Below are 144,179 nucleotides of genomic sequence, written 5' to 3'. Positions count from 1 at the left end.
CCCCCAGGGTTTGTTGACTCGAAGTATCCTAATCATGTCTACAAGCTGGACAAGGCGTTATATGGGCTGCATCAAGCTCCTAGAGCATGGTATGCGACCCTAACAAAGCATTTGCTCGAACATGGTTACTCTCTCGGCACTATCGATCAAACCTTGTTCATAAAGCACGTCGACAAGGACCAGATACTCGTACAAATATACGTCGACGACATCATCTTTGGGTCAACCAGTCAACAACTTTGCAAGGAGTTCGAAGGTGTATTGAAGAAATGATTCGAAATGAGTTCTTTGGGATAAATGACCATGCTTTTGGGACTTTAGGTTAAACAGAATTCAACCGGAATCCTACTACATCAAGCCAAGTATGTGGAGGATATTCTTGAGAAGTTCACGTTTCATGATGCTAAACCTGCGTCAACACCGATGGCTGAACGACCTCTTCTGACTCCAGATCCTGAAGGCGAGTCCGTAGATCAAACTCTTTATCGATCGATGATCGGATCGCTGATGTATCTTACTGCAAGTCGACCTGACATTATGTTTGCAGTTTGTCAATGCGCACGCTATCAGGCTAATCCTAAACTTTCTCATCTTATTGCTGTCAAAAGAATTTTTCGGTATATCAAAGGAAGCCCTAAATTGGGTCTTTGGTATCCGAAGAATTTTGAATTTGATCTTTATGCTTTTACTGACAGTAATTATGGAGGTTGTGAGCTTGAAGGGAAATCTACCTCAGGAGGATGTCAGTATCTAGGTGACAGGCTAGTTTCATGGCAATGCAAGAAGCAACACACTGTCTCGACTTCCACAGCAGAGGCGGAATACGTTGCTGCATCAGCGTGCTGCTCTCAAGTTATATGGATCCAACATCAGCTGTTGGACTATGGTTTGAATTACTTTGAAACCCCTATCTATTGTGATAATGAAGCGGCAATTCAAATTGCTAAAAACCCAGTCCAACACTCTAAAACCAAGCACATCGACATTAAAATTCACTTTATCAGAGACTGTTATGAACGATCTTTAATCCGGCTAGAACAGGTCCACACTGATAATAATGTGGCAGATTTGTTCACAAATCCATTTAACAAAGCTCGCTTCGTTGTGCTTGTGGGATTTATGAAAATGATACGTTTTGAGGATCAAGTTTTTTATTTTTCTTTTCTTAATTTATTTTATTTTTTTAATTTCTATTTATTTTCATTTTGATTTCTTGTTTTAGGATAGTTTAAATTTGCACATTTTTTAATTTCTTTTATTATTTATTTTATTTCGTGTTCTCACCCATGCACAAATTTAGGGGGAGAAATATAATAATCCAAAAACAACAAAAAAAATCAGAAAATAAAAATAAAAAAATAGGGTCATTTCTGTTCAGAAAATTGAAAAATTATTGTTGACAGTTTCGGTTGTAGGTATTGTGATGGGAAATGAAATTAACAAGAGATAACAGGCAACCTGAATCGGCGTAACGTACCTAAGTTGAATCATCTACGCTCTGTACTCGATGTGCTGGTAGGCACGAAAGATTTTAAATGGACTTGACTAGGAAAGTTGAGCCTAATGAATTTAAGGACTTGACAAACTTTGACCTAGTTAGACCCGTTTAACCTGATGTCACGACGCTCAGATAGGTTGAGCAGGGAGATATACATGAGAATCTACTCGTCACATTAATTGAACCTGTACTTGGAACCGTGGCTTAACTTTTCCTCGATGTGCGGATTTTGTCCTTAATTCCGGTTGGATGGGGCGACTGGTAAATTCCGATAAATTAGGTCTGTAGAATATCATTTTCTTTCTTTCCGTCTGTTAGTCATATGTTGTCTCCTTTGCGCGACTTCTAATCCGACCTGTTACACAACATACGCAACTCTATTTCTCTGCAGGCTATATATATGTGAAATACTTCTTATCTGTTAGCCATATGCTGTCTCCTTTGCGTGACTTCTAATCCGACCTGGTACACAACATATGCAACCTTCTTCTTCTCAACCCCTCTGAAGTAATAAGTTATAGAATTTTGAATCTATCCTCTCTCTAAATGGTTGTCTGCTCACCCGGTGTAACGAGTACTCTGGAAGTTCTTGATGGCTGGGGCATATCAGGAAGCGGGAAACACGTTCTAGTACACTTAACATTGAACACATACATATTTTCTGTAGATCTCGCTGCTCAATTTAGGTGGACAACAATATCCCTGGTCGTCGTCAGATGAATGGACCTTAAGATATAGTATCTAAGGAATTAGGATCAGATATAAATTTTAGGATTTTAAGTTCACCCTGTCTTGTAACAAATAGTATGTCCTAAATCTGTCATAATTTTTCGTGTTTAAGTGGACCACAATACCGACGATCGACCAGACAAAGATGTGAATATGAAAGGTACCGACAAGTGGATAAAAGCTGTCTAAAAACTTTGATCCCAAATCACTCTTAATGTTAGATATCATTTTTATTTTTGTTAAATTTGTCATAGTTTCGTCTAATTTAAATATTAGGGGAGAATTAAAAATTAAAAATAATGAAAATAAAACAATAAAAAAAAAATAATTAAAAAATCAAAGAAAAATCAGAAAAATTAAAAAAAATCCAAAAATAGTGTTATTTCTGTTTTATTTCTTGTTCAGAAAAATCAAAAATCCAAAAATATTTTTGTTTCTATTTTAATTTGTGTGCTAAGTTTTCTTTTAGTTTTGTTTATGTCTTGAATAGTGATTTCAGGTATAGATAAGACTTATGGAGTTTGTGTTGAAGATTTCTGAGCCAAAGCCTCGTCTGTGAGCATCGAAGAATTCGCATTCGAAGGAGCAAGAAATGAAGATTATTCTTTCAACATTCAATCCTTCAACCCCAAAAGCAAGGTGAAGCTGCAATTGAAGATTATGTGACAGATTGCATTGAAGCCTCCTCAATCAGTCTGCTGCTATCTTTGTACCTGCTGAAGTGATCCAGAAGATTTGTTCTCTCTGATGTTCTCTCTGAAGCTTCTCAAGCTGAAAGCGTTATCTTTCAAGAATCAGTACATCAAGCCTCCTCACCCAACGTGCGTTCAATGCCAAATTCTGAAGAAAAGCCCGACTGCTCAAGATGAAGTCATTCATTGAAGATTCATCAAGTTCATCTTGAAGTCGTGAAGAATTTGAAGATTAATGCTGAAGCCAAGTTCCCAATGAAGATTATCAAGAAAGGCAGCTACTTTCTAGGGGGAGCTTGTTGGGTCATTAAGAAAAGAAAGCTATAAACCAAGGGGGAGATTGTTGGGTCAAAATATGGTTTATACTTTACTTTTCTAGGTAGTTGTATTTTTCTGTAATATTTATGAATTTATGGTCTAGTTTACGACTGAGTTTACGGCCGTAAACACCTTACGGCCGTAAACTCATTTACGGCCCATGTGTTATCCGGCCCATATTCCAAGTATAAATAGAGGTGTTAGGGTGAGGAGTAGAGATTGATGAAAAGAAGAGAGTTTACAGCCAGAGAGAAACTAGAGAGCATTTTGTGTGTGTGAATCTTTTGTATCTGGAACTTTAATTCTAATCAATTCATACACGGATTCATATTATTCTTCTTCTCCTTCTCTTCTATTTGATCTGACATCATCCGTTTGATTGGAATTCTGCACCATCAAACGGATCTGATTGATACACAGGCAAATTAGGGACTTTACAATTGGTATCAGAGCAAGACCAGCGTCAAAGGCATTTTACAGTTGCGTATTTGTGCTAATCGTACTTCACAGCGAAAAAGGGTTTTTTGTTTCAGTCGAAATCTAAAATTTAAGAGTTTTCGGTCCAAGCTTACGGCCGTAAAACACCGAGTTCACGGCCGCAGGCTCTTCAAATTCTTCCACCGCAATCGGAATTCCTTAATAGTGAATCGAGTTTTGGTATAAGGGTGCTAATCTTAATTACTAAAGACAAAACCAATTAAGTTTAATTACCTAAAATTATTAATTAAAATAAACAAAGTTTTTTTTTTCGACAGTGAATATTGAAGACCATATTTTAATTACCGAATTTTTTTTGAAACTTTACTGAGTTAACGACCGTAAACAAGGAGTTTACGGCCACAATTATTTTTCGACAGTAAATCAATTTTGGCTCGACAGTAAACTAATTTTCGGAAGTTAATTATTTTTAAGCAGCAAACGTTTTCTGAAAATAAACTTAAATAAAATGGAATCACAAAATGACAACCAATATCAAGAACTCGATGTTGTAATGGGCACCATCACGCGCATTCCAAGGCTTATGTCCGCTGATGGTTTCCCTGAGTGGAAATATAGAATTGAGAAATACATAAAGATGAAAGACTTCAAGATTTGGAAATGTGTCATAAAAGATCCAGTGAGAATCACCACTACAGTTGGGGGTCAGGTGGTTGACAAGAAAATTGAAAACTACACTGAGGAAGATTTTGAGAGTGTAGAAGAACACAAAAAGGCATTGGCCATTTAACTACGGTCCATGTGTTATCAGGCCCATATTCCAAGTATAAATAGAGGTGTTAGGGTGAGGAGTAGAGATTGATGAACAGAAGAGAGTTTACGGCCAAAGAGAAACTAGAGAGCATTTTGTGTGTGTGAATCTTTTGTATCTGGAACTTTAATTCTAATCAATTCATACACAGATTCATATTATTCTTCTTCTCCTTCTCTTTTATTTGATCTGACATCATCCGTTTGATTGGGATTCCGCACCATCAAATGGATCTGATTGATACACATGCAAATTAGGGACTTTACAGTATCAGAGCCATAAATGGCTCCATTTGGTGTTCGAAGACGATCTGTGAATTTCTCTTACAAGATTTGTGTTCGTCGTTCTCTTTTTCGTCTTTTATTTCATCTCTGTAACCTTGTAGGTTTGACACAAATCGAGTCAAACCTAGGGTTTTTTTTCTTCAGATTCTTTATATTAGCCTGATCTTCTTTAATATTCCATTTACTATGAGTTGTGTGTTTTTTCTTGCAGTATTGTTGGAGAATCGTGTAGATCCTGAAGGATCTGTATCTGGTTGGCGTCTTCCTCGTGAAGCTATCGTAACTTCCATGGTTCTCATCTACTCACTTAATCTCAATCTAGGGCTTCTTTAACTCTGTTGGGGAACATAATTTGAATTTGAAATAACTCCTCGTGTGAAAGAATCTCGAGCCTAAAATAACTTTGATAGGGAATGAACCATAAGGGAGGTGAGCATTCACGTCACTTCAAAAGTAACTATTCGACCTCTATGAGGATTTCTTTTTCCATTCTTTCCTCATTATAGATTAGTTGTGGGAGATCCTGGTTGTATTTAGTACACCAATTATTTTATTCATCTTATTTGATTGATTTGTGTGTATTCTTGTTATTGTTTTGCTTCGACTCTGTGACAACTTGTACTAGACCCCAACATACGGTGGTGCTCGTCTGGACTTGAGGTTGTCATAGTTGTCTATTTTTATTGTGTGCTTACTTGCTTCCATTGGCTATTTGGCATTCATGTGTGGTTAATTTGTTGTTATCGTTGGGCCTACTGATCTAATCCTAAAGGAAGTGGAAAGAATGTTTCGATTAATTTTAATTATCCTCTTTACATTCATCCTTCAGATAATGCTTCCACAACTATTGTTACAATAAAACTAACTAAAAACTTTTGATTGTAGAGAAGTTCTATGTCTTAGGCTCTTAAGGCTAGGAGCAAACTTGTAACACCCAACAATTCAAACCAATTTAAACTTTTAAAAACATTTCAAACCATTAAAAATCATTACAACTTTGTTTTCAAAATGTACAATATCAGAGTTTTCCCAGAAACATAGACAAAACAGGAGGAGCTGTACGATCACGCCTTCGCCTTGCCACGATCCCTTGATGTACCTGAAACAATAAACTGAAATTGTAAGCACGAGAGCTTTGTGAGTTTCCCCAAAATACCGATATACATACAGTCCACATAAACATATCATAACAAACTGAAACTGCATGCACTGGGTCCACAACATTACAAGTTGGATTACCCTTGTACCCTCCAGTACGAGTCTGGAATGCCTACAGGGCTCTCAACTCATATCTGGAATACCATCGAGCTCTCAGTACGAGTCTGGTATACCATCGGGCCCTCATCTCATACCTAGAATGCTCCCGAGTCCTCAGTGTGAGTCTGGAATGCCTACCGGGCCCTCAGCTCATATCTGGAATACTCGAGGGTTTCTTGGCTACTACACGGAGCAGTACAACCTCAACCCATCCTACCCATCATATCAACATATATCATAACTACCGAGCATGCAATAATCATATAACATCATAGGTAGTCCTACAGATCTACCTAACTAGCATAACCACTAGCATGCAAAACTAACTCGTACTCAACATAACCACTGCTAGGATAACACATCCAATGGGCCGGCCTTGGTACCTTAGACCCCTTATTATAGTGAGGATAGATCACCTCGCAATTGTCGTCTGAAACTAGAAAGCTCAACTCCCGGATCACCAACACAAACTCCACCACCTATAGTTACCATAAAACCCTTTTTCATAAATCTCCAAATTACCAGAATACCCTCAGAAGTCAACTGGTCAACTCTTGGTCAAAGTCAAAGTCCACAGTCAAATTCAACAGTCCATGTTGACTCGACTCGTCGAGTGTAGTTCACCGACTCGTCAAGTCCTTCCTGAACTTGAGAAGTCGTGAAATTCATGATTGGCTTGTCGAGTTCCCTTTTAACTCGACGAGTTCATACGTATCCAAGAGTTATGAGAAACCCTAGCCAACTCGCCGAGACTTCAAACGACTCGTCGAGTTCAAGGCAATCTTCAACGGACTTTTCGAGTTTGTTCATCAACTCGACTAGTTCATGAGCATCTTCATATGACTCGCCAAGTTGGCTATGCAACTCGTCGAGTCCTTGCAGACCTTTATCCATGCAGACACTTTTTAAGCCATGCAAGGGTTCCAGATTACAAATCCAAGCTTCTAAGGCATGTTTCTCACATAAAGTTGCAAACTTTACACGCATGTAAGGCCCTAAAGGCTCTAAATGACCAATCTAAGCTTCTAATGGACCCAAAAGAGGTTCAGATCTGAAGTTTTAACTTCAGATCTAGCTCCCATACCAAAATCCCTTTATGAATAACTAAATGAATCCCTAGTATTCACATATGAATGATTCTATAAGAAAAGAGTTTAAGGTAACAACTTATTCCCTTCAAGACGTGCCCCAATCTGAAGTAGACTCTGGATCTACACAAAATCCTTGATGCTAGCCTCTTGATCTACAAGTTTCCTTCACAAAAGTCACTTCTCAAAGCTCCAAAACACTCTCCAAGCTCTCACTCACGGAAATTAGGGTTTCTGGCTCTCAAGGGGTGATAGGGGACAGTGGGAGGTGCTAATGGTCCAATATATAGGGTGAAAAAACACTGAAACTTAGGGTTTCCACTACCAAAATCCTACTCATCGAGTCCCCCATGCCGACTTGACGAGTCATTCATTTATTGACATGTCTTGGCCCGCTGCTACTCGACGATTCATTGCGTCAATTCATCGAGTAGACCTTAAACATGAAATCTAAATGGAAAATTAATGATACCTGATGGTTGGGATGTTACAATTCTCCCCCAGTTGACTTAGACTTTGTCCTTGAAATCTGCTGTAGCGAACAACTCCGGGTAATGCTCCCGCATCTCAGCCTCCGACTTCCATCTCCACTCGGATCCCCTCCAATGTTCCCATTGTATCTTCACCAACGGGACCTCCTTTTTGCGCAGGATTTTCACTTTCTTTTCCAAGACGGCAATCGGCCTCTCAACATAATTCAGGCGCTCATCAACCTAAATGTCATCCAGTGGCACCACTGCCTCCGGGTCCATAATGCACTTTCACAATTGCGAAACGTTAAAGGTGTTGTGAATTTGGCTGAGCTCATCGGGTAGTTCCAGCCGGTGCGCCACTTTACCAATCCTGGCGATGACCCTGAACGGCCCAATATAGCGAGGACCCAATTTTCCCTTCTTCCTGAAGCGGATACGAGTACCATGTCACCGACCTGAAACTCTAACTTGGATCGGCGCCGGTCGGCGTAACTCTTCAGCCGACTCTGAGTGGTCTGCAGCCATTGCCTAGTCTACTGAATCTTCTCGGTAGTCTGCAAGACCACCTCCACCCGACCCATCACCCTGTGACCCACCTCACCCAAACAAACCGGGGTGCGACATCTCCCCCTGTACAATAGCTCGAATGGTGGGGCGCCAATGCTGGAATGATAGCTGTTGTTGTAGGCGAACTCTGCAAGCGGTAGGTGGGAATCCCCGCTCCCACCGAAATCAATGACACACGCCCTCAACATATCCTTGAGGGTGTGAATGGTCCGCTCGCTCTGACCATCAGTCTGCGGATGGAATGCTGTGCTGAAGTGCAACCGCGTGCCCAACTCCTCGTTAAACTTCTGCCAGAAGCGGGAGATAAACCTGACATCCCGATCAGAGACAATGGAAACGGGAACCCCATGGCGAGACACAATCTTGCGAACGTATAGATTGGCCAATTTCTCGGCCGATGAGCTCTCCCTAATGGCCAAGAAATGGGCACTCTTGGTCAATCGATCCATGATGACCCATATAGCATCAAACCCCTTCACCGTCCTCAGCAACTTGGTAATAAAATCCATCGTGACCTGTTCCCATTTCCACATTGGGACCTCCAGGGGCTGCAGCTTGCCATGCGGCCTCAGATGCTCAACCTTGACCATCCTACAGGCCAAGCACCTCTTGACATACCAAGAGATTTCTCGCTTCATGCACGACCACCAATAGCCCAAACTCAAATCCCGGTACATCTTGGTGGCCCCTGGGTGAATAGAGAAATGAGACTTACGACCCTCCTCCATAATCATCTGCCTAGCCCCGCCAGACATCGGAACCCAAACCCGACCGCATCGGGTCAATAATCCCCGACTATCCTGCTCAACCCGGGTATTCTCACCCTAGATCCTCCCCAGTTTCCAATTCTCCGGTCGCATGCCCTCAATCTGGGCATCTCTGATCAAACTCACAAGTGGAGAGTCTACTACTATCCTCATACATACCACTGGGGTGGAAGACCCAGCTAACTTACGGCTCAGAGCATCCGTAATCACATTCGCTTTACCAGGGTGGTAAAGGATCTTGCAGTCGTAGCCCTTGACTACATCCAGCCACCTGCGCTGCCTCATGTTTAGGTTTGGTTGATCAATGATATGCCTCAAGCTCTTATGGTCCATGTATATGGTTCAACGGACCCCGTAAAGGTAATGTATCCATATCTTGAGGGCGAACACCACCGCCCCTAGCTCCAAGTCATGCGTAGGGTATCTTGTCTCATGCAGCTTCAATTGCCGCGACGCATAAGCTATCACTCGTCCACTCTACATGAGGACCGCCCCTAACCCTGTGATGGATGCATCACTGAACACCACAAAATTCTCAACTCCCTCCGGGACTGTCAAGACTGGGGCCTCGCGCAACCGCTGCCAGAGGCTCTCAAACACCCTCTGCTGCTCAGGGCCCCACCGGAAATCCACCCCCTTCCTCGTTAGACGAGTGAGGGGTACCGCAGTCTTGGAGAAGTCTTGTATGAACCTCCGGTAGTACCCTACCAATCCCAAAAAGCTCCTGATGTCTGAAGGAGATTTTTGAACCTCCCACTGCATAACCACCTCAATTTTGGCCGGATCGACCAAAATCCCATCTTGGTTAACGAGATGTCCGAAGAACTGGACCTCTCGTAGCCAAAACTCACACTTTGAGAACTTGGCGTACAACCGTTCTCGTCTTAGAACTCCCAACAACTCTCGCAGATGTTCCTCATGCTGCTCCTGGGTCTTGGAATACACCAAGATATCATCTATAAACACTATGACCGAGCGATCAAGCATCGGTCTACAGACCTGATTCATCAGGTCCATGAACACCGCTGGAGCGTTGGTGAGCCCAAAAGGCATCACCACGAACTCGTAATGTCCATAATGAGTTTGGAACATGGTCTTTTCCACGTCCTCCTCTCTGACCCTGACCTGATGATACCCAAACCTCAAATCTATCTTGGAAAACCAAGATGCGCCCAGCAATTGATCGAAGAGATCATCTATCCTCGGGAGTGGGTAATGGTTCTTCACCGTTAATTTGTTCAACTCCCGATAGTCAATGCACATCCGGTGTGAACCGTCCTTCTTCCGGACAAAAAGAATCGATGCTACCCATGGAGAACTGCTAGGTTGAATGAACTGCTTGCCCATCAGTTCCTGTAGCTGCGACGACATCTCCTGCATCTCTGGTGGTGCCAATTCGTACGACGCCTTAGCGATAGGGGCCACACCTAGTACCAGGTCGATCCTGAACTCGACCTGCCTCTCCGGAGGTACTCCGGGTAATCCTCTGGGAATACATCAGCACACTCTCTAACTGCCGGGACCTGTGAAACTGATGTCTGATCTCTCACCCACGTATCTACCACATACGCTAGATAATCCGCACACCCGTGCTGAATGTACTGCCGATCCCTGGCAGCTGAACAAACCCTGATCCCACTCTGGTGCCCTCACCATATAAAATCTGTTATCCCCCACTTGGGGTTCGAACTACCACTCGCTGGCCCTCGCAATCAATCAAAGCACCGAACCGACTAAGCTAATCCATGCCTACAATCACGCACACCTCCCCCATGGGGATCAAAATCAAATCTATCGGAAAGGATACCCCGAAGATCTCCAAATCACACCCTCGATAAACCGAAGAAGCATAAACCCTGTGTTCGTTGGCGATAGACACTCGTAACGGACACTCTAACTCGCCTACTGGCACATTGAACTCCCTACTAAATGATTGAGATTCGAAGGACCGACTCGCCCCCGAGTCAAATAAGACCAAAGCAGGCAAAGAGTTCACTAAAAACGTACCTAATCACAGGTACAACAGATAAGCATACAACAGATATAGTAAACGAGATAAAGGATAGAAACATACAAGCAACCACATCTGGTGCTGCCTTGGCCTCGTCGTCCGTAAGCTAAAATGCGTGTCCCTGAGCCTTCAGAGGCTCTGCTCTACCCTGCCTCCCATCGGTAATCCTCAACGTAGTCGGCGCAGGAGCCTGTGCCGTCTTGGCTGCAAGTAGTGGGTAGTTGGCCCTCATGTGGCCAACCTGATCGCAGTGGTAATATAACCTCATACCCTGAACTGGGACGGCCTGGAGACAATCCTTCGTGAAATGTCCCTCCCTGACACATCTGTGGCACCCACTACCCGTTCAACACATACCAGAATGACCCTTGCCACACTTCCCACAAGTGCGGCTCTGCTGACTCCCAGTCCTAGTATCAGCGGTCTTAGACCGCTTCGGCGCCGGCTGAGACTGTGCCGGGGTCCGCCGCTGCTCTCTTAACTGCAGCTCAATCTCCAACTCACGCCGTCTGGCGGCCTCCTGCAACTATAGAAGAGTATCACATCGCTGGGTAGACACAAACTGACGGATATCCATCTTGAGCATGCTCAGATATTGGGTTATCTGAGCATGCTCTAAAGCAAACTCCGGGAAAAACATCGCCCTCTCAGTGAACATATGGGTAATCTCCGTCACCGACTCCCCATCCTGTCTCAAACTCAGAAACTCCTGTGCCAAATGTTCCCGCTCAACCTGCAAAATGTAATGGGCGCAGAACATGTCCCTGAACTGCTCCCAAGTAACAGCAGCTCTCTGATCATCAGTGTACAATCCAGTCACAATTCTCCACCAGTCCTTGGCCCCAGACCTAAGCAGGTTTAGAGAACACCTGACTTTCTGGTCAGCAGGACACGAGCAGGTGAAGAAACACCTCTCCACTTCTGAAATCCATCTCATAGCCTTGATGGGATCCTGCGTCCCATAAAAAGTAGGGGGCTTCGTATTATCGAAGTCCCTGTATTGGAAACCCCTACCAACTCCTCCCCATGCCGCTGATACAGCTGATGCAGCTGCTGTGGCGGTTGTCTATGCAAGGGCTGCATAACGCTAATCAAAGTACTCCACCATGGCAATCTTAATCGACCCAAACATCTCCGATAATTGTGCCCGTAACGCAGCAGCAACCTCATCATGTAGGATCTCTCGGATCCTGGCATCCAACTCCTCTGTACCCATCTGCACCACTGGCTCAGGTGCTGTTGGCCCTTCCTGGCCTCTGTCCCCTGATCCTGATCCCGAACTGGATCTAACCACGAAGCGTCTCGTCATCACCACTCTAAAACATACCTCAAGATATCAGATAATCCATATGAATAACTGGGAGCTAGCTCCCAACTAATCCTAGGGATTGTGACTTACTTGACACGCGTATGGGTCCTGTGCTTTCAGTAGTACGGGCCCATACTACCTTCCACACCTACCCATATTTGTCTCAAGCATCACCACAAGGCCCTAACTGCATACACAACATGGCGAACGCTTATTCCTCACTCCTAGAGGAATGCTAAATACCTCCTAACTGGCCTCGCGGCCTCACACAACCCACCTATTCATGAAACTTCCACCAACCCTGTAGCACTAGTGTATGCTAGCCATACATAACACTGGACCCTGTAGACTTTCGAATATCCAATCCTACCCTAAGCTCCTAATCAAACAAGAACAAAACATAAGGCCAAATCAAACATTCTCAGGCTATAAGATCTTGGTTATGTATAACCGTGATGTATACACTAAGAAACTACAGTAATAATGTCAATTTCATATAATGGAAACCCTAGGCTAGCAGGAATAGTGTAATCAGACAATTCTATCATGCAATTCCTGAAGATCCCTAGCCTAGTACTAACATGCTGTTCCAACATATCTCATAATCAAATAACTCGTATGGTATTTTGGGGTCTACTTACTGGCTCCGGCTGATCAGACACCCTGAATCCTCCTTTACTTATTTTGAAAACCTTTTGAAAAATCATTTTGAAAATCCTTTCCTTGATTTGAGATTGGAGTTACACGCATGTTCCTCTAATTCACTCAAACCAAGGCTCTAATACCAACTTGTAACACCAAAAAATTCAAACAATTTAAACTTTTAAAAACATTTCAAACGATTAAAAATCATTACAACTTTGTTTTCAAAATGTATAATATCAGAGTTTTCCCAGAAACATAGACAAAACATGAGGAGTTGTGCGATCATGCCTTCGCCTTGCCATGATCCCCTGATGTACCTAAAACAATAAACTGAAATTGTAAGCCCGAGAGCTTAGTGAGTTCCCCCAAAATACCGATACACATACAGTCCACATAAACATATCATAACAAACTGAAACTACATGCAATGGGTCCACAACTTTATAAGCTGGATTACCCCTAGGCCCTTAGTACGAGTCTGGAATGCCTACCGGGCCCTCCACTCATCTCTGGAATACCATCGAGCCCTAAGTACGAGTATGGAATGCCATCGGGCCCTCAGCTCGTATCTAGAATGCTCCCGAGTCCTCAGTGTGAGTCTGGAATGCTTACCAGACCCTCAGCTTATATCTGGAATACTCCAGGGATTGTTGGCTACTGCACAGAGCTGTACAACGTCAACCCATCCTACCCATCATATCAACATATATCATAACTACCGAGCATGCAATAATCATATAACATCACAGGTAGTCCTACACATCTACCTAACTAGCATAACCACTAGCATGCAAAACTAACTCGTACTCAACATAACCACTGCTAGGATAACACATCCAATGGGCCGGCCTCGGTGCCTTAGACCCCTTAGTATAATGAGGATAGCTCACCTCGCAACCGTCGTCTGAAACTAGAAATCTCAACTCCCGGATCACCAACACAAATTCTAGCACCTATAGTTACCATAAAACCCTTTTTCATAAATCTCCAAATTACCAGAATACCCTAAGAAGTCAACTGGTCAACTCGTCGAGTGTAGTTCACCGACTCGTCGAGTCCTTCCTAAACTCGAGAAGTCGTGAAAGCCGTGATTGGCTCGTCGAGTTCCCTTTTAACTCGGCGAGTTCATACGTGTCCAAGAATTATGAGAAACCCTAGCCGACTCGCCGAGTCTTCGAACGACTCGTCGAGTTCAAGGCAATCTTCAACGGACTCGCCGAGTTTGTTCATCAACTCAACGAGTTCATGACCTTCTTCATATGAATCGCCGAGTTGGCTATGCAACTCGTCGAGTCCTTACAGACCTTCATCCATGCAGACACTTTTTAAGCCATGCCAAGGTTCCAGATTATAGATCCAAGCTTCTAAGGCATGTATCTCACGTAAAGTTGCAAACTTTACACGCATGTAAGGCCCTAAAGGCTCTAAATGACCAATCTAAGCTTCTAATAGAACTTTACACTTTAGGAGAGTCTCTCCCTTGCAATAGCTGGAAACTTTAAGGACTTAGGACTCAAAATAGGTTCAGATTTGAAGTTTCAACTTCAGATCTAGCTCCCATACCAAAATCCCTTTATGAATAACTAAAGGAAGCCCTAGTTTTCACTTATGAATGATTCTAGAAGAAAACAGGTTAAGGTAACAACTTTTTACCTTCAAGACGTGCCCCAATTTGAAGTAGACTATGGATCCACACAAAATCCTTGATGCTAGCCTCTTGATCTACAAGTTTCTTTCACAAAAGGAAGTTCTCAAAGCTCCAAAACACTCTCCAAGCTCTCACTCACAGAAATTAGGGCTTCTGGCTCTCAAGGGGTGATAGGGGACAGTGAGAGGCACTAATGGTCCAATATATAGGGTGAAAAAACCCTGGAACTTAGGGTTTCCACTACCAGCTCCTACTCGTCGAGTCCCCCATGCCGACTCGACGAGTCATTCATTTATTGACGTGTCTTGGCCCGCTGCTACTCGACGAGTCATTATGTCAACTTGTCGAGTAGACCTTAAACATGAAATCTAAATGGAAAATTAATGATTCCTGATAGTTGGGATGTTACAAAACTAGGGTTTTTCGATTGAACTTAAAAAGGATTTTTTTGAACAAAATAAAACTTTAATATGGAAGAGGGATAATGCTGTTGTATGTTCCTGGATTCTATCCTCAATCTCTGTCTAACACTCGGTTTCGAACTGCTTTATTATTTGGGGCTGTGAATCAGTATCTGTAATGTTGGTTATGTGATGATAGGGTTCGGTTTGTGCTTTAGAGCCCAAGGGTATCGATAAAGGCTTTTTTCGATCCTTTTATGAATTTTGGAATTTATTTTGGTTGGTTTTCAGACTAAATAAAGTTTATAGATATGTAGGGATTCTCTTTACCATTTCGTGAATATAAAGAACGTCGAAAACGGATAAGGAATGCAAAAGTTATGACCATTTGAAGTTAGAGGGGTGTTAGGCCAAAACGGGTACGCGTGGCGTACATGGGAGGTATGCATGGTGTACATGGGAATTTGGATGCGGGTGCATTTGGGAACGCCCTGTGTTCCCCAAGGGAACGTGTTGCGTTCGTTAGGCCAGATTAAAACCCTAATGTAGGTCTTGGACCCTATTTAAATACCTTAAGTCTCCTCCAATCCTCATTTCCTTCAGCCTCCATCCTCTCTAACCCTAAGAACGAAACCCTAGCCTCCATTTGAGTGATTGTTGAGCTTTGAAGTGATTTATGTGTGTTTTGGTGGTTGAGGAAGAAGAAGGAACTTCTTGAAGAGTCATTGCTTGACTTGGAGCTTTTGGATCTAGGCTTTGTGCACCTAGATCTATCTTATGGAACTATAAAGTCTCAACCTTGACAACTCTTTCATGTAGATCTAGCTAAGTGGTATTTTGTTATGGTTTTGGTCCCGTTGAAGTGGTTCTTCTGAGTAGAAGTTACTCCAGAACCTTTAAACTTCATATTTGGTCCTCGTTGAGGTTATGAAGTCATAAAGTTTGGATCTTGATGGGTATAAACCTTCCATGCATGATTTGGTAGTCATTTGACGAAGTTTCGGACTTAGGGTTTTGATTTGGGTCCTATTGAGTTATGTTAAGTTATAAAGTTGGAAACTTAAAGACTTAAGAAGTCATTTGAAATTAGATCTTGAGGTTTGGATTGATGTCTTAAGGTATTAAGAAAAATTTAAGACATTTTTGGGGTGATTTTCACCTTTTGGATTTCATATTTGGTATTGGGCTTCATTAAGCCATGCAAAGGCTTAAAGCCTTCGACTTTATGGATCAAGCCACTTATATTTAGCTATTATGAGGTTTTGGCATTTGACTTTAAGGATTAAGTCATTGGAATGACTTTTGGGTGGCCGCTGGGAACGTCGTGCGTACCATTGGGGAACGCCGTGCGTTCTGTCACACCCTCAAACCGGAACGGCAGAAACGTTCGGGGGCGGATGACTACATGTACAATATCACAACAATCGAATAATAGTAATCAAATAAAAAACCATTGTATTGATAATATAAAGTTTACATCGTGTTCGTAACATTGTTTGTATGACACCAAAAGTATATAGCAAAAACTATAAGACGTGTCGCTATGATGCTCCGTCTTCTCAAAACCTGTATGTGTACCTGTCTACTGGTTCCCTGAGAATACAAATGATTCTGAAATTTTATCAACATTTAAGTTGGTGAGTTCATAACCATTTTTTTTAGAAATCTGTCTTTGTTCCTTGAAAATATTAGTGTGTTCCTCCAGAAAATCCAATATTTTCTTTTGTAAGTGAAATGTAGTCTTAGGCCTTAAGACCAACATGTATGTTTGTTATTGTACTCTGAAATAGTATACTATATTGGGAAAATGGTGTACTATATTGTATTTGTATGAAAACCCTTTGTATGTAAGTACCTAGAATCCACCAACTGTACTGTAAAGTAGTGTATTGTAATGTAGTTCTATTATTAAAATAAAACCATTGAAATTATGTTTGTCCCGTAAACCAAAATGTTTAGTTAATGCCTATTGTGATTGATATTATAACCATGCTAAAATGACTAGTGACCTACAGGACGTTCTTCAGGCGTTGGAATGTTATGACATTTGTTATCCCAGGCCTGCCGTCCTAACTATAGCTAACAGTTTAGGTGCGGCATTGTCAGTCCCGTATAGACCGATACACAAATTCATGATCTCCCTCCAGGAGGCTCTTGTTATAATTCAGGACTTTAGCGTGTACTCTAAAAGGTACGATGAAGTAGTGGCTCACAATCCTATATTAACTTGTTTACGTATATTGTGTAAATGTTCTCTTGTTCTTGTAAATGTATGTAATCCGTTTTTGTAGTGTACTCGTAGTATAAAATAATTATACTTAAATAATTATTTTAGTATTGGATCTTTGAGCTTAGTAAAATAGTATAAGTGTTCCATAAATTATACCTATTACAATTTATCATGTATGTTCTTGTATTGTTCCTTGAACTAGTAAAGTAGTATGTATGTTCCATAAACTATACCTATTATAGTTTATATTCATGTTCTGTGTGTACCGAACATATTTATGGAAATACCTCTTTGCTTGGCAAGTTACAAAGAGGTTGTAGTTTACTTAAATAAGTTTTATACTCATATATATATATATATATATAGACAAAGTAGTCTCTTGTACTGACCGAACCCTCAGTTCGGAGGTCTTCGTCAACATGTTACGAAGCTCCAGTCTGGCGGTCAACTTGATGCGGGAGAGGCATGAGTGCAGTTCGATCTTGTGGTGTATTCCTTTGTAGTGAGTAGGGCCTCTTTCTCGTTGATCAGTTCGCCTCCGCTCTATTGAAAGGTCTCCATTCCTACGGCGGTTTTGTCAATGAACCCGTGGATAAGTAGGCCTTTCTTGCAGACCGATCTTCTGCCGAGTTCCTTCCTTCGTAGTCAAATCTGATGATACGCTTTGGCGATGTTACCTACCAAAGAAAAGGCCTGCTAGGTGATCGAAATCGCTCAGGTCAGCGAGGACTCACTCACCTACTCCTTATCTAATACTTTCTTCTATCTACTGAATTAAAAAGGCGACCCGCCGCGCCGGGCTATAAGATAAGAGACAGCTGTTGTACTACTTGACTGGTAAGAAAGAGCTTCCGTAAGAACTGGAAGACTCTTGTATGTACGGTAACCCTATCTTCCGCTACTGGTGGACTGTTGCACATAAAGGCCGACAGAACACACACACACATACACATACAACATATATAAATGAGATTAAAAAGGCAGTCGGACAAGTAATTTTACCCTAAGCCCACAACCAAACAAGGAACATGAGTTAAGGAAAAAAATACTAGTCCTAAGCCCGTTGAATCTAATTTATATATAAACATATACATAAATATATTTTGGTAAAAATGACAGCTGAAATAGTTGAAATAATTTGGAAATTTGCTTGAAACAACTTAAAATAGTTTGAAACGGTTTGAAATCATTTGTATGTTAACACAAGATCCCTTGTGTTTTACTTGTATCCCCCCCTAAAACATTGAAAAATAGTGAAAACGTAGGGGTATGGACTCACCTTGAATGCGTGTTCTCGCTTGGATCCGAAGCAATAGCGATGATTCTCGGGTTAGGACTCATGTGAATAGTAAGAAATACTTACAAAAATTCTTGGGAATTATTTGAAGGTTTTCTTGGTGTTCTTGGGTGAAATATGAATATTTGAAGATATTCCTGGTGTTCTTGAGGAAAATAAGGAGATTTGAAGATGAGATGAATGTTCTTGATGACTTTATGAAGATTTGAAGGAATCTGGGCAAAATCCCTTGAAGATATGATGATTTCGTATGATAGTTGAGAGGATTTTGGATAAGTTTTGAGAGCAAATTGAGGATGATTTCATTGTAAAAAGTGAATTATAAGGATTGTTTTCGGCTAAACACACACACACACACAGATATATATATATATATATATATATATATATATATATATATATATATATATATATATATATATATATATATGGAGTGATTTCGGTCCTAATGGGCCCAAAACTTAGTGATTTTGGTCATATGTTGGCCCTTACAAGGTGATTTCGGTCTAAAAGTAATCCAAAAAGGGAGATTTCGGTGCCAAATGGCGGGACCTCGCAAAGAGATTTCGGTCCGAAGTGGGTGGGGCCATGCGAGGGTTCTCGGTGGTGTTTTCGGTCCTTACTTGATTCCTAAAGGGGTTTTCGGTCTAGTTAAAGAGGTTTGATTCTAAAAATTGAAAACATAGTTTATTGTATAATACATCATATTTACGCATTATAATTTAATAATTGACAATTGTTTAACAAATTTGTCTTTTGTTGACTTTCATTAACTTTTATTGACTCGAAATAACGGGTTGACTTACATTATCCCCCCGTTTGAGGGATTTTCGTCCCGAAATTATTCCTAAAGTGAGTACTCATGGACTAGGGAAAAGATGCGGGTACTTTTGTTGCATCTGATCTTCCCGTTCCCAAGTGAATTCAAGTCCTCACTTGGCATTCCAACGAACCTTCACTATTGGTATATGACTTTGTTTCGTTCTCTTGACTTCCCTATCCATGATCTCTACTGGTTCTTCCACGAAATGAAGGCTCTCGTGTATCTCGATTTCATCGAGTGGAATCACTAGAGTCTCGTCAGATAGACACTTCTTTAGGTTAGACACGTGGAAGGTAAGGTCTACGTTAATAAGTTCTTGAGGTAGTCGGAGTTTATAAGCTACTGGGCCGATTCTAGCAAGAATCTCGAATGGCCCAATGTACATTGGATTTAGTTTTCCACACTTTCCGAAGCGTATCATGCCCTTCCAAGGTGAAACCTTCAACAGTACGCGGTCACCAATATGGAATTCCAAGGGTTTTCGTCTCTTATCAACTTAGCTCTTTTGTCTATCTCTAGAAGCTTTCAGTCGTTCTCGGATTTTAATGATCTTCTCTGCCGTTTCCCTATGATCTCCGGGCCGGTGAGAGTGCTGTTAGGAACTTGCCCTCTAGCTAGTTGTGTGTCACCCACCTCAACCTAACATAGAGGGGATCTGCATTTGCAGCCATAGAGGGTTTCGAACGGGGCAACCTTGATGCTAGTGTGATAACTATTGTTGTATGAGAACTCAACAAGTGGAAAATGGGTATCCCATGCTTTACCAAAGTTGATCACCCAAGCTCTCAACATGTCTTCTAAGGTTTGAATAGTTCTATCATTCTGCCCGTCGGTTTGTGGGTGGTAGGCTATACTCATGTCCAACCTAGTTCCCAGAGATTTTTGTATTGATTGCTACAACCGTTAGGTGAATCTAATGTCTATATGAGAGATAATAGATGTTGGAACCCCATGCAGTTGTACTATCTCTCTAATGTAAGTTCTGGTCAATTTCTCCATCTTGTCTGTTTCCTTTATTGGTAGGAAGTGTGTAGACTTGGTTAATCTGTCGACGATTACCCAAATGGTGTCATAACCACCCGTGGTCTTGGGCAACTGAGTTATGAAATCCATTGTAATTCGCTCCCACTTCCACTCATGTATCTTCGGTTGTTGTAGCAAACCTGAGGGCTTCTAGTATTCTACCTTGACTTTGGCGCAAGTTAGGCACTTGCCTACATAGGTAGAAATTTTTGCTTTCATGTTCGGCTACCAATAGAGTTTCTTGCGATCCAGATACATCTTATCAAAATCTGGATGAACGGAGTATTGAGTTTTGTGGGCTTCATTCATGACAACATCTCTGTAGCCACCGAACTTCGATGTCTAGATCCGATTCATGAGATAACGAACTCCATCTCCCTTGATTTCTAAGTTCTTCTCCATTCTTCTTAAGGCTTCATCTGCCACATTATCAGGCTTCAAGGCTTCCAGCAGAGCCTCTTTGATCTGTGTGGACAGATGTGAATGGATGGTCATGGTTAGTTCTTTTACTCTGCGACCCGAGTACTCCTTTCGACTGAGGGCATCTGCTACTACATTGGCTTTTCCGAGATCATAATGAATCTCGCGTTCGTAGTCATTAGGTAGTTCTACCCATCGTTGCTGTCTCGTGTTAAGCTCCTTTTGGTCGAGTATGTGCTGAAGACTTTTGTGGTCGGTGAAGACGGTGCACTTTGTACCGTAAAGGTAGTGCCTCCAGATCTTCAGAGCAAACACTACTGCTCCCAACTTAAGGTCATGAGTGGTGTAGTTGACCTCATGTGTCTTTAGCTGTCTCGAGGCATAGGCAATAACCTTTCCTCGTTGCATAAGTAGATAGCCTAGTCCCTAATTGGATGCATCGCAATATACTATGAAGTCTTCTGTCCCTTCAGGAAGAGACAAGATAGGTGCATTGTACAGGGCTTGCTTCATCATTTGGAATGCAGTGTCTTGTTTCTCTCCTTATCTGAAGGTTACTCCCTTCTGTGCCAGGGTAGTAAGTGGCTTAGCAATTCTGGAGAAATTTTGTATGAATCTATGGTAGTAGCCAGCAAGGCCTAAGAATTGACGGATTTCTATAGGCGTTCTTGGTGCTGAACAGTTCTTGATTGCCTTAATTTTGGAGGGGTCCACGTGTATTCCTTCTTCACTGACCACGTGGCCAAGGAAATTTACCTTCCTAATCGAAAACTTGCACTTTGAGAACTTAACATAAAGCTTCTCCGCCCTTAAAGTTTCTAGAAGCTGTCTCAGGTGCTGGCTATGTTCTTCCTTACTTTGTGAGTAGATAAGTATATCATCTATGAACACTATCACAATTTTTTCTAGGAAAGGACGACATACCCGATTCATTAATTCCATGAGTACCGCGGTTGCATTCGTTAGTCCGAAGAGCATTAGTACAAACTCGTAGTGACCATAACGAGTTTCGAAATGCTATTTTGGGAACATCATCATCCTGGACTCGTAGTTGGTGATACCCTAGTTGGATTAGGTGTCTAAGCCATAACTATATTTGGTATGTACTTGACCCGGTTGTAGCATGGTCCTTTTGGGATGCCTTCACCCGAGCAACTTGAATGGATGAATAATGGAGAAAGAGGTTATTATGGTTTATTAATATATTATATGAATAATATATTAAAAGATAAATCATATTATTTAATTAACATTGGTCAAGAATTAATTTAGAATTAATTTTGTGGTAAAAAGAGGTTAATTGAATTAAAGGGACTGATATTTTAATTATGTGATAATTGCGATATGGGCAGATGAATCCTTTGGAAAGGGTTGGACGAAATCTTATGGGAGCCCATATGTAACAACTTGAATTTCAAAAACAATTTTTCATTTTTCAAGCACAATAATACTCATACAATATTCTAATAATCTCATGTTTATCAGATGTCATCACAATAAAACATATCCCAGAATCTCAAAAACGTAATCTTTTGCCAGTGTGTACAAATCCTGCCGACGCCTTCCCATGATCCTCGATAGTACCTGACATAACACGGTAAGCATAAATGCTTGGTGATTTCCCCAAAATACCACACACAACATATAAGCCACTCGAGGCTATAACTTGGTAAGACCCTCTAGTCAATGTGTCTCAACGGGACCCTCCAGTCCTGTAACTCGTTTGGACCCTCCGGTCTGGTCTAGCTCGTTGGACCCTCCGATCTGGTCTGGTTGAGAACCCTCTGGCCTCGTAAGTCGTTGGATCCTCCGGTCCGGTCTAATATCATATAGCATACGTAAATTACAAAGCACATAATCTCAAGCAAGCACATAACACGTAAGACCCTCCGGTCTGCACATAGATACCACTCTAGGTAATGTATAGTGAGAAGACTCACCTCAGTTAGCAGGTAACCGACAAGCACTCAGAATCTTGGACTTGCCTCCGCCTAACACATACGACAAGCATCTCAATCATTATCCGTCTTATTACTCTTTATAACTTAAGTCCATTTTTCCTTTTTTGACATTCAGGATGGGTAAAAGACCATTTTACCCCTCCTTGGCCCCACCTGCCCCCTTACTGGCCCACTCATGAAGTCAACAAAAGTTAACCTGGGTCAACATTCCATGTTGACCTGACTCGCTGAGTGCACACCTGTGACTCATCGAGTCCCCTTGAATTCTCCATGATCTTCCTAGGGTTCGCTCAGCTCACTCAGTTGACTCCCAACTCGATGAGTCAACACTGGCCAAGGTTACTGGGTCACACCCGCTATAACTCGTCGAGTCATCCTAGGGACTCGACGAGTTGGCTCCATTGGATTACTCATTCAGCCACCTGAGGTCAGATCTACAGGCCAAACTCATAGATCTAACCTCTTATTACCCCAAAGTAGCGTAAAGGTTCGATCTTGATGTCCATTCATGGTCTATTTTGCATTATAAACCATAAAAACTCCATTAATGGTTCCTAGCTTCAAAGACTAATGGTTGTTCCACCATGGCTTCTCACTTTCGGACTTTCTAGACCCTCCAATGTCCAGATCTATGCTACCAGCTCATAAGAGGGGTTTCATGCATTCAAAACCCCACCAAGTAGGTAATACAAGCCTTAATCCACAAAAGGAAGATGTACTCAAATAGGGAAGAAAGGGGTCCGAATTGATACCTCCAACTGATGCTCCTTGGTTGTAAATCGCGGATCTACAACCTTCTCTGGCCCCTTTGGTTTGAAAACTTCCTCTTCCTTGCAAGACATCCACCAAGAAGCTCTACATGGTGCTCACTCTTGCCCAAAGCACTCATGACTCGTTTAGGGTTCTCTCCTCTGAAGGGTAGCCGCAATAGGAGACCTTAAGCACCTTTAAATAGGTCCAAAACCCCGGAAGTTAGGGTTTCTCTGCCCAGCACCTACTCGGAGTGTCCCTCCCCTGACTCGTTGAGTCCACTCGTTAAACCACGAGAGAACCATGACTCGGCTCGGCGAGTTGGACCCTCAACTCATTGAGTCTCTCCTTCAATCTGAAGTTTAACATACACAATCATATCCCTGAAAATCTAGATGTTACAATTCTCCTCTACTTAAATTAGATTTCGCCCTTGAAATCGCTCCTCAACATACAGATCTTGCGCCATCTATAGCCTTAGCTCCATCCATCATACCCCTTTTTAACACTGAGTACCATGTCTGACCTCAACCCAACAGTTGGACCTCCAAGGTCATCCATTGCATTATGCCAAGCATCTCAATGGTTTCCTTCTCACTTTCACTACATCGGCCCATTGTGACACACAAGTCATGAAGTTCGCCTTACCCCAAGCGAATGCTACACTCCCAACTGAAGATTAACTCAACACCGACCTCTGTCGTCTACTACTCATAGTCCCATGCATCTCGCGGTACCTACCGTACCTGATTACTGACCTACACCGGTATAAGATATCAGATGATAAACAATTTCCCCTATCATGGAGTCCACCTCGGAATCCAGAATCTCATCTCGCTTACCCAACGCACCACCAGAGCCAAACTCGAACTCGAGAGTTTGGTCCGACCCAGAGTTGGAACCACTCGTCCCAATGAAGCACTCAACTCATGACCCATGATCCACAACCCGCACATATACCACTTCTCCAATTCCCTTGGGTTGCAACAACCACAACTCCAATCCAAGTATAACAATTCCCGACAAACATGGACACCCCAGTTTCGCCTCTGGTTCGACCACCAGGCCCCCCAAAAACTCAATTATTAGTGCTACCCAAGCCTAAAACTCATCTACGTCTTACTCTGACCAGAGAGTACTCATCACAACACCCTCTCGCTGGCTATTGCATACTACGGGTCCCCGCAACATCACAACAACCTCTCACTCACTAGTGTGTACTACGGGTCCCCGCAACATCACAACAACCTCTCACTGACTAGTGAGTACTACGGCTCCCCGCAGCATCACAACAACCTCTCACTGACTAGTGAGTACTACGGCTCCCTGCAACATCACCACAACCTCCCACTGACTAGCTGGTGAATACTACGGCTCCCCGCAGTATCACCACAACCTCCCGCTGACTAGATGGTGAATACTACGGCTCCCCGTTGTATCACCACACCCCTTTGCTAACTCATGGATGCTGCAGCTCCCTGCAGCCTTGCAGCACTTTCTCTTACCACCCATGATCTCAATCTCAAGTTGACGCCACACATTGCACCAGTTAACCTACGCTCCATGGCCCAACATAGCTTGGTGCTCGCATACCCATCCAAAAGTAAGCGTCACTACTCCTGACGACAACTGTCATGACAAACTCCTTTTCTCATTGCAATCTTATTTCTTAAATAATCTCGTTTAATCACCAATTATCCGAAGTGATCCCACCAGAACCATAGCTACTTGCTACACCACTTGCCAACTCTCAACTCAGAACTCAAAATAATCTAGAAATAAGAACATCATACCCGGATACCTTGGTACACCAATCCAGAATATCCCGATGTTTTGTCTAATTCACTGATCTAATACTCGAGAACCCATGCTTGGATACGACATTGTTCTTTCAGAATCTCTCAACCGATCTTTCTCTCGCACCACTTGAAACCTCCGATTATTCCATCTCCCAATTTGAAACATCGAGGCAACGCCAATGGCTCAGAACATGTTGTCAACAACCCGAAACTCCCCCTCTACTGGTCAATACTCATATCGACCCATAGATTGGTTGATGAATCAACTGCTGCCCTCCCAGGGGTATAGATTACAATCTATACCTTCACTTGCAAATCTCAGCTATTGCATCCGCAATCCAGCCTCCCGATCACACTCGAACTCGACATATGTTAACCCCGAAAAGAACAGGCCACAAGGAATCTTCCAATTCACTCATCCTTTCTCAGACACATACCACATGCGTTATCTCGCTCTGCACCTAGCCTCGATCATGAATAACCCTGGACTCATGAATCCGCACCGTAGGTCTCTATGTCTAGATGATCTCCTTAATAAAATACCCGGTTCTCCCCCACTTAGGGTTCAAACCATCACCAATTGGCGCACCAATAGCCTATCCCACAGACTGTTTCCACTAGTAACATCGCACCTAGTTTTGGAAGGTGCTACGCAGCGCTCGATGATCTCCCTGACAGAGATCAAGCAATTCCCAATATCCCGAATCTCAGATGAAATCCTTAGAACTTCCTATCATGACTGCCTCTAGTCATTCAGAATCTCACATCATTCCATCACCAGACCTCCCAACTGTCCAGTATCAACCCTGACTCTTAGTCTGGAAATAATGAACTATCATTCTCCTCATCCTCGACTCCTCAACCAATGCTCCAACACGAAACTTATGATAAGAGCAGAACCCATATTACCACTCTCGATACTCATCAAGGATAATAAGAGCCACTGCCCAGATATTCTACTCTTGATCGACCGACGCTGCAGCTAACACATGCCCTACTATACTCAAGTAGGTTGTATCCTGGTCCTTGACTATCTCAGTCCCCACTGACAACCTATTCAAGTTATATCTTTACCTCGCGGCAGACCTACTGCCATATACTCTGATTGAAGATCACTATCAGTGCAATCCCACAGGGCTCACTCCCAAACTCAGAAACCGAAATCTCAACACCTCTTACAACTCCCACAGGAAATGGAATTTGCACCACTCAGGTCACAAAAGTGAGATCTCCCTATCGGCCGGTCGCCCAACCCAGACCGTATTGTTCTATAACGGACCATCCCTACTCATCGCTGAGTCTTGCGACTCCAACTGGCATCTCACCAACAATCCCTCGGAGCTAACTCGATTTCCCTCTCAAGGGATACTTCACTAAAACTCGTTCATCATGTCCTTCTGGCCCCATACTCTTTCAAATCTGTTCTCGGTCTAGACAATCACCACAGAATAACCGGTAAAACCAGAAGCACTAATCGCCACATATCATGGTACTCAAACCAAGTGGCCACCTCTCTATCTGCTATGAATCATGGTACTCGTACAATGTTATCTCCTCTTAATCTCATGGTACTCGAACCATGTTCTCTCTTCTCAATCTGCCTCAAATCATGGTACTCAAACCATGACATCACCTCTCGACCTGCTACAAATCATGGTACTCTTACCATGACGCCTCCTCTCGATCCGCTACTTATCATGATACTCGAATCATGACACCACCTCTCGATCTGCTACTTATCACGGTACTCGAACCATGACACCATCTCTCGATCTACTACTTATCACGATATTCGAACCATGACACCACCTCTCGATCTGCTACTTATCACGGTACTCGAACCACGACACCAACATTGGATCTGCTACTTAGATCCTCCGGAATACTCCCTGCATCAGGTATGGGTCCTCTGCTTTCAGTAGTAAGGGCCCATACTACTTGCCACATCTACCCATAATCTCCATACGGACCATCCCAGATTCCCTAAGTAGCTGCTCAACCTTCTCAATCGCCAATCCCAACACGCTTGCTTGCTTCCCAGCGAAATGCTCTACTCTGTCATCATAATCGCCAGACTAAGGCCACTTCCTAGGCTCTTCCTAGGTTCTCACACTTATCTGCCACCAGCTGCTGAGAAACCCCTTATGATGCCAATCACCTACCTCCTGAATGTCGTCACATTCACTTGGTAGCTGACTCCCATCATCGGGAATTCCACAAAGCACGAAGCAAGCAACATTCGGGCATCACATAGACATGTAAAACCCACTCTAGGTGATAACTTCACTTGCTCTACTCATACTCAAAAGATATCACCAAACTCTGCAACTCTACCCCTTACGGGTATGTAACTACTCTCTCGATAGACTCCACAAATGCTCATCTAGGTATCTCTCCCAGATTACTCCTCTATTCAAATCCCACTTTAAAGGATTCCTGCTCGGTTCTCTCACTCGACACATACTCGAAAGCACATCATAGATAGCAGCAACTCCTAGGCTAAGGCATCACAAATCAGGCCACTCTAGTCCTAAATATGTATACCTAGCCTACTCTAGCATGCATAATATCTCATAATATCTCATACACATAACATAAGGGTATTTTGGGAAATCACCGTTTGAATGTTGGTTGATTGTACAGACTGCTCTTTTCCGCTTTCTCTTGAAATCTTTTACTCGTTTTGGGAAAATCGTTTCTTTTGAAAACTTTTCTCAAATCCTCAGTTTGAGTCCAGATATCCCCGAAGGTGTATCCGAATCCCTCAAACCAAGGCTCTGATACCAACTTGTAACAACGTGAATTTCAAAAACAAATTTTCATTTTTCAAGCACAAGAATACTCATACAATATTCTCATAATCTCATGTTTATCAGATATCATCATAATAAAACATATCCCAGAATCTCAAAAACGTAATCTTCTGCCAGTGTGTACAAATCATGCCGATGCCTTCGTACGAACCTCGGTAGTACCTGATACACATATAACATAAAATGTTAAGCATAAATGCATAGTGAGTTCCCCAAAATACCACATACAACACATAAGCCACTCGAGGTTATAACAAGGTAAGACCCTCTAGTCAATGTGTCTCAGCGGGACCCTCCAGTCCTGTAGCTCGTTGGACCCTCTAGTCCGGTCTAGCTCGTTGGACCCTCCGGTCCAGTCTGGTTGATGACCTTTTGTCCTCGTAAGTCGTTGGACCCTACGGTCCGGTCTAATATCACATAGCATACATAAATCACAAAGCACATAATCTCAAGCAAGCACATAACACGTAAGACCCTCCGGTCTGCACATATATACCACTCTAGGTAACGTATAGTGAGAAGACTCACCTCGGTTAGCAGGTAACCGACAAGCACTCAGAATGTTGTACTAGTGTAACATCCCGAGTTCAGAAGTGCAAGTTCAGGGTTCAAAGTGTAAATGTGAAAGGGCAACTCGGCGAGTCCATGGGTGGACTCGACGAGTAGGGTCACGATTCTGGTCGCGTGTTAAGTGGCCAACTCGGCGAGTCGGCGGCTGGACTCGGCGAGTTGGTGCTGTGTGGAGAAAACCCTAATTTCGGAGGATAAGCCCTATATAAAGGACATTATACCCTCTCCCCAGCCTCTTTACCCTCCCTTGAAGTCCAGAAAACCCTAAGGAGCGTTTGTGAGTGGTTTGAAAGCATTTGGACATTGTAGAAGATATTTTGGAAGAGATCATGGAGATTTAAGAGGCTTGGAGTAAGGGGCTTTGCAAGGATTTGGACTTCTCTTCTGTTGGAGCTTTCCTTTGAGGTATTATTTCGTTGTTTGGGCTGTTTGTCATCATTTTGGATTTTTTTGGAAAAGTATAGCTTGTGGTATTTTGAGTTGGAGGGTAGATCTGAGGTTGCTACCTTAGATCTGGAATGGAGAAGGTCTAGAGAGCATTAAAGTCCCTGTTCAAAAATGGTTGATGAAGCCCTTTTGTCCCAAACCCAAACCCTAGAGTGTAAAATGCTTAGATCTACTTGGATTCACGTAAAGTTTGCCACTTTACGTGATGGATGGCTTGTATAAGAGTAGATCTATGGATTTGAGACCCTGCATGGCTTGGAAAGCCTCTGTATAGGTTAAGAGCTAGTGGCACTCGATGAGTCACGTGGGTGTACTCGGCGAGTTGCATGAAGGTGGGCAACATCTCGACGAGTTGGAAGAACAACTCGGAGAGTTGGTTGAAGATAGCCTTGAGCACGGCAAGTCTGTCGTTGGACTCGGCGAGTATGGCCGTGAGGTCCTAACCTTCTTCTGGTTGAGACGTGAATCAGCGAGTCAAGGGAGGACTCCGGGAGTTGAGTGCGAGGGGACTCAGAGTTGTGGGACTCGGTGAGTCATGGGGTGACTCGGCGAGTTGAGTCGCGAGTTGGGGAAGTTCTGAGCATGGGGACTCGACGAGTCATCCGGTTGACTCGGCGAGTAGAGTCAGTTAGGAGGTTGACTTTGACTTTGACCAAGGGTTGACCAGTTGACTTCCAGGGGTATTTTAGTAATTGTTGGCATTTGTTTTGAGTTCAGTGTTGGTGTTGGCTAGTGGTGGAGATCGTGTCAGTGGTCGGAGCAGCTCGGTCTTATCTTTTCAGTCGACAGTTGCGAGGTGAGTTATCCTCACTATATGGACAGGGTCTATGGCACCAAGGCCGAACCTTTATCGGATTGTTGTCCGGGTATCGTTGTTATGTTATTGTTTTGCTATGTTTGCATCCTGGTAGTTAGGCTGGTATATGTTAGAGACCTGGTTTAGGTCGGTATCCTGGTACATAGGATGATGCTATGCTAGTGACCGGTTAGGTCGGTATCCTGGTTAGGATGATGTTATGTTATGTGATCTGCTAGATCGGTTGGATTGGATGTGAATTGTTATATGATTGAATGTTTATGTGCACATGGTTGTTGGATTGGGGTTGGGTTGAGGCGGGTCCTGCTTTGTGCTGTAGGCCAATATACCCAGGGCGGACCGGTTATCCCGAAGGCCCAACGAGCGGTCCGGATAGGCTGTAGGCCCCAAGAGGGCGCACCAGACGTGCCGAGGCTCGGAGAGTGGACCAGGCCGACTGAAGGCCCAGTGCGGGCGGGCCAGTCATACTGTAGACTCAGATAGTGGACTAGGTGGATTGAAGGCCCGGTGCGGGCAGACCAATGACACTGTAGACTCGATGTATATGGCTAGACTCAGAGGGTGGACCAGGTGGACTGAAGGCCAGTTGCAGCGGACCAGTCACACAGTAGACTCGAAGTGCATGGATGTTCTGTGTCCTGTTATGATATGGCATGTTGTGCGTGTATGGTATATGTGGTTGGTATTTTGGGGGTATCTCACTAAGCTTTCGGGCTTACAGTTGTGATGTAATGTTTTTCAAGTTCTTCAGGAGACCGTGACAAGGCAAAGGCGTGATCATACCGCTCCTCATGATTATGTTTTTGATGTGTTTATGGGAAGACTCCGATAATAATTGTATTGAAAACCTTTTTATAATAACTTAATGAAACTGGGTTGTTTTTGAAAAGTTTAAATTGGTTGAAATTTTTAGAGCGTTAAAAGTTGATATCAGAGCCTTGGTTTGAGTGAATTGGAGGAACATTCGTGTGAATCCAGTCTCAAATCAAGGAGAGTTTTCAAAAGAGAATTTAAAATGGTTTTCAAAATGTGTAAAGGAGGATGCGGAGGTACGATCAGCCGGAGCCAGTAAGTAACCCCAAAATACCATACATGATATTTGTTTTTGAGCTATGATAGAACAGCATGCCAGTTCTAGGCTAGGGATCTTTAGGATTTCATGATAATGTTGCCTGATTTATGATGCCTGCTAGCCTAGGTTTTATTCTGTGGGAGATTTCCAGTGTTCCTTTAGGAGTGAGGGTTGAGTGCTTGTTATGTATGTTTTTCACTAGGGTGTTGCGGTAATACTTTATACAAATATGGGTAGGTGTGGAAGGTAGTATGGGGTCGTACTACTGAAAGTACAGGACCCATACGCGTATCAAAGAAACCATGACCTCTAGGGTTGGGTTGGTTCCCAGGTTAGTGGGAAGTATCTAAGATCTTGCAGTGTTTTTCAGTATGGTGGATACGAGGCATGCTGGGAGCGGATCCGGGTCAGGATTGGGTGCAGGAGAGGGCGGTTAGGGTGGGTCAGTACCGCCCGAGGTTATTAGTCAGATGAGCACGGGCGAGTTGGATGATAGGATTCGTGAGATCATGAATGATGAGGTTGTTGTGTTGTTCCGGGCCGAGTTGCCGGAACTATTTGGGTCGATCAAGACTGCGATGGTTGAGTATTTTGATGAGCGCTATGCGGCTCTCACAGAGACAGATGCCCCGACGGCTACGGCGGCTATAGCAGCAGCAGGGGGAGGAGCCGGTAGAGGTTTTCAGTATCGGGACTTCGATAATACGAAGCCCCTACCTTCGATGGAGTTTAGGACCATATTGTTGCTATGAGATGGTTGTCGGACGTGGAGGGGTGTTTCTTCACGTGTTCATGTCCTGTTGATCAGTGGGTGAGGTGTGCTCTGAACCTGTTAAGGCTCGGGGCGAAGGATTGGTGGAGATTGACCACGGGGTCATTTTCAGATGCGCAGATGGCTGCGGTTTCTTGGGATCAGTTCCGGGAGATGTTTAGCACTCGTTATGTTCCGCGGGTTGAGAGAGAGAGAGAGGTTGGCTCAGGAGTTCCTGGAGCTGAAGCAGGATTCGGAGTCGGTGACGAAGATCACCAGGATGTTCACTGAGAGGGCGATGCTTTGCCCCGAGTTCGCTTCGGAGCAGGCTCAGATGTCCCGATATCTGAGTATGCTCATGAGGGATATCAGGTAGTTTGTGTCTACGCAGAGGTATGAGACCTTGTTAGAGTTGCAGGAGGCCGCCAGGCGGCATGAGTTGGAGATTGAGTTGCAGTTGAGAGAGCAGAGGCAGGCCCCTGCACAGTCACAACCGGCGCCGAAACGGTCCAAGACCATTGATTCTGGATTGGGAGATCAGAGCCGCCACACTTGTGGAAAGTGTGGGAAGGGTCACACCGGAGTTTGTAGGACCGGTGGTGCATGTCGCAAGTGCGGAAAGGAGGGGCACTATGCGAGGGATTGTTGGCAGACAACCACGGTTCGAGATTTGAGGATTTGTTATCATTGCCACCAGGTTGGCCACTTGAGGGTCAACTGTCCACAACTTGCTGCAGGACCGGTGTAGGCTCCAGCACCGGCCACTTTGAGGATTTCGGGTGGAGGTCAGGGTGGAGCGGAGCCCCCAAGGGCTCAGGGCCGTGCTTTTCAGCTTATAGCAGAGGAGGTCAGGGCAGTGCCGGATGCATCTGCGGGTATGTTTCTTTCTTGATATCTTGTTATCTTGAGATTAATATGGAGTATTGTATATTTGCTAGTCTCGTTGTGTGATTTTTGGTATTGTATTTGTTGATTCCTTGAGGGTTATGGTATGGTTATGGGTTTGGTGTTAGGAATTTCGTTGGTTATCATTCATGAGGATTATTAGTGGGAAATATGGCTTTTGGTCTGAATGTCGGGTAACATCTTCAGTCTGAGGAGTGGTTTGCTGAATGTCGGGTTTCTTTCGATGTCCGAGATGATCTGTGTTGATATGTAATTTTGTGAAGGTTGCTCGTCCTAGTGGAAATCAGTTCGTGTGTAAGGGATTGTGTTATGTGGGGTTGTTAAGGGAGGTCAGTGATGGCGACCGGTGGTAGGTAGTCAGTACTCTAAGTGGGGGAGAATTGGAAATTCTCTGGAAGATCGATAAGCATGAGTAGTGGATTAGCTGTTGGGGATTCAGCAGCGGTTTGGTCAGCCAAGAGCGTAGGCTGGTATAAGCAAGTGACAGGCAGACGGGGCGGGATGCAGACCAAGGGTGATTAATTGTGGAAGGCCTGGGATCGAGCCGGGATTGAGTATGTAGAATGGAGATAAAATTTGGAACCCCTAGCGGGCTAGAACAGTGTGCATGGAAGAGTTTCCTGGAGGGATAATTCGGGATGTTGGATGCTAGTTGAGCGGTCCGGATAGACTGAAGGCCGGTGGGCGTACCAGTCAGGCCGAAGGCTCGGAGGACGGTCCAGACAGGCTGAAGGCCCTGGAGGGCGGTCAAGACCTGCTGAAGGTTCTGAGAGTGGTCCAGATGGGCTGAAGGCCTGGTAAGGCGGTCCAGTCATGATGAAGACTCTGCATGTGTTGATAGATCTGTATGAGGAAATGTAATGAGTATGTCGCGATGTGATAGCATCAGAAGGTCTGGCCCCGGGTATTGATCGTGATTAGTGGAGTTAGTGCATGGACTCGAGAGTCCCTGCGAGCGGATTCAGAGCATGTGTGGTGCATGAGATAGCGGTTATGCTATAAGGTAATGGTGTAGTATTGGGTGAGCACCGTGGCACTTGTGGTAGTGTCAAGGCAGCCAAGTGGATTTCCTTGGTAAGGAAAGGGAAAGGAATGTATCTCCAAGAGGGAGTGTAAGTTCACGGAAGTGAAAGCAGTAGTGCGAAGTTATGATTGGGGTGTTCCAATTATGGTTGTTGCGCAGTGTGTGCGGCGGTGGTATGGAATCACATCCGGGCTTGGATGTCTGCTGAGGTCGCGGAAGGAATTCCGTGAGTGTAGAGCCAAGAGGCTCGGAAGGGATGTAGGGTTAGAATCTTGGATTTCCAGTTTGATTTTGATCAAGGAATTATGTATGAGGCGGAAATTCATCCTGGGGGATGTTTGGAGGTGTCGTCCGTGTATCGGGTTTTCCCAACCCGAGGATGCTAGAGCCAGATCAGCATGGGTATGAGATTGCGGAGGAGAACTCATGGGAGTTGCTCTGAGGCTGAAGGATGTGTCATCCTGTCAACATGGAGTGGATAAAGTTGGTCTCAGATCGGGATTCCGGTGGTTTAGGATTATTTCTAGCTCGTATGAGTCGAGTGATTGTTGTTATTTGGAGCGAGTGAAGTATCATGTAGTGGAACTCGGTTGATAAGTGTGGTTATCAGAGGATGAGGCCGTTGGCTGGCTTGAAGCGGTGGTCAGGGCACCGCAAGGGGAAAGTTGGATTTGGGATTTTGGTGGTTGTGTTTTGAGGAACCTGTTTTGGTTAATGCCAGGTGGTGCATTGCGAGAGTAGTTTTGGAGTTGTGTTGTCGCAGGCTTCGAGGGCGAAGCCTAATTTAAGTGGGGGAGAATTGTAACATCCCGAGTTCAGAAGTGCAAGTTTAGGGTTCAAAGTGTAAATGTCGAAGGGCAACTCGGTGAGTCCATGGGTGGACTCGGCGAGTAGAGTCGTGATTCTGGTCGCGTGTTAAGTGGCCAACTCGGTGAGTCGGCGGCTGGACTCGGCGAGTTGGTGTTGTGTGGAGAAAACCCTAACTTCGGAGGATGAGCCCTATATAAAGGACATTATACCCTCTCCCCAGCCTCTTTACCCTCCCTTGAAGTCCAGAAAACCCTAAGGAGCGTTTGTGAGTGGTTTGAGAGCATTTGGACCTTGGAGAAGAGATTTTGGAAGAGATCTTGGAGAGTTAAGAGGCTTGAAGCAAGGGGCTTTGCAAGGATTTGGACTTCTCTTATGTTGGAGCTTTCCTTTGAGGTATTATTTCGTTGTTTGGGCTGTTTGTCATCATTTTAGAGTTTTTGGAAAAGTATAGCTTGTGGTATTTTGAGTTGGAGGGTAGATCTGAGGTTGCTACCTCAGATCTGGAATGGAGAAGGTCTAGAGAGCATTAAATTCCTTGTTCAAGAATGGTTGATGAAGCCTTTTTGTCCCAAACCCAAACCCTAGAGTGTAAAATGCTTAGATCTACTTGGATTCACGTAAAGTTTGCCACTTTACGTGATGGATGGCTTGTATAAGAGTAGATCTATGGATTTGAGAGCCTAAATGGCTTGGAAAGCCTCTGTATGGGTTAAGAGCTAGTGGCACTCGGCGAGTCACATGGGTGTACTCGACGAGTTGCATGAAGGTGGGCAGAAACTCAACGAGTTGGAAGAACAACTCGGCGAGTTGGTTGAAGATAACCTTGAACTCGACGAGTCTGTTCTTGCACTTGGCGAGTCTGGTCGTGAGGTCCTAACCTTCTTCTGGTTGAGTCGTGAATTGGTGAGTCAAGGGAGGACTCGGTGAGTTGAGTGCAAGGGGACTCAGAGTTGTGGGACTCGGCGAGTCACGGGGTGACTCGGCGAGTTGAGTCGTGAGTTGGGGAAGTTCTGAGCATGGGGAAGTTGACTTTGAATTTGACCAAGGGTTGACCAGTTGACTTCCAAGGGTATTTTAGTAATTATTGGCATTTGTTTTGAGTTCAGTGTTGGTGTTGGCTAGTGGTGGAGATCGTGTTAGTGGTCGGAGCAGCTCGGTCTTATCTTTTCAGTCGGTAGTTATGAGGTGAGTTATCCTCACTATATTGACAGGGTCTACGGCACCAAGGCCGACCCTTTATCGGATTGTGATCCGGGTATCGTTGTTATGTTATTGTTTTGCTATGTTTGCATCCTGGTAGTTAGGATGGTATATGTTAGATACCTGGTTTAGGTTGGTATCCTGGTATATAGGATGATGCTATGCTAGTGACCGGTTAGGTCGGTATCCTGGTTAGGATGATGTTATGTTATGTGGTCTGGTAGATCGGTTTGATTGGATGTGAATTGTTATATGATTAAATGTTTATGTGCACATGGTTGTTGGACTGGGGTTGTGTTGAGGCGAGTCCTGTTTTGTGCTGTAGGCTAACATACCCAGGGTAGACCGGTTATCCCGAAGGCCCAACGAGCGGTCCGGATAGGTTGTAGGCCCCAAGAGGGCGGACCAGACGTGCCGAGGCTCGGAGAGTGGACCAGGCCGACTGAAGGCCCAGTGCGGGCGGACCAGTCATACTGTAGACTCAAAGAGTGGACCAGGTGGATTGAAGGCCCGGTGCGGGCGGACCAATCACACTGTAGACTCGATGTATATGGCTAGATTTGGAGGGTGGACCAAGTGGACTGAAGGCCAGTTACAGCAGACCAGTCACACAGTTGACCCGAAGTGCATGACTGTTCTGTGTCCTGTTATGATATGGCATGTTGTGCGTGTATGGTATATGTGGCTGGTATTTTGGGGGTATCTCACTAAGCTTTCGGGCTTACAGTTGTGATTTAATGTTTTTCAGGTGCTTCAGGAGACCGTGGCAAAGCAAAGGCGTGATCGTACCGCTCCTCATGATTATGTTTTTGATGTGTTTCTGGGAAGACTCTGATAATAATTGTATTGAAAACCTTTTTGTAATAACTTAATGAAACTGGGTTGATTTTGAAAAGTTTAAATTGGTTGAAATTTTTAGAGCGTTACAACTAACCTCCGCCTAACACATAAGACAAGCGTCTCGATGCTTATCTGTCTTATTACTCTTTATACCCTAGTCCACTTTTCCTCTTTTGACCTTCAGGATGGGTAAAAGACAGTTTTACCCCTCCTTGGCCCCACCTGCCCCCTTACTGGCCCAATCATGAAGTCAACAGAAGTCAACCTGGGTCAACATTCCATGTTGACCTGACTCGCCAAGTGCACACCTGTGACTCGCCGAGTCCCCTTGAATTCTCCATGATCTTCCTAGGGTTCGCTCAGCCCACTGAGTTGACTCCCAACTCGATGAGTCAACACTGGCCAAGGTTACTAGGTCACAACCGCTACAACTCATCGAGTCATCCTAGGGACTCGACGAGTTGGCTCCATTGGATTACTCATTCATCCACCTAATGTCAGATCTACAACCCTATTTCATAGATCTAACCTCCTACTACCCCAAAGTCGCGTAATGGTCCGATCTTGATGTCCATGCATGGTGTATTTTGCATTATAAGCCACAAAAACTCCATTAATGGTTCCTAGCTTCAAAGCCCAATGGTTGTTCCACCATGTCTTCTCACTTTCGGACTCTCTGGTCCCTCCAAGGTCCATATCTATGCTACCAGCTCATAAGAGGGGTTTGATGCATTCAAAACCCCACCAAGAAAGTAATACAAGCCTAATCCACAAAATAAAGATCTACTAAAATAGGGAAGAAAGGGGGTCCCAATTGATACATCCAACTGATGCTCCTTGGTTGTAAATCACAGATGTAAAACCAACTCTAGCCCTTTTTGGTTGAAACCTTCCTCTTCCTTGCAAGACATCCACCAAGAAGCTCCACATGGCTCTCACTCTTGCCCAAAGCACTCTGGACTCGTTTAGGGTTCTCTCATAAAAAGGGTAGCTACAATAAGAGACCTTAAATGCCTTTAAATAGGTCCCAAACCCCAGAAGTTAGGGTTTCTCTGCCCATCACCTACTCGGGGAGTCCCTCCCTTGACTCGTCGAGTCCACTCATTAAACAATGGGAGAACCACGACTCGACTCGGCGAGTTGGACCCTCAACTCATCGTGTCTCTCCTTCAATCTCAAGTTTAACATACACAATCATATCCCTGAAAATCCGAATGTTACACCATAAGGATTTTGTCAAAGAGGTGGAGTTTTGGAAGATTCTTATGGGTTGCTTAGAGCGTAAGCAACCGGATGAGGTGTTTGACTGAAACCCTAATTCTTCAGCTATATTAGGACCCCTTTCGCATCCCAAAACTGGCCACTTAAAGCCTAAGGATCATAGAGCCATTTTTGAGCCTCCTTCCCCTCTCTCCAAGATCATCCAATTGCTTTGGTGTTTGTGATTCATTAGAGGCATCACATTTGAGGTGCTAGGTTCTCAAAAGCTCAAGGATCTTCAAGCAAAAATCATAGGTAACTTTCTAACTTGTTTATCAGATGTTAATTTCGATTTTGTTGTATGCTAGATTAGGGTTTGCGAGTTTTGGATGATTATTGCATGTACAAATAGGAAAACCTAGATCCAAAGCTTTAGGGTTTGCATGTACACCTAGGATTGATGTTTTGCTCATAACCCAACAGTGGTATCAGAGCCTAGGTCATTTTTCTTTTGTATTTGATGCATTGTTAATTGTCCAAGGCTAAAAAATCGAAAAATATTGCCTTTGCCTGATGTACTTATCGAGTCCTTTCTGTGAATCGGCGAGTCGAGTCGTCTGGTGGCTGATTTTTTGGGATTTTGACTGAAATTGAATTAGGATAATTATCAAAAACGTTTTTGGGTAATAAAATCCGATTTTTTCAATATGGTATGGATTATCCTAATGCAATTCAAAGATAATTATCATAAATAAGATAATTACTTGTTTTATATAATAAAGATTAATTATTTGTATTATCTTGTCAAGATAATAGATTAGGTCAAATTATGTGATAAAGTTTAATAAGATGATTAATTAATTATTTTTCAAATTTGATCTGAAAGATGTTTTGAAAAGTTTCAAAACTTGCCCTCAAATTTTGGGGTTTAAAATTTAATTAAAAAGTTTTAATTTTGAAATATTTAAATCCTAAACCCTTGAGTTTTACAAGTTTAAAATTCAACCCTTATACTATTATATTATTATAAGATTAATAATTATATATATATATATATATATATATATATATATATATATATATATATATATATATATATATATATATATATATATATAAGATAAAGCTAGTCTTACCGTTAGTAGGCCTCATTCATGAAGCCGATCTATAAGGGGGTATAAGGTTGCTGCCTATAAAATGACAGTTTAATGAGTGTTCACTCTCACCCACCGCTTCCTTGATTAGTGGAGGGTTGTTAGCCGAACAGGTATGATAGGGCAACTAATTCCTCATTAAGAGTATAATGATTAATAAAGTAATTAAATGTTATTTTTTATAAAATTCTCAATCTTAGTTACTTTAGGAAAAACGTGAAGTGATGCTATTCAATGAAATTACACTTTGCACCCTGCCAAGTCGTTAGTGGAGCGTGCGTGGATAATCAGCACACTAATTTGGGACTAGAAATGGTGGAAAAGGGTAGCTCGATGTTTATCAAAGATCAATGGAGCGTGTGTGATTAATCGACACATTGATTAGGTGGTAAATGACACCGAGAGTACCAACTACATTTGCATGGTTATTCACACCTTGTTTGTGATCCTCGGTATCCCAGTCAAAAACTTGAGGGGCATATCGAGATTTAAACATGTCATTTAAAAGTTCAATGAATCTCAAAAGAATCTAGGGATTTCAACTCATTTAAAACTTAATTTTCTTTTTCGTTTTTCATGGTGGAAATTGGTAAATCGTCATTTACCTACCTTCAAATTATTTGCAATTAGATTACGACATCCCTCTTCTGAATTGTAAATAATTGTGTTGGGTCCTCGCCCTAGTTTCTCATTTGGGTGTTTAATTGGGGATTCAGATCTAATCTAAACATTGTTGCTTTTATATTTTAGATGTCTACATCAAACAACAACAACGCTTCTGGCTCGACCCCTTCCGACTCATTCTCGCTCATGAACTTGTGTGGGAGGGTGATATTCGATGGGTCCAATTTTAACGATGGAATCCGCAACATTCGCATGGTCACCCGTTACGAGAACAAAGAGTATGTTGTCGAAAAGGAGCTAAAGGAGGTTAATGTGAACACTGCCACTCCTGAAGAAATTGATGCTTACGAAACCCACGAGCGAGATGCTACGAAGGTTCATTGCATAATGCTCGCAACAATGACTGTGGAACTCCAAAAGTCCTACGAGGACTACTATCCCTACGAAATGCACCAAGATTTGATGGAAATGTACCATCAAAGTGCCAGGTAGGAAGGGTATGAGATCATTGATGCGATGATCACTACTAAAATGAAGGATGGAGAGTCCATCACGACCCACTTGAAGAACGTACAGAGATACGTGGACCGCTTGCTGAAGTTAAATGTTAAATTCGATGAGCAGCTGGCCATAGATATTATTCTACACTCCTTACCTCCTTGCTATGACCAGTTTCGTATGACCTACCACATTAACAAGGAGGATGTCACTCTAAGGAAGCTTCAAGTCCTACTAAGGACTGCTGAGAGTAGTCTGAAAGGCAAATATATTGCATCTACTCCTCCTACTACTGCCCCTGTCTTGGCTATTGGGCAAGGAAAGGGAAAGAAGAGGAAAGATCCTTCTAAGAGCCATAAGGGAAAGTCTCACGATGGTACCTCTTCTAGTGGAACCACAGCTGGTCCTGCTGCTCCCTCTTCCAACCCAAAGGATGCAGAGTGCTACTACTTCCACGGGAAAAGGCATTGGAAACGAAGCTTCCCAAAGTACCTACAGGACATCAAGGATGGGAAGATAAAGCCCACCTTGACAGGTATATATATACTATTCAATCTAATAACTCATCACATCCTATCTCTCGGGTCCTCGATACAAGATGTGATTTTCACATTTGTTCTGATTTGCAGGGTCTAAGAAAAAGTAGGGATGTGGAGCATGGGAAGATAAACTTGATCATGGGGAATAGGAAAGCATCGCCTATCACCAAGATTGGAGTTTACTCTTTAGTGCTTAGTAGTGGGTTAGGTTTAAATTTAAATAATTGTTGCTATTCATCAGAAATGACACGAAACATTATTTCTTTTCATGGTTTTTATAAACAAGGTATTAGATTTTCATTTAATAATGAGACTGGTTCTATTAATGCTTTCTTTAATGGTACTTTCTATTTTGAAGCGTTTTCTTGTAATGGTATATATGAAAGTGTGCTGGTTGTAGACAACTTAGGAAATGATGTGTTGCATATCGATTCTTCTAATGGCATGGATAAAGCATACCGGTGGCATTTTTGTCTTCGACATGTCAACAAGAAGCGCATAGCCCAACTCCAAAAGGGTGGAGTGTTGGAGTCATTCGACCTTAGGGATGATGACACGTGCGAGTCTTGTTTACTTGGAAAGACGACCAAGTCACCCTTCACTGACACTTGTGAAAGGGGTGAGGGTTTATTAGATCTCATAGATACCGATGTATGTGGGCCCTTTAGATACACCACAAGGGATGCGAACCGCTTCTATGTGACTTTCACCGATGATTATAGCAGATATATGTATATCTACTTAATCAAACACAAGTCAGAAACCTTTGAAAAGTTCAAAGATTTTAACCAAGAACTGGAGAAGCAGATGGGTAGGAAAATTAAGATGCTCCGATCCGATCGAGGTGGCGAGTACCTTAGTATTGAATTCCACGACTACCTCAATGAATGATGAATTGTTTCGCAACTGACGTCACCTAGGACACTGCAGTTGAATGGTGTGGCTGAGAGGAGCAATTGAACCTTGTTGGAGATGGTTCATTCCATGATGATTCGGGCTTCGTTACCTATCTCATTTTGGGGGTCTGCCTTAGAGACTGCCACCCATATCCTTAATCTAGTCCTGACTAAGAAGGTTTCCAAAACACCTCACGAGATGTGGACAGGGAAAGCTCCCTCGTTGGCACATATCAAGGTTTGGGGTTGCGAGGCTTACGTAAGATGAGAGACTCACAACAAGCTCGAACCTCGTCGTAAGCGGTGTATTTTCATCGGCTATCCGCAGAAGTCCTTTGGATATCTCTTCAATACTCCGAGTGACAATGTTGTCTTCGTTGCGAGGAGAGGGGTTTTATGAGAGCGAGAAATCATATTCCAAGGGGACGGTAGGAGGCAAATTGATCTTGAAGATCTTCAATAATCAAGCAATGAAGGAACCTCTAACACTGGCGCTCAACCCAAGGAGGAAACTCTTATCGAACCGATTGACAAATCCTTACCTTTTAGACGTTCTAGTAGAGTTAGTGTTCCACTCGTATTATATGGATTCCATATAACTGATGAGGGTGATACATTTATTAGTGATAGTACACTAATGAATTTGGATGAACCTAACAACTATAAGAAGTCCATGGCAGGCCTGGAGTCTGCAAAATGGAACGAGGCTATGGACAACGAGATTCAGTCCATGTATGACAATCATTTTTGGAACTTGGTTGACAATGTACTAGGTTGTAAGACGGTCGGGTGCAAGTGGATCTTCAAGAAGAAGACCGACATGGATGGGAAAGTACACACGTATAAGGCGTGATTGGTTGCGAAGGGCTTTACTCAAACTCCTGGAGTTGACTATGATGAGACCTTCTCACCCGTTGCGAAGATTAAATCTATAAGGGTAATACTAGCCATAGCTGCATTTCATGACTATGAAATATGGCAAATGGATGTGAAAACCGCTTTCCTTAATGGGAAGTTGGCTGAAGATATTTACACGAGTCAACTAGAGGATTTTGTCAATGCAGAACACCCTAATAGAGTGTGTAAGCTTAAGAAATCCATCTATGGATTGAAACAAGCGGCTCGCAGATGGAATCTTTGTTTCGATGAGAAAGTCAAAGAGTTTGGTTTTTCGAGAAGCGAGGATGAGTCCTGTGTATATGTCAAAGCCAATGGGAGTATAGTTAGCTTTCTTGTATTGTATGTGGATGACATACTGCTCATAGGAAACAATGTCTCAATCTTGTAGGAGGTTAAGTCCTGGCTTGGGCAGTGCGTCGCTATGAAGGACCTCGGAGAAGCTGCTTATATTCTTGGGATAAGGATCTTGAGAAATAGGAGTAAAAGACTAATAGGACTTAGTCAAAGTACTTACTTGGATAAAGTGTTCAAATGTTTTAGCATGGAAAATTCCAAGAAGGGGGAGTTAGCAATCGAAAGCAATACCAAGTTGAGTAAGAATCAAAGCCCGAGTATCGATGCTGAGATACCAGAGATGAGCAGAGTATGTTATGCTTCCGCAGTTGGCTCAATCATGTATGACATGTACTCACCTGATGTTGACTTTGCTTTGTGCATCGTTAGCATATATCAAGGGAACCATATTAGAGCACATTGGACCGCAATAAAGAATATTCTTAAGTACCTTCGAAGGACTAAGGAATGATTACTTATCCTTGGTGGGAGTGATGACTTGAGAGTACAAGGGTATAGTGATGCTAGTTTTCAGACTGGTCGGGATAATTTCCGCTCGCAGTCAGGCTGGGTCTTTACCCTGAATGGAGGAGCAGTGACTTAGGGCTAGAGAGACTAGAGTGTTCTTGGAGAGCCATAACCGATTTGTGTACACCATACTCTCTCAAAAGTCACCCTTTGTCCAAGGTGTGTTTTTATTCCACTTGAGGCATTTTCATTATTGGCGCTAAGTTCTTAAAGGCCAAATACAACAAGGTTTCCAACTACAACAAAAGGTGTGTCATCCAACTAGAACTCTGTAATAAAGATATTCTATTAGATAATAGTTAGGATGATGCTTTGGAAATTAGAGTTTGCATGTATATTTGAGAAAACATAGATCCAAAGCATCTAGGGTTGCATGTACACCATAGGAGTGTTAGAATTCTCAAAACCATTTAGTGGTATCAGAGCCTAGGGTTGTTTTCCTATATACTTGATGCTACTTGCTTTAAAATGCTTTAAAATAAATTTTTTGCTGTCTAGACAGTGGACTCATTGAGTCCATTGGGGGACTCGCCGAGTCTATTGGGGGACTCACCGAGTCACCTCACAAATGTAACCAACTCGCCGAGTTAGTTCATGCACTCGACGAGTTGGTGCTTCAGAATGCAAATATTCGAGGTTTTTGGCTCGAATTGGACTAGGATCATTACCCTAGACCGTTTTTGAACTTATAAACCTGTTTTTGATGTGGTAATGATCATGCTTATCCAATTTAAAGGATAATTGTCAAAGTTTCATGTTTTGTGTTAGTTTATATGGTTAGGCTAATTACATTAAATTTTTTTGATGTAAATTGTCTTGTTCTTACGAGTTTAATTTAGATCATATACAAATTGATTGTTTTTGTATTTACAATTTTTTTGATCTAAATGTTTTTGATGAATTCCATAACTTTTCCTCAAGTTATGGAAAATGAAAAGACTTAATTTTAAAGAGATCATTAAACTTATAGGTTATGAACTTGAACAATCTTTTTCCATAGATGTTTTTTTATGAATTCCATAACTTGTCCTCAAGTTATGGATTTTCAAGAGTCTTTTCATTAAAAACTATATTAAACTCATAAGTTATGGATTCCAAAAGTTTTTGAATAGTTTAAAACTTTCCCTCAAGTTTTGGAATTTGTAAATGTAAAAGTCTAACTTTTGAAACATTGAATACCAAACCCTAGAAATTTAAATGTGTAAAATTCAACCGTTATACTATAGGTTTAATATGTATATATATATATATATATATATATATATATATATATATATATATGTATATGTATAAGAGTAAAGTCAGTCTTACCGTTAGTAGACCTCATTCACGAAGCCGGTCTATAAGGGGGGGTATAAGGTTACTGCATATAAAATTGCAGTTTAATGGGTATCCACTCTCACCCACCGCTTCTTTGACTGGTGGAGGGTCGTTAGCCGAACGGCTTTGACAAGACATTTAAATTCTCATTAAAAGTATAATAAAATACTAAGTAACTAAACACTTATAAATTCCCAATCTTAGTTACTTAGGAAAATGTAAATTTGGTGCTAACCCATGAAATTGCACTTTGCACCTTGTTAAGACGTTGGTGGAGCGTGTGTGGTTAACCGGCACACTAATCTGGACTGACAGTGCGTGGAAAATGGTAGATTGGTGTTAATCATAGATCAATGGAACGTGTGTGGTTAACCAACACATTGATTAGGTGGTTGTAACATTGAGTGTACCGAGCTAATTTGCGTGGTTATTCACACCTTGTTTATGATCCTCGACATGTCAGTCACAAACTTGAAGGGCACAATACATGCCATTGAATTGTTCAATGAATCTCAAAGGATCTAGGAATTTCAATCCATTTAAAACTTAATTATCAATTTCGTTTTTCATGGTGGAAATCGGTAAATCATCATTTACCTACTTTCAAATATTTTTGCAATTGGATTACGACAACCCTCTTCCGAATTATAAAATATTGTGTTGGGTCCTAGCCTTAATATTTCTTGTTGGGTGCTATATTAAGGACTATAATCAGCTAAACTTAAATTTCTCCCATTATAGATGTCTAGTTCAGACGATTATGGTCTTCCCGAATCTTTTGAAAAAACTTTCTTTATAAAGATGATTTTCCACAAGCGATCAAGGTGAAAGATTAATCCCTTCTTCGTGCTGTAGTGGAACTTCACTTCCTCCACCTCCTCCAATAATTCTACCTAAACCACAAGTTCTAGGTCACTAAAAGCCCTATTGGCAGGAAGGAAATTATGTATGTTCTCACGTCTTGGAGATGAAGTTAAATATTGACAAGCTAGGATAGTTGGGTGTCGAAGTCTTAAGGAACTTAGCTATTGACTGGGTTCTGTAGTCACTTCCTAAGTCATATAGCGAGTTCTTTAAGGACTACTATATGGGAGATCACGACATGACCCTTACTGATCTAACATATTTTCTTATTGCTACTGAATCAACAATGATTTAGCGCATTGGTAAAGAAAATTTTATTGGAAGATCTACTCCACGAACTTCCATGGACATTGACAATTGGAACATTAGAAGTCCAGAAAAGATTTCTCTTCCCAATGGAAAGGGATCGACCATGGTCAATTCATTTGACCAAATGGTAAAGAGAAAGGCTAAGTCTGAGATAGTCCTGTGTACCATTCCCAAAGATTCCATATGTTTCTGTTGCGAAGAGAAGGGGCATTGGTTGCGAAGCTGCCATATTTACCTGAAAGATACAAGGATGGCAAAGTCAAAATATTTAACTCTGCTTCAGGTAAAATCCACTGTTTAACTCTATTAAGTTCCTATTTGTAGATTCTTAATACATGATGTAATGTCATTACATTTTGATGTTTTGAAAAAAAAAAGAAATGAAAGGAAGCTTAAAGGAAGAGAATGTTGAGTTTGATCATGAAGAGATGGATTTCGATCGCATGGTTTGACAATCAGATTTGTGAGCTGCTACTTAAGAGTTGTGATAGATTGCTTAGGAATAGATAACAACATATTTTCACTTGTATTTGCAATATGAGGATAAGTTTTCCACAATTTTATAAATAAAGAAATTTTTTGAAATTTATCTTATTTTAAAATTTCCTTACAACGGCATTTGTGAAAAATTGTTGCTTATATTTTTCCATTGATAGCAATCTTGGAATATGAATTTGATTCTTTCGTTTGTGGTAGTGTCGAGAATTTTCCGAATAAGGAAAGATTCTCATCACCCAAGTTTTAGTTGGATAGAAACTTGGAATCATGCAACTTGTATTGTGTGATGAATGAGAACCTTCATCTTTGGGAAATTAAGACTAATTCCTTGTTCATATGGATATATGAATAATGCGAAGGACTAGGGGATCGGGTACACTGGGTGTGCGCTGGTCAGGTCCACCACAAAGAACGATAAGACTATTCGTCATGATTTACTGAAGTTTAGTAAAGATGGTTATACTTACAAGTTTAAGTATAATTTTGAACATTGAAAAAGTTTCAATGTATGGCAGAACGAATGAGAAAAATCAAATTACACAGAAAGATAAAAGTTTATCCAATCTGAAAAGATGGGAGATTACTTTCGTATCGTGTTTTATGATCATCTTAATGATTATGGAAAACCATATCACAATTCACCCTCTAAGGTCATCTTAGTTCATTTCTATGGCCAAGAAGAGGAATCGTGAATTGTTGAAATGTTTAAATCTAGAAGATGAGTCATACTTCATTCCAAGAACAAGTCTTAGAGTCATACTCCAAGATTGTAACTTGAGTGACATAATCTTAATCAAGGCTTATAACACTTGTCGAATGTAGAGTAACATGTTTCATACTCTTATACATTTGAAATTGGTAAGTTGTGATATTTTTGGAAAAAGACAAAGACCAACTAAGACCAATTGTGTGAACTGTTAGTCTTGATTAAAATCCACACTCACTCTTGAATATTTGTTTTTCAAGTAATCTTCCTTGACAAAGTGAATCTTATATGTCAAGAGGTCTGTGGGAGTCTTAAAGATCTTGAAGGTTTCAAGAACTAATCAAGAGTAAACCTATTGTTAATCACTAGCACACGACTTGAGGTTTGTAACCTATCATATTGACATATTATTGGTTCTGTGCCCATTCCAGTTAAAGTTGACTATGCATGTGAGTTCTATGACTTCTCAGTTATTTGCATAACAACCTGCAAGCATTGGTAGGACCTTGTGTTGCCAGGTGGCAAGAAATTAAGATTGAACAAGTTCGGTCCATATGATTTTGGATTTGTCACTAACCTTGTCTTGTGATTATGGTTATGACAAATTCACATGGATAGGAACACATACACCATTAAATCTAAGTGTCATAAGGTTTCTATCCAATTCATGAAAATGATTGTAAGGAAATGCTTTCACTAAGTAGATTTTAAGGAGATAGCAATTGTGTTATTTGCATTCTCAAATTCGATTATGATTACGGAATCCCTTTTCATAATTCGAATTGTGAGGAATGGCAAAAAGTCTAAACATTTGAGACTTATAGCTGTAAGTTGTTAAATTGTTTAGACACACATGTGACTTATCTAAGAAAAGGTGTATGATTTTGAGCAGCCTAGATAAAGTTTTATCGAAGCATCTCATGTCAGAATTCTAAACTTTGGTAAGAAAGTCAATGAAGTATTGATTTCCAAAAGACCAACTAATTTCTATATACATGTCAAAGCTAGTGGGATCATAAGTTCTATGTTAGGAAAAGTAATGATTATTTTGCTAGTGGGAGCATAATCAATTATGGTGAATGTTGCATGTTATCATTGTTAATTATAGAAAACAAAAGTTTCAATTCGCAAGTTGCAGGGTTTGAAAAGTTGTTTTGCTATAATTAAGGGAGAGGAATTCATACTTCATTTCAAATCTAAAAGCTTAGATTGAGATTTTAAACAGATTTAGTCGAATATATATATATATATATATATATATATATATATATATATATATATATATATATATTGAATGTTATGATGGAATGACTCAACATAAGGAAATTCTATATATGGATGTGTTAATTGCATTGTCAAAATTCGATTATGATTACAACATCCCTTTTCATAATTCAAATGATGAGAACATGGCAAGTAGAAATATTATAGCAAAAGACTAGTCAAGTATCATGTCTTTCTGTAAGAGATCAAGAATCATGTCCTATATGCTTCGGGTGTAGGATCGATTACATGTGCTATAATATTCATCCGTTCTAAATTTTCAAAATTCCTTGGGCATTAAGAGGGAAAACGGACTAGAACTGGATATGACTAAAGTGGTTAACAACTATTAAGGACAGTCTAAGGTTCACTGAGGATTTGTCGCTTGTAGTTGGAAGTATAAAATGAAAGGACCATATTGACGTATTCTGAAAAGAGGCAACTCCTGTTCAGAAGTGAAGTCAAAATGGGAATATGGAAATGTTTCCATAAGTGGAATTTATTCTTTAAATCTATGTAAGATTAGGAAACTTAATGTAAGAAGGATATTCAAAGGAATGTACTTTAAATTTGAGACTTCGCTTCCTTGGAATTGCTTTGTTATCAATCTCCAGTGGAGAGTTTTGTAATATCGTTGGTCAAGTGTTTGTGACTTTTGGTACCATGACATCACAAAGGCTGCATTACGTGAAAGTTTAGCAGTGACAAAAATTTGGAATTCTTAAGATTGTAATTAAGATTTAGAATTGTGAAATGATCGTCATTGAAATGTTTTCAATTGATCTATTTCACAAAGTAAGGACCATAGACAAACATAGTGTGCATGCTTGGATCATGGCATAACTATTGTTTAGACAAATATAGTGTGCATGCTTGGAGCATGACACATCTATTGTTTTAATTCAAGTATTTAGTTGATTATTCGAAACATTATACAATGAATAATGAGTAATCAATATGGCATTCAAAAGTTTTGTGGCCATATAGGATTAGTATTATTCTTGTGTTTCAATTTGCATGTTTTGACTTCCCGAATAACTAGGTTATTCAAACCATCCACAATCGATCATACTTTGGAAGTAGGTATTGAGGCAAGACTGTCGTAGTTTGTCTAGGACATAAATGTAGTGCTTATGAGTGCTCCTGGAATAAGATTCAAGTATTGGGTTCAACCCACGCTCATCTGAATCACTTCATGGATTTTATCACGAGTGATTGTGAGACAATAATATCTTATATTTTTGAAACCAAGACGTGTGAGTTGTAGTTGCAAGTCGGTTGCACATTGACATATTTAAACACACCAATAACTTGGTGTTATAAAACTTATCATTGTGTGTGATTTGATGAGTAAGTACAAGGAAGCATTTGATTCGAAGTTTATCCATTATTTTTACCCTTGGAGGGATAAAAGTGATATCTTTAGTGATGACACCCCTAAGTGCTTGGCCAAGCCTAGACTGATTTGATTTGTTCAGTTAGTCGGTCGTCATAAATCAGGAATCGGGAAACAACAGATGGAAAAAGAGAATGATCATAATCCATGTCTCAGTCCATATGATATCTAGAATAGAGGAATATATGATCCCTTATCTAATGGACGCGTCGTTGACTCGGTCAGAGTTCGACAACGAGTTTTGAGAGATACGATTGTTAGTTGGAATTTTGGATTCGTACTTGCAGTAATAGTTATTAGACATATCCAAGTGGGAGAATGTTGGATTAGTGTATAAGTCCCTAACTAAAATTGGTATGTACTTGACCCACGAGTAGCATGGTCCATTTGGGTTGCATATCACCTGGACAATTTGATAGGATGGACTTTTGAGAAGAGGTTATTTATGATTTATTAATATATTATAAGTTCTAATATATTAATATAAATCATATGATTTAATTAGTATTGATTATGAACTAATTTGGAATTAATTTTGTGATCAAAAGAGACTAATTAAATATATGGGGATTGATTGTGTAAATCATTCATTCTTATAAAGTGGGCTTATGATCCACAACTCTTTATGTCGGGCTAAACCCATGTGGTGACCCATGGATACTCCATGGAGGTTAAAACCCATGAGCCTAAGGAATATGGAAAGTCAATCACATTAGGGTTTGCATGGTGTAACCATATTTATGCCACACTATATAAGAAACCCCTTGGAGAGCCATAACCGATTTGTGTACACCATACTCTCTCAAAATTTACCCTTTGTCCAAGGTGTGTTGTGATTCCACTTGAGGCATTCACATTATTGGTACTAAGTTCTTAATGGCCAAATACAACAAGGTTTCGATCTACAACAGAAGGTGTGTCATCCAACTAGAACTTTGTAGTAAAAATACTCTATTGTATGATAGTTAGGATGATGCTTTGGAAAATTAAATTTAGCATGTATATTAGTGAAAAAATAGATCAAAAGCATCTAGGGTTGCATGTACACCATGGAAGTGTTAGAATTCTCAAAGCCGTTCAGTTTACGAGTTGGTGGTGCATTGATAATGCGTAAAGGCATGAGTAACTTGATGTTATAAAACACATTTTTGTGTACGATTTGATGAGTAAATAGTACAAGCATATAAGTTGAAGTTTATCTGTTCCTTTTATCCCATAAGGCTAAAAGCGATATCTTGGTCTCCTTGATGATTTTGTTTTGACTTATGTGTCGGGACCGGTCAGGACTGAATTGATGTATTCAATTAAGTTCTATGTAAGACAAATCATAGATCGAGAAACAAACGGCTGGAAAATAAGTATGACTTTGTTCCATGTAATTGTCCACACGATATCTTGAAAACAGAGGACCATACGATCCCTTATTTAAAGGACGTGTCATAGTTCGATAGCGGTTTTTGGGAGGTACAATTGCTAATCGGATTTTGGAGCCGTACTTGCATTTATAGTTATTAGATTTATCCAAGTGGGAGACTATTGGATTAGGTGTATAATCCATAACTATATTTGGTATGTACTTGACCCGGTTGTAGCATGGTCCTTTTGGGTTGCCTTCACCAAAGCAACTTGACTGGATGAATAGTGGAGAAAGAGGTTATTATGGTTTGTTAATATATTATATGAATAATATATTAAAAGATAAATCATATTATTTAATTAACGTTGGTCAAGAATTAATTTAGAATTAATTTTATGGTCAAAAGAGGTTAATTGAATTAAAGGGACTGATAGTGTAATTATGTGATAATTGCAATATGGGCTGAGGAACCCTTTGGAAAGGGTTGGACGAAATCTTATGGGAGCCCATAAGGATTTCGTCGAAGGGGTGGAGTTCTGGAAGATTCTTATGGGTTGCTTAGAGCCTAAGCAACTGGATGAGGTCTTTGATTGAAACCCTAATTCTTTAGCTATATAAGGACCCCTTTGGCATCCCAAAACCATCCATTTGAACCCTAAGGATCATAGAGCCATTTTTGAGCCTCCTTCCCCTCTCTCCAGGATCATGCAATTGCTTTGGTGTTTATGATTCATTAAAGGCATCGCATTTGATGTGTTAGGTTCTCAAAAGCTTAAGGATCTTCAAGCAACAATCAAAGGTAACTTTCTAACTTGTTTATTAGATGTCCATTTCAATTTTGTTGTATGGTAGATTAGGGTTTAAGACCTATGGATGATTATTGCATGTACAAGTAGGAAAACCTAGATCCAAAGCTTTAGGGTTTGCATGTACACCATAGGATTGATGTTTTGCTCATAACCCAACAACCCTGACCTTAGGTCAATCTTTGATAAGTGGCTTGATCCTTGGAGTTTATCGAAAAAATCGTATGTTCGCAGTAGGGGGTATCAGTTCTTAATGGTAAGCTTGTTTTTTTTGCGGTAATGTATGCACATGCGGAAAGATCCATCCTTCTTCTTCACGAACAGGATCGGTGCTACCCAGGGTGAGAAGCTTAGTTTGATGAATCCCTTGCTGAGCAGTCCATGTAGTTGGTTGGATAATTCCTGCATCTCTGCTGGTGCTAGATGATACGAGGATTTGGCTACGGGGGTAGGTCCAGGATTCAAGTCGATTGAGAACTCGATTTGGCGTTCAGGAGGAACTCCTGGAAGATCTTTGGGAAAAATGTCGGGAAAATTACAGACTTCGGAAATCCTATCGATGTCTTTTACTTCTTGCTTCTTATTTACTACATGTGCTAAGAATGCGTGACACTCCTTGCATATGTATTTTTGGGCTTTGACGCAAGAGATGATGCGAAGGTTCGTACCGTGTTTGTCGCCAGAAATGACGAGGGTTTCGCCACTCGGTAGATTAAGGCGAATGGCCTTTTCGTAGCATAGAATATGAACACGGTGAGGACCTAACCAATCTATGATGATGATTATGTCAAAGATTTTTATTAAGACCGACATAAGGTCGATTTGGAAAAAATAGTCGTTTAGAGTGAGGGTACAACCTATGTATATGTCGTTAGTGCTTTGTGTCTTCCCGTTTTCCATATCGATAGTGAATGATTTGTTTATAGATTGTCGTTTTTGTTTGAGTAGATGTTTAAATTATGGCTCACGAAACTCCTCTCCGCACCACTATCAAAGAGTATGCATGCATAAGAGTTATCAAGAAGGAACGTACCCGTGACCACTGTGGGATCTGCTATTTCTTCCTCCTGTCCTATAGCTAGCACTCTTCCTACACCGCCAACATTCTTTCCTTTCAGGAAAACCCTCTTCAAGAGTCTTGTTTCGCCACACCCGTAACAAGCTAGCCTTACTCCTCCGTCGGGGACCTCGGTGGTAGGTTGTGCTGGTGTCATACAGAAACAGGTTGTGTGCCCTTTCCTGTTGCAGTTATTGCAATGCATCTCCCGACAGGGTCCATGATGATGGAAATTGCACTTGTTGCACTTCGTAAGGTTTCCAACTTATCGATTAGGAAGTGCTAGAGCAGCAAGAACAACAAAAGGAATAGTAGCAGCGTGGACTGCCATAGTTTGCTGCTTCTTTGAGGAATCCTATGACAATTGCCCATTTCTTTTGTTCCATAATTTCTTTTTCTTACCACTTTCTTTGGGTTGTTCAGGGATGGCTGTTATGAAGTCTTGGCAAACTCCATAATCCAAGAGTGTCTATGCCAGACGCTTGGTACTGTTGAAAGTAAGTGGATTTGCAGCTCTTATGTTTCCTTGGATATGAGGAGATAGTCCCCAGATGTACCTTTCCACTTTCTTACTTTCCGGGGTTACCATCTTGGGACACAGAATAGCCTGGTCAATAAATCTGGCAGTGTAAGCTGCAATATAAGAGTCCTTCATCGTCAGGCCCCAGACCTCTTGCTCTAGCTTTCACACCTCACACCCCGAGTAGTATTCTGTTAGCATTAGATCCTTTAAGTCTTCCTAGCTCATGACATTGGCTACTGGGGGTGTTAATGACTTGACATAGCCGTTCCACCAAGAGAGGGCTCTGTCCATGAAAGTGCATGCTGCAAATTTTACTTTGCTAGCTTTAGGGCACTCAGATATTTCAAATACCGATTCGGTCTTCTCGAACCAGTGTGTTAGATCAATGACACGTCTAGTTCTATCAAAGGATTTGGGTTTGGCATTCGTGAAATCTTTATAGTAACACTCCCTTGGGTGTCCATGACTATCGCTGTGGTTAGAAGGGTTGGAACCACTACCCGCCTCACTAGCGCCACTTGTGTTGATCTGCGTCATGGCAGCTGCCACGGCGGCTATTACTGCTGCTTGGAAAATTGCAGGGTCATACTGTGGAGGTGGTGGCGGTGCTGGAATTGATGGCGCATTGTTTTTGTTCCTGTTCGACTTTTTTGGGGGCATCTTTCTCTATAATGATTAAAGAGGAGGTGACGATAAGTCCTCTATAGTGGTCATGAGTTAGGTGATATTGAACAAAATATATCTTAGTTCTAAATGCATCATATCTTGACTGTTATGGTGTTCTATTAAGCGATTTACAATAGAAGTCTACTTAATATAAGTAAACAATTACAAATTTCCATTTATGAAATTTAAAGCAACACTTGAAACGAATTTGTATAGTGTGACCCATACTGGGTCCTCCTATAATCACAGAGTGTATACAAATTATATATAACCAAGACCAAATAGACCTTGGAATAAGTTATCCTACTCTAAGTCCACAACCAAACAAGGAACAGGAAGTAAAACTAAATCACAAATTCTAAGTATATAAAATCTTAATTATATATAACCCTAACGTATACACATAGTAATTATAGATATACTAGAAAGTGTCCTTTGTTTTCACATGATTGATTCCGGTAAAAAGGCCCTTATCGACTATTAGTTTATATAACTATCGAAGCCTAGATGTTGTTGTGCGAGTGTTGTAGTGCCGTAAAATACTCCTATAGTATTTTAACTTTATGTTTGGGTCTAGTGTTCTTTTGGTATATAGAGTTGGTAAGTTCTAGACTTGTTGCAACACCCTGGTCACTCCCAAACACATGTTGGTCGTATCTAAAATAAATATAGTTGATCAGGCTATATTTATCCCAGATATGGCTACATAACTCTCTAGGTTTAACCGTAGTGTCCAACTTATCTAAATACTTTTATGTCGTTCCTAATGTGATACTGTTTCTAGTTTGTATGCATGTTCGTATACTTCTTATAAAATACTTATATTTTAAAAGTATACTTTTAGTCAGAGCGTTTCACCCCCATTGTATTTATAGTTGTATATCTTGCATGGATTGATATACTTAGTTCACTATAAATAATTCTCTGATAGCAATCTGTCACACCCCAAACCAGAACATTAGAAATGTTCGGGGGCGGATGATGTCATGTACAGTATCACAACAATTAAATAATAGTAATCAAAGCAACAACCATTGTATTGATAATATAAAGTTTACATCATGTTCGTAACATTGTTTGTATGAAACCAAAAGTATATAGCAAAAACTATAAGACGTGTTGCTGTGATGCTCCGTCTTCTCAAAACCTATATGTATACATGTCTACCGGTTCCCTAAGAATACAAGTGATTTTGAAAGTGTATCAACATTTAAGTTGGTGAGTTCATAAGCATTCTTGTTTTAGAAATCTGCCATTATTCCTTGAAAATATTAGTGTGTTCCTCCAGAAAATCCAATATTTGCTTTTGTTAGTGAAATGTAGCCTTAGGCCTTAAGACATAAATTTATGTTTGTTATTGTACTCTGAAATAGTATACTGTATTAGGAAAATAGTGTACTTTATTGTATTTGTATGAAAAACCTTTATATGTAAGTGTCTGGAATCCACCAGTTGTACTGTTAAGTAGTGTATTGTAATGTAGTTCTATTATTAAAATAAAACCGTTGAAGTTATGTTTGTCCCGTAAACCAAAATGAAAGTTAATGCTTATTGTGAGTTATATTATAACCATGCTAAAATGACTAGTGGCCTGCACGACGTTCTTCAGGCATTAGAATGTTATGATTTTTTTCACCTGAGGCCTGCCAGCCTAACTGTAGCTAACCATGCTAAAATAACTAGTCACCTGCATAACGTTCTTCATGCTAATGCTTATTGTGAGTGATATTATAACCATGATAAAGTGACTAGTTGTCTGCACGACGTTCTTCAAGCGTCAGAATGTTATGACATTTGTCACCCCAGGCCTGCCGACCTAACTATAGCTAACAATTTAGGTGTGGGATTGTCAGTCCCGTATAGATCTATACACAAATTCACACTCTCCCTCCAGGAGACTCTGGTTATAATTCAGGAGTTTAGCGTGTAATCTAAAAGGTACGATGAAGTAGTGGCTCATAATCATGTATGAACTTGTTTACGTATAGTGTGTAAATGTTCTCTTGTTTTTGTAAATGTATGTATTCCCTTTTTGTAGTATACTCATAGTATAAAATAATTATACTTAAATAATTATTTTAGTATTCTATCTATGAACTTAGTAAAATAGTATAAGTGTTCCATAAATTATACCTATTATAATTTATCAAGTATGTTCTTGTATTGTTCCTTGAACTAGTAAAGTAATATGTATGTTCCATAAACTATACCTATTATAGTTTATATGCATGTTCTGTGTGTACTGAAAATATTTATAGAAATACCTCTTTGCTCGACATGTTACAAAGCGGTTAAAGTTTACTAAAATAAGTTTTATACTCATATATATATATATATATATATATATATATATATATATATATATATATATATATATATATATAATTGAGATTAAAAAGGCAATCGGACAAGTAATTTTACCCTAAGCCCACAACCAAACAAGGAACAACAGTTAAGGACCCCCCCCCCCTCGAAAAAGTTAAAAATAGTGTACACGTAGGGGTATGAACTCACCTCGAATGCGTGTTATCGCTTGCATCCGAACCAAATGCGATGATTCTCGGGTTAGGACTCATGTGAATAGTCGTTCCCGAATAATAATTATACCCGATATTGTATTTAAATTAGCAAAATAATAATTTAAATAATATTTTAAATAGTGAATTAAAGTGTTAGACAACACTAAATTATGTAAGAAATACTTACAAAAATTCTTGGAAATTATTTGAAGGTGTTCTTGGTGTTCTTGGATGAAATATGAATATTTGAAGATATTCTTAGTGTTGTTGAGGAAAATAAGGAGATTTGAAGATGGAATGAATGTTCTTGATGACTTTATGAAGATTTTAAGGAATCTGGGCAAAATCCCTTGAAGATATGATGATTTCGTATGATAGTTGAGTGGATTCTGGATGAGTTTTGAGAGCAAATTGAGGATGATTTCGGTGTAAAAAGTGAATTATGAGGATTATTTTCGGCTATATAGTTATATATATATATATATATATATATATATATATATATATATATATATAGAGAGAGAGAGAGAGAGAGAGAGATGGAGTGATTTCGGTCATATGTTGGGCCTTAGAAGGTGATTTTAGTCTAAAAGTCATCCAAAAGGGAGATTTCGGTGCCAACTGGTGGGACCTCACTAATAGATTTCGGTCCTAACCGAAATCTGTTATCGTTTCAAAGTGGGTGGGGCCATGCGAGGGTTCTCGGTGGTGTTTTCGGTCCTTACTTGATTCCTAAAGGGGTTTTCTGTCTAGTTAAATGGGTTTGATTCTAAGAATCGAAAACATAGTTTATTGTATAATACATCATATTTATGCATTATAATTTAATAATTGACAATTATTTAACAAATTTAACTTTTGTTGACTTGCATTAACTTTTATATACTTGAAATAACGAGTTTTTATAGTTTCGGCTATGATGCCCGTTTTTGAATCGGCAACGTAGACCGTCCGTACAAGCCTTGTACGCTGTGTGTACCGCTGATCAGATGGATATTTGGCTTGATGGACTTGGACTCTTAAGAATGGGCTTCGGTTGGGTTGGGTTTTTTCTTTCGGCTATGAATTATCTCATTGGGCTCTAGTTGGACCTAAGGATTTTTGAGTGGACCTTAGGTTTTGTTTGGGCCTCAGGTTGTGTAGATTATACTGCTAATGGGCCTTGGGCCAAGTATGAGTTGGGCCCATTAAGGAAAGTGTAAAATGGTCTTTTATCCTAGGAGTTGGGACTTATGAGTTGAGAACACGGTTAATGGATTCTAGCATAATTATTAATTGGGATTTATTTGTTCTGATTCGGCAGTGCAAGCAATCATATGTGTATCAGCAGATCGAGGTATGTTTTCCTCACTATACTTGCAGGTGGAAGGCATAAATGTCGGTCCATTGGATTGATATCCCGTTATGCATGTTACTATGTTGTTATGATCTGTTAGATCACTATCCTTGTAGATATGATGTTATTATGTTGCTATGATCTGTTAGATTGGTATCTTGGTAGATAGGATGTTGTTATGCTTAGTGATCTGTAGATCTATTTGTTTGGCTATAGACTGTCATACAATTTTCTTGTAAATGTGCACTTGTTTGGTCAGTGGCTGAGGGTTCATTGCTTGGTGCGTAAGCCAATAGGACGGAGCATTCCAACCCCATGGTTGAATGGGCCTGAGGGCATTCCATCCTGAGGATGATTGGACTCGTTGTATATTGGCATTCCAACCTGATGTTTGATTGGGCATGCGGCATTCCAACTCGATGGTTTATTGGACCCGATATAATTGAATGATATGCGGTGAGATTGGACTGCTTTGTGTATCAGTCAATAGGCTTGGTGTATTCCAACCCGATGGTTGACTGGAACCATAATGTGTTGGCATTCCAACCCGATGGTTGAGGTCCTGTGTTATTCCAACCTAATGGTTGACTGGATCCATAGTATGTTGGCATTCCAACCTGATGGTTGAGGTCCCGGGGTATTCCAACCTGATGGTTGATTAGACCCACAGTATGATGTTTGTGCTATGTGTTATTTGTTATATGTTGGTACTTTAGGGGAGCTCACAAAGCTTTGTGCTTACAATTTTTTTTATGGTTTCAGTTTCTTTAGATGATTCATTACAAGGTGAAGGCATAACCATACACATTCTTGGTTTTACAATAGACTGGATCTTGGGAGACTCTGATTTTAAGTCATGTTTTTTAGACAATATTTTTGTAAACACCTTTGTTAATAGATGGGTAGTTTTGAAAAGTTAGATTTGCTGAAATTTTTGGGATGTTACAAGTTGGTATCAGAGCCTTGGTTTGAGTGAATTGGAGGAACACTCGTGTCAATCCAATCTTAAACTAAGGAAAAGGGTTTTAAAAATAATTTTCAAAGTAAAGGTTTTAAAAATAACTTTCAAAGTTTTTTTTTTTCAAAATATAGAGGATGTGATGTGTACGATCAGCCGGAGCCAGTAAGTAGACCTCAAATTACCGCACTGTTATTTGATATTGTGATATGTTAGAACAACATGTTGGCGATAGGCTACGGATCTTCAGGAACTGCATGATAGAGTTGCCTAACCATATGATACCTGATAGCCTAGGGTTCTTACTTATATGAATCGACATCATTACTACAGTTGCTTAGTGTATGCATCATGTTTGCACATGTTGGATTTAAAGTCTAAGCCCATAACTATAACTGGGATGTACTTGACCCGATTGTAGCATGGTCCTTTTGGGTTGCCTTCACCAGTGCAATTTGATAGGATGGATTTTGAGAATAAGGTTATTTATGGTTTATTAATATATTACAAGTATAATATATTAATATGAAATTATTTAATTAGTATTGGTCAAGAATTAATTTGGAATTAATTTTATGGTCAAAAGAGTCTAATTAAATATATGAGGATTGATTATGTAAATAAATGATTCTTATAGTGTGGGTCAATGATCCATGATTTTGTAGATGGGCTAAACCAATGAAATAATCCATGGATAGTCGATGGAGGTTAAACCATGGAGCATAAGAATGTGAAAGGTCATTAGGGTGTGCAAAGATGTAACCCTAGCACTATAAATAGAACCGTCATGAACCAAAGTCGGTTGGACCTTCTTTTGTGAACTAAGTAACTTATTCTCTTAAGCCTCCTCTTGCATATTGGTGTTTGTGAATCATTAGAAGCATCACACTTGAGGTGCTCAAGCTTTCAAAGGTCAATAACTCTACCCTACTCAAGATGTATGCATCTAAACTAAGTTTTAATATATAGCTTCAATTGTATGCTAGCTAGGGAGAATTCTATGGAAAAAAATCCATGTATAATTACAGAAAACATAGATCTAAAGCATTTAGGGTTGCATGTGCACCATATGAGTGTTATAGTGCTTAAAACCCAACAATGGTATCAAAGCCTAGGATTGTTTTCTATTATATTTGATGCTTACTAGTTTTTCAAAGATGAAAAAGTCAAATTATTGCATCTTACTGATGGACTCGTCGAGTCCACTGGCTGACTCGCCGAGTCCACTCAGAAACAACCCAAACCGGCGAGTCCAGTTCATGTACTCGACGAGTTGGTGGCCCTATGTGAAGAATTTCCAGTTTCTTGGCATGGTTTGGATTAGGAACACCACCAGAAACTGTTTTGGATCATTGTAAATGTTTTTTATGTTATGGTAGTGCTTATACTCGTCCAACCACAAGACAAATTGTCAAAGTTTCAAAATAACTGCTGTTTTATATGATTAACAAAATTGCTTTTAAATTGTTGACTTGAAGTTATCTTGATTATGAGTTTAGTTAGATCATAAATTATGTGATAATTTAGTTGTTAGAAATATGATCTAAATGAATTTTAATGACCTCCATAACTTATCCTCAAGTTATGGAAAATGAAAGGTCTCTTCATTAAAATGCATTAAACTCATATGTTATGAAAATGAAAGGACAATTGTCAAATATTAAGATAATAGGCTAATTATTTGTATTATTTGATATGAATTACCTTGCTACATGAGTTATATTAGATCAATAGAATATTATATGATAATTTTTCCTTGTTAGAATTGATCTAAATATTCTTTAATGAGTTCCATAACTTGCCCTCAAGTTATGGAACATGAAAAGTCTATTCATAAATGTTTTTAATGAACTCTATAACTTGTCCTCAAGTTATGGATTATCAAGAGTCTTTTCATAAACCACACATTAAACTATTAGGTTACGAATGTGAAGAGTTTTTACAAGTTTCAAAACTTGCCCTCAAGTTTTGGAATTTGCAAACTCTCATTAAATGAAACTTTAATTCCAAAACCTATAGTTTTAAAAGTTAAAATTCAACCCTTATACATATAATATTATAAGTTTAATAATATATATATATATATATGTGTGTGTGTGTGTGTATAAATATATATATATATATATATATATATATATATATATGCATGTATGTATAAGACAAGTCATCTTACTGTTAGTAGGCCTCATTCACGAAGCCGGTCTATAAGGGGGGTATAAGGTTACTGCCTATACATTGGCAATTTAATGGGTGTCCACTCTCACCTACCACTTCCTTGACTGGTGGAGGGTCCTTAGCCGAACGGGTATGATAGGACATTAATTCTCCCTCATTCCAAGAATAATGATAAAAATATAAAGTAACTAAACTTTTATTAAATTCCCGATCTTAGTTACTTTAGGAAAAATGTGAAATGGTGCTAATCCATGAGATTACACTTTGCACCTTGCTAAGTCGTTAGTGGAGCGTGTGTGGTTAACCGAAACACTAATCTGGGACTGACATTGTGTGGCAAAGGGTAACTTGGTGTTAATCATAGATCAATGGAGCGTGCGTGGTTAACTAGAACACTGATTAGGTGATTTGTAACATTGGGTGTACCTAGTTAATTTGCATTGTTATTCACACCTTGTTTGTGATCCTCGGCATCCCAGCCACAAACTTGAAGGGCACACCGAGATTTAAACATGCCATTGAAAAGGTTCAATGAATCTCAAAGATCTAGGAGTTTCAAATCCAATTAAAAATTAATAATCTATTTCATTTTTAATGGTGGAAATTGGTAAACCATCGTTTACCTACCTTCAAATATTTTACAATTGGATTACGACATCCATCTTCGCAATTGTAAAATATTGTGTTGGGGCCTACCCTTAATATTTCATTTTGGGTGTTATATTAAGGATTTAAATCAACTAACTTGAATTTCTCCCTTTATAGATGTCTAGGTCAGACAACTATGGTCTTCCCGAATATGTTGGGAAAGGCTTTCCACAAGAAGATGATATTCCACAATATCATACTTCACTTCCTCCACCTCCTCCAATTATTCTCCCTGACCCACAAGTTCAAAGACTTGAAAAGTTCAAGGTCAATCAAGCCCTACTAGCAATGAAACATCAAGATGGAAATCTATATGTGTTCATGTCTTGGACATGAAGCTGCATATTGACAGGCTGAGAATGTTGGGTGTTGTGTTCCTGAGGAAGTTGGCTATTAAATTGGTTCTTCAGTCACTTCCCAAATCATATAGTGAACTCGTTAAAGACTACTATTTGATAGATCATGACATGAACCTTATTGATCTTGCCTATTTTCTAATTGCTGCTGAATCAACAATGTTTTGGCGTAATGATCAAGTAAACATGATTGGAAGATCTGCTTCCCAAGCTGCCATGAACATAGGCAATGACATCGATAGTCAAGGAATGATTACTTCCCTTAAAGGAAAGGAATTGGCCATGGTTTCTATTGCCATTTGAAGGGACATTAGAAACGAAGCTGCCCTGACTACCTAAAAGATTTGAGAGAAGGTAGAATCAAAAAGTTTGACTCTGCTTCAGGTAAGTTCACCATCTAACTCTATTAAGTTCCTATTTGTTGACTCTTAATACATGATGTGATAAAATTACATTTTGATATTTTGTAGGATCAAAGGAAGCTTAAAGGAAAGGTATGTTGAGTTTGATCGCGAAGAGATGGATTTCAATTGCACGGTTCGATGATCGGAATTTTTGAGCTGTTGCTTAAGAGTTATGATAGATTGCTTAGTAATTTGTAATAACATAGTGTTCATATGTAATTGCATTGTAAGGAAAAGTTTTTCCGCATTTTATAAATAAATAAAATTTTTGATTTTATCTTATCTTATATCTCCTTACAATGGCATTTGAGAAAATTAATGTTCGTATGTTTCTATTTTAGCAATATGGATTTGATTCTTTCATTTGTGGTAGTGTCTAAATTTACCAAATAAGGAAAGATTATCATCACCCAAGTTTCAGTTGGATAGAAACTTGGAATCATGCAACTTGTATTGTATGATGAATGAGAACCTTCATCTTTGGGAAATTAAGACGAATACCTTGTTCACATGTATATGTCGGGATTTGGTACACTTGCTTGTGCATTGGTCAGGTCCATCACAAAGAACGACAAGACTATTCGTCATGATTTAGTAAAGTTTAGTAAATACGGTTATGCTTATAAGTTTAAGTATAATTCTGAATCATTGAAAAAGTTTCAGTGTAGAGTAGAACGAATAAGAAGAATCAAATTAGGCAGAAAGATAAAAGTTTCTCCAATATGAAAAGATGGGAGAGTACTTTTGTATCGTGTTTTATGATCGTTTTAGTGATTATGAAAACCATATCACAATTTGATCCTCTAAGGACACCTTAGTGCATTTGTTTGGATAAGAATAGGAATCAAGAATTGTTGAAATGGTTAAATCAATTAGTGTTCCAAAACCAATTCTTAGAGTCATACTCCAAGATTGTATACTGAGTGACATATCAGCAAATGTAGAGTAAAATGTTTTCCACTCTTGTACATTTGAAATTGGTAAGTTGCAGTGTTTTGGATAAAACAAAGATCAACTAAGACCGATTGTCAATATTGTTTGTCTTGATAAGAAATCACACTAACTCTTGAATATTTGTTTGTCAAGTAATGTTCTTGACAGAGGGAAACTTATATGTCTAGAGGCTAGTGGAGTCTTAATGATCTTGAAAAGTTTTAAGATCTAATCAAGAGTAAACCTATTATTAACCACTATTACATGGCTTGAGGTTTGTAACCTATCATGTTGACATATTCTTGTTTTTTGTGCCCATTCCAGTTAAAGTTGACTACACATGTGAGTTCTATAAGTGCTCAATTGCTTGCATAAGAACCTAGAAGCAATGGTAGGCCCTTGTGCTGCCAGATGGCAAGAAATTAAGATTGAACAAGTTCAGTCCATATGAGTTTGGATTTGTCACTAATCTTGTCTTGTGATTATGTTTTGATAAATTCACATGGATAGGAACACACACATACACACACACACACACCTTAAAAATATAAGTTTCATAAGGTTTCTCTCCAATTCATGAAAATGATTGTGAGGAAACACTTTCACTAAATAAATTTTAAGGAGATAGCGTTTGTGATATTTGTATTCTCAAATTCGGTTATGACTACGACATCCCTCTTCATAGTTCGAATTGTGAGAAATGGCAAAAGATCTAAAGATTCAGAACTTATTGCTGTAAGTTCTGAAATAGTTTAGACACAAATGTGAGCTATCTAAGGAAAGGTGTATGAATTTGAGAAGCTTAGATAAAGGCTTATCGAAGCATCTCGTATCTGAAATCTAAACTTTTGTAAGAAAGTCAATAACTATTGATTTCTAGAAGTCTAACTGATTTTGGATACATGTCAAAGCTAGTGGGAGCATAAGTGTTATGCCAGTAAGATAATAATTATTATGCTAGTGGGAGCATAATTATTATGGTAAGTGTTGCAAGTTAGCAATGTTAATTATATAAAAAAAGTTTCAATTCGCAAAGTTGCAGGGTTTGAAAAAGTTGTTTTGCTATAATTAAGGGAGAGGAACTTATACTTCATTTTCAATTCTAAATGCTTAGATTGAGATTTTTAATCAAATTTATTTATAGACATATATGAATGTTATGTTGAAAAGATTTGACATAAGGAAATTCTATATATGGAAATGTTAATTGGATTCTCAAAGTTCGATCATGATTACGACATCCCTCTTCATAGTTCGAATTGTGAGAACATGGCAAATAGAAATATTATAGCAAAAGACTGATCAAGTATCATGTATTTATGTAAGACATTATAAATCGTGTCCTATATGCTTCGAACATAGGGTCGATTTCATATGCTATAATATTCATGTATTCTAATTTTCCAAATGCCTAGGGCATTAAAATGGAAAAAGGACTAGAACTAATTATGACTAAAGTGGTTAAACAGCTGTCAAGGAGAATCTAAGTTTCGCTAAGGATTGGTTGCTTATGGATAGTTGGAAGTATAGAAATGAATGGACCATATTGACATAATTCTGAATAGATAGGATTCTGCTAAGAGTGAATAGTCGTATGGCAATTTTGGAAAAGTTTCCATAATGGGAGTTGGATATCAAGAAGATATGAGAAATTTAGAAACTTTTATGCCAGAAGGATGTTATAAGGAATGTGCTTTGAATATGAGAGTTCAGATCTATGGAATTGTCTTGCGACAATCTCCATAGGAAAGTTTTGTAATTGACAAAGTCTCTGTGGCTTGTGTATATATTCATTACAAGAGGATCACTGCATATAAGTATAGAATCTAACAAATTACAGTAAGTGGCAAGAACTTAGAATGATTAGAATTGCAATAAAGATTTGGAATTGTGAAATGAGTATTGTTAGAAATGTTTATAGTTGATCTATTTCACAAAGTAAGGACCGTAGGTAAACATAGTGTGCATGCTTGGAGCATGGGATAGCTATTGTTTTAATTCAAGTATTAAGTTGATCAATCGAAACATTATACAATGAATAATGAGTAATAAATATGGTGATTAAATGAAAGGTGTTTTCTTTACGCTCAAAAGTTTTGGGGCCATATAGGATTAGTATTATTCTTATGTTTCACTTTGCATATTTTGACTTCCTAAATAATAAGATTATTCAAACTATCTACACTTTATCATACTTTGGAAGTAGGTATGAAAGAAGACTGTCATGAGTTGGCTTGTAGATTTGTCTAAGGAGTTAGGCATAACAACAAGTTTGCTGCACCATTCATGAGTACTTCTGAAATAAGATTTAGAGTATTGGATCAACCCGCACTCACTTGAATCACTACATGGAATTTATCTTGAGTGATCGTGAAATGATAATATCATATAAGTCTTCAAAACAAGATATATGAGTTTTTGACTACAAGTCGGTTATGCATTGATGGCATGAAAACACATCAGTAACTTGTTGTTATAAAACGTGTCATTGTGCATGATTTGACGAGTAGTTAGTACAAGCATATAATGTCGAAGTTTATTTATTCCCTTTTATCCTAAGAGGATTAAAAGGGATATCTTGGGCCCTTCGATGATTTTGTTTTAATTATGTGTCGGGCCCAATCAGAACTAAATTGATGTGTTCAGTTATGTTCTATGTCAGACAAATCGGAAATCGGGAAACAAATTGGTAGACAATAAGTATGACATTGTTCCATGTATTTGTCCAACTGGTATCTTGAGAACAAAGGATTATATGATCCCTTATCTAAAGGATGTGTCACTGATTGGGTCAGAGTTGACGACGGATTTTGAAAGCTTACAATTGCTAAGTCGGATCCTAGAGTTACATTGGCAGTTATAGTTATTAGACTTATCCAAGTGGGAGACTATTGGATTTAGTGTCTAAGCCCTTAACTATAATTGGGATGTACTTGACCCGATTGTAGCATAGTCCTTTTGGGTTGCCTTTACCAGTGTAATTTGATAGGATGGATTTTGAAAATAAGGTTATTTATGGTTTATTGATATATTACAATTATAATATATTAATATGAAATTATTTAATTAATATTGGTCAAGAATTAATTTTGTGGTCAAAAGAGACTGATTAAATATACGAGGATTGATTATGTAAATCAATGATTCTTATAGTGCTGGCCAATGATCCATGATTTTGTAGATGGGCTACACCAATGAAATAATCCATGGATAGTCCATGGAGGTTAAACGCATGGAGCATAAGAATGTGAAAGGTCATTAGGGTTTGCAAAGATTTAACCCTAGCGCTATAAATAGAACCCTCATGAACCAAAGTTGGTTGGACCTTCTTTTGTGAACTAAGTAACTTATTCTCTTAAGCATCCTCTTGCATATTGGTGTTTTTGAACCATTAGAGGCATCACACTTGAGGTGCTCAAGCTTTCAAAGGTCAAGAACTCTACCCTACTCAATAGGTATGCATCCAAACTAAGTTTTAATATATAGCTTCAATTGTATGCTAGCCAGGGAGAATGATTTGGAAAAACAAAATGCTTGTGTAAATAGAGAAAACATAGATCCAAAGCATTTAGGGTTGCATGTGCACCATAGAAGTGTTATAGTCCTCAAAACGCAACAATACATAACTAAGATTCTATAGCCTGAGAATGTTTGGTTTGGCCTTATTTCTTGTTCTTGTTTAATGATGGGCTTAGGGTAGGATCATGTATTCGACTGTATGTAAGATCCAGTGTTGTGTATGGATAGCATACAAGAGTGATGTAGGGTTGGTGGAAGTTTCATGAGTGGGTGTAGTGTATAGCGGGTCAGCACGAGGAATGATTAGCCACTCTGGGGAAAGTGAGAGCAGGGCGAAGGTGCACCTGTGGTGTGAGGAATTTGAGATTTAGGATTTCGTATGAGGATCTGTCTGATTTTATTTTGTTAGTGTTAGTCGGCTTCTCTGCTCGAATGTTGCTAGCTTTGTGCTTTGTGGGACCCATGTTGATGAGAGTTAACCATCAACTGAATATAGTAAAATTACATGCTATGAGGGATAAAAAATCTTAGAATAAAGGACTCGGACCTGTTACGCAGCTCTCGTTTGAGCCCAATCATTGTAGGGCTTAGTGCTTTAGTCGAAGGGTTATTTAAGCTTGGTTGCATATAATTGTATTCGTGAAATGGTTAGCTGGTGGTAGTCGAGCCCTAAGTGGGGGAGAACCAAGATTCTCGAGTTAAGTATTTTAGCCGTTAAAAGATTTCCAGCTCGTTGTTGGTTTGCTGTTTTCATATTAGATGGGCGGATGTTGATCAGTGGTCTTTTTTTTGAAGCAGGTATGCTCAGTTCCGTATGAGTCTTGATTCCCTGGATTAAGTGTCAATGTGTCCGTGACCACTGGTTGTGTGGTTCATCATTCAACGGAGGTTCATTCGAAAGTTTAATCGCGTCAGCCGAGTTTTAATGGTCAGGCTAATATATCATCAAGTTCAGCATGACTTATGTTCCTTTTGTCTTCGGGTATGTTTACCCTCAATGGTGGAGTGGGAATTTGATTCATAGGAGACTCAGGTTTTGGTAACCTTTAGGATCTTGTTTCGACTGACCGTGAGGATGTTCTCTGTTATTGATTGAGGTGTTATTTTGATTATCGCTAGTGTTTCTTCTCTCTTTGGATGAGATTATGGGTGTGGTGGTAATTCATGTAAGCTGGGCAAGATAGCAGTAGAGCCCTTGTTTCGAATTATGCGCATGGTTCTTTTGGGTTATAGCCTTTGAATCAGACCAAGAGTGTACCCGTTTTCCTATTTGCGGGTCGTGTGCGACCATGTTTTGTAAGGTTTGCTTTGGCAGCATCTTTGTGGTGCTCAGTTGGCATTGTCAAGGGATGGATTAGGACCCTTCAAGGTGATGGAATAAGGTGAGTATCTTCAGGCCCAAAGTGTTGGGTGATCGATGCGAAGGCGTCACAGAAGGTGTGATATCGTGAGCATTCAAGACATGGGTTGAGGGCCAGGGAGGGCATTCTGAAATCATGCTATTGGATCGGAGGCAATCCAGACCTATGTTGAGGACCTTGTAGAGTTATTTCATTCAAAGGATGTGGGCCTAGTGAACATGATTGTTCAATTCTTCTGGTTGTGATACTTTCGGTGTTGACGCGCTGAGGGGAGTCGGGGGAGTCACAAATCATATGGTTTGGATAAAGGAATCAAAAAGTCTCTGTGGGATGTATGCATTATATTTCCGGTTGTTCACAAGCTGTTGCTAGGGTTTTGGTTTTCAAGTTGGGATGTCGCAAGTCATAAACTTCTTTATGATTTCTCAAGTGATTGTCCAGGTAGGGTATACCTGAGTCTATAAGGGGTTGGATGTAACGCGAAAATTCTTGGATTTATCACTTGCTCAGAGAATTAGTGGTTGGTGATCGCATCGAAGAGAGTCAACGGTTAATAAGGGTTTGGTACATCATATGCTGTGGTTTTGGGTGAAGATCGCGGTCGGTATGTTTCGAGGATCAGTTTTACATGTTTCTGTTAGTGCCTCCGGCAAGGGATTGTTGCAAATTCATAATTTGATGCTCATCAAATGTAAGGAAGGGTCTTTGAGAAGAATATGACTGGCAATATTCGAGTGGGTTTTTGGTGAAAGCTCGCGTTGGGAATCGTGAGTGTATCCTTGCAAGGTCAGTACTCAGAAGGATGTGGATCAAGAAAATTAAATGTCAAAGACCTTAGCTGGAGGGTTTAGGATTTAGTTTATGTGTTTGTGCTCAAGGATAGTTCTACCTGTGTAAAGGTCGGGAAAGTGATGGGGTTTCAGTATCATAGCAGCAGCATGGCGGTTCGTCAGTTAAGGAAATCAGTTTTTTGTAGCCATTGTGCTCATGGAAAATGTTATCTTCAGGATGAGATTCTATCGAAGTAATATCTAATTCCTTTTGCTCAAGCAGAGGGTTTTCGGCAATATTAGTTGGTCTATGGTTCTATTTTTTAGTAGGAATCGCGGGTAAGCAAGGGTCGAGTAAATAGTTCGATGGATAAGTGTTATGGTTTTAGCATTGGTTCAGTATGAGCGGTTTGTCAGGGAGTCAGGCCAGTTCGAGACTTCAGGCTTCAAATAAATAGATTGGATTTCTTCGAAGGATTGGGAATTTCCTTATTCGAGTGGAGTATTCTACTGGATCAAGTTGTCTTGGGAATGTAATTTTATGATCAAGTTTGTGGTTATGCCCCTCAAGCTATCAGTCTTGTCAGGGATGATAAGGAATGATTTCGAGGACAAAATCGAATTTAAGTGGGGGAGAGTTGTAACACTGTAAAGTCCAAATAGCGGATCTTACCAGTGATCAATAGCAAACACAATCATACAAAACATGAATAAAGGCGAAAAGAGAATAAACCAAGCTTGCACACGTTTTATAACTATAAACGTCTGGTATAACTTGATGGAAAGCCATGAACACTAAGGCATCAACAACTACAAAACGTCTGACTAACCCTCTATTTATAGGTACCACGACCGAGAAGAGTTTACATCCGTAAGGTGTTTACGGCCGTAAACTCATTACAATTGTAAAATGGCTATAACAGACTCCAACTACACCAAACTACTATTACATTGCAAAGCCTAGACCAAACCACTAACTTGAGCCCTTCAATCTCCCCTTGGTTTGGTGCTAGCTTGCAGTTAACCCTTATTGACCACCATAACGTCTGCTTGCCCCATTGCCCCATTCCACATGCGCTTGTTAAGAATCTCAGCAACCATAGTTGTATACACCTTCGCAGCATCTTCAAAAACATCCTCCGCCACCAAAATTTGAAAGTTGCTTAGATAATGAATATCCCACGTTCGAAACTGTAATAAATCTCTTCGATCATAGAGTCAAATGCATCCATTCTTGAGCTTGATGACCGCAGCGGAGGTAATTTCATCAAAAACCCAACACTCCATTAAACTTAGAGATCCATCTTGATAATTTTGAAGCACAGGGAAGTGTTTGACCTGCTTGGTTGCGGGCCACATCAAAACTTGCAAAGGCTTATCAGTTTTAGGATCAATGATTTCAGGATGCTCTACTATGACGGATTCAACAGTTTTCATGGCTGGAAACCCTTTCTTAACTTGATCTTCAAGGAAGTGCTTAAACTGAGTCGCCTGTGGATTGTTTGTGAGATTAGAGAAAGGAGCTCGAGATAATACTGACAAATTGACCCTAGTCCGTGAACTGAAATCAGGACTATCTCTGTAAAGCTCAGAGTTACCACTTTTCCTTAGCACTATCCACATCTTGAGAGGATCATGAAATCCCCACGAAGAAATTCCCGACCTATCACCGAAAGTATCTCTGAATCGAACGACTTCAAGATCATTCATTGTAATCGCAGGTTAATCCCAAGAAGCATTCTGATTATAGTTTCTTTTAAACAACCGTTACCCTTTCTTAGCTGCTTCCTCTTGTGCATCATGAATGGCTGCTGAAACTTGGGGAGCTTGAGGAGGCTCATCTTCAATACGATTAACAGCTCCTGATGTTTGACTAGTTGGCAAAGAAACTGGAAAAGCTTGGACATGTAGATTAATCTTGTATTCATCAGCAGATGTCTGGTATTTATCACCGAGGTCTTCCTTAAGTTTCCTCTTCGGCTCAAAGTAGCTTGAAGTCAAGAGATTGAAGTGATCTTGGAGATCGGAAATCTTTTTTGACTTTAGCTGTTTGTCCTTAGTAAGATCAGCACTTGCATACCAAGGTTTAAATTATTAGATTTAAGCTTAGGCACTTGAACATTAAGCTGTGAATTTTCAACTTCAAGACCTGACACGCGAATGTCAAGCTCAATGTTTTTCTGACTCAACACTGATATCTCCTTCTATAGCCCTGAGATAGTTAGGTTGTCTCCTCCAGAACCACCATCCCTTATAGCAATACCTTTACCGCGAGGAGATGGCATCAGAAATTGCTCCTCAGCCATATGCATAGCTAATCTCACAGAAGTCTCATCATGATTAGATCTAGGAGGAGTAAACCCTGGTGGAATAGAGGAACCACCAACCTCAAAAGTAGTGTCAAGACCCACAGAAAAAAGTTTGGTTATGGTAAGACTGGGAGTAGTAGTAGTAGTAGGTGGTACTGGGAGGCTGCTAACGAGACTTGCAATTAAATCACTCTGCCTCGGATCCCTTCTTTGTCTTTTCAACGAAGGTTGATCAGATTGTGTTGTTGCAAACTCACTCACAAATAGCTCTAAAGTAGGAGGAACATAAACAGGAGGGGAACATCCCATAACCGTCTTCATTGGAATGGAAACACTTGCTATTTGGCCTGAAGTAGGGGTTGCAGTTTCAAAAAATTCATTTGACTCCCTTGTCTCAGTTGTTGGAAGAACAACATCATCGACAATGTTAATGATAGTGTCAAGATTCTGATTCGACACCAAGTTAGCACTGCTAGCTAGAGAAGCTGTAATATCGTCATGATCAAAACCAGTGAGATCAAGATCATCAAAGGAATCATTGTTATCGCCTTCAACATTCTCTTCAAACTCCACATGCATTCCTGAATCATCGCCTTGAGCACGATTAGACATTTCACCATGTTCTTCTGCCACATGAGTGTCATGAGTAAGAGTATCTTCATTTTCAGTACTTTCATCCTCAGTTGTTTGGAGATGACATTTCACAATGTTGTTTGGAGATGACTTCTCAGAAGACATAGGCTCAAAAGAAGCCTGGTAAGATGAACCATAAGATTTTATAGGCTCATTCGGTTCAGTGAACTTTCCAAACTTCTCAAGCGGGTATTTTCCTTGAAAAATGACATTTCCTCTACGAATCTGCTTGATGAGTCCCACAATATGAGGATGATTTCATATCCAAGGTATCACCTTCTTTTCTCACATCCGAAAACCGAGCCTCGATGAATAACTGAATGAATCTGGGATATAGTAAGAATGTATCCCGAGTTGAAGCTCGAATGTTCACAACAAATCTCGAAAAATTGAATCTCACTCCTGCAACAAGAGAAACAATAGCACCGGTATTCCTTTGAGAAATCTCATCTGCTCCCGATCTTCTCCCTGAAATGCAGCTGACAAAGACGTGTGCTAAAAATCTCCAATATTGATGTAAGAGCTTCTTTAACGTTGGAGGTGAAGTGCCTTCATAACTCATTCTCCTTAGAATTCTTTGAGTGTCTTTAATCCCAATCTTAATAGGAAAATTAGGTTGATCGTCAATTAGCAACGTCTCTCTGATAAAGCTTTCATTGATCACGATTTCGCGTCCTTGAACCATGGCTTTAACAATAAAATGACTGGTATCACTCATGTCCATGTTGGCAGTCGCCCAAAATTCTCTAATTAAATTATGGTAAACAACAGGATTTACTGTAAGAGCAGAAGCCAGATAGCACTCCCGAAGTCTGTGAATCATTGATCGAAGATCCGAATGAACAGGTGGAGGATCTGCCAAAATAATAGCAAGATTGTGCATATCCACAAATTTCAGGTTCGCCTTTTTCCTACACTCAACCATACTAAGTAAGACACAAAGCACATGCCAAACGAACAACCAAAATATTTAATTTTAATTTTGATCCCAAAAAAATAATATTAATTATTTTTATTTAAAAACTTGGGTCAAAAAAAAATATTCATTTAAATTAAATCCAATTTGGCAGTCAACGCAAGTTCGCGGTCAACATCAGTTCACGGTCAGTTCACGGCCCAAGAACACAGTTTGCGGCCGTAGAACTGTGTTTACGGTCGATGAACACAGATTTCGATCAAAACATGAAAACTACATTTAATTAAGAGTGTACGGTCGCAAAACAACACAATAAATAATCGTAGTTTGCGGTCGCAAGCAATTTACGGTCATACACACGTTTACGGCCCAAAAACAGGGTTCGCGGCCCAAGCTTGTGGCCGTAAACTCCGTCGCACCCCTTTTTATTCGACTTGTGCTTAAATGACACAGTGAATCACACAATAAAATGCATATTTCTGATCTAGAACTCATTACCTTCGAGACTAACGGATTAGATTTGCAAGATTTGACGAAATGTTTTTTGAGGAGAGAGAGTATATGAGAGGTTTGCGGCCGAAATCTTGAAAATGAAGGAGATTCCGACAATAAACTCCTTTTTATACCCTTTTTACCATTTACTTGATAACTACACAGTATTGAGCAGAGTCCAACACAGTAAAAAAATTTTAAAACCAATTATTTTTGAGGATTTTTTACTAAGGTAAAATTAAAATTAAAATTAAAAATAAAATAAAATTAAAAACTTAATTATGTACAATAAAGTAAAAGTAAAAAATAAAAGATAAAACCTTATAAATTTTAACAGCAAAAAATTGAAATAAAAATAAAATTAATTAAAAAATAAAAAATAAAAAATAAAAAATAAAAAATAAAATAAAATAATTTAGCTTCAACTAAAACATAATCTCACAAGTTTAACTACTGTGAAAGAATTTGTGACGCTGGGATCAAAGTTGTTGGACAATCTTATTCCACTTGTCGGTACCCTTATCTTCACATCTTGATCTGATCGATCGCCAGTATTGTGGTCCACTTAAATACGAGAAATTTGTGACAATTTTGGACAATATACCAATGACATGACACATGCATGTATCTTAATTGTAACTTTATTATCATGATTGGCTCAAATCCTTAAATAAATTTTGCTTAAGACCATTTAACTGACTACAACCAGGGATATTGTTGTCCACCTAAATCGAGCAGCGAGATCTACACACAATCTGCATGTGCTAAATTTTAAGTGTACTAGAACGTGTTTCCTGCTTCCTAATATGCCCAGCCATCAAGAACTTCCAGAGTACTCCTTACATCGGGTGAGCAGATAATCATTCGGAGAGAGGACAGATTCAGATTGCTATTACTTATTGTTTTAGAGGGATTGAGAAGTAGAAGGTTGCATATGCTGTGTTCCAGGTCGGATTGGAAGTCACGCAAAGGAGACAACATATGGCTAACAGTTAAGAGGAATTTCATATATAATATGCAGAGAAATAGAGTTGCATATGTTACAGTCCAAGTCAAATCTCCCGATCACGCAGAGGAGGCAACATATGACTAATAGACAGAAAGAAAGAAAACAATTTTCTACAGACCTAATTTATCGGAATTTACCAGTCGCCCCATCTAACCGGAATTAAGGACAAAATCCGCACATCGAGGAAAAGTGAATCCACAGTTCTAGATACGGGTTATTTAATGTGACCGGTAGATTCCCATGTATATCTCCCTGCTCAACCTATCCGAGCGTCGTGAAATCAGGTTAAACAGATCTAACTAGGTCAAAGTTTGTCAAGTCCTTAAATTCATTAGGTTCAACTTTCCCTAGTTAAGTCCATTTAAAATCTTTCGTGCCTACCAGCGCATCGAACACAGAACGTAGATGATTCAACTTAGGTACGTTACGCTGATTCAGATTGCCCGTTATCACTTGCTAATTTCATTTCCCGTCACAACACCTTCAAACAAAACTATCAGCAATATTTTTAATTTTCTGGATTTTTTTTATTGTTTTTGGATTTTTGAAATTTTTATTGTTTTTGGATTTTTTTGATTATTTCTCCCCCTAAATTTGTGCATGGGGAAGAGTAAAAATAAAAGAAAATGAAATGCACAAATTTAATCTATCCTAAGGAAATAAAAATTAAAAAAATAAAATTGAAAATTGAGTTGAAGAAAAAAATAAAATAAAAAAACTTAATCCTCAAAACGAATCATTTCAGAAAACATGCTAGCACATCGAAGCGAGCTTTGTTAAATGGATTTGTGAACAAATCCGCCACATTATTATCAGTGTGGACCTGTTCCAGCCGGATTAGTGAACGTTCATAACAGTCTGTGATGAAATGAATTTTAATGTCGGTGTGCTTGGTTTTAGAGTGTTGGACTGGGTTTTTGGCAATTTGAATAGCAGCTTCATTATCACAATAGATGGGGGTTTCTAAATAATTCAAACCGCAGTCCAACAGCTGATGTTGGATCCATATAACTTGAGAGTAGCAAGCCGACACAGAAACGTATTCCGCCTCCGCTGTGGAAGTTGAGACATTGTGTTTCTTCTTGCATTGCCACGAAACTAGTCTTTCACCTAGGTATTGACATCCTCCTGAGGTTGATTTCTTGTCAAGCTCACAGCCTCCATAATTACTGTCAGCAAAAGCATAAAGATCAAATTCAGAATTCTTCGGATACCAAAGACCCAATTTTGGGCTCCCTTTGATATACCGAAAAATTCTTTTTGACAGCAATAAGATGTGAAAGTTTAGGATTAGCCTGATAACGTGCGCATTGACAAACTGCAAACATGATGCCATGTCGGCTTGCAGTAAGATACATCAGCAATCCGGTCATCGATCCATAGTGAGTCTGATCTACGAATTCGCCTTCAGGATCTGGAGTCAGAAGAGGTCGTTCAGCCATTGGTGTTGAAGTAGATTTAGCATCGTGAAACTTGAACTTCTCAAGAATATCCTCCACATACTTGGCTTGATGTAGAAGGATTCCGGTTGAATTCTGTTTAACCTGACGCCCTAAAAAACATGGTCATTTCTCCCAACGAACTCATTTCGAACCGTTTCTTCATTACACCTTTGAATTCTTTACAGAGCTACGGACTGGTTGACCCAAAGATGATGTCGTCAACATAGATTTGCACAAGAATTTGATCATTTCCTACATGCTTGATAAACAAGGTCTGATCGATGGTGCCACGTGAATAACCATGCTCGAGCAAATGCTTTGTTTGAGTTGCGTACCACGCTCGAGGAGCTTGATGTAACCCATGCAATGCCTTGTCCAACTTGTAGACATGATTAGGAAATTTTGAATCAACGAACCTAGGAGGTTGATCAACATAAATTTCTTCCTTCACCTTGCCATACAAGAAGGCAGTCTTGACATCCATTTGATACACGATAAAGTTCATGAAAGAAGCATATGCTAGAAAGATACGAATAGCCTCCAGGCGAGCTACTGGAGCATAAAATTCAGTGTAGTCAAGACCCTCAACTTGTCGAAATCCACGAACTACCAATCGAGCTTTATTTCACACAATGACCCCTGAATTGTCCTGCTTATTGCGATAAACCCATCTTGTGTCAAGAGACTTCTTGTCCTTTGGTAACTCAACTAACTTCCAAACACCAAGTTTTTCAAATTGATGCAGTTCTTCATGCATTGCATCTACCCAGATGGGTTCATTCAGAGCCATTTCAACATTCTTGGCCTCTATTTGAGAAATAAAGCAAGAGTAGAGACAAGTATTAACATCTCCACTCTGACTTCTCGTTTTAACACCGTCACCCAGCTGACCAATGATGTTATCGATCGGATGATCGCGTTGAACTCTTGAAGGTATCTCTTGGCTGATATCATTGAGAGAGATAGGAAGGGTGTGAATGTTGATACCTCCTAGATTTGCTGAGTGAGCCGTTCCAGAAAGCTCTGCCACGAACTCATTAGAAATAAATTCAGGAAAGATTAGTTCCATAAAGGTTGATGTGGTTGCGGAAGCGTCATTGGGCATGGACTCTCTCTCCATAGGTGTAGATAGTGTAACTTCAGCATCAGGAGTATCATTTTGGACTAGAGATTTAGGACTGGAGATTTAGGACTATCAAGTTGCGCAGATGACTCCCTCTCTGGTGAAGCAGTGAACTCTCCCTCAAGCTTAGCAGAGGACTCCCCCTCAGACATAGTAGAGGACTCCCCCTCAGATGAAACCGGAGACTTCCCTTTGAAAGAAGAAGGGGATTCAGATGGAGGTCTGTAGACAAGTTCTTTGTCTTCGTCTTCAAAAATCTTCTTCAAACCAGAAACAAATCCAGATGAGCCACTTGAAGGCACATTTATTGATTTGAATAGCGATGTGTAATCAAACAGCCGTTGTCAACTAATACAATTCCACAAGTTGTTTTGTCTTCTTATTATAGACTCTATAGGCAGTGCGAGCAGCATACCCTACGAAGTTACAATCATCGGCCTTTGCATGAAACTCCAGGTTGGCATCTAAGTGAACAAGAGTGCAAGGGCAGCCAAATACACTGAAATGACTGACTGACGGCTTGTGACCATAGAGAATCTCATACGGGGTCTTAATCTGATCTTTGTTGATCAGCACTTGATTCTGAACATAACAGGCAGTTTTTATCGCCTCAGCCCAAAAGAAAACCGGTAGCTTTGAATCACACTGCATCGTCCTTGCAGCGTCCTTTAAAGTTCTATTCCTTTTTTCAGCAACACCATTTTGTTGAGGTGTGTCAGCAGAACTGAATTGACGCATGATACCCCTTTCTGCGCAAAAGTGATCGAGTACAAAATTCTTGAACTCTGTACCATTGTCGGTATGAAGCGCCTTCACTCGATTATTTGTTTCGTTCTCAACTAATACAATGAACTTCTTGATCAAATCAGCAACTCCAACTTTTTTGGATAGAAAGAAACCCACGTAAACCGAGAGAAATCATCAATCACAACAAGGCAATAAGAATTTCAGTTGATGCTAAGAACATTTAATGGTCCAAACAAATCCATATGAAGCAATTGAAGCAACTGGGTAATTGAGTTGACCTGTTTTGGCAGGTGTGGTTTTCTATGATGCTTTCCTTGGGCACATGAGACACATTTTTCAAACGTAACGTAGTCCTTGACAGGTAATCCACGGACCATCTCATTCTTCGCAAGACGATTCAAGTTCTTGGCATTAGCATGACCTAGTCTTCTGTGCCACAACATTGCAGTTTGTTCGGAGATCTTGGAGAAAAGGCACGTAACTTGTTCTGAAAGATTGCTATTAATGTCAATGATATAGGCATTCCCATCCCTTTTAGATTTTACAATAATCCATTCCTCTGGGATAACAAAGTCTGGCTTGAGAATCATGCACTCCTTATTAGTGAAATGCGTAGAATAGCCCTTGTCACAAATCTGAGAAACACTTAACAAACTATGCTTCAGCTCGGGAGCAAAATTAACATTCTCGAAACTTAAAACCCCATTCGATACAGTTCCTCGTTGAGTGATTTTACCACCTTCTCCACCCGCAAAGGAGATGTATCCCCCATTAAATGATTGAATGTTGTGCAGTTGGGTGATATCTCCTTTCAAATGCCGGGAACAGCCGTTGTCGATGAACCAACGTCTGATGAGATTTCCACGCAACTGTCCCTGCAAAATGTGCGGGTTTAATTAGATTTGGGAACCCAGGTCATGAATTTCTGGGTGGCCTTGATACCTTTTCATATTGATAATTTTCGGAATTTTTAGAGGACATAGAAGATGAATTAGAAACTGGTTTGGGCAACCATTGATAATTTGGTTTTCTAATTGTCCCGGGTGTTTTTGAGATTGAACGAGTATCAGTTTGCTTAAGGCATGTGGGTTTTCTACTAGATTTGGTTGAAGACTTACTGCTGCCTCTTGACGAAACCAACCTTGGCTTGGCCATGCTCGGTTTTGGCAAACTGCCTGGGACTTTGTGATAAAAAACCTTTTTATGCCTTTGAAAAATGGCTCGTTTTCTACTTCGATAATCTTTCCAATCACCATTCTGGGAACGATTTCTAGAGGACTTTCTAGTTAAAGACCTTCTTCTGGATTCGTTCTCTCCTCTTGGAAATTCGAAATGTACAAACATACGATTTTGACAATTTCTAGCTATATGACTACCAACACCGCAATTGAAACAAATCTGTTTGTTATTGTTATAACTTGTGCTAATTGATCAGATTTGTTTTCCATACTATCACCCTTGCTTCTCTCACAAGAACATGAACAAGAATTAGGTTGTGAGGCAAGCGAGGGTACATTAGATGGAGAAGTCTATGAAATTGGTGTTTTCTCAAAATCATTATCACACACATCAAAATTGTCAACCAAATTGTTCAAACCAGACTTTTTCAATCCATTCAAAATAGTATCAGAAGTAATAGAAACACCACCATAAAAAACATTGTCATTTGAAACATCAGAAAACATATTGTCTTTATTTAAAACTAAAACTTCAGGTTTAGACTCGATTTTATTTTCAGAAACATATCCTTCAACTTCGTGCTTTGACTGATTCAAGGATTGATCTGCAGGAGAAGTAGAAATATTAGTACTTTCAACATTAAGAAATCCTCCCGAAATAAAACCAGATGGCTTGCCATAAACCATAAATGGTTCATTAGCAATCTCTTCTTTGGACAGAGGCTTGTGCTGATGTGAATGATTGAAGGGAGGGGGCACTTGATTATAACCTAGACCTTTTGATTGATTTTTCTTAAATTGCATGTAGTGGTCTATCATATTTGCAGCTACCTCACTTGAAAAATCATATTTTCTAAAATCAAAATCAGCAGTTTCAAATTTTCCCTTTAAAGATTCAATTTCAGCCACTAGTTCAGCATTCTGTTTCACTACATAATCATAATTTTCACATTTATTACTGTAGTCTTCCTGAAGTCTCCTAAAGTCCTTAATTTTTTATTCCAATTGAGCTTTAAGTGGTTTTTGAACTTTTCTAAGTTGGTACCCTTCATATCTAAGGTCTTCTACTTCCCTTTTCAATGAGTCATTAAGTTCACAAAGAATCTTAAGGTTTTCTACTTCACTGCCTAACGTCTCAATTTTCTCATGCAGAGTGTTAACATAATCAATACAAGCTTGAGAGTATCATGGTGGACTTACCTCGTTTGAATTAGGTTCATGAGAAGGGGATACCATCAATGTAAACTATAGCTCCATCATATTATCTTCAGCTTCCACAATCTCTATCGGGGCATCATAACAAACTTGTGCCTGGTAGGCAGTTTCAGGTCCAGATAAGTTCAGGGCCTGCATCTGATCCTCCCAATCAAATGACTGAGCGACCATAGCCTTCTCATTGTTCATTTGAGTACCACTTCGATTGTTTCCGACTGTAACAATTATCGTATCATTATTTAATCTTTTGTTTGGATGTGTACAATCACGAGCAAAATGCCCTGGCTCATGGCAGTTGAAACATCGCAGCTTTCCCTTGCTGAACCTTACCTTTTTGTCAGCACTCATCCCCCAGTTATTCTTTCCGGCCTTTTTGGCAAATTTTTTCACCCTAAAGACTACCATGGCAATTTACCATATAATATCCATGTCCTCAATGTCTTCAGGGTGAATCTGATCAAGATCGGCAAATGATAGTTGAGGCAGAAGATCCTCGACTACAAGTGCATTGTAGCAATTGACAAGCCCCGAAGCATGTGCAAGATTCTCATCACCCTCCTTTCCCTTTGAAGAAGAAGCTCTAGTTGAGGATGAATCAGCTTGAGTAGTCACAAATGATTGATTCTGCGAGAACGGCATGGCTGATGCAGAGGAAGCTGATGGAGTGAGGAAAGTCTGAATCTATGCTTTTGGAGTGTTAAACTGATGATCTTGCGGAAGGAAGAGAAAAAGAAAAAGATCAAAGAGCATTGTTTGAAGAAATGCCAAGGTTCGCAGCTGAATATGAGTTCACATGGTTGATTTCCCGCTGCTTGTCATCAATGTCACACGCCTTGATGACTGCCGTTACTTCAGCGAAAGAGAGACGGCTGATATCCTTAGTCTTCTTAATGACATCTACATTCATGTCCCAAGATTTTGGGAGAGCATTTAGCAGCTTCTTGTTTATTTCTGACTTTGTGTAGAAGATCCCAACCACAGTCATTTCTGTATTGAGTGTTGTGAACCGCTGCAGCTGTGCTTCAAGAGTTTCCAGGAACACAACTGAACATATTGAATCGTTGTCGCAACATGTCTTGGCGACTCTCTCGCATGTCTTCGTTCCCTTCATAAACCTCAATTAGGGCTTCCCACAAAGCTTTAGCAGACGTATACTCTCTGAACCCTTGAGCAATATTTGGTGACAGGGCCATGGTCAAGATGGCCAACGCCTTCTCCTGCTCTTCCACACTGTAAAAGTCTTCATCAGTGTAATTTTCTATCTTCTTATCAACCACTTGCCCCACAACTTAGTGGTTATTCTGACTGGATCCTTGATGATGCGTTTCCATATCTTGAAATCATTCATTTTTATGTACTTGTCTATTCTATACTTCCACTTGGGAAACCCATCAGCAGACATTAACCTTGGAATTCATGTAGTGGTGCCCATGACAGCATCAAGTTCTTGAAAATGAGTTTGACTTTGAGATTCCATTATTATTGTTTAATAAATGTGAAATAAAATAAATTAATTAAGATTTAAAATTAAAAAAAAAATTGATTTGCTGTCAAAATGAGTTCACTGCCCAAAATTGGTTTGCGGCCGTAAACTCGAACTTTGCGATCGAAAGGGAATACGGTCCAAAATTTACGATTCAAGAATACAGTTGAACATTCACAGTCCAAGGCTTTACGATTGAAGTATACGGTCCAAGAACTTTGATGGGATTGCAGCCGTAAACAGAGATTATGGCCGTAAGCTCGAGCCATAATCAACAAGTTTTTCAGTTTCTCGATGAAACCAAAAAGCCTTTTGCAGAAAAACACGAACTTAGTCTCAAGCCAATTAGAACTCGCTACAAAATCGATTGTAGAATGCCTTTGACGCTGGTCCTGCTCTGATACCAATTGTAAAGTCCAAATAGCGGATCTTACCAGTGATCAATAGCAAACACAATCATACAAAACAAGAATAAAGGCGAAAAGAGAATAAACCAAGCTTGCACACGTTTTATAGTTATAAACGTCTGGTACAACTCGATGGAAAGCCGTGAACACTAAGGCATCAACAACTACAAAACGTCTGACTAACCCTCTATTTATAGGGACCACGACCGAGAAGAGTTTACAGCCGTAAGGTGTTTACGGCCGTAAAGTCATTACAACCATAAACTGGCTATAACAGACTCCAATTACACCAAACTACTATTAGATTTCAAATCCTAGACCAAACCACTAACTTGAGCACTTCAAACACTCGGTTTCGAATTGCTTCATTATTCAAGGTCGTGACCCGATCATCAGTAATGATAAGGCTTAGGGCCTTTAGGAAGAAAGGTTTAGGCCCATTTGAATATGGGTAACGTTGGTTATGTGATGATAGGGTTCGGTTTGTGCTTTAGAGCCCAACGGTATCGGTAAAGGTGTTGGTTCGGGCCTTTTATAAAATTTGGCTTTAGTTTCGGTTAGTGTTCAGACTAGATAAAGGTTAGAGATGTATAGGGCTTCTTGTTACCTTTTCGTGGATATAAAGAACGTTGAAAACGGATAAGGGATGCAAAAGTTATGACCATTTAAAGTTAGAGGGGTGTTGGGCCAAAACGGGTACGAATGGTGTATAAGGGAGGTACGCATGGCATACACGAGAATTTGGACACAGGTGCATTTGGGAACGCCCTACATTCCCTAAGTGAACGTGTTGTATTTGTCAGCTCATATTACAACCCTAATTTAGGGTCTTGGATCCTGTTTGAAGACCTAAACTCACCTCCAATCCTCATTTCCTTCAGCCTCCATCCTCTCTAACCCTAAGAATGAAACCCTAGCCTCCATTTGAGTGATTCTTTCCAAGTAATTTATGTGTGTTTTGGTGCCTGAGGAAGAGGAATGAACTTCTTGAAGAGTTAATGCTTGACTTGGAGCTTTTGGATCCAAGCTTTGTGCACCTAGATCTATTTTCTGGAGGTATAAAGTTTCAACCTGCACAACTCTTTCATGCAGATCTATCTAAATGGTATTTTGTTATGGTTTTGGTCCCTTTGAGGTGGTTCTTGTGAGTAAAAGTTACTCCGGAACCTTTGAGCTTCATATTTGGTCCTTGTTGAGGTTATGGAGTCATAAAGTTTGGATCCTGATGGGTATAAACCTTCCATGCATGATTTAGTAGTCATAAATAGTAAGTACTCCACCACTCGAGTCCCCAACCGTCACTGGATGTCGCTCGCAATCAATCAAAGCCGCAAATCGGCTCAACCAATCCATGCCCACTATAACACAGACATCCCCTATCGCTATCGGCACCAGATCTATCGGAAACTCGACACCAAAATTCTCCAAAACACATCCACGAAAGACATCAGTAGCAAAAATGTCATGCTCTTTAGCTATGGAAACGCTCAAGGGTCGACTCAAGGCCTCGCGAATGATGCTAAAACATCGACTAAAGGATAAATACACAAAGGATCGACTTGCACCCAAGTTAAATAGCACCGAAGCAGGAAATTTTTTTACAAGGAAAGTACCTACGTGAATCACAAGATAAGCATAAATAGATCAAATCACTAACATAAATAAGGAGATACATACCAACAACAACATCAACTGCTGCGCGGACCTCCTCGACAGTCAGCTGATAAACTCTCCCACGAGCTCTCGGAGCCTCGGCCTTCCCCGAACGACCATCAGTAATACACAAGGTAGCAAGAGCAGAGGCCTGTGCTAAACTCTGAGTGAGTTGAGGACACTCAACCTTCCTATGGCTAGTTTGGTTGAAATGAAAGCAAAATAAAAATCCCTTGGGGCAATGCATCGCCATATGCCCCTCCTTGCCGCATTTGAAAAAAATCCATGACCGACAAGATCCCTCGTGACTCTTACCGCACTTGCCACAAGTGCCGCCCTTCTGGCCTACTGTTCTAGAATCAATGGGCTTGAAATGCTTGGTCGCCGGCTGCAACTTCACTAGCCTCCTATCTCTTCCCTGAAACTCTCTCTCCGCTCCTATCTAGGTGTCCAGCTCGATCTCCCTCCACCAGGCATTGGTCTGCAGCTTAGCCAATGTCCGATATGATGAGTTCGCCACAAACTCCCTAATATCCCTCCTCATAATGCTCAAGTACCCGTTCACACATGCCTGCTCTGTAGACACATGCTCAGGGAAGAATAACGACCTCTCGTGGAACATCCTCATGATCTCAGTCACCATCTTTGTCTTCTACTTGAGAGACAAAAACTCCTAGGCCAATCGTTACCTCTTCACCTGGGGAACGAAATCATCTCGAACAGCTCGGTAAACCTCTCCCAAGTCACTGTAGCTTGCTCTGCAGGAGAATAATCAGTCGTTAAAAATTTTCACCAGTCCTTCACCCCCAAGCGAAGCTGGTTCAACGCAAATCGAGCCTTCAGGTTCTTAGAGCATGAACATGTATAAAAACATCCCTCAACATCAGAGATCCATCTCATCGCAATAATCGGGTCCTGGGTCCCGTCAAAATCTGGTGGCTTCATGTTGTTGAACTCTCGGAACATCAAGGAATCATTGTAACGTCCACAGATCCGGGCTAGTCAATTTAGAGGCAATAGGGGTAAAAAACGACTTTTCAACAAAAGATTATTTAGAATAAATTGATGTGATATATAACCTTTAAATCTATGAAGATCGATTAGATCTCAAATAGGTAAGTAAATATAAAACTGTAAGAACACGAAAATAAGAACGAGACAAGATCGAATCAAACGTGTCGAATCATGAAACAAAATCCTCAGAAGAGCTCGATTAAGAACATCAACTGTAGAGGATTGGTAGGTTACAAGAACGATTAAAGAAATCTGTAGATACTATCGTTACGCTCTAGATTAATCTCTTAAAAAATTAACCTAATATGCATGCAAGCATATACTTATATATTAAACATAATGGGCTCTCGGTTGGACAGGCCCAAACCGGAATACAAAATAAATAAATAAACATTCGAGCCCAACGACGCAATACTTAACCAAAACTTCAGCCCAACAATCTCCCCCTTTGCGTCAATTGGAGCGAGACCTTCACTTGTTACTTGGGCCAGCAGCGGAGCCAGGTACCTTCTTCTTCACAGTGTTAAACAGACAAGAGATTAGAGCCAGAATCGTCTGCCTGAACCTGATGTACCATTGGATCATGTCGTTGAAGTACTTAACATCATCCACTGCATTCTCTTTACACCTTCGAATGATCAATAATACATGCTCTAGACAAGCAGTGGTGTAGAGATGTTTGTCAGCTAAAGCGAAGAGACATTTTTGTCCTTCGGCTCTAGTGAACATAACCGAGTTGCGTCTCGGGTCGATCTTGCCCATCTTCATTTGGTTGAGATCACTGGCCGATCCCACAGGAGCTATCTTCGGTTTCTTCTTGAAGACAGTAGCGACCTCCTGATCCATCAGGGCAACCTCCATGATATAACAGACAATCATTCTCTTGATATGGTCTATAATCGGACCATATTCAGCTTCATTTGTCAAGAGAATGTTGTGCAGAACAATCCAATCATGAGGATTTAAGTTCGGTAGATCCGCCAGAGATATAAGGTGTTCAGTTTTTGCAGACCCGCGAATCACCTTGAACCGAACGTTTATGAATCTTCCTTCGGTGTAAGGCTTCAATACCCGAATGTTCACTATCTTCTGGGCGCTCCAAGTTAAGTACTGAGGACGAGCAGTCTTCAGATAGAAATCGATGAGCTCCCTATCAAGTTCAGCGTTGGGATGAGGGACTTCAAAGATATTTGAGAAGGCATGGAAGATGAATGCCTTTCGAGTCAACGGCATGTCGAACTGTGAATCGACAGAATTAACACAGTCGAACGAAATCACCGGCTCGAGCCATAAGATGCTGGGAGTATCTATGGCCTCTTTGAACAAACACTCCCGAGTCCAGGAAGGGAAGAGAGTCTTCCTGCTCTCGAGGAGATCGTGGGCTTCCTTCTGCTTGCGTTCGGCTTCCTCAGCCTCTCGCGCCACACGATTAACATCATCATCCACATTGCGACTGTTCTTTCGTTTCAACATGTCAGCAATGGTTTTATCGTCTTCATCTTCATCTTCTTCCTCAGCTATATTTTTCCCTTTGTTCTTCACACCCGAACCCAAAACTTGACCAGTTGAAGGTGGTTCCGTAGTGTGAGTAGCTTTGGAGGAAGGAGGTGGTTTCGATCCGGTCTGCTTATCTTCTCCCCCTTGTTTCGGAATGGACACGAAACTCGGTAAGCCTTCTATTTTGCTGAGAAGGGCCAAGGCAGGAGCAAGTTTTTCAGCAAGGGTTCTCCGCACCGAATAGTTTAGAATCGGATCGTGTGCTTCTAGGATGTTTGATAAGACAGCTTGTACATCCGAAACACATGTTTTAATGACTTCCCTTTCGGATCGAAGAGCTTCAAGTTGTTGTTGTGAGTTTGAAAACTGCATGCTCTTGATCTTGAGGGCAGTGGTTTTGCTCGCCAGAACGTCCATCAAGGAGTTTTCAGCTGCGAGATCCTCCTGAAGCTTAGCGAGGCGCTCGTCGATGGAGGCACGAAAGGCCGAGTTGTCGTTGCTTATTGTTTGGCGAAGGGCAGCGAACGAAGTCAACTCCGTTGAGACGAACTTGGCCAATTACTGAACAATCGGTTCCAAAGTTGTCTTTGTGGCGTCGGCGCTTTCCTGTAAGGACTTCAACAGGATAAAAGCGTCGGAGAATAGTTTATCGACTTTTTCGGTCGTAGCCTCACAGGCTTTGGTAGAGGAATCGATGGCGGCAGTAGCTGAGGCTACCGAATCATGCTGAGCCCTGGAGAAGGCATCAACAAGCTTCTGAAGTGCAGCTTCAGAGAAAGAGGACCGTCGGTTGGAAGAGGAGGCGAGAAGTAAGTCAACCTTCTCGTTGAGCTCCTTAAGATGCTTCTTTGTCACTGGACCATCATCCTCTTCATCACTCTGAACTTGAAACGGACTGAAATAGACCGAATCAAAGGTCATGTGATCACCGCCAAGGAATGGGTTGTCTCCATCAGAGGCATTTTCTGGAGATGGTGGAGGTGGTGAAGCTGGGGGTGTTGTAGTATGGGTATGTTCAGGTTGAGTATGGGGTGGGGTAGTTTCGGGTGGTGGTTCAGTATGGGTTTTGGTTTGAGGAGGTTCGGTTATGGGTGGTGTTTCGGTTGCACTGGTATGAACCCCCGTATCAAATACGTTGGTTGTAACCTTTGCAGTGGTTGTTGTTGTATCAGTAAAAATGGGTGGTGGTATAGGGAAAGAGGTTGGTGGAATAGTGGTAGTGGGGATTATGGTCGGAATGGAAGTAGGAATGGTTTGAGGAGGTGAAGGGATTGGTGAATTATGAAGTTCCATCTCAGGGGTAGGTGAGCGAGGTGGAGTGTTGCCTCTTTGAGGGGTTTCGCCTCCTTGAGAGCCATCCGATCCCGAATGCTTATCTTCGGAGTTACTTGAAGAAGAGGGAATAAGAAGCTTGCGCTTCGGTTGTGTCTTCCTCCTCTTCGGCTGTGGTGACTGTGCAGCCTTTGTCTGTTTCCTCTTCTTAGGAGAACGACCCTTAGGAGCTTTGGTCGCTTGCTTCCCTTTGTCCGCCTTTTTGCCCCTGGGCACCGGTTTGTCTGCATCGTGGATGGACCTGAGCATATCTGGTGTAAGTTCCCTAGGACCAGTTGCCCTGAATTCCTTGATCGTCCGTATGAGCCTGCTGTCAGAGGGCACGTCGGCATACATTGTCTCCGGAATGGAGCCAATAAACGAAAATTTAGATGCATCAGAAACGATGATCTTCTTGGTATGAAACGTACCAATAGAAGACATCGATGCAATAGCAGCAGTGGGAATGTCGAACTTGTCCATCGCCCACTTTGTGATTAAGATCCAGAACCGGGCAAGCGACACCTCAGAATGTCGTGATGATGTAGTGTTAGTGTGGAATCCCGTTGAATTACGATCAAACACTTGTTAAGAAATGTTGAAAGGCTTTTTTTTTAATTAGGCTACATAGGGGTGGCTTACTCTTTGATGCAACAATTCTAATCTTGAAATAAGAAAGAAAGGGATCAAAGTACTTGTGAGACCAGTGTAGTCTGTTGAACAAGTAGGTAGGAATTTATTTTAAAATGGCGTGGAAAAATAGAAAATCCTAAAAAAAATAAAAACTGGATCACAAGGGTAGAAAAGTTATGGTGTTTAACAATTTCATAGGAATCACACAAAATAAAATTTGAGATTTCATGAAAGTACAACCGTCAATTCTTTGGTGAAAACTTGAGCAAATTAATTGATCACCGTCAATGCAGATTTGGTGTTGAATTTTGGGTTTCACTCAGCTCGTAGTAACATGAAACTAAGATCATAAACACAGATGTTGTGTAACCATAAACCTCAGTGGTAATTTCTGAGAGTCTCAAGGGTTACGTTGATGAAACGAATGTAATGGAGAGATGTAATGGAGATGGTGTAAGAAAATAATGTACCTCAGCTGCAAAAAGAAGGACCAAGCAGAAAACTCTTAACTCATGTGAGAAGAGAGTGAGGTAGCTCACGATTAGAATAAATGTGGTAGCCTTATTGGGAAGACAAGGTTTGTTTATACCAGGTCATGAAGGCTATTATTCAAAATCTTATGAGGTTTGGGACACATACAACAACATGCTTCTAGGGACACTTAATTAATTCAACATATATATCCCCATAAACGAATGAACACACAAAAAAATAAGTAAAAATTGAGTTAAAAAAAACTTTGTTAAAAAAAAAACGAAAAACCGAACCCGAATGTTCGGTTAGTATTGGTTGGAATTTTTTTTTTTGAAAAACCGAACCCGAGCGTTCGGTTGGTTTCGGTTCAGCAAAATTTTGAAAAACCAAACCCGAGCGTTCGGTTGGTATTGGTTCAACAAAATTTTGGAAAACCGAACCCGAGCGTTCGGTTGGTTTCGGTTCAACAAAATTTTGGAAAACCGAACCCGAGCGTTCGGTTGGTTTCGGTTCAACAAAATTTTGGAAAACCGAACCCGAACCTTCGGTTGGTTTCGGTTCAACGAAATTTTGTAAAACCGAACCCGAACCTTCGGTAGGTTTCGGTTTTGGAAAATTTTGAGAAACCAAGGGATTTAGACATACAATTGGAAAATACTTGCAAACACTAAGAAAAACAATTTTGTACAAGAAATATACAACCAAGAACAACTACCTTTGAAGTAATGAGCGAGTCGGATGGTTTAACCGATCCCGAACGTTCGGTTGGTTTCGCTTCTTACGTTTGAGGGTGAGATGTAGTGTTAGGTACTGACTCTGATTCCATCATACCTAGCCCTTGCAGTATTTTATTGAATGACGCTTCAGGAAGAGCTTTGGTAAAGACGTCAGCCAGTTGATCAGTGGTCCTTACGAAGTGAACTTCGACGTTTCCATCTTCCACGTGATCTTTGATGAAGTGATACCTCAGTGCTATGTGTTTGGTTTTAGAGTGTTGCACTGGGTTATAACAGATCCTAATTGCACTTTCAGAGTCACAGTATAGTGGGATCTTCTTCATATTGAGTCCATAGTCTCGAAGTTGACTTTGGATCCAAATCACTTGTGAGGTGCAAGAAGCAGCAGCAATGTATTCCGCTTCAACAGTAGACAACGACACACACGTTTGTTTCTTAGATTGCCAGCTGACCAACTTCCCGTCAAGGAATTGACAGCCACCAGTTGTGCTTTTTCTGTCGAGTCCACATCCTCCAAGGTCAGCATCAGAATAGGCTTGAACGAAGAAGCCTGAGTTGGAAGTATACCATAGACCTAAGGAGGCAGTTCGCTTCAGATAGCGTAGAATGTTCTTCACTGCAAGCATGTGAGGTTCGCGTGGGTTTGCCTGAAATCGAGTACAATAACATACAGAAAACATGATGTCAGGCCTGCTAGCAGTAAGATACACTAGTGAGCCTATCATTTGACGATAGAGAGTGATATCGACAGCTGGTTTGTCTAGAGATGGAGTTAGCTTGGTGCCGAATGCCATTGGGACTTTGATTTTGGAGTCTCCCATCATGCCAAACTTTGCTAGGAGAGTCTTCGTGTAAGCTTCCTGATTGATAAAGATGCCTTCGGGTCCCTGTCTAATATTTAAACCAAGGAAAAAGTTAATAGGACCCATTGAGCTCATTTCAAATTTAGTCTCCATCAACTTTCTGAATTCAGCTGTTAAGCTGGGATTCGTAGAGCCCAAGATGATGTCATCGACATAAATTTGAACTATCATAAGGTGGTTACCTTCCTTTTTGCGAAAGAAGGTTGGGTCAACCGAACCTTGTTTGAATTTAGATATCTTTAAAAAATTTGTTAGCGTTTCATACTAGGCTCTCGGAGCTTGTTTAAGGCCATATACAACTTTATCCAGAATGTAGCAATGATTTGGATATTTTTCGTTCACAAACCCAGGAGGTTGCTCCACATACACAGTTTCTTCGAGTTCTCCATTAAGAAATGCACACTTGACGTCCATTTGGAAAACTTCAAAGTTTTTGTGGGCAGCATAAGCAAGAAATATTCTTACAGATTCAAGCCTACCCACAGGAGCGAAAGTCTCTTCATAATCAATCCCTTCCTCCTGACAATATCCCTTTACAACTAGACGAGCCTTGTTCCTTATAACATTCCCTTCCTTGTCCATTTTGTTCCTAAAAACCCATTTAAGACCAACAACTGAAGCATCTGGTGGAGTTGGAATGAGGCGCCAGACTTTGTTCCTTTCAAATTCGTTCAGTTCGTCTTGCATTGCTTGAACCCAGTCAGAGTGATCGAGGGCAGTGTTAATTGTCTTCGGTTCAACTTTTGATACGAATGAGTTAAACATACAAAATTCAACCTTTGAAAATAACGATGTCTGTTTTGCTTTCAGTTGTGATCTGGTCAGAACCTTCTCAGAGACATCGCCAACCACTTGAGAGATAGGATGATCTCTGGTCCATTTGGTAAGAGGAGGGTAATTTCGATCAAAGGTTGGGTCTAGTTCAGCATTGATCATTTCTTCTGGCTCAGATTGGCTATCGTAGTCAAGCGTCATATCATCATGCTCCTCCTCGATTGATGAGCTTTGAGAAACTTGAGGTTCAGAGGTTTCTTGTGATGCTGGACTTGCAGGCGTTGATGCGCCTTCGGTTGGAGAAGCACTTTCGGTTTCAGTTGTAGAGCTTGGCTCCCCCTTGACTTGTGAACTTGGCTCCCCCTCGACTGAAGCATTGTTAGATGGAGGTTCATCAGAAGTCGATCCTCCTTCATTCATTCTCCTTGCAGCTTCTTCGACAATCTGCTTCATGTGGTCAACCTTGTTGTCTGCTGCACCTGCTTCTGAGAGAGAAGCTTTCTCTGTTTCGTCAAATAGCTCCATAAACTTCTCGTATAGATTAGCGATCGACACTGTGACTTGGCCAGTTTGAGGAAAGATTTCCCCAGTTGTGTCTTCTTTAGCTTGTAGCTTTTTGACATAGCCATCATCAAAGGTCACGTAATATGTCTCTTCAATTTTTCTTGAACGCTTGTTTAGGACCCTGTATGCCTTGGATGTGAGAGAGTATCCCAGAAAGATTCCCTCGTCGGCTTTGACATCGAACTTGTTGCGGTGTTCTTTAGAGTTAAAGACGAAACACCGTGAGCCGAACACGTGAAAAAAATTTCACATTGGGCTTTCTGTTGTTTAGTATCTCATAAGGTGTGAGCGTGAATCGTTTGTTGAGAAAAGACCTGTTCTGTGTAAAACAAGCAGCAGAAATAGCATCAGCCCAAAAATAAAGAGGTAAGGAAGCGAAACTTAGTATAGTTCGGGCAGCTTCGCACAAAGATCGGTTTCGTCTTTCAACAATTCCGTTCTGTTGTGGTGTGTAGGGAGCTGAGAAGTTGTGACTTATTCCCTTTTCTGCAAGAAATTCTTCAAACTCCCTGTTCTTGAATTCAAGACCATTGTCGCTTCTGATGTTGCGAACGACCTTCTTGAGTTGTACTTCAATCTGCCTGATGAACACTTTCAGCTTCTGAGTCACTTCAGATTTGAGCTTTAGAAAGAACACCCATGTAAATCGTGAAAAGTCATCAACAATAACAAGAATGTACTTGCTACCACCGATGCTTTCGATAGATGAAGGACCACACAGATCGATATGAAGTAATTCGAGTGGTTCAACAACTTTTGTGTTAATTATAGATGGGTGACTTTGACGACTCTGCTTCCCCATTTCGCATGCAGCACACAAATGATCTCTGTCGAACTTGAGCAATGGAAGACCCCTAACATGACCTCCAGTGACAAGTCAGTTGATATCTTTAAAGTTGAGATGAGAGAGTCTTCGGTGACACAACCAGCTTTCGTCAGATTGAGCTTTTGATAACAAGCATATAGCTTGGTTTCCTTTGATGGGTTTAAGGTTTAAAGGAAACATTTCACCCTCGCTCCGACTTGAGAATTACTTTCTTTGTCTTTTTCTCAATAATTTCAGAACCTTCATCATCGAATGATACTTTGAGACCTGTACCTCCAACAAGCTAAGATACACTGATGAGGTTGTGTTGAAGTCCTTCCACATAAGCCACCTTCCTTATAGTAAAGTCACCATTTGTTATCATCCCGTATCCCTTTATGGTGCCGAAAGAATTATTTCCAAACTTGACATTACCACCATTTGCAAGAGACCTGTATTCCCTGAGCTCCTCTTTCCTCCCTGTCATGTGACGTGAGCAGCCACTATCGATGTACAATTCTTCGTCGAACTGCTCGTCACTTATAACCTACAAAAGTTAAGCAGATTTAGGAACCCAAAGTTTCTTGGGTCCACGTGAGCTTTTCATGGGAACAGGAACAGTAAGAGAGATGTCAACGAGATATGTTCGTTTTATGAGTGTAGTTTCATCTTTCTTTTTAATGGTAAAAACTTTTATCTTATTAGGATTGGGTGCGTTCGGTTTGGATTCTGGTTTGGATTCATTGACCTTCTGTTTGCCCTTTTGTTCAGCTGACGAATGAGATTGTTGAGAGCGAACAGAATTGGCTTTAGAGCAAGATGGAGATGAATTGGTGGAATTAGAAGAGTTAGAAGAACTAGAAGAAGTGTGTTTAGATTGAGAGGACTTCTTGGCTGGAGACTCTAGGTGACCCTTTTTCTTTTGATCATTGGAGGGACTGAACTTAGAGTATTGATCTCTTTTAACTTCAGAACCGAACGTTTGCTTTCGGTTGAAGTCATTCTCAGAACCGAACCTTTGCTTTCGGTTGAAGTCATTCTCAGAACCGAACCTTTGCTTTCGGTTGAAGTGACTCTCAGGTTTTCCGGCAGGATTGTTTTCATACTTTAGATTCTTGTCTTGATGTGAGAAGTATGCATTCTAGGATTGCCAGAATTGTCTCCTTTCAGAGAGATTCTTCCTGTATCTTTGGTTCCTTTCTCGTTTCTTATTCCTCATCTGTTTTGGTTGATGATGAATATTAGCTTTCATTTTCGGTTTCTCCTTTTGAGTTTTAATAATCCTGGACGTTGCTGAATGAGAAAACGGTCCATTAATGATAGCTTCCCATATGAGGTATCCATTATCCTCAGATCCTATCACGTAGTCTTCGAAGTGATGCGCCCAGACTTCGTAGTCATGGGTATATAGGATTGGAATCTTTGTCGTTGAACCGATGCTGTTGGAGATATTGATAGGATTTGATTGCGACTCTTCCATTATGATCGAAAAAACCTGTTAAAAGATCAGACTTGTAATAACTCAGATTAGGGCAAAACAATAAATATCAAGATACGTCAATGATGAGATGACGGCTCAATAAATATTATTAATTGCGGAAAAACCCTAATTGTAACCTTTTCACAGAAAAGATGTGTATCGATTACACAACCTCCTGCTCTGATACCAATTGATGTGATTTATAACCTTTAAATCTATGAAGATCGATTAGATCTCAAACAGGTAAGTAAATATAAAACTGTAAGAACACGAAAATAAGAACGAGACAAGATTGAATCAAACGTGTCGAATGATTAAACAAAATCCTCAGAAGAGCTCGATTAAGAACATCAACTGTAGAGGATTGGTAGGTTACAAGAACGATTAAAGAAATCTGTAGATACTATCGTTACGCTCTAGATTAATCTCTTAAAAAATTAACCTAATATGCATGCAAGCATACACTTATATATTAAACATAATGGGCTCTCGGTTGGACAGGCCCAAACCGGAATACAAAATAAATAAATAAACATTCGAGCCCAACAACGCAATACTTAACCAAAACTTCAGCCCAACATAAATAATCTTAACCAAGTTTTAGAATATGTTACAAGGTTTTCGTACATATAAAGAATGCCGAATCCGAGTTATAACGAAGAAGTTATGACCCGTCGAAGTTTCGCGATGGAAGCGTAAATAATGAATTTACGATAGAGGGAGATTTATGTTTAGCAATCAAAATGAACGTTGTAGAATACGTTAAACCGAGAGCATCCATAATAAGAACGCCCAAATCTGACTTCGTATGAGGAAGTTATAATTTTCGAAGTTTCGGCTTAGCAGTGTACAACCTGAAATCCGAATTTTAGATCGAGCGGTTTTTAGCCGACACAACCTTAACGAGAATCGAAGATCTCGTTAATAGTAGCGTAATGATAAAAAGACAGACGGAAACAGATGTCGGATGAAGAAGTTATGAATTTTTAATGGACCGATCGTGTCCCGGCCTGTTAAACAATATAACTTTTAAAATAAAGTCACAATTAGCCGACGAAGTCTAAACGAAAGTTGTAGAGTACGTTACCGCCTACGCGTGGATATAAATAACGTTGAAAACGAAGCTCGTATGCGAAAGTTATGATTCTTAGAAGTTGGGAAGGAAAATTGAGAAATCTGCAAGGAAGTGGTGATGTGGCCAAATCCCAGCCGTTGCTTGCTGAGCATGGCTTCGCATCCAATGATCGCCACGAAGTCTCACATTACGCCCCGCGTCCAAAGCTGGGTACGCCCGGCGTACTTGATCTTGTCCGGGTCCGAGAGTGGGTGCCAGCCAGCTGGTGCGAGCTGGCATCCGTATCCGAGGAACGCCCAGCGTAGCCAAGGACTACGCCCAACGTAATCCGAGGGCTCGCTGGGTATAAAAAGGGGGGAGAGGGTTCCGACTTTTTCACACATTTCTCACTTTTACCTCTAGTTTCTTTCTCTCTCTAACTCCCCTAAACCATCCTAAACCTTAGATAAAACCCCTAGCACCCAAGGGAAGCCCCGAGGCTCCCGAAGTCCCGTGAAAAAGGGTCTTTCGGTTTCGGAAACGCTGGTTCGAGCAAAGTCCGGTTTTCTTTAAAATCCGTTGTAAGTGAGCTATGCTTACGCAACTTTTAATATAGCTTTCAAATAATTATAGTAATGTTATTAGGTCCTTAAAATAATTATTTGGGCTATTATTATGACTTATATTGAGTGTTATTTAATGATTATATAATAGTAATAATAGTCAGACTATTAATTTGTCGCGATTATCGTTAGACTAAACCCTAGTGGTATTGGTACTAGGTTTTATCGAAGGAAAACTGTTTTGAGAGTATCGAAACGTTGTCCGAGTGCTGAGTCACCACCTTCTCAGGTGAGTGCATGGTCCTATTGATCTTACACATAGATATGAAGTATTTAATATATGTTACGTGTTGTGAGTGCGTGGTCCCTTTCATCTTACACATTGATATAAAGTATTTAATATATATATATATATATATATATATATATATATATATATATTACGTGTTGTGAGTGCATAGTACCTTTCATCTTACACATATGTATGAAGTATTTTAATATAAATTACGTGCTATGTGTGCATATTGTCTGAATACTTGCTGTCTATGATGGATGAATGATTTTATACATGTTTTAAATGATGTAAACCGTATAAAGTATTTTATATCTATAAAATATGTTGGGTAAAACTTGGGTATATGAATGATGAGGATAAAAGCTGAAATAGAGGAACATTAGTAGTATAGACCTAGTGCCTATAGGTAAACATTGGCAACAATGGACCTAGTACCCTATAGATGAGCACTGGCACCTGCGCCACAACCCGTAGATGATTTAGATATACGACAAACGTCCTAGCAGCTGCGCTCTAAGGACAGTATGGACAGTTGCGCCTAATAAGGAGCCTTATGACCATGAAAGTAGCGTGTAAAGGTCAATACCGGCAGAAGCGCCTCATAGAAAATGTCCCAATTCTGGCAGTTGCGCCTATGCGATAATATTAGCAGCTGCGCTTGACCAATGTGTCATTGGCAACAATGGACTTCATGTTGTTTCCTTAGTGTGATCCTTAGGAATGAATGAACAAGGGTTAGATGATCCTTAGGGTAAATCCTTAAGAAGATAATGGGAAAGGGTAATTGGTGTAACACCGTGAATTTCAAAATAATTTTTCGCAAAATATAAAAACATTTTTCATTTAATTTTCATAAAACATCAAGTTTAAAACTCCAATTCACATCATACAAAATCCCAAGATCACATATCATAAAAATCCCATGCGTGTGTACAGATCAAGCCGGCGCCTTCCCACGGTCGTCACTAGTACCTGAAACAAACAACACTAACACTGTAAGCACGAAGCTTAGTGAGTTCCCCAAAATACCACACATAACACATATTAGCCACTCGAGGCTATAACTCTGTGGGTCCGTAGACCCTACTCTATGAACCCACTGGTTCTAACTCTGGGAACCTTCCGGTTCCAACTCTATAAGCATGCACAGCATAAATCACATAGACATCATGCAGTACAACACATAACATACATATAACATACACATACTCTGTCACATAACTCTGATTACCTACTCAAGGTAAAGTATGGTGAGAAGTCTCACCTCATATATCTCGATAACTCGCGAATCCAGGAAATCACTCGTGCTCGATCCTCCGAGCTATAATCCTCCTATAACATCATATATCTCTAAGTAACACTTTTACCACTAAGGTTGACTACCCCTATCAAGTCAACACTGGTCAACTCTGGTCAACAATCAACGGTTAACTTTGACCGGACTTGGCGAGTGCACTCGGGCGACTCGGCGAGTCTATACGTGTTCATTGACTCCCTAGGATCCTCTCTTGACACGTCGAGTACTCCCCTGACTCGACGAGTTCCACCTGGCATGAATCGCGGGGCCACCACGACTCAACTCGCCGAGTCTCAAGAACAACTCGGCGAGTTCCAGCTCGACTCAGTCCACCTGTCAACCCTCTCTAACTCTCCCTGACTCACTGAGTCAACCCATAACTCGGTAGGACCACTCGCTGAGTGGTTAAGGACAATCTTCATGCTACTCGCCGAGTCTGTTTTTCGGACTCGGCGAGTCCATGCCATGCATCAACTCAATCTCGCTTCTGAGGTCAGATCCGCTCCATCAACTCATAGATCTGGCCCTCTTAAGCTCATTCATCACGTAAAGTCACAGTCTTGGCTACCATGCAACACCCGCAAGGCTCTTTTTGAAGAAATGACCTCTAAGATGGTAACCCTAGTCTCCAACCCAAAAGGAAGGACATAAAGCATGGCATTTGGGACTCTCTGGACCTGCTAAGGTCCAGATCTAGGTACCATATCCCCATGGGACTTCTCACACTTCAATTACAAAGCAAACAAGGCATGAAGAAACCCTAGATTTGACCATATGAACAAAAACACGGAAATAAGCTGTGAATGATACCTCAAGAAGCTTCCCCTGACGAAATGGAAGTAGATTCAAGCTCCCCAACTCTTCTAGCTTGACTTTCCCCTTCCTTTCTTGCAAATACACACAAATTTGGTGAATAATGGCCTCTTATCTCACTCACAAGAACCCTCAGCTGCTTTGGTGCTCTCAAGGTTAAGGTAGCCGCAATGAAGGGCAATAAGGTCCTTTAAATAGGGCTTAGGACCGGGAAATTAGGGTTTCATTAAACAGCATGGACTCGCCGAGTCCAAGCGCGAACCCGCGTCCAGAACCGCGATCCTACTCGGCAAGTTTGAGCTCAAACTCGCCGAGTCCTCTCACAAAACACCAAAAATATATGAATAAAAGATACCTGGAAATCCGGGCTGTTACAATTCTCCCCCACTAGAACTAGACTTTGCCCTCGAAGTCTCCCTCTGCAAATAGCTCTGGATGCTGCTCACGCATCTCACGCTCCGGCTCCCAGGTCATCTCTGATCCCTTCCGATGCTGCTACTGAACCAACACCAGGGGTACCTCCTTGTTCCTCAAAACCTTGATTTTCTGATCTCTGACAGCCACTGGTCTCTCGGCATAATTCAGGCTCGCATCCACCTGAATATCCTCTAATGGAACCACTGCCGACTCGTCGGCTATACACTTCCTCAGATGCGACACATGAAAAGTGTCGTGAATCTGCCCCAACTCTGCTGGCAAATCCAAACGATAGGCTACCCGGCCTACCCTCGCGATCACACGGAAAGGATCAATATATCGGGGCCCCAACTTGGCCCTCTTCCCGAATCGAATCACTCCTTTCCAAGGAGAGACCTTCAGGAGCACAAGGTCGCTGACCTGAAACTCAAGATCGGACTGGCGTCTGTCTGCATAACTCTTCTGTCGGCTCTGAGCGGCCAACAACCTCTGTCTGACCTGCTGGATCTGCTCTGTCGTTTGAAGCACGATCTCTGTACTACGCATCCCCTCTGTCCAACCTCTCCCCAACAAATGGGGGTCCGACACCTCCTCCCATACAACAGCTCAAAGGGTGGCATACCAATGCTCGAATGATGGCTGTTGTTGTAGGAAAACTCTGCCAAGGGTAAATATGCATCCCAGCTACCCCCGAAATCCAACACACATGCCCGGAGCATGTCCTCGAGCGTCTGAATCGTCCGCTCACTCTGACCGTCTGTCTGGGGATGATATGCGGTACTAAAATGCAGTCTAGTACCCAACTCCTCATGAAACTTCTTTCAGAATCTGGAAGTGAAACACACATCACGGTCTGAAACAATCGAGATCGGCACCCCATGCCGAGATATCACTTCCCTCACATACACCTCCGCCAATTTCTCTGCTAAAGAACTCTCGCTGATAGCAAGGAAATGAGCGCTCTTCGTCAACCTGTCCACAATCACCCAAATTGCATCCACTCCCCTGGCAGTCCTTGGCAATTTGGTGATGAAATCCATAGTGATCTGTTCCCACTTCCATTCGGGAACCTCCAATGGCTGCAACTTACCATGCGGCCTCTGGTGCTCGGCCTTAACCCTACGGCAGGTCAAGCGCCTCTCAACAAACCACGCGACATCCCTCTTCATACAGGGCCACCAATACTCCTTTCTCAGATCCAAATACATCTTAGTGGCCCCGGATGGATCGAAAATTTCGACCGATGAGCCTCTTCCATCAAAATGGTACGCGTTCCTCCCATAAACGGCACCCAGATACGCTCCTGAAATGTCATAAGCCCCCGACCATCGGTAACAAACTCTGAAACCAAACCAACAACCTGTTCCCTATTCTGCATCTCAAGTTGCACAGCCTCGGCCTATGCCCCACGAATGGCGTCCAACACTGGCGCTATCACAGTCAATCTTAAACATACCTCCCGCAGTGGGGTGCTCTCCGCCCTGCGGCTCAATGCATCGGCTACCACATTAGCCTTGCCTGGGTGGTACAGGATCTCACAATCATTATCCTTGACCACATCCAACCACCTTCTCTGACGCATATTTAGGTTGGGCTGATCCATCAAATACTTCAAACTCTTATGGTCCGTGTATATCGTACACCGAACCCCATACAAGTAGTGACGCCAAATCTTGAGGGCGAACACCACTGCCCCCAACTCTAGATCATGGGTGGGATATCTCGTATCATGAGGCTTCAGCTGCCTCGATGCATATGCTATCACATGCCCTCTCTGCATCAGCACCACTCCCAACCCCAAAATCGATGCATCACAGTATACCACAAAGTCCTCCATCCCTTCTGGGAGAGCTAACACTGGGGCTTCGCACAACCTTTGGCGAAGTGTCTCAAAGGAGGCCTGCTGCTCGGGGCCCCATGAAAAAGCAACACCCTTCTGGGTCAATCTGGTGAGTGGCACTGCGATATTGGTGAAATCCTTAATAAACCTCCGATAATACCTTGTCAACCCTAGGAAACTCCTGATCTCGGAGGGTGATCTCGGCACTTCCCAACTCATCACCGCCTCAACCTTGGCCGGATCGACCAATATCCCTTCCTAGAAAACAAGATGTCCTAAGAACTGGACCTCCCGCAACCAGAAATCACACTTGGAGAATTTGGCATAAAGCCTCTCCGACCTCAGAACTCCGAGAACCTCTCTCAAATGCTCCTCATGCTACTCTCTAGATCTCGAATATACCAGAATGTCGTCGATAAATACAATCACTGACCGATCCAGCATTGTCCTACACACTCGGTTCATGAGATCCATGAACACCGCCGGGGCATTGGTGAGCCTAAAAGGCATCACCACAAACTCATAATGCCCATAACGCGTCCTGAATGCTGTCTTCTGGACGTCCTCATCCCGCACCCTCACCTGATGATATCCAGACCTCAAAGCGATCTTGGAGAACCAAGATGCTCCCTGCAACTGATCGAACAAATCGTCGATCCTCGGCAACGGGTAACGGTTCTTGACCGTCAGCTTGTTCAACTCCAGGTAATCAATGCACATCCGGTGTGAACCATCCTTCTTCTTGACGAATAAGATAGGCGCTCCCCACGGCGAGCTGCTCGGCCGAATAAATCCCTTCCCCAGCAGCTCCTGAAGCTGCGAGGATAACTCTTGTATCTCTGGAGGTGCAAGGTGATAGAGCACCCTAGCGACAGGCGCGGCCCCCGGAACCGAATCGATATTGAAATCCACTTGTCTCACCGGAAGCACACCCGACAACTCCTTGGGAAATACATCCTGGAACTCACGCACCATCGGAACCTCCTCTACTAAACTCGGCCTCTCGGAATCCACCCGCGTATCCATCATATACGCCACAAAACCCTTACAGCCCTGCTGTAGACACTGCCTTGCCCTAGAGGCCGAACAAAACGCTGATCCTGAACGTGTACCCTCGCCGTACACCGAAAGAACTCCCCCACTAGGGTCTCGTATGGTCACCAGCTAACGCTCGCAGTCGATAACCGCACTGAATCTACTCAACCAATCCATACCCACAATGACACAAACATCTCCCATCGCAATAGAAACCAGATCAATCGGGAACTCAACACCGAAAATCTCGACTACGCAACCTCGGAGAACCTCCGTGGCATGTATCACCCTCTCATCAGCTATGGAAACTCTCAGAGGCCGACTCAACGCCTCACGACTAACACTGATATGCTGACTAAAAGCCAAAGATACAAAAGACCGAATCGCACCCGAGTCAAATAACACCAAGGCAGGTACATAACTCACAAGAAAAGTACCTACGCATAACATAACATAAGCATAATATCTCAACATCAAAATAAATACATGAAAGAATACATACCAGCCACGACATCGGGCGCTGCGCGGACCTCCTCCGCGGTCAGCTGAAAGGTTCTCCCTCGTGCCCTCGGCGCCTCGACCTTCACTGGCCGACTCTCTGTAGCTCTGATGGCGGCAGGGGCAGATCCCTGAGATGATCCTCGCAACTAAGGACACTCTGCCTTCCGGTGTCCGGTCTGATTGCAGTGAAAACACACCGCAAACCCCTTGGGGCAGTCCTTGGCCATATGCCCCTCCTTGCCACACTTGTAGCAAGATCCCGCTCTGCAGACTCCATCATGACCCTTGCCACACTTCCCACAAGTGCGGCCCCTCTGGCTCCCTGGTTTGGGATCAGCGGGCTTGGCCCGCTTGGCTGCCGGCTGAGACTGTGCCGGTCGCCGATCCCTCCCCTGAGACTCCGCCTCCTCCCTGCCCTGAGTCTCTAGCTCAATCTCCCTCTTCCGGGCATTTGCTTGAAGCTCAGCAAATGTCCGGTATGAGGAGTTCGCCGCGAACTCCCGAATGTCTCGCCTCAAAATACTCAAATATCGGCTCATACGTGCCTGCTCAGTGGACACGTGCTCAGGGCAGAACATCGCCCTCTCATGGAACATCCTGGTAATCGCTGTAACTGACTCAGTACCCTGCTTGAGGGTCAGAAACTCCTGGGCCAAACGCTCCCTCTCCACCTGAGGAACGTACTCATCTCGGAACATGGCAGTGAACCTCTCCCAGGTCACTGCCGCAATCTCAGTAGGCATAAAATGCGCCGTCACAAACTTCCACCAGTCCTTCGCTCCCAAGCGAAGCTGGTTCAGTGCGAACCGAACCTTCAAATGCTCAGGAGATGAGCAAGTGAAGAAACACCCCTCTATGTCAGAAATCCACCTCATAGCTGCCACCGGGCCCTGGGTCCCATCAAACTCTGGTGGTTTTGTGTTGCTGAACTCCCGGAACAGCAACGCATCACCACCTTGCGGCCTCGCGGCAGCAATGGCTGCGGTGGCTGCTGCAACAGCAGCCTCAGAAAGAGCGGCATAACGCTCGTCAAAGGTCTCAATCAGCGTGGTCTTAATAGACCCGAACATCTCTGGTATCTTTGCCCTGATGGCCGCAGCCACCTCCTCGTGGATGATCCGACGGATCTCCTCATCACTGGTATCACTGCTCTCAGGCATCAAACGTGTCCTCACCATGATCTACCTCTGAAATACAACATACAATAAATTAGAACCCATTCGAGCATACTCACACTCGACAACTCATTCCCCTTGATCCTTGGTATTCCAAAGATTCTTACTTGGGCTGTACACCGCTCCAGTGCTTTCAGTAGTACGGGCCCAATACTACTGTCTGCACCGTATCAGAATACACCCCAAGTCCTCCTTTTCGAATCCCAAATTCCAAGTACTCTATCATGCATAGGCCACTCTCTAATAGATCTCTCATAAGCCTGTCGCTGCTACCTACTCACTCTCAAGCATCTCATAGCAGCTCACCTCTTCCTAGGCTAAGGCATCACAAATCAGGCCGCTCTAGTCCTAATAGGAATACCTAGCCTATTCTAGCATGCGAATACATCATATCAATATCAATATCACATAACATGAGGGTATTTTGGGAAATCACCGTTCGGGCGCGGACTGATCGTACACACAACTCTGCTCTGCGTTTTTCAAAACTCTTTTACTCTTTTTGAAAATACTTCTCAAATCCTCAGTTTGAGTTCAAATACGCCCGAAGGTGTACTCGAATCCCTCAAACCAAGGCTCTGATACCAACTTGTAACACCGTGAATTTAAAATAATTTTTCGCAAAATATAAAAACATTTTTCATTTAATTTTCATAAAACATCAAGTTTAAAACTCCAATTCACATCATACAAAATCCCAAGATCACATATCATAAAAATCCCATGCGTGTGTACAGATCAAGCCGGCGCCTTCCCACAGTCGTCACTAGTACCTGAAACAAACAACACTAACACTGTAAGCACAAAGCTTAGTGAGTTCCCCAAAATACCACACATAACACATATTAGCCACTCGAGGCTATAACTCTGTGGGTCCGTAGACCCTACTTTGTGAACCCACTGGTTCTAACTCTGGGAACCTTCTGGTTCCAACTCTATAAGCATGCACAGCATAAATCACATAGACATCATGCAGTACAACACATAACATACATATAACATACACATACTCTGTCACATAACTCTGATTACCTACTCAAGGTAAAGTATAGTGAGAAGACTCACCTCGTATATCTCGTTAACTCGTGAATCCTGGAAATCACTCGTGCTCGATCCTCCGAGCTATAATCCTCCTATAACATCATATATCTCTAATTAACACTTTTACCACTAAGGTTGACTACCCCTATCAAGTCAACACTGGTCAACTCTGGTCAACAGTCAACGGTCAACTTTGACCGGACTCGGCGAGTGCACTAGGGCGACTCGGCGAGTCTATACGTGTTCACTGACTCCCTAGGATCCTCTCTTGACACGTCGAGTACTCCCCTGACTCGACGAGTTCCACCTAGCATGAATCGCGGGGCCACCATGACTCAACTCGCCGAGTCTCAAGAACAACTAAGCGAGTTCTAGCTCGACTCAGTCCACCTGTCAACCCTCTCTAACTCTCCCTGACTCACTGAGTCAACCCATAACTCGGCAGAACCGCTCGCTGAGTGGTTAAGGACAATCTTCATGCTACTCTGATAAGTTATAAAACAAACTTGAAGATCGATTAGATCTTTGTAACAGGTATTACGATGAACATAAAACAGTAAATAAGACAAGTATGGATCTAAATATGTCGAATGATTAGATCAAATAATGCTCAGCAGAGCTCGACTAAGAACTTCCGCTGTAGAGGATTTAGGGTTACAAGAACAATAATAATAAACTTCTGAATATGCTGTGATCGTTCTATTCTATTGTTACTATCATTCGTTTTTCTAAGATGCATGCAAGCACCTATATTTATATACAACCCTACTAAACTCACGGATGGACAGGCCCATACCGGAGATACAAAAATGGACTAGCTAACGAGCCCAATAGACGCAACACTTAATGCAAAACACGACCCAACAATCTCCCCCTTTGCGTCCAATTGGAGCGAGACTACTTCTTCTTCGGGCCAGCAGCGGGAGCCTTCTTTACAGTATCAAACAGACGTGTGATAAGAGCGAGAATAGTCTGTCTGAACCGAATGTACCATTGTATCATGTCATCGAAGTACTTGACATCATCCGCTGAGTTTTGCTTGCATCTGTGGATGATCCCCAAAACATGCTCTATGTAGGCAGTGGTGTAGAGGTGTTTGTTAGCCAAAGCAAAAAGACATTTCTGTCCTTCATTCCTGGTGAACATGACCGAATTCCTTCTTGAGTCAATTCTACCCATCTTCATTTGGTTGAGATCACTGGCAGAGCCAACAGGAGATATTTTTGGTTTCTTCTTAAATATGCTTGCAATCTCCTGATCCATCAGTGCAACTTCCATGATGTAGCACACTAGCATCCTCTTGAGATGGTCGATGATCGGACCATATTCAGCTTCGTTGGTGAGAAGGATGTTGTGCAAGATAATCCAATCATGGGGATTAAGGTTTGGAAGATCTGCAAGGGAAATAGCATGTTCGATTTTGGCAGATCCCCGAAGTACCTTGAACCGAATGTTAATGAAGTTGCCTTCACTATACGGCTTCAAGACCCAAACGTTGATAATTTTCTGAGCGCTCTGAGTCTGATATTGAGGTTGAGCAGCCTTCAGATAGAAATTAATTAAGTCCCGATCAACCTGTGGATGAGGATGAGGGAACTCTGCAACGTTGGAAAAGGCATGAAAGATGAACGCCTTTCGGGTTAGTGGCATGTCAAACTGAGAGTCAACAGTGTTGGAACAATCAAGAGAGATTACAGGTTCCATCCACAAGATACTCGGTGTGTCAATGGCTTCTTTTATCATCCTCTCGAGAGTCCAGGCAGGAAACAGAGTTTTCCTACTCTCAAGAAGGTCGTGGGCTTCCTTCTGTTTACGTTCGGATTCTCCAGCCTCTCTTGCCACACGAGCACTGATATTAACCTCATTGCGTCGACTTCTACGCTTCAATAAGTCGGCAATTGTTTCTTTGTCTTCTTCTTCTTCTTCCTCAGCAATCTTTTTGCCTTTGTCTTTCACACCCGAACCGGAGGCTTGGCCTACTGGAGGAGGTTCGGTAATGTGAGTTGCCTTTGAGGAAGGAGGTGGTTGGGACATGGATTCCTTCTCTCCCCCTTGTTTCGGAATGGACATGAAATCAAGTAGCCCTTCGATTTTGCTGAGCAGGGCAAGGGCGGGAGTGAGCTTCTCTTCAAGGGTACGCCTCACAGAATAGTTAAGGATAGGATCATGTGCTTCGAGGATGTTGGAGATGGCAGAGTGGACATCCGAAACACACGTCTTTATCACCTCCCTTTCGGACCGAAGAGAGTCAATCTCCTGTTGAGAGTGGTAGAGTTGAACACTCTTGACCTTCAGAGCAGTGGTCTTCTTGGCAAGAACATCCATAAGAGAATTCTCAGCAGCCAAATCTTCTTGTAGCTTCGAGAGACGCTCGTCAATGGTTGTGCGAAAGGCTGAGTTGTCATCTGACGAAAAGAAGCGAAGGACTTCAACTCAGTGGAGACTGACGTTGCTAGCTGTTGAACAACTGGTTCCAACGTAGTCTTGGCGGCATTTGCACTCTCCTGTAAAGACTTTAACAGGGAACAGGCATCAGAAAATAGTTTATCGACTTTTTCGGTCGCAGCCTGACAGACTTTTGTTGAGGCATCGATGGCGGAGGTTGCAGAAGCAATGGAATATTGCTGAGCCTTGCATAGAGCGTCAACAATCTTCTGAACTGCATCATCAGAAAGGGATGACTGAGAAGTGGAAGAGGAGGCGATGAGCAAGTCAACTTTGTCATGGAGCTCCTTGAGATGTCGTTTTGTGACAGGAGCGTCATCATCGTCATCACTCTGTATTTGAAACGGACTATAGTAGACCGAGTCAAACGTCATATCTTCCCCGCCAAGGAAAGGTTCTTCACCCTCTGAAGCATGACCAGGAGAAGGTGGTGGTGGTGAAGCTGGGGGTGTAGTAGTATGGGTAGGTTCGGGTTGGGTTGTTTCGGGTATAGGTGTAGGTTCGGGTGCTTTTGTGGTTTTGGGTGCATCAGTATGAACCCTCGTATCAGATACGTTGGCTCTAACATCTGCAGTGGATGTTGTGGTAGCGACGGTGAATATTAGTGTTGGTATTGGGATGGAATTGGGTGGTATTGAAGTAGTGGAAGTTATGGGGGGAATAGAAATAGGAATGGTTTTAGGTGGAGAGTTAATGGGAGAAGTAGAGACATAAACTTCTGGGGTAGGAGATCTGGGTGGAGTGTTGCCTCGTGAAGAGTCATCAGAATCTGAACTCTCACCCTCAGACTCGCTTGAGGAGGAAGCGATGATCAGCTTTCGCCTCGGTTGAGTTTTTCGTCTCTTTTGCTGCGGAGACTGAGCAGCCTTGGTTGGTTTCCTCTTCTTTGGAGACAGGCCTTTAGCTCCTTTTGCCACCTGTTTCCCCTTATCAGCCTTCTTGCCTCTTGGAGTAGGCTTGTCGGCGTCATGAATGGACTTCAACATCTCCGGAGTAAGATCCCTCGGACCATAACGCTTGAATTCCTTATATGTTCTGATAATCCGGCTATCAGCAGGAACATCTCCATACATAGTTTACGGAATTGAACCGTTGAATGGAAACTTTGAAGCGTCCGATACAATGATATTCGTGGTATGGAAGGTACCAATCGAAGACATTGGAGCACCAACGACAATGGGGACGTGGTACTTGTCCATCACCCATTTCGTGATCAGAGTCCAGAACCTAGCGTATGAAATTTCGGAATGTCTGGAGGTAGAGGAGAGACTCTGGATGAGTTGTTTCCATAGAACAGACCCATAATCCATGTTGATGCCATTGTAGATTCCATACATTATGGACAGAAATAACCGACTGGCACCATCAGATCCAGCACTGCTTTCAAATAGCCCTTTGAATAGAACAGTGAACATCCCGTTCCACTATGGAGGTAGGCACGACTTCTTGAACTTCGTGACCGTAGTAAGGACCTCCGTATAACCCATGTTGTAAAACATGTTGAAAAAATGCCCCATTGGAATCGTTTCAGGGTTAACCCTCGAGGAATCAGGTTCAAACCCTAACAGCGAGAAAAACCTTTGCTTTGAAATTGATGCCTTGTGCTCAAAGACATCAAAGAAGATTCTGTCAATGACCTTGTCATAGTGAGCGGTTGCAAAAATCTGTGACAAGAACCCCATCAGAACAGTTTCAGCTCTTGTAAGTGCAGGAGCAATCGGGGAAAACTTCAAACACTCGATAATGGGGAACATGAAGGCATCGTAAACATGAGGGGTTAAATCGATGATTAGGCTTTGTTGTGGCCGAATGGGCAGTATGTGGGATGTTGCGTGAACAGAAGATGAATCTACCATTGCTTGAAGAAAGTAGAGAAGATGATGAACAGTGAAGGTTCAGGGATTTCTTGCGCTCTAGGAATTTTAATTGCAGTAAAGAGGTAAACGGTGGAGTATGTTGCCTTTTATACTGTGGGGTAAGGAGAGAGAAAGATCTTCCCAAATCTTCTATCGAAAAACGAAGGGTTTTTCCAGAGTTGACTGATGCGTGACAGTTGGGGTTGCCGATGATCACGCATGAGAGAGAATGTCAGGTCCCTAATAACACGCCTTCCCATCAGGCGCCGTTTGGAGACGAGACGGTTCAGATTCACACGCGCCCTTCAAGCGTAGTTTGGAGATTAAACGGTTCCGATTCGCACGCTTTCCATTTTAGCGTCGTTTGAAATCAAATCGATTAGACTCCCGCCTGAGTCAGCATGTCTTCATCTTATCCCTTTAAATTGTAACGACATCTTTTGAAAAATACCTCCACGTGGATTAAAATCAACCACAGCCATTAATCAACTGCCAATTCAAGTAAAATGCCTTGTAATTAATAGAACCCGAATTTAGGAAAATCAAAGATCTTCGTGCTTAGGGTGTAAAAGAAAAGAAATAAAGCAATATTTTTGGGAAAATATGTGATGTCAATTAAGACACGAAACAAATGATCCCGGGCACAAATCTCATCCTTCAAAGTCAAGAGAGACCTTAAAGTGTTTGTGTGGTTTCCTGTTGAATAACGATCAAACACCTATTAAGAAGTGTTGAAAGGCTTCTTTTAATTAGGCTTATTAGGGTGGCTATCGCTTCGATTCAAAATTCCTAATATTGATATAAGACAGAAATCGAACGAAGCACTTGTGAGACCGGTGTAGTCTATTAAACAAGTAGGTTGGAGATAATTTAATTTGGCTAGGAAATTTATATAAAATCTCAACAAAAATTTAAAACTAGATCCCAAGGGAAGAAATGTTATGGGTGTTAACAATTTCATAGGAATCACACAAAAAGAAAAATTTGAGACTTCAAGGAGGTACGTCCGTCAATGCATTAGTGAAAACTAGAGTAAATGACTTGTTCACCGTCAATTCGTATTAGGTATTGAATTTTGGGTTTCACTTAGATCGTAGTGGCACGAAACTAAGATCATGAACACAGAAATTGTGTAACCATAAACCTCAGTGGTAACTTCTGAGAGTCTCAAGGGTGACGTTTGTGAAACGAAAATGATGGAGAAATGCAATGTAGATGATGTAAAGAAATCAAAGTACCTCTGCTATAAACGAACAGGACCAAGCAGAAAACTCATATCTCATGTGAGAAGAGAGTTAGGTAGCTCAGGATTAGAATAAATAAGAAAGCCTAATTGGGAAGACAAGGTTTGTTTATACCAAGTCAATAAGGCTTATTATTCAGAATCAGGTGAGGCTTTGGACACATACAACAGCATGCTTCTAGGGACACTTAGCTAATTCAATAATTTCCCCATAAACGAACACACAAATAAAATTAAAGCTAAAAAGAAAATAAAGAACAAAATATTTTTGGAGTTTTTGAATTAATAGAAAAAAATGTTTTTGGAATTTTTGATAATAATAAAAAATGAAATAAAAAATAAGACATAAAAAAATACATAAATTTTTTTTGGAATCGAACCCGAGCGTTCGGTTTATTTCGGTTGTGAAAAACTTTGGAACCGAACCCCAGCGTTCGGTCTATTTCGGGTGAGAAAATTTTTTGAACCGAACTCGAACGTTCGGTATGTTTCGGTTACCAAAGAAAATAGGTTTTAAAAAGAGAATAACTTTGATAATCATATAAATGCAATTGGAGCAATTATACATAAGATGTACAACCAAGAAAACTACCTTTGATTGATGAGTGAAAAGCAGATTATGCAACCGAACCCGAGCGTTCGGTCTATTTTGGTACATTAGTACAAGACCCGAACCCGAACATTCGGTCTATTTCGCCTCTAACTTTTGAGTTTGAGAGGTAATGTTTGGTACTGACTCCGATTCCATCATACCTAGCCCTTGTAGAATTTTGTTGAACGATGCTTCAGGAAGAGCTTTGGTGAAGATGTCAGCCAGTTGATCAGTGGTTCGAAAAAAATGAATTTCGACGTTCCCATCTTCCACATGATCCTTAATGAAGTGATACCTCAGTGCTATGTGCTTAGTCTTCGAGTGTTGCACTGGGTTATGACAGATCCTAATTGCACTTTCAGAGTCGCAATATAGTGGGATCTTTTTCATATTGAGTCCATAGTCCCGGAGTTGACTTTGGATCCAAATCACTTGCGAAGTACAGGAGGTAGCTGCGATGTATTCTGCTTCAGCGGTAGACAGAGATACACAGGTCTGTTTCTTTGATTGCCAACTAACCAACTTTCCGTCTAGGAATTGGTAGCCTCCCGTGGTGCTTTTCCTATCTAGTCCACAACCTCCAAGGTCTGCATCTGAGTAGGCTTGAACGAAGAAGCCTGAGTTGGATGGATACCATAGGCCTAAAGAGGTAGTTCGTTTGAGATAACGGAGTATGTTCTTCACCGCAAGCATATGAGGTTCACGTGGATTCGCCTGAAATCTAGCACAGTAAAAAACAGAGAACATTATATCAGGCCTGCTAGCAGTAAGATACATCAGAGATCCAATCATCTGGCGATATAGTGTAATATCAACTGCTGGCTTATCCAATGATGGAGTAAGCTTGGTGCCGAACGCCGTTGGAGCTTTAACCTTTGAATCTCCCATCATGCCAAATTTTGCAAGGAGAGTCTTCGTATAAGCTTCCTGATTAATAAAGATGCCTTCGGGTCCCTGTCTAATGTTTAAACCAAGGAAAAAGTTAATTGGACCCATTGAGCTCATTTCAAATTTAGTCTCCATCAGCTTTCTGAATTCAGCCGTTAAGCTAGGATTCGTTGATCCAAAGATGATATCATCGACATAAATTTGAACAATCATAAGGTGTTTACCTTCCTTCTTACGAAAGAAGGTTGGGTCAACCGAACCTTGTTTGAATTTTGACATCTTTAAAAATTTGGTTAGCGTTTCATACGAGAACCTCGGAGCTTGTTTCAGTCCATATACGGCTTTGTCCAAAATGTAACAGTGATTGGGGTACCTTTCATTGACGTATCCAGGAGGTTGCTCCACGTACACCGTTTCTTCAAGTTCTCCATTTAGAAATGCGCACTTGACATCCATTTGGTAGACCTCAAAGTTTTTGTGTGCAGCATAGGCAAGAAATATTCTAACGGATTCCAGCCTAGCTACAGGAGCGAAAGTTTCTTCATAGTCGATTCCTTCCTCCTGACAGTATCCTTTCACCACCAGATGGGCTTTGTTTCGTATCACGTTGCCTTCCTTGTCCATCTTATTTCTGAAGACCCACTTGAGACCAACAACTGAGGCATCTTGAGGAGTTGGAATGAGACGCCAAACTTTATTACTTTCGAATTCATTCAGTTCATCTTGCATAGCTTGAACCCAATCGGAGTGATCAAGAGCAGTGTTAACTGTCTTTGGTTCAACTTTTGAGACGAAGGAGTTAAACATACATAATTCTACTTTTGAAAAAAAGGAAGTTTGTTTTGCCTTTAGTTGTGATCGAGTCAGGACCTTTTCAGAGACATTACCGACAATCTGGGAAACAGGATGATCTCTGGTCCATTTGACAAGAGGAGGGTAATTTGGATCATAAGATGGATCCAATTCAGCGTTTACCATCTCTTCTAGTTCAGACTGATTGTCATCGTCATAGAGCATATCGACATTCTCCCCCTCGACAGATAAGCTTTCAGGTGTGTCTTGAGTTTCTGGAGCTATAGGGGTTTCGGGTGGTGTTGAGCTTTCAGGTGTTGACGCACCTTCGGGTGTTGCAACACTTTTGGGTGTTATAGAACCTTCGGGTGCAGCTTGAGAACTGTTCTCCCCCTCAACATGTGGGCTCAGCTGTGATGAAGAAGATGTGTCCTCCCCCTCAATTGAAGTATCGTGTTGTAGAGGTTCGTTAGAACTTGATCCTCCTTCATTCATTCTCTTTGCAGTATCTTCGATGAGTTGCTTCAGATGATCTACTTTGTTGTCTGCTGCACTAGCTTCTGAGAGAGTTGCCTTCTCCGGTTCATCAAATAACTCGACGAACTTCTCAAAATAGGTTGGCGATCGAGGCTGTGACTTGGCCTGTGTGAGAAAAGATTTCTCCAACTGTGTCTTCGTTGGCCTTTAGCTTTTTGACATAGCTATCATCAAAAGTCACATAATAAGTTTCTTCTATTTTCCTCGAGCGCTTGTTTAATACCCTGTAGGCTTTAGAAGTGAGAGAATAGCCCATAAATATCCCTTCATCGGCTTTGACATCGAACTTGTTACGATGTTCTTTAGAATTGAAGATGAAACACCGCGAGCCGAATACATGGAAAAATTTGACATTTGGCTTCCTGTTGTTGATGATCTCATAAGGAGTGAGAGTGAATCGCTTATTGAGATATGACCTGTTCTGCGTAAAGCATGCTGCAGCAATAGCATCAGCCCAAAAATATAAAGGTAAAGAAGCAAAACTTAGCATGCTTCGGGCTGCCTCACACAGAGATCGGTTTCGTCTTTTAACAATCTCGTTTTGTTGAGGGGTGTAGGGAGCTGAGAAGTTGTGACTGGTTCCTTTGTCGGTTAAGAATTCTTCGAATTCTTTATTTTTGAACTCCAGACCATTATCGTTCCTGATGTTGCGAACGACTTTCTTTAGCTGTACTTCAATCTGCTTGATAAACATCTTTAGCTTGAAATTCACTTCAGATTTGTGCTTCAGAAAGAACACCCATGTAAAACGTGAAAAGTCATCAACAATAACAAGAATATACTTGCTACCGCCGATGCTTTCGATAGATGATAGACCACACAAGTCAATGTGAATTAACTCTAATGGTTCAACAACTTTAGTATTTACAATCGATGGGTGACTTTGACGACTCTGCTTCCCCATTTCACACGCAACACATAAATGTTCTCGATCGAATTTGAGCAGTGGAAGACCTCGAACATGACCACCTGTGACAAGTTTGTTGATATCCTTGAAGTTGAGATGAGAGAGCCTTCGGTGCCACAACCAGCTTTCGTTAGATTGTGCTTTGGATAACAGACAGATAACTGGATTCCCTTTGATGGGTTTGAGGTTCAGGGGAAACATTTCGCCTTTGCGCTCCGATTTGAGAATTACTCTTTTCATTTTCTTTTCAATTATTTCCGAACCCTCATCATCGAATGATACCTTGAGACCTGTACCTCCAACAAGCTGAGATACACTGATGAGGTTGTGTTGTAGTCCTTCAACGTATGCAACCTTCCTAATTGTAAAATCACCATTTGTTATCATTCTATAGCCTTTTATTATGCCTAATGAGTTGTTCACGAACTTGACATTTCCACCGTTTGAAAGAGACCGAAATTCCCTCAGCTCTTCCTTCCTTCCTGTCATGTGACGCGAGCAGCCACTGTCAATGTACCATTCTTCGTCAAACTGCTCGTCACTGATAACCTGCAAAAATTAAGCAGATTTAGGAACCCAAAGCTTTTTGGGTCCACGTGAGCCTTTCACAGGAACAGGAATAGTAAGAGAGATGTCAACAAGATATGTTCTTTTTATTAAAGTTGTTTCATCTTTCTTTTTAATGGTGAAAACCTTAATTTTATTGGGATTTGTTACAGTCGGTTTGGATTCAGGTTTAGGCACTGGGACATTGGAATGCTTTTGATCGGTTTTGACTGAGGAAACCTTCGATTTTCCTTTCAAATCTGTTGAAGATTTTGGATTTTGAGTATTAACAGAATTGGATTTAGAATGAGGTTGAGAAGAATTAGAAGGATTAGAAGAGGTAGAACGAGAGAATTTAGACTGAGATGCTTTCTTGACTTGAGGTTCTAAGTGACCCTTTTGTTTTTGATCATTAGTGGTACCGAGCTTAGAACTTTGGTTGCTTTTGCTCTCTGAACCGAACTTATGCTTTCGGTAGCTTGTGTTTTCTGAACCGAACCTTTGCCTTCGGTTATCATAATTCTCAGAACCGAACCTCTCCCTTCGGTTGTTATGACTTTCTTGTGATCTATCAGTGCTTTTCTTTGACTTTGAATTTCTGTCATGATAAGAGAAATGGGCGTTTTGAGATTGCCAAAACTGTTTTCGTTCTGAGAGATTCTTCTTGTATCTCATATTCCTTTGCTGCTTCTGATTCTTCACTTGCTTTGGCTGTCGATGGATATTTGCTTTTTGCTTTTGCTTTTTGTCAGCCGGTTTACTCTGAACTGATGAGGTTTCGCTTGAAGGAGTGACTTCTTTTGCAGTATCTCTTTTTGCTTCAGAAATGTCTTTTGTACCACTAGTACTTGGCATGTCAAAGTTATCGGGCTTGTTCAGAGGCTCTGGTACATATCTGCCTTTGGTTTTCCATGACATCCGTTCAGATAGACCAATAGTTTCGTCAGCATTGTCGATAGGAGCGGACCAGAAGAACTCATCACAACCATCAACATTGTCTTCGTTTACAATGGTTGTGAGTTCAGCTGTCTGATGTTCGGTTACACCTGTGACCTTATACACTTGATTTGGAGTCGTCCTAACCTTTTGATATACAACAGCCTTTTCTTCAAGGATCGGGGACTTTTGTTGGGACAAACGAGCAAACTCCACAGAATTTTCTGAAATAAGATTTTTGTGGTTTTCGGGTTCGCTCTTGACAAACTCAGAACAGTCAACTACATCCTCTACAGAAATTTCACTCATATCATCATCCTCATTAAGCTCAGATGCATTTTCAACATCAATTTTATTTTCTGAGCTCAAGTTGGCATTCAATGAGTCAAACTTTTGTATGGTTTCGGTCCTTAGTTTTAATTTATCATTTTCATCCAAAAGGTTTTTCAGCATGTCCTTATGGTCCTTGGACTTTATGAAAGATTCGATTTTGTCTAGTCCATACATATAAGTCGGATTTACATCCTCAAACGAAACTACACTTTCACAATTATATGCTTCAGCGTCGATTTCATCCTCCTTAAACTCAAGGAAGGGAAAAATCATGCGATGAATTTTCTGCCCTATTTCACAGTTTAAATGAAGTTGTGTGATATTAGTGTAAAGACGCTTAGCAATTAAACAAAAGACACTTCTCTGTTTTAAAAGTTTCAAATTGTCTCTTTGTAAATAAATGTTTTCGTCCTTGGATTTAATTAACTCCGACTCCTTCAGCTCGATCCACATCCTTCGTTCCTCACTTTTTGAAGACGCCCTGCTTAATTGGTCAGTTAGGTTAGAACTGGTGACCCGTGTTTGAGTTAAACTGCTGTCTAGATGTGAGATTCTTGAATTGACATTTCTTAATTCTTTTTCATATGAGCTTTGTGGGACTTTGAATGAAACAAAAATAGATTGTACCTTCTTTATTAACTCATCAAGCTCGTTAAACTGCATGCTGAGAGGTTTTGCTGTGAAGCACAAGTCCTCTCGCTCCTTTGTGTCCTCATTCCCACCGTCTGTGTTGTATCCCCTCAATTGAGATACATCCGACACCATCAAACACTTTCCACCGCTTCCTTCATCCTTCGCAACATAACCCTTTCCATGAGATGGCTTCCTTACTTCATCATCCTCAGAGTCGGTTGACCAGACTTCCATGCCACCGAACTCATCATCTGCTACCGAACCCTGCACAATTAAAGCATTCATTGAAGGGTTAGTGACAGCTTTCTTTTTCTTGATCTCTTCCAACTTTTTCATTAACACTGCTTCTTCATCTTTCTCCTCATCCTTTTCTGCTATTTTCTTGAGGACACAATCTTTGGCATAGTGGTTCTTTCCTCCACAATAGTAGCAGTTCACACCCGAATCTCCTTCAGCTTTCGGTTCCTTCTTTGGTTCTTCTGCTTTCGGTTCTTCCCTGACCTTTTCAGAACTATAACTTCCCTGCCAATTTCGGTTCTTATTGGTAGGGAACCTTTTCTCGATGAACCTCTTTGGGTTTGACACCATCATTGCATAGTCTTCAGAGGTAAGGTCATAATCCTCTAAGTTAAGGTCTTCATCTTCCATCACAGCTTTGCTTTTGGACAGAAGGGCCAATGATCCCAAGCTTGAAACTACATTTTTCTCCTGCAATACAATCTTTTCTTGGGATTTCAAAAGCCCTACCAGCTTTGCCAAAGAGTAAGATTTGAATTGCTCATGCGCTTTAATAGTGGACACAACTACTCTCCACTCAGATCTAAGACCGTTTAAAAACGTAACCTTTTGTTCAATCAACTTCCTTTCAATATCATGTTTAATCATGTTACTAAGAAGATGATTGAAGCGATCGAACGTCTGAGTTACAGTTTCTTCAGGACTTTGCTTGAATTCACCAAACTCGGATAAAAGTAAGGTTTGAATGGAATGCTCGAGATCTTCGTCTGTGGAATATAACTCTCGCAGCCTATCCCATATTTCTTTAGCAGTGCTGCACGAACACACTAGCCTGAAAGTATCAGATTGAAGAGTGAATCTGATAAGTCTCAATGCTTTAATATTGCACTGAAATTTATCTTTTTCGTCTTGAGCAATATCTTTTACGTCTTTCAACAGATCATTATACTCTTTCTGAGTTTTAATGATTCTTGATGTTGCTGAATGAGCGAATGGTCCAGACACGATTGCTTCCCAAATAAGTTATCCGTTGTCCTCAAATCCAACGACATAATCTTCAAAGTGATGTGCCCAGACTTCGTAATTCTGCGTGTAAAGGGTGGGAATCTTCGTTGTTGATCCGATGCTGTTTGAGATGTTAATTGGATTTGACTGAGACTCGTCCATGCTTGATCAAATAACCTGTTTAAAAGATCAGACTTGTAATATATTAAATTAGGGCAACACGAATAAATGCTGAGTTACGTCAATTATGGAATGATGGCTCAATAAATATTAGTTAATGCGGAATAACCCTAATCGCAACCTTTTTCATAGAAAAGATGTGTATGAATTACACAGCCTCCTGCTCTGATACCAATTGATAAGTTATAAAACAAACTTGAAGATCGATTAGATCTTTGTAACAGGTATTACGATGAACATAAAACAGTAAATAAGACAAGTATGGATCAAAATATGTCGAATGATTAGATCAAATAATCCTCAGCAGAGCTCGACTAAGAACTTCCGTTGTAGAGGATTTAGGGTTACAAGAACAATAATAATAAACTTCTGAATATGCTGTGATCGTTCTATTCTATCGCTACTATCATTCGTTTTTCTAAGATGCATGCAAGCACCTATATTTATATACAACCCTACTAAACTCACGGATGGACAGGCCCATACCGGAGATAAAAAATGGACTAGCTAACGAGCCCAATAGACGCAACACTTAATGCAAAACACGACCCAACATACTCGCCGAGTCTGTTCTTCGGACTCGGCGAGTCCATGCCATGCATCAACTCAATCTCGCTTCTGAGGTCAGATCCGGTCCATCAACTCATAGATCTGGCCCTCCTAAGCTCATTCATCACGTAAAGTCACAGTCTTGGCTACCATGCAACACCTACAAGGCTCTTTTTGAAGAAATGACCTCTAAGATGGCAACCCTAGTCTCCAACCCAAAAGGAAGGACATAAAGCATGGCATTTGGGACTCTCTGGACCTGCTAAGGTCCAGATCTAGGTACCATATCCCCATGGGACTTCTCACACTTCAATTACAAAGCAAACAAGGCATGAAGAAACCCTAGATTTGACCATATCAACAAAAACACGGAAATAAGCTCTGAATGATACCTCAAGAAGCTTCCCCTGACAAAATGGAAGTAGATCCAAGCTCCCCAACTCTTCTAGCTTGACTTTCCCCTTCCTTTCTTGCAAATACACACAAATTTGGTGAATAATGGCCTCTTATCTCACTCACAAGAACCCTCAACTGCTTTGGTACTCTCAAGGTCAAGGTAGCCGCAATGAAGGGCCATAAGGTCCTTTAAATAGGGCTTAGGACCGGGAAATTAGGGTTTAATTATACAGCGCGGAATCGCCGAGTCCATTCCTTGGACTCGCTGAGTCCAGGCGCGAACCCGCGTCCAGAACCGCGATCCTACTCGGCGAGTTTGAGCTCCAACTCGCCGAGTCCCCTCACAAAACACCAAAAATATATGAATAAAAGATACCTGGAAATCCGGGCTGTTACAATTGGGTTGATTGTTTGATGTTTAAATATAATAATTGTATTATTGTTGGTTGAAAACCCTATGTACTCACCAGGTTTCCCAATCGGACCCACTCAGTTTATTTATATCACAGGTGTCGATATGAAGTTACATTACAGTGAGAGATTTAAAAGAGATGTAGATCACTAGTGTAAATGAATGTAAGTTCTGTTTATGCTTATGTTTCTGTATTGACGATGACATCCCAAATGTTTTAAAATTGAATAAAAAACTACATTTCTTTAGAAATGCTTTGATAACGCAATTATCATGTTTTTATGGGAACAAATTCCGCAACATTTTTATTAAAAGAGGTACTCTAATTTTTATAAAGCATAAAAAAAATCGGTTTTTTCTGGCTATGAAAATAGGGATGTCACAATTGGTATCAGAGCATTACTTTAAGCGAACTAGGAATAAGGATTTATTTCTAGACTTAAATTTAGAATGCTAAGCGATGATTGTAAGGAGTGTCTAATATATTTTAGGAAGTACACCTGAATAGACACAAGCACTAGCTTAATTAGGGAAGATGCCTAAAATGCTTTTATGTGCTAAATGATTTGTGATGCTTTATGCTATTGTTTGATCGGGTCTATGGTCTGTTGCCGACCGGATCTGGAAATTTCATGTGTTCAGATTTCTAAACGTTTAATTACAGTGTTAGAACTGGCATGTAACTTTTTGGAGTAATAAGGAGGAATACGCGTCTAAATCTTCCTCTATCTATATTCTCATCTCAATACACCGAACGCTTGCTTTGGTGTGCAAAACATCATGGTGAAGGCTTGTAGTGAATTGAGTAAATGGAAGAAATGAGAAGTCTTACGATAGTGAATGATACCTATTAGAAGATATCGTAAGAGTGATATCTTGCCTTTGGAATATGTCTAATAAATAATATGTCTAGTACGGGAGAAGTACACTTTCGATTAGCAAAAATAAAGATTTTTGATATAATCCATAAAGTTATCCCATTGTCTGACAACTGAGTTAAAGCAGAATGGATGATTGAAGATACACATGGAAGAAGTCCTAGTAGAATCTAGGGAAAATTTTATGATTGTTTAGACACATATATATGTGTTAATTTATTTTTTTGTGATAATGACTTGGGAAAACTGCGAGAGAATACTTGGGACGAGTATGAGTAGGTGTGAATGGTAGTAGAGGCCTATACTATCGGAAGCACAAGACTCACACTTGGATCAGGGAAAGTCACAAGGTTACCAAGAAGCTAGTAATTGATTTTGTTTTATTCAAGTATGTCGTTACCATTGTTTCGGTAATGACTAAGAAAATTGTTGTTATCCCGACCCTAGTGGTCATATCACATTGAGTCTGACTACGATGAGTAGGTTACGTGGTTCAGAGAACGAAGTTTGATGTAGCGTCCGACTTAAATGCTACATGTTAAAGTGTGATTATGTCACATTAGAACATGAAAGAAGGCATAATCTGTTTTAGAATTTAACTCTAAGAGACCTGAGTCTAAATGTGCATCACATGATGATAGGTCATAATTTGGGGTCTAACCTGAGGTAGAGAGCAGGTGCACGATCGAGTATTGCATACAGTCAATAAGTCTAAGAGATAGACTTGAAGGAATATAGAAGTTATAATTATTACCTAGGATGAAGAGATGACGTATGGAGTCATTATACGAGCCCTGTTTCGTTGATGATTCCGGGACGTAATCATCCTAAGGGGGAGATGATTGTAACGCCCGCAGATCCGGGCTAATCAATTTAGAGGCAATAGGGGTCGAAAACGACTTTTCAAAAAAATATTATTTAGAATAAATAATCTTAACCAAGCTTTATAATATGTTTCAAGGTTTCGGTACATATAAAGAACGCCGAAATCCGAGTTATAACGAAGAAGTTATGACCCGTCGAAGTTTCGCGACGGAAACGACATAATACCGGGAAGCGTAAATAATGAATTTACAATAGAGAGAGATTTAGCCTTAGAAATCTAAATGAAAGTCGTAGAATACGTTAAACTAAGAGCTTCCATAAAAAGAACGCCCAAATCTGACTTCGTATGAGGAAGTTATGATTTTTCGAAGTTTCGGCTTAACAGTGTATTTCCCGAAATCCGAATATTAGATCGAGTGGTTTTTAGCCGACACAACCTAAACGAGAATCGAAGATCTCGTTAATAGTAGCGTAACAATAAAAAGACAGACAAAAATGGACGTCGGATGAAGAAGTTATGAATTTTTAATGGACCAATCGTGTCCCGGCCTGTTAAACAATGTAACTTTTAAAATAAAGTCAAAATTAGTCGACGAAGTCTAAACGAAAGTTGTAGAGTACGTTCCTGCATACGCTTGGATATAAATAACGTCTAAAACGGAGCTCATATGCGAATGTTATGATTATTAGAAGACGGGAAGGAAAATTGTGAAATCTGCAAGAAAGTGGTGACGTGGCCAAATCCAAGCCGTTGCTTGCTGAGCACGGCCTCGCATCCGATGATCGCCACAAAGTCTCGCATTACGCCTCATGTCCGAAGCTGGGTACGCCCGGCGTACTTGATCTTATCCGGGTCCGAGAGTGGGTGACATCCCAAATTTTTTAAAAGTGAATAAAAAAAATACATTTCTTTAAAAATGCTTTGATAACGCAATTATCATGTTTTTCTGGGAACAAATTCCGCAAATTTTTTATTAAAAGAGGTACTTTGATTTTTATAAAGCATAAACAAAATCGGTCTTTTCTGGCCGTGAAAATGGGGACGTCACAATCACCCCTATGAGGCCTCACAGCTGCAAGGGTTGTGGTGGCTGCGGTAGCAGCAACCTCAATGAGGCAGCATAACGCTCGTCAAAATTCTGAATCAACATGGTCTTAATGGACCTAAGCATCTTTGGGATGGCCTCCCTGATTGTGAAACCCCGAAATTTCTATTCTTTACAACCCTTCTATTCAATAGCATTCAGAAAAGTTGCTGCGAAGTTTCAAAGTTTTTGGAACAAGTTTGAGTAATTTAGGACTTACACTTTGGGTGATATCAGGAGAGAGGATGCCCTAGGATATATTGTGCAACGCTGTTATTCCAAAACTCCAAGAAATGAGAGTTACTGCCTGAAAAAAAATATTTACAGCCAAAATGCCTAAATCTGGGAGTATATATATGACAATTCGTCATTATTTATAGTTTTTCCAAATCTCAACATCCAAATCCAATTCTCTCTCAAGTATCATCCAAATTTTTTTCAAGATCTTCAATCTAGTAAGTGTTTCTATCCTTCTTAAGTTGTTATATGACTTAATCTAGTTCTTTAACACACTTCTAACCGTGAAATCTTTCTAAAAGGGTCAATCTTCAAGTTTCACCAAGAACACCAAGAACACACACTAGTGTTCTTGGCAAAAACCGACCATTCAAGCTCCTAGATCGTAAGTACTCTTGATCCAACTCATTTTACACTAGGTTTATCATATTTAGAGCTTAGAAAACATAAGAAATCATGGGATTCAAGGAGTTTACGGCCAAGACATGTTCTTGGGCCGTAAACCCCTTTTAAGGGTGCAAATGACACCCTAACACCTTAGTAAGCCTTGGTTAGTGACATAAAACCTTACACCATTGAACTAAGGACCTCATTTCACGAAATGGTACTCCTTACCATGAGTTTACGGCTGTAAACTCATGGGGGAGTGGTCCCAGGGCCGTAAACACCATACAAGGTCATTTTAGGACCTTAAACCCACCCAAACACTTGTTTAAAGCTTTGGAGCAGTTAACCATTTAAGCCCTTAGAGTTTTAAGCACCTTTTGGTTACCAATTGAGAGTTTACGGCCAGGAGTAAACTCCTCTAGGCCGTAAACTCCAACAAACTTGGTCATTGGACCATAAACTCCCGTATGAGGCCTCACACTCCTTTGTTGCAACCGTTAGCCTCCTAGCACTTGACCAAAGTGTTTTCCTCGCAATAGGATGTTTATACATGTTTAATTAGTGTTATAATCACTAATTGTTTATATACATATGTCTTCATATGTAATTAGGATCATTGTGTGTGTCTAAGTCTTCACTTGACACCAAGCACTTGTCCGACACTTCCTTCCGATCCGCTCACTGCAGGTGAGTTCATACCCCTTGAATTAACCTTTTAAATGTTTCTAAATATTTTTAAATGCTTTATGGGAGGGGGGTACAAGTTAAATCATGCTTGTTATTATATCAATCACATGTGATTAATAACTAACATGCAAATGGATTTACTATACGGTAACTGTTTTACCCAACAGATTTCTTCAAATGTTTATCTTAAACGTTTTTATATGTTTAAAACTCTTGATTAAACTGTTTATTATACACTGTAGGTTTCATTTCAAACTCTTTTACAATTGTGTTTCAAACCAAGGGTTCTTTATACTTAAACTGGTTTATCAACCAAATACTTTCAAACCGTTTTGTAAACTGACATCAGGTCGGTCTTTTTCTTAGATATTAATCTCTTTCAAAGGTTTTTACAAAACTTCTTTTAGGATTTTATATTATCAAATGCATGCCCATATATGTATAGTTATATAAGCAATGTTTAAAGGACTTAGGAAGGCTAACTCACTCTATTTCCTTTTCCTCGTTGGGATGTGGCTATGGGGTATCGGTTATCTGTCCGAATGTCGTCTAAATATTAGTTATATATCATGTATACATATATAGACATAAAATTTCCTCCATGCAGTTCAATACCTTTGCGTAGCAAAGGCATACTTTCGCTTATACATGTACACCATTAGTAACTATTATAGGTATAGTTAGGAGATACTACTTACCATTCCAAGTACAAGGAATCACACAAGAGTCGGTTCATTCATGAGTCTTTATATAGATACGCTAACATGAGTGCATTTACATAAATACGCTTACATGAATACATTTACATAGATACGCTTACATGAGTACGTTTACCTAGATACGCTTACATGAGTATGTTTACCTAGATACGCTTACATGAGTACGTTTACATGAATACTTTTACATAGATACTTTTATGTAGATATTATATGATGAGTTACTATTACATATTATATGTGTAGATACTGTTATATAATTCTCCTTCTTATCTTTATTTTGTGATACATTCACATAACTGATGAAATAGATTGGACTTAATATTCTAGTACTAAAGGATACTTTGCAGGACTAACCATTCCTAAAACCATGTAAGCTACATAGGGAAAAGCACATCTACGGATGTCTACGGCTCATACCATTATAGGTATACTTTAAAGGACTAACTATTCCTACACCCAACTGTTAGCTACAGAGGTAAATGTACATCCACGGATGTCTTCAGTTAACACTGTTAGTTATCCTAGTACAAAAGGCTAATACTTAAGTTATTTATATTCTTACGTTTATCTTGTGACACATTCACATAACCGACGAGGTGAATTATATTTGTGTATCCTAGTACCAAAGGATACAAATTTATTTTATTAATAATAATAGTCGTACAGTCGGGTCTTGGTAGAAGGCTACTTTCAAAACAGTCGGGTCTTGGTAGAAGCCTACTTTCAAAACAATCGGTCTTGGTAGAAGACTACTTTCAAAACAGTTAGGTCTTGGTAGAAGATCTCTTTTATACTAATAGGAATCATAGGAATTTCTAGGGTTTTTCAAACGCTTGCAACTACTTACCAACATTTCCACACTTATACGAACTTCCTTTCAAAAAAATGTTAAGTATTTCATTACAAGTTTTACAAATCAAAGACACATTAATACTTATGAATTCACCAGCTTTTTGGCTGATACTCGTTTTCAAAATAAGTTGTATTCTCATGTCACAAATAGATAGGTACGACGACCTGGTTTTGTGAAGACGGGGCAGTCCAGACTCGTCATATATTCTGATTATTCATTTTATTGTTGTATATTATGAAAGAACACACTCGTAAATAAAATTATACTATTAATGCAATGGATGATGTTGTTGCTTGTTTACTACTTTGCATTGTTGTGATACATTACATGACGTCCTCCGCCCCAGAACGTTTCTGGCATTCTCGGTTTTGTTGTACAATAGATTGGTATCAGAGCATTGTTTATAGTGAATTGAGTATATCAACCTATAAAAGATATACAAACTATAAATACAATAGGATTAAAATACTCTGACCAATATTTTATACTTTAAATAATAAAATATTTAATTAAGTATACATGCCTGCATTCATACTAAAATCAGTGTCACTAGGACAGCACAAAAGAATTACGATTGTTGGGTAGCACAAGTGGACTTAGAGACATATAGTCAAAACTACGAAGATATAGCCTGATCAACTATATTATCCAAGGGTTGTCTAGCATGTGCCTAAGTGTAGTTTTGAGGTTGCAACAAGTCTAAAATCTTACCAACAATACCATAATGAGAATAATAGAACATAAACCTAAAATATTATAGGGGTATTTGGTGTTACTATAAGTACTTTATACTTGAGAACTAAAAAGGATCTTCATTACTAAGTTGATAGTTGCTAAGTGGATACACTAAGGCTATATGTAACTAGGATGTTATAGACTTAGAATCCGTGAAAATTTTGCTTTACCCTTATTCCTTGTGAATTTGGAGTTAAGGTCACTTATTCGAAGGCCTATCATGTTTTAATTACATATAACTGGTATGCACTTCACAAATAGTGATGTAACTAATGAAGATTTTCTAAATAATTATCTAGATAGTTCGTCTAATAATTATTTTCTTACCCCAATTCTCGCGTAGATAACATGGCTGGACTCCATCCCCACGACAATCCGTACCTTCCAAACGAAGTCATTGCTGGATGGTTTGGAGAAGATCCAGAGAATGATCATCCTATCCCTTTGAATGATCACCATGATGAAGACCTTTCAGATGGTGCTAACTCCGAACCCGAAGTTGAGAATCTACCCCACACAACTCCCTTTCCAAATCCTAAACCTCGTCTGGCTTTTCATGGCCCAACACCTCATTGGGTAGAATGCTTGGAAACATAGAGCCAAGGACAGGATCAGCCCATGCCATTTAATGGAGACCGAAGCATTTATAACCTAAGAAATGGGGGCTCAGCAGACAGAATCTTGCCAATCCTGGTCCGCAGAGTGGCCCGGAATGAGATTCAAGGCAGGACAGCCCTACATCAAATCACAGAAGTTGTTACCAATGTGAGAATGCATACTCTCCACACTAATCGCCTGGAAGATGCTTGTGAGAGATCTAAAAGAGACCATGAAACCCTGCTTCAAGCACTGGCTGAATCACGAGCTGAAGTCATAGAACTCCGAGTACGCCAAGGGGTGTACGAAAGACACCTACTTGATATGGAACGTCAACTAGCTGAACTAAGGGTTCACCATAGGGATGACCATCACCAGTAGGAGATGCTTTACTTTCCTTATTATTTTGAAGAACCATGTTCCTGTGTATGTCCTATGTGGCATTTTTCTATGAAACTGCCTTGTATTGTAGGTACTTTTAGTTAGGCCTTTATGCGGCCAAAACCTTGCTACTCCAGATATGATGTAAGACCTTCTACAAGGTTAAATTTTCCGGAACTTATTACATCTTAAACATCGATGATATTGACAGTCGGCTAACTTCCGTGTCACGCTTTTGTTCAAATACTCTCATCATACTTTCAATGGAGTCTATCTGAAACATGCTTTAGTCATGTCATTGGACTATAGTAATTTAACTCCGGAGACATTTCCAAGTCTTTTTCAATGGTTGGATCATGTTATTCACCAACCAACGATACCTCGGCTTGAATGACAAACGTCTTGAGACCATTCTACGAACTTACTTCCACTCTTTGCTAGGACTGCATCATAGGGATGTAGGTCGAACCCACGAGAACACACTTATATTCTTTACATGAACGATCGAACTACGTCTAGGTTTAACCATGCTCGCTTACAAATTCATTTTCTTTCCATGTAACAGAATCATGTCGCAAAAGAAAAACGATCAACCCATCAACCGAACACCAACTCTTCAGATTGATGCAACTACCTTTCAAGCTACAGTCTCGGCTGCAGTGATAGTTGTTCTGACCCACCTTAACGCTAACAACGCGGATGTTAGCAGGATTGTTAACAATAATTCCAATCGAAGTAGCAATCAAGTACCTCAACTATAACACCCCGAGATTCAAGTATATTCCTTGCATCCTTTTTCTTTATTGTTTGGGCATGTTTAGTCCTTGAGTGGAGGGTTTGTAGCAAGTGAGTACGCTGGGCGTACCAGAGGGGTACGCTGTGCCTACTCACGCTCTTAATTTGGACGTGGAGTCGCCAAGGTACGCTGGGCGTACCTAGAGTTACGTCGGGCTTACCCGACTCAGTTGCAAAAACCCTAATCCTCGTTGTGCACTATTTAAAGGGTGTTATGGCTCATTCCTTAGCCTCCATATCAGTGAGTGAAACCCTAAAAGAGAGCCCCATCGTTCTTAGAGTGTGAGAGTGTTGATTTGAGCTTGTTGGTGCTTTAGTGGCTTAGTGAAGAAGAAGGAAGGGAGTTCTTAGATGCTAAAGCCTAAGGTGCCATTTTGGATCTGAGATCTACAGAGGAAAGGGCTATACTTGGAGGTATAAAGTTCAAAACTTTCCTATTCTTTTGGTTGTTGTTGTATGTGTCCTTTTAGGGCTAAAAACCCCAAAGGTGGAGACTTTATGAGTGTAAAGTGCTCCATGGTCCGAAATCTGTCCCTTTTCAGTGTTACTAGTGATTTAGAGCCATAAAGTTCCCATCTTGGATGTTACTTTGGAGTCATGCATGTGTTTTAAGCCTTCTAGAGTTGAAGGTTGGATCATTTTTGGAGTTAGTGACTTGTTCAGCCATGCAAAGGCTTAAAGCCATCAACTTTATGGATTAAGGGGCTTAGAAGGGGTCAGATCTAAAATATGGACGTAGGTCTTAACTGTTTAAGACCTCAAGAGCAAAAGGGCTAAAGCAGGGGAGTACGTCGGGCGTAATTCCTAGTACGCGCCGCGTACTGGGTGGTGCTCCCCGATTCTGAGGTGCAGCCGGGTACGCTCAGCGTACACATCTGGTACGCGCAGCGTAACCCTGAGAGTTGACTTTTGGTTGACTTTTAGGGTATGGTCTATTGAGGGGCCTTTGAGCTATGAGAGGGGTGAAATGGTCTTTTACCCTTCTGAGAGTGTCATAAGAGAGCATAGTCTAGCCTTTGAGAGTTATATTAAATAGAGTGTTATTTTCATATGATTAGGCGGAGGCTAGGCCAGCGTTTACCGAGTCAGAGATTTACCGAAATACCCGAGGTGAGTTTTCTCACTATACTTTACCTAGTGTGGTAATAGAGTTAAGAGACAGAGTATTATAGAGTTATATGCTAGTGTGATTGCATGTTATTATGTGATGTGATTTATTGTGATATGTGATATGCATGATTCAGAGTTACAGAGTTGGGACTTTCGGGTCCCTAGAGTTAGGGCCAGAGGGCCCACAGAGAGTTGGGGCTGGAGGGCCCCACTGACACACATTGACAAGAGGGTCAACAAAGTTACAGCCTCGAGTGGCTATTATGTGATTAGTGTGGTATTTTGGGGAACTCACTAAGCTTATGCTTACAGTGTTCAGTGTTATGTGTTTCAGGTACCAGTGATGACCGCGGGAAGGCGCCGGCTTGATTCGTACACACACATGGGATTGGATGTATTTTGATCTTGGGAGACATTTGTGATTTAAAAACACGATGTTACGACATTTTATGAATGAATGGTTTTATTTAAAATGTGTTTTCAAATGAGAAAAATTGTATTAATTTTTACAGTGTTAGAAGTTGGTATCAGAGCCTAGGTTTGAGGGATTCGGGTGCACCTTCGGGCGTATTTGAATTCAAACCTAGGATTTGAGAAAATTTTGATAATAAAACAAGTTTTCAAAAGAAGAACTTGCGAGACAAACAGAGCAGAGTCGTGTGTACGAACAGCCAGCGCCCGAACGGTGATTTCCCAAAATACCATTATTGTAAGTGTTATGAGATATGATGTGATATGTTATATGATGAGCGATGATATGCATGCTAGAGTAGACTAGGTATTCTTATTAGGAATAGAGTGGCCTTATATGTGATGCCTGAGTCTAGGAGTCTTGCTGCTATGATTATTTCAGAGTGGTTAGGTAGCAGCGAGGAGATTGTGAGATATCTGTTTGTGAGTATCATATGATTAGAGAGAGTAGAGTGCTTGGGACTTGGGACTCTGGGAGGAGGACTTGGGGTGGATGCTGATGCGGTGTGGACGGTAGTATTGGGCCCGTACTACTGAAGACACCGGGTTAGTGCACAGCCCAAGTAAGAATCTTTGGAGTACCAAGGAACAAGTAGGATGGAGTACTCGAGTGTGAGTATACTCGAGCGAGTCCCTGATATTATTCTTATGTTGTATTTCAGAGAGAGATAGATCATGGTTGGGACTCGCCACACATCAGGGACCAGTGATACGAGGGATGAGGAGATCCGTAGGATCATCCAGGAGGAGGTGGCTGCGGCCATCAGGGCAGAGATACCAGAGATGTTCGGGTCTATCAAGAACATGTTGATAGAGACATTTGATGAGAAGTACGCTGCTCTTTCTGAGGCTGCTGTTGCTGCAGCCACTGCAGCTATAGCTGCGACGAGGTCACAGGGTGGTGATGCGTTGCTGTTCCGAGAGTTCAGCAACACAAAACCCCCGGAGTTTGATGGGACCCAGGACCCGATTGTGGCGATGAGATGGATTTCAGACATAGAGGGGTGTTTCTTTACTTGCTCATCTCCTGAGCATTTGAGAGTACAGTTCGCGCTTAACCAGCTTCGCTTGGGAGCGAAGGATTGGTGGAAATTTGTGACGGCGCACTATACGCCTGTTGAGCTTGTAGCGGTGACCTGGGAGAGGTTCACTGTTATGTTCCGAGATGAGTACGTTCCCCAGGTGGAGAGGGAGCGTTTGGCCCAGGAGTTTCTGACCCTCAAGCAGGGTACTGAGTCTGTTCCGATGATCACGAGGATGTTTCATGAGTTGGAGATGTTCTGCCCAGAGCATGTGTCCTCCGAGCAGGCACGTATGAGTCGATATTTGAGCATTCTAAGGAGGGACATACGTGAGTTCGTGGCAAACTCGACGTTCCGGACGTTTGCTGAGCTTCAAGAAAATGCCCGGAAGAGGGAGATAGAGCTAGAGACTCAGGCTAGGGAGGAGGCTGAGTCTCAGTGGAGGGATCGGCGACCGGTGCAGTCTCAGCCGGTAGCCAAGCGAGCCAAGCCCGCCGATACGAGATCAGGGAGCCAGCGGGGCCGCACTTATGGTATGTGCGGCAAGAGCCACGACGGGGTCTGCAGAGCAGGGTCTTGCTACAAATGTGGCAAGGAGGGGCATATGGCCAAGGACTGCCCCAAGGGATTTGCAGTATGTTTTAACTGCAACCAGACCGGACACCGGAAGGCAGAGTGTCCGTAGTTACGGGGATCAGCACAGGGAGCACCTTAGGGATCTGCCCCTGCCGCCATCAGAGCTACCGAGATTCGGCCAGTGAAGGCCGAGGCACCGAGGGCACGAGGGAGAGCCTTTCAGTTGACCGCGGAGGAGGTCCGTGCAGCGACCGATGTCGTGGCTGGTCTGTATTCTTTCGTGTATTTATTTTGATATTGAGATATTGTTCTTATATTATGTTATGCGTAGGTACTTTTCTTGTGAATTTTGTACTTGCCTTGGTGTTATATGACTCGGGTGCGAGTCAGTCTTTTGTATCTTTGGCTTTTAGTCAGCATATCAATGTTAGTCATGAGGCGTTGAGTCGGCCTATGAGAGTTTCCATAGCTGACGAGAGGGTGATATATGCCACAGAGGTGATCCGAGGGTGCGTATTCGAGATTTTCGGTGTTGAGTTCCCGATTGATTTGGTTCCTATTGCGATGGGTGATGTTTGTGTCATTGTGGGCATGGACTGGTTGAGTAGATTCAGTGTGGTTATCGACTTCGAGCGACAGCTGGTGACCATACGAGAGCCTAGTGGGGGAGTTCTTATGGTGTACAGCGAGGGTACACGTTCTGGGTCAGCGTTTTGTTCAGCCGCTAGAGTGAGGCAGTGTCTACAGCAAGGCTGTAAGGGCTTTGTGGCGTATGTGATGGATACGCGGGTTGATTCAGAGAGACCGAGGTCAGTTGAGGAGGTTCCGATAGTGCGTGAGTTCCTGGACGTATTTCCAGAGGAGTTTCCGGGTGTGCCTCCCGTGAGGCAAGTGGAGTTCAATATCGATTTGGTTCCGGGGGCTGCGCCTATTGCCAAGGTGCCCTATTGCCTTGCGCCTCCATAGATGCAAGAGTTATCCTCGCAGCTTCAGGAGCTGTTGGGAAAGGGATTTATTTGGCCGAGCAGCTTGCCATGGGGAGCGCCTATCCTTTTTGTCAAGAAGAAGGATGGTTCACACCGGATGCGCATTGATTACCGGGAGTTGAACAACTGACGGTAAAGAACCGTTACCCGTTGCCGAGGATCGATGATTTGTGCGATCAGTTGCAGGGAGCATCTTGGTTCTTCAAGATCGATTTGAGGTCGAGGTATCATCAGGTAAGGGTGCGAGATGAGGACATTCAGAAGACAACTTTCAGGACACGTTATGGGCATTATGAGTTTGTGGTGATGCCTTTCGGACTCACCAATTCCCCGGCAGTGTTCACGGATCTCATGAACAGAGTGTGCAGGCCGATGTTTGCTCGGTCGGTGATCGTGTTCATCGATGATATTTTGGTGTATTCGAGATCCAGAGAGCAGCATGAGGAGCATTTGAGGAAGATCCTCGGAGTACTGAGATCGGAGAGGCTTTACGCCAAATTCTCCAAGTGTGATTTCTGGTTGCGAGAGGTCTAGTTCCTAGAGCACCTCGTTAACCAGAAGGGGATATTGGTCGACCCGGCCAAAGTGGAGGCAGTGATGAGTTGGGAGGTGCCGAGGTCACCGTCCAAGAGCAAGAGTTTCTTGGGGTTGGCAGGCTATTATCGGAGATTTATCAGGGATTTCTCCAAGGTCGCCGTGCCACTCACCAGATTAACTCGGAAGGGTGTCGCTTTTTCTTGGGGACCAGAGCAGTAGACCTCCTTTGAGACGCTTCGCCAGAGGCTATGTGAAGCCCCAGTGTTAGCCCTACCAGAGGGGATGGAGGACTTTGTGGTGTATTGTGATGCGTGGATCTTGGGGTTGGGAGCAGTGCTGATGCAGAGAGGGCATGTGATAGCATACGCATCGAGGCAGCTGAAGCCTCATGAGACGAGGTATCCCATCCACGATCTAGAGTTGGGGGCAGTGGTGTTCGCCCTCAAGATTTGGCGTCACTATTTGTACGGGGTTTGGTGTATGATATACACGGACCATAAGAGCCTGAAGTATTTGATGGATCAGCCCAACCTAAACATGCGACATAGGAGGTGGTTGGATGTGGTCAAGGATTATGATTGTGAGATCTTGTACCACCCGGGCAAGGCTAATGTTGTAGCTGATGCACTGAGCCGCAGGGCGGAGAGCACCCCGTTGTGAGATGTATGTTTGAGATTAACCGTGATAGCTCTGGTGTTGGACACCATTCATGGGGCACAGGCTGAGGTTGTGCAGCCTGAGATGCAGAAGAAAGAGCGAGTTGTTGGGTTGGTATCGGAGTTCGTTACCGATGGCTGGGGGCTTATGACATTTCAGGGGCGTATCTGGGTACCATTTGTGGGAGGGACGCGTACCATTTTGATGGAAGAGACTCATCGGTCGAAGTTCTCGATCCATCCTGGGGCCACTAAGATGTATTTAGACCTGAAGAGGGAGTATTGGTGGCCATGTATTAAGAGGGATGTCGCGTGGTCTGTTCAGAGGTGCTTAACCTGCCGTAGGGTTAAGGCTGAGCACCAGAGACCGCATGGTAAGTTGCAGTCGTTGGAGGTTCCCGAATGGAAGTGGGAACAGATTACCATGGATTTTATCACCAAATTGCCAAGGGCTGCTAGGAGAGTCGATGCAATTTGGGTGATTGTGGACAGTTTGACAAAGAGCGCCCACTTCCTTGCTATCAGTGAGAGCTCATCCGCAGAGAAGTTGGCAGAGATGTACGTGAAGGAAGTGGTATCACGGCATGGAGTGCCGATCTCGATTGTCTCAGACCGAGATGTGCATTTCACTTCCAGATTCTGGAAGAAATTTCACGCGGAATTGGGTACTAGGCTGCATTTTAGTACCGCATATCACCCCCAGACTGACGGTCAGAGTGAGCGGACGATTCAGACGCTCGAGGACATGCTCCGGGCATGTGTGTTGGATTTCGGGGGGGAGTTGGGACACGTATTTTCCCTTGGCAGAATTTTCCTACAACAACAGCCATCATTCGAGCATTGGTATGCCACCCTTTGAGCTGTTGTATGGGAGGAGGTGTCGGAATCCCATTTGCTGGGGAGAGGTCGGGCAGCGTGTTATGGGTAGTATAGAGATTGTGCTGCAGACGACTGAGCAGATACAGCAGGTCAGGCAGAGGTTATTGACCGCTCAGAGTCGTCAGAAGAGTTATGCGGACAGGCGCCGGTCCGAGGTCGAGTTCCAGGTCGGCGACTTTATACTCCTGAAGGTCTCTCCTTGGAAAGGAGTGATCCGATTCAGGAAGAGGGGCAAGTTGGTGCCCCGTTATATCGGTCCTTTTCGGGTGATTGCGAGGGTAGGCAGGTCAGATCCATGACACTTTCCACGTGTCGCAATTGCGGAAGTGTATAGCCGATGAGTCGACAGTGGTACGATTGGAGGATATTCAGGTGGATGCGAGCCTGAATTATGTTTAGAGACCGGTGGCAATCAGAGATCGGAAAATCAAGGTTTTGAGGAACAAGAAGGTACCTTTGGTTTTGGTTCAGTAGCAACATCGAAAGGGGTCTGAGATGACTTGGGAGTCAGAGTCGGAGATGCGAGGGCAGCATCCACAGTTGTTCGAGGAATGAGACTTCGAGGGCGAAGTCTAGTTCTAGTGGGGGATAATTGTAACACCTCGATATTCAGGTATATTCCTTTCATCCTTGTTCTTTATTGTTTGGCATGTTTAGTCCTTGAGTGGAGGGTTTGTAGCAAGTGAGTACGCTGGGCGTACCAGAGGGGTACGCTGCGCGTACTCACGCTCTTAATTTGGACGCGGAGTTGCCAAGGTATGTTGGGCGTACCCAGAGTTACGCCGGGGGTACCCGGCCCAGGTGCAAAAACCCTAATCCTCCTTTTGCACTATTTAAAGGGTGTTATGGCTCAATCCTTAGCCTCCATATCAGTGAGTGAAACCCTAAAAGAGAGCCCCATCATTCTTAGAGTGTGAGAGTGTTGATTTGAGCTTGTTGGTGCTTAGTGGCTTAGTGAAGAAGAAGGAAGGGAGTTCTTGGAGGCTAAAGCTTGAGGTGCCATTTTGGATCTGAGATCTATAGAGGAAAGGGATACACTTGGAGGTATAAAATTCAAAACTTTCCTCTTCTTTTGGTTGTTGTTGTATGTGTCCTTTTTAGGGCTAAAAACCCCAAAGGTGGAGACTTTATGATTGTAAAGTGCTCCATGGTCCGAGATCTGTCCCTTTTCAGCGTTACTAGTGATTTAGAGCCATAAAGTTCCCATCTTGGATGTTACTTTGGAGTCATGCATGTGTTTTAAGCCTTCTAGAGTTGAAGGTTGGATCATTTTTGGAGTTAGTGACTTGTTCAGCCATGCAATGGCTTAAAGTCATCAACTTTATGGATTAAGGGGCTTAGAAGGGGTCAGATCTAAAATATGGACGTAGGTCTTAACTGTTTAAGACCTCAAGAGCAAAAGGGCTGAAGCAGGGGAGTACGTCGGGTGTAATTCCTAGTACGTGCCGCATACTAGGTGGCGCTCCCCAATTCTAAGGTGCAGCCGGGTACGCTCAGCGTACACAACTGGTACGCGCAGCGTAACCCGGAGAGTAGACTTTTGGTTGACTTTTAGGGTATGGTCTATTGAGGGGCCTTTGAGCTATGAGAGGGGTAAAATGTTCTTTTACCCTTTTGAGAGTGTCATAAGAGAGCATAGTCTAGCCTTTGAGAGTTATATTAAATAGAGTGTTATTTTCATATGATTAGGAGGAGGCTAGGCCAGCGTTTACCGAGTCAGAGATTTACCGAGATACCCGAGGTGAGTTTTCTCACTATAGTTTACCTAGTGTGGTAATAGAGTTAAGAGACAGTATTATAGAGTTATATGCTAGTGTGATTGGATGTTATTATGTGATGTGATTTATTGTGATATGCGATATGCATGATTCAGAGTTGCAGAGTTGGGACTTTCGGGTCCCTAGAGTTAGGGCCAAAGAGCCCACAGAGAGTTGAGGCTGGAGGGCCCCACTGACACACATTGACAAAAGGGTCAACAGAGTTATAGCCTCGAGTGGCTATTATGTGATTAGTGTGGTATTTTGGGGAACTCACTAAGCTTATGCTTATAGTGTTCAGTGTAATGTGTTTCAGGTACCAGTGATAACCGCGGGAAGGCGTCGGCTTGATTCGTACACACACATGGGATTGGATGTATTTTGTGTTGGATAAGATGTCTAAGTCCATAACTTATTTGGTATATACTTGACCCGATCGGCATGGTCCATTTGGGTTGCATCTCACCCGAACTATTTATGGATAATTTTATGAGAGTTATACACATATGTTTGTTAATATATTATAAGTTATAATATATTAATATGAAGTTATGTTATTTAATTAGTCTTAGTCTTAAATTAATTATGACTTAATTTAGAGATTAAAAGGAAGACTAATTAGATTATGGGCTATTGGTTTTATATGGTGTGGGCTAACACTCATTTGTTAATGGGCTAGGCTTATATGGAAGTCCATGGATGATCCATGGAGCTTTTTACCCATGGATCCTTGGAAAGGAAAGGTCATGGGTTATTAGGGCTTCACCCTAACCATGCACACTATATAAGCATGCTTATGGAGCATGAAATGGCAACTAGTGACACTAGTGTGTGTATTTTGTGTGTGGCCGAAAGTTACATGTGTGTGTACACTCTCTCAAAGTTTTCCAAGAGTTTGTGGTGATTTGTGATTCCATTTGAGGCATTCACAATATAGGTGCTTGGCCCTCAAACTCCTTAGGAATTGAACTCATCATCAAAAGGTATGTAATCTCATCTAATTCTTTTATGTTTAAAAGTACCCCATGCCATGTTAGATAGGTTATGAACCTTGGAATATTATTATTTTGCATGTATTAGACAAACATAGATCCAAGGTTTATTAGGGTTGCATGCACACTTAGGAAGTGTTAGATTGCTCAAAACCCAACATTTTGATCTTGGGAGACATTTGTGATTTAAAAACATGATGTTATGACATTTTATGAATGAATGGTTTTATTTAAAATGTGTTTTCAAATGAGAAAATTGTATTAATTTTTACGGTGTTAGAAGTTGGTATCAAAGCCTAGGTTTGAGGGATTCGGGTGCACCTTTGGGCGTATCTGAACTCAAACCGAGGATTTGAGAAAATTTTGGTAATAAAACAAGTTTTCAAAAGAAGAACTTGCGAGACAAACAGAGCAGAGTCGTGTGTACGAACAGCCAGCGCCCGAACGGTGATTTCCCAAAATACCATTATTATAAGTGTTATGAGATATGATGTGACATGTTATATGACGATTTATGATATGCATGCTAGAGTAGACTAGGTATTCTTATTAGGACTAGAGTGGCCTGATATGTGATGCCTGAGTCTAGGAGTCTTGCTCCTATGAATATTTCAGAGTGGTTAGGTAGAAGCGAGGAGATTGTGAGAGATCTGTTTGCGAGTATCATATGATTAGAGAGAGTAGAGTGCTTGGGACTTGGGAATATGGGAGGAGGACTTGGGGTGGATGCTGATGCGGTGTGGACGGTAGTATTGGGCGCGTACTACTGAAGACACCGGGTCAGTGCACAGTCCAAGTAAGAATCTTTGGAGTACCAAGGAACAAGTAGGATTGAGTACTCGAGTGTGATTATACTCGAGTGAGTCCCTGATATTATGCTTATGTTGTATTTCAGAGAGAGAGAGAGAGATCATGGTTGGGACTCGCCACACATCAGGGACCAGTGATACGAGGGATGAGGAGATTCGTAGGATCATCCAGGAGGAGGTGGCTGCAGCCATTAGGCCAGAGATACCAGAGATGTTCGGGTCTATCAAGACCACGTTGATAGAGACATTTGATGAGAAGTACGCTGCTCTTTCTGAGGCTGTTGTTGCTGTAGCCACTGCAGCTATAGCTGCGATGAGGCCGCAGGGTGGTGATGCGTTGCTGTTCTGAGAGTTCAGCAACACAAAACCATCGGAGTTTGACGGGACCCAGGACCCGATTGTGGCAATGAGATGGATTTCATACATAGAGGGGTGTTTCTTTACTTGCTCGTCTCCTGAGCATTTGAGAGTACGGTTCGCGCTGAACCAGCTTCGTTTGGGATCGAAGGACTGGTGGAAATTTGTGACGGCGCACTATACGCCTGCTGATCTTGCAGCAGTGACCTGGGAGAGGTTCATTGCTATGTTTCGAGATGAGTACATTCCCCAGGTGGAGAGGGAGCGTTTGGCCCAGGAGTTTCTGACCCTCAAGCAGGGTACTGAGTCTGTTACGATGATCACGAGGATGTTTCATGAGTGGGAGATGTTCTGCCCAGAGCACGTGTCCTCCGAGCAGGCATGTATGAGTCGATATTTGAGCATTCTGAGGAGGGACATACGTGAGTTCGTGGCGAACTCGACGTACCAGACATTTTGCCGAGCTTCAGGCAAATGCCCGGAAGAGGGAGATAGAGCTGGAGACTCAGGCTAGGGAGGAGGCTGAGTCTCAGGGGAGGGATCGGCGATCGGTGCAGTCTCAGCCGATTCGAGATCAAGGAGCCAAACGGGCCGCACTTGTGGCAAGTGCGGCAAGAGCCACGACGGGGTGTGTAGAGTAGGGTCTTGCTACAAATGTGGCAAAGAGGGGCATATGGCCAAGGACTGCCCCAAGGGGTTTGCAATATGTTTTCACTGCAACCAGACCGGACACCGGAAGGCAGAGTGTCCGCAGTTACGAGGATCAGCACATGGAGCACCTCAGGGATCTGCCCCTGCCGCCATCAGAGCTACCGAGAGTCGGACAGTGAAGGCCGAGGCACCGAGGGCACGAGGGAGAGCCTTTCAGTTGACCGCGGAGGAGGTTCGTCCAATGCCCGATGTCGTGGCTGGTATGTATTCTTTTGTGTATTTATTTTGATGTTGAGATATTGTGCTTATATTATGTTATGCGTAGGTACTTTTCTTGTGAATTCTGTACCTGCCTTGCTGTTATTTGACTCGGGTGCGAGTCGGTCTTTTGTATCTTTGGCTTTTAGTCAGCATATCAATGTTAGTCGTGAGGCGTTGAGTCAGCCTCTGAGAGTTTCCATAGCTGACGAGAGGGTGATATATGCCACAGAGGTGATCCGAGGGTGCGTATTCGAGATTTTCAGTGTTGAGTTCCCGATTGATTTGGTTCCTATTGCGATGGGTGATGTCTGTGTCATTGTGGGCATGGACTGGTTGTGCAGATTCGGTGCGGTTATCGACTGCGAGCGACAACTGGTGACCCTACGAGACCCTAGTAGGGGAGTTCTTATGGTGTACAGCGAGGGTACATGCTCTGGGTCAGCGTTTTGTTCAGCCGCTAGAGTGAGGCAGTGTTTACAGCAGGGTTGTAAGGGCTTTGTGGCGTATGTGATGGATACGCAAGTTGATTCAGAGAGACCGAGGTCAGTTGAGGAGGTTCCGATAGTGCGTGAGTTCCCGGACGTATTTCCAAAGGATTTGTCGGGTGTGCCTCCCATGAGGCAAGTGGAGTTCAGTATCGATTTGGTTCCGGGGGCCGCACCTATTGCCAAGGTGCCCTATCGCATTGCACCTCCAGAGATGCAAGAGTTATCCTCGCATCTTCCGGAGCTGTTGGGAAAGGGATTTATTCGGCCGAGCAGCTCGCCATGGGGAGCGCTTATCCTTTTTGTCAAGAAGAAGGATGGTTCACACCGGATGCGCATTGATTACCAGGAGTTGAACAAGCTGACGGTCAAGAACCGTTACCCGTTGCCGAGGATCGATGATTTGTTCGATCAGTTGCTGGAAGCATCTTGGTTCTCCAAGATCGATTTGAGGTCGAGGTATCATCAGGTAAGGGTGCGAGATGAGGACATTCAGAAGACAACATTCAGGACTCGTTATAAGCATTATGAGTTTGTGGTGATGCCTTTCGGACTCACCAATGCCCCGGTAGTGTTCACGGATCTCATGAACAGAGTGTGCAGGCCGATGTTGGATCGGTCGGTGATCATGTTCATCGATGATGTTTTGGTGTATTCGAGATCCAGAGAGCAGCATGTGGATCATTTAAGGGAGATCCTCGGAGTACTGAGATCGGAGAGGCTTTACGCCAAATTCTCCAAGTGTGATTTCAGGTTGGGAGAGGTCCAGTTCCTAGGGCACCTCGTTAACCAGAAGGGGATATTAGTCGACCCGGCCAAAGTGGAGGCAGTGATGGGTTGGGGGGGTGCCGGGGTCACCGTCCGAGATCAGGAGTTTCTTGGGGTTGGCAGGCTGTTATCGGAGATTTATCAGGGATTTCTCCAAGATCGCCGTGCCACTCACCAGGTTAACCCGGAAGGGTGTCGCTGTTTCATGGGGACCAGAGCAGCAGACCTCCTTTGAGATGCTTCGGCAGAGGCTATGCGAAGCCCAGTGTTAGCCCTCCCAGAGGGGATGGAGGAATTTGTGGTGTATTGTGATGCGTCGATCTTGGGGTTGGGAGCGGTGCTGATGCAGAGAGGGCATGTGATAGCATACGCATCGAGGCAGCTGAAGCCTCATGAGACGAGTTATCCCACCCACGATCTAGAGTTGGGGGCAGTGGTGTTCGCCCTCAAGATTTGGCGTCACTATCTGTATGGCGTTCGTTGTACGATATACACAGACCACAAGAATAATTTTGTTTGGTATAACATATTATTCAAACCTCCACAGTCGGTCATATGTCGGAAGTAGGTATGGATGTCAAAACCGCTTTTCTTAATGGAAAGTTGGATGAAGAGGTTTACATGAGTCAGCCAGAGAGTTTTGTCAGCAACGAGTACCCTAATAGAGTGTGTAAGCTTGAGAAATCCATTTATGGATTAAAGCAAGCACCTCGCAGATGGAATCTTTGCTTTGATGAAAAGGTCAAGGAATTTGGCTTTTCTAGGAGTGAAGATGAGTCTTGTGTGTATGTCAAGGCTAGTGGGAGTATAGTTAGCTTTTTGGTACTATATGTGGATGAAATACTACTCGTAGGAAATGACATCCCAAATCTGTAGGAAGTCAAGTCCTGGCTTGGGAAGTGTTTCTCTATGAAGGACCTAGGAGAAGCTGCTTATATTCTAGGGATAAGGATCTTGAGAGATCGGAGTAAAAGACTAATTGGACTTAGTCAGAGTACCTACTTGGATAAAGTGCTGAAAAGATTCAGCATGCAAGACTCCAAGAAAGGAGAGTTACCCATCCAGAGTAACCTCCAGATTGAGTAAGACACAAAGCCCTAGCACTGAGGCTGAGATAGCAGAAATGAGTCGAATACCTTATGCTTCGGCTGTAGGATCGATCATGTATGCAATGACGTGTACTCGACCTGATGTAGCCTTTGCTCTGAGCATGGTTAGCAGGTATCAGGGGAACCCTGGCAAGGCACACCGGACTGCGGTAAAGAATATCCTCAAGTACCTACGGAGGACTAAGGACTGGGTCCTTACCCTCGATGGGAGTGATGACTTGAGAGTTGTAGGGTATAGTGATGCTATCTTCCAGACTGATAGGGATAACTTCCGATCTCAGTCGGGCTGGGTGTTTACCCTAAACGAAGGAGCAATCTCTTGGAAGAGTTCCAAGCAAGAGACAGTGGCTGATTCAACTTGTGAATCAGAGTATATTGTAGCTAGCGAGGCGGGAAAAGAGGCGATATGGTTGAAGAACTTCATTGGAGACCTTGGAGTTGTACCAGCTATTAAAGAGCCAATGGAAATTTTCTGTGATAGTGAAAGTGTTGTTGCCTTAGCCAAGGAACCAAGGGATCACGGGAGATCCAGACACATCGACAGAAAATACCATTTTATCAGAAATCGAATAGAAGAAGGACACCTAGTGGGAAAGAGGGTATCATCGGATGAGAACCCAGCAGATCCCCTCACGAAGGGACTGACTCGGGTTAAGCATCTCCAGCATGCTCGGAGCATAGGGCTGAAGGAAGATATTAGATTTAGTAGTTAGATAACCTAGAAATTTGTAAAGTGTAATTGACATTAGATGATGAATAAAAGGTGTTTTATTTATGATTAAAGTGTTGCTACCTCTTGTCGATCGTTTACTATATTTTTTTTGCATGTTTTGACTTCCAGAATAATTTTGTTTGGTATAACATATTATTCAAACCTCCACAGTCAGTCATATGTCGGAAGTAGGTATGAATCAAGACTGTCATGATTGGTTGCAGAGGTCTAAGGTGTTGGACAAGGCTACAACAATCATGAGTGCTCATAAGTTCTGAGCATTGGACTCAACCCACGCTCACTGGAATCACTTCATGGAATTTATCTCGAGTGATTGTGAGACGGTAATATCATATAAGTCTTCAAAACTAGAGATATGATTTGTTACTTACAAGTTGGTTATGCATTGATTGTACGAAAACGCATTGGTAACTCGATGTTATAAAACGTGCTTTTGTGTATAATTCAATGAGTGGTAGAACAAACATATGAGTCGAAGTTTATCTGTTCCTTCTTGGATTAGAAGCTGATATCTGGGCCCCTCGATGATTTTGTTTTGACCTATGTACCGGGCCCGGTCAGAACTAAGTTGATGTGTTCAATTAAGTTCTTTGTCAAACAAGTCGGAAATCGGGAAACAAACTGTTGGACAATAAGTAAGACATTGTTCCATGTATTTGTCCGGCTGATACTTAGAACAGAGGATTATATGATCACTTATCTTAAACGGCGTATCAACATCTTCTCAGTTGTGAGAGACCCTGAAAGAGCTACGATTGTCGGTTGGTTCCTAAAGTACTGGAGTTATAGTTATTAGACTTATCCAAGTGGGAGACTGTTGGATAAGGTGTCTAAGTCCATAACTATTTCTAGTCAGTACTTGACCCGACCCGGCATGGTCCATTTGGGTTGCATGGCACCATGCAATTGGATAGACTAAATGAGAGAAATAAAACTTGGAGATTATTAATATATTATAAGTTCTAATATATTAATAATATTATTTGATTAGTTTGATCAAAGAATTAATTCAGAATTAATTAAGTGATCAAAAGATAACTAATTAAATATATGGGTTGATTATGTAAATCATTCATATCTTGTATAGTGGGCTAAGAGGCTCCATGGATTATCAAGTTGCGTTCCACCCATAGGATGCTCCATGGGAGTTACAAACCCATGGGTCATGGAAATGAAGAGTTATGACACATTAGGGTTTACATGGTGTAACCCTAGATGTGTCAACACTATATAAGAATCCCATTCTCCACCAAAATCGATTACACACACATATGAAACAAGAGGGCTAGGCCGATTTCAAGAAGTGTGTATTCTCTCAAAAGTCTTTCCAAGAGCATTTGGTGTTGTGTGAAGCATTTGAGGCATCACACTTGGGGTGCTAGGCTCACAAGGTTTCAAGGAACATAAGCAACAACAAGGTAAGTTATTCTATACTTCATTCAAATTAGAAATTGTTCCCCATGTATGCTAGATAGGAATATAACCTTGGAATTCGACTTTGCATGATAATTAGACAAACATAGATCCAAGGTTATTAGGGTTGCATGTATACTTAGGAAGTGTTAGAATGCTCAAAACCCATCAGTGGTATCAGAGCCTAGGCTTGTTTGTTTGTTAGTTGTGCTTAAAAGTTGAAAAAAGTCGAAAAGCTTGCTGTCTACTTGATGAACTCGCCGAGTCCATGGGGAGACTCGTGGAGTTCACTTGTATCTTCAACCTACTCGCCGAGTAGGTTCATGCACTCGGCGAGTAGGAGCCACAGAGTGCAAATTTTCGACTTTAGTTGCTGGAAATGGACTAAAAACATTACCCTAAACTGTTTTGGTACTTGAAAACTTGTTTTAGATGGTGTAATGTCTTTGCTAATCCATTTACTACAACTAGTTATCAAAATTACAAAGTTTTAAGTGTAGTTTTGATTCATGAAAGTGTTCATGTTTATGTTCTTGATCTTATGATGTTTAGATGATCATAGGAATTATTTGTAACCTATGTGGTAGTTTAATTCTTGATCATAATGTGTTTTAATGGATTCCATAACTTGTCCTCAAGTTATGGAAAACCAAAAGTCACTTGAGTTAAAACCATTAAAAAGAACACAAGAGTTAGAAAATTGAAGAGTCTTCATTTTTATTACTCTAATAAACTCATAAGTTACAAGAAATGAAAAGTTTTGAAAGTTTACAAAACTTGCCCTCAAGTTTTGGAACAAGTAAAGTCATGCTAAAACTTTAGTTCCAACCCTTAGAATTTTAAAAGTTAAAATTCTACCCTTATACTTATAATATTATAAGTGAATTATATATATATATATATATATATATATATATATATATATATATATATATGTATGTATGTATAAGATTAAAGTCGTCTTACCGCTAGTACGCCTCATTCACGAAGTCGGTCTATAAGGTGGGTATAAGGTTGTTGCCTATAAAATGGCAACTTAATGGGTGTCCACTCTCACCCACCGCTTGCTTGACTGGTGGAGGGTCGTTAGCCGAACGGGTAGGACAAGGACTTATAAATTCTTATTAAAAGTATGATGAATATTATAAAGTAACTAAATGTTTTATTAAATTCCCAATCTTAGTTACTTTAGGAAAAATGTGAATAAGGTGGTAATCCATGAAATTACACTTTACACTTTGTTTAAGTCGTTGGTGGAGCGTGTGTGGTTAACCGGCACACTAACTTGGACTTAACAAGGTATGTAAAGGGTGACTTAAAATTTATTATAGTATCGGTGGAGCATGTGTGGTTTACTGGCACATCGATTGAGTGATAAACTTTAAGGGTACCAAGTGATTTGCATGGTTACTTCACAACTCGGTTTGTGATCCTCGGTATCCCAGTCACAAAACTTGGAAGGCACACTCGAGATTGAAACATGCCTTTGAAAAGTTCATTGAATCTCAAAGAATCTAGGAATTTCTAAGAACCAATCAAAAACCTAATATTTAATATTTCGTTTTTCATGGTGGAAATTGGTGAATCGTCATTCACCTACCTTTCAAATATGTTATAGTTTGGATTACGGCATACCTCTTCTAAGTTATAATATATTGTGATTGGATCCTAGCCTTAATATTACATTTGGGTGTTTTATTAAGGACTCTCTTAATATCTAAACTAATCTTTTCCTCTTCCTTCAGATGTCTTCAAACAATGATGCTTTTGGGAAAGTCGCTTTTGATGGATCCAACTTCAATGAGTGGATCAGAAACATCAGGATGATTACCTGCTACGAGGACAAAGAATATGTCCTTGACAAGGAGCTTAAGGAGATTGATGAGACCACTGCAACTCCACAGGAAATCGCTGACTTTCAGGCACATGAAAGGGATGCTACTAAAGTGGCATGTATCATGATGGCCACGATGACAGCGGAACTCCAAAAGTCCTATGAGGATTTCTACCCTTATGAAATGCACCAAGATCTGATGGAAAGATACCATCAAAGTGCACGACAAGAGACGTATGAAATCATCTGCTCCATGATAACAACCATGATGAAGGACGGGGAATCTGTCACGAGCCACATGCAAAAAATGTAATGGTATGTGGATCGATTGCTGAAGCTTAATGTGAACTTCCCTGAGGAGCTTGCAATAGATATCATTTTGCACTCCTTACCATCGTGCTATGATCAATTC

Source organism: Lactuca serriola, chromosome 8 (genome assembly GCF_051521515.1).
Source record: "Lactuca serriola cultivar US96UC23 chromosome 8, Lser_US96UC23_V15, whole genome shotgun sequence".
Taxonomy (NCBI): domain Eukaryota; kingdom Viridiplantae; phylum Streptophyta; class Magnoliopsida; order Asterales; family Asteraceae; genus Lactuca; species Lactuca serriola.
The sequence above is the reverse complement of the archived record's forward strand: the minus strand, read 5'-3'. Positions refer to the sequence as shown.